This window comes from Lithobates pipiens, unplaced genomic scaffold, assembly GCF_037356315.1.
Source record: "Lithobates pipiens isolate NorthernLeopardFrog02 unplaced genomic scaffold, aLitPip1_a1.2 Scaffold_19, whole genome shotgun sequence".
Classification (NCBI taxonomy): domain Eukaryota; kingdom Metazoa; phylum Chordata; class Amphibia; order Anura; family Ranidae; genus Lithobates; species Lithobates pipiens.
This window is the reverse complement of record NW_027507764.1, coordinates 173,349,889-173,494,067: the sequence shown is the minus strand read 5'-3', so window position 1 is coordinate 173,494,067 and position 144,179 is coordinate 173,349,889. Positions and strand designations below refer to the sequence as shown.

The 144,179-nt window shown below is 42.2% G+C and overlaps 1 protein-coding gene across 3 annotated transcripts; it reads right to left on the bottom strand.

Annotated features, from left to right (window-relative positions):
- Positions 1–26,660: 26,660 nt before the first annotated feature.
- SNRK (SNF related kinase) lies at positions 26,661–139,876 on the bottom strand. Of its 3 annotated transcripts, XM_077491477.1 has the most exons (7): positions 139,583–139,876; positions 108,661–108,796; positions 88,307–88,999; positions 56,832–56,973; positions 40,614–40,826; positions 33,395–33,529; positions 26,661–28,473 (listed from the first exon to the last, which is right to left on the bottom strand). In XM_077491477.1, the coding sequence occupies exons 3-7, from the start codon at positions 88,893–88,895 to the stop codon at positions 27,258–27,260; spliced, it is 2,295 nt and encodes a 764-aa protein (XP_077347603.1). In that variant the 5' UTR covers positions 88,896–88,999; positions 108,661–108,796; positions 139,583–139,876; the 3' UTR covers positions 26,661–27,257. The 3 variants fall into 3 exon arrangements, with proteins under 3 accessions (XP_077347603.1, XP_077347602.1, XP_077347604.1); XM_077491476.1 differs by lacking the exon at positions 108,661–108,796; XM_077491478.1 differs by lacking the exons at positions 108,661–108,796; positions 139,583–139,876 and adding an exon at positions 135,753–135,813.
- Between the last annotated feature and the right edge of the window lie 4,303 nt (positions 139,877–144,179).

Here is a 144,179-nt window from a genome sequence, read left to right as displayed (position 1 = left end):
TCAAAATTTTCGCTCTTTTTCCATTTATATCGCAAAAAATAAAAATCGCAGAGGCAATCAAATAACCATCAAAAGAAAGCTCTATTTGTGGGAAGAAAAGGACGCAAATTTCGTTTTTCTGTGCAATATTGCATGACCGCGCAATTACCAGTTAAAGCAGCGCAGTGCGAAATTGGAAAAAGACCTCTGGTCCTTAAGGTGTTTATTGGTCCGGGGCTGAAGTGGTTAAAAAAAAACAAAAAAAAAAAAAAACACAAGACTTTAACATTGCTTTAGGGTGTGGATAGGCCATGGGTGTTTTTGGCAGTGAGATTTTGCTGAAGAATGCACAAAGAATTTGCAGTTTTGGGAGCAGAATATCACTGAAGAATAATGGGGGAATATTTGGAAGACAAATGGTGTTGGCACCACTCAGAATTTATTTATGCACTGGACATTTAATGTATATGCATGTCTTATTAATGCGCCTTTATTTAATTTTTTTTCAGAGCATGAATTTGATTTTCTATGTACAAGTTATATATGATTATATATTAATTTAACATGCCAGAGTGCAAGATTACAGTATTTTATAGCTTTACCAAAAAATAAATATTAACATCCTTAAATTATAATATGGCTTGCATATATGTATATATATATATATATATATATATATATATATATATATATATATATATATATATATATATATATATATATATATATATATATACTATATTTTATTCCCACAAAAGCAGAGTTACTCTTTAAGTACTAAAGTCGTTTATATTTTAGGAGCCGATCCAAAGTACTTGCTAGGGTTCCCAAATGTTTCCATGCAATGGTATGTATTTAAAATAACCTCCATCCATAGTTTTTGTTTGGATTTGCTCTTCTGGTTATTTCACTGAAGTTCATTTTCTATTTTCAGACTGTTTAACTGGAAGTCTTCCAAGGCTTCTTCATAATCCATTCCCCTCTTACAGCCTTAACAAACCATCACCAGCCATGTTTTTCAATAGCTTCCAGCTCAGAGTCATGTAATCACAGACATATTTGGTCCTTTTCATATAAAAGTCTGGATAGGGCTGCAATATTTTTAGTTCTCCAAGATTATCTTGCACATATAAAAATTTGACATGTTTATCAAAATGTTTAGAATGAAAAACAAAACAAAAAAAACATATTGATGGCATGAATTACCACGCTGTGCATCCCAACCCTGCCTACTTGTTTCAACTATAAAGTCCAGTATCAGTATAGTCCATCTATTAGGATTTTCTTCATTTGCTTTATGCTTTAAAGGCATAGCTCACATTTGGCAAAAAACTGCCTATGCAGAGAATGGACGGCTGTAGTTACAAGAAAGCTATAGGTGTAGGCCATTTACGTACCTTATAAAGCCTGCCCCAAAAACCCCCAGGATGGCGCTAAGAGAGGCCCAGCTGTTACTGTTCACCTATACCATCACAGGAGTGAGCTCTTTCTCCAATTCAACCCCCCACATGCTCTCTTTCTCCCCTGCTGCAGTAAGGCCCCTTTCACACTGGGGCAGTACGGGCGTTGGCGGTAAAGCGCCGCTATTTTTAGCGGCACTTTACCGCCATTTTAGCGGCGGTATGCGGGCGCTAGCAGGGAAACCGCCCGCAAAGCGCCGCTGTAGCAGCACTTTGCTGGCGGTATAGCCGTGCTGCCTCATTAATTTCAATGGGTAGGAGCGGTTAATACACCGCTCCTTCACCGCTCCAAAAGATGCGGCTAGCAGGACTTTTTTCACCGTTCTGCCAGCACACTGCTCCAGTGTGAAAGCCCTCCGGCTTTCACGCTGGAGCGAAAGGGGCTGTTTTTTTTCAGGCGCTATTTTTAGCGCTGTAGCGCTTGAAAACCGCCTCGTGTGAAAGGGGCCTTACTCTGGGCTCAGAGTTTAAAGCGGTATTAAACCCGAAACCAAATTATTGCAGCTTACCAATCATTAGATGTAGTGGCTTTGGTTTCGTTTTTTTGTCTGTTTTGACCTGACATTCTGGCCAGTAACACCTCCTGTATTAGAGTGCCCCAGCACTGAATGAAGGAGCAAAGGGGCACAGCAAACAACAGCCTTTTTAACCACTTGCCGACCAGCCGCTGTCATCATACTGCGGCAGGTCGGCACAATCCCATGAGCCATCGTAGCTATACATTGGTTTGTTTAAGCGGGATAGCAGGCGCGAGCCTGCACCCACTGCACTCGGGGGGTGCAGATGCTCGTGACTGGTGGTCACAATGACCGCCTGTCACGAGTGATTGCTGGCACAAGAGACAGAACAGGGACGTGTAGGGGTGTGAAAAAACACACAAATCCCCGTTCCATTCTGAGAGAAGCTGCAGATCGTGAGTTCCTAATAGCTAGGAATCACAATCTGTCATCTCCTATTGTCCTGACTTCGCCCCCCCCCCCCCCGTACTCCCGGAGTCTATGGGTAGCTATCCAGGCAGATAACCTTTTTTTGCGCACACAATAATTGACTGCTGTTTCTTGTCTGTGTCTTTTGTGATATACGGTAAAACTGAAAACAAACAAGAATAATATAACATTATCATACAATAGTAAACACCATATAAAATAATAACTAAAATGACTAACTCCTTTCCCTGATAGCTTGTGGAGGAGGAAAAAGAATATTGCTTACCTCTGATGCCATGGATGGGGAGAGATAGCATCTCGGCTGCTGCCATGAGATTGAACATGTTTATCCCTGTGGCTGTTTCACTTCCTGACTAAAGAGGATATGATGATTTTTACATCACTTCCTAAGTGGCTGGGTAATTTCTCTCAAACTATATTAATGTTTGGCCAGTAGGTGGCGCAAGCGCAACAGCTAACCTAGAACAAACATAATGTATAGCTTAACCACTTGAGGACCGCCGTATTGCCATTGTACGTCAGCACAATGGCACAGGCAGGCATAATCACGTACATCCACGTGATTGCCTTCCAGCGGGTGGGGGGTCCGATCGGACCCCCTCCCGCTGGTTACGGCGGTCCGATTCGGTCCAGGAGCGCTCCGTGATGAGGGGATGGCCGTTGGTTTTCGGCCACCCCCTCTGGATCGCTCCTGGCCAATGAGAAGCTTCCTCCCCTGTGTATTGTTTACACAGGAAGGAGGAAGTGATGTCATTCTCCTTTTTGACCGGACTACGAGGAGAACAGTAAAAGTAAGTGTGCACCAACACTACACTGACATGTAGGTACACAGGCACACAAACCCCCCCGATCCCCCCCCCGATCGCCCCCCGATCCCCCCCCCCGCCCCCCCTAGTCACAGTGTCACTGATTGCATTGATCATTTCTTTACTGATCAATGCATTCAGTGTCAGTTGTGACAGTAAAAACTGTCAGGACAGTTAGTGTTAGGTCCAGGGTAGCCCCCTATCACCCCCCAATAAAGATTTAACCCCCTGATTGCCCCTAGAGTTAACCCTTTCACCCCCTTTTGCCAGTGTCACTAAGCGATCATTTTTCTGATCGCTGCATGTGTCGCTAGGTAGCTAGTTATTTTTTTAGGTTCACCGCCAGGTTTTTATAGCGCTAGGTACCCCGATATACTACCCAATAATGTTTTTAACCCCCTGATTGCCGCTAGTTAACCCTTTCACCCCCTTTTGCCAGTGTCACTAAGCGATCGTTTTTCTGATCGCTGCATTAGTGTCGCTACAGTCGCTAGGTAGCTAGTTATTTTTTTAGGTTCACCGCCAGGTTTTTATAGCGCTAGGTACCCCGATATACTACCCAATAATGTTTTTAACCCCCTGATTGCCGCTAGTTAACCCTTTCACCCCCTTTTGCCAGTGTCACTAAGCGATCATTTTTCTGATCGCTGCATGTGTCGCTAGGTAGCTAGTTATTTTTTTAGGTTCTCCGCCAGGTTTTTATAGCGCTAGGTACCCCGATATACTACCCAATAATGGTTTTAACCCCCTGATTGCTGCTAGTTAACCCTTTCACCCCCTTTCACCAGCGATCACAGTATAAGTGTCACTGGTGACGCTGGTTAGCCAGTTAGTTATTTAGGTTCCCCGTCAGGTTTTTATATAGCGCCAGGGACCCCCATATACTACCTAATAAAAATTTGAACCCCCTGATTGCCCCTAGTTAACCCTTTCACCACTGATCACCGTATAAGTGTTACGGGTGACTCTGGTTAGTTTGTTTTTTATAGCATTTTATATTCAAATCCGGAAGGCAGTGCTTGGTTTTCGGGGTCCCGTACGTGGCTAGGCTCCCAAAAAGTCCCCCACATGTGGTATCCTCGTACTCGGGAGAAGCAGCAGAATTTATTTTGGGGTGTAATTTGACTTCTGCACATAGCATGTGTGAGCAATATATCATTTAGTGACCAACCAAAAAATATACGCTTATTGACATTTTTTTTACTAAAGACATGTGGCTGAATAAATTTTGCCCTCAATGTATGACTAAAATTTAGTTTATTAGATTTTTCTTATAACAAAAAGAAGAAAATATCTTTTTTTTTTCAAAATTTTCGCTCTTTTTCCATTTATATCGCAAAAAAAAAAAATCGCAGAGGCAATCAAATACCATCAAAAGAAAGCTCTATTTGTGGGAAGAAAAGAACGCAAATTTCGTTTGGGTGCAATATTGCATGACCGCGCAATTACCAGTTAAAGCAGCGCAGTGCGAAATTGCAAAAAGACCTCTGGTCCTTAAGGTGTTTATTGGTCCGGAGCTGAAGTGGTTAATAATGCAACAACACAATATACAAATTAAATGACAAGGTAATTCTCTTTTCTGAACCTCAGGAGAGAGAAAGGTATCCTGGAGACATAACACCTATAGTCAGTCCCCTCCCCCTACAGTTAGAACACAGTCAGGGAACACAGTTAGCCCCATGGTTTTCCCCTAGTGTCAACCCCTTCCCTGCCAGTGACATTTATACAGTAATCAGTGCATTTTTATAGCACTGATCGCTGTATAATTAATTATATATAATTATAATATAATCATCCCAAAAATGTGTTAAAAGTGTCCGATATGTCGCAGTCACGATAAAAAAAAAAAAAAAAAAAAAAAAAAAAAATCGCAGCTCGCCACCATTACTAGTTAAAAAAAAGAAAATAATAAAAATCTATCCCCTATTTTGTAGACGCTATAACGTTTGCACAAACCAATCAATATACGCTTATTGCGATTTTTATTATTAAGAATATGTAGAAGAATACATATTGGCCTAAAGTGAAAAAAAAAAAAAAACTTTTTTTTTAAAAGAAAAATGGGCATATTTATTATAGCAAAAAGTACAAAATATAGTTTTTTTTTCAAAATTGTGTTTTTTTTTGTTTATAGCGCAAAAAATAAAAACTGCAGAGATGATCAAATACCACCAAAAGAAAGCTTTATTTGTTGAAAAAAAAAAAAAGGACGTCAATTTTGTTTGGGTACAGCGCTGCACGACCACGCAATTGTCAGTTAAAGCGACGCAGTGCCGTATCGCAAAAAGTGCTCTGGTCATGCAGCCAAATCTTCTGGGGCTGAAGTGGTTAATCTGGGGGGGGGAGGAGAGTGTTAGATGTACTAGCAGATTTAAATACATTAAAAACTGAAGCCAATCTCCAGCTCACTCTGCAGTTAGACGTGGAGCTATAGCAACAGCTTTTTTTTTTTGCTTTTGGGATAAAGCTTATACATACATAAAAGCTGATCATTGTAAGCACCCCTGTCAGTGGTAAATGGTTTGTCTTAATACTTTACTAATACATTTGCAGTAAAGCCTGTCCTGTTGAAAAATAAGACTCACTGGCTGGATTACTAGGTGGAAAGAAAGTTTCAGGTGTTACTAAACTCAGGATCCTACATTCACTATTTCTGGTCTCATAAAGAACATGGAAATTTTAATAAACATAAACTGCTAAATACCTTTTCTCATCAGCAGTTAGAGCAGTCTTGTGACTTCTATTCGTGCCTGTTTAAAGCTTGCAGGAGAAGTTTTCATACTGCACTGTCTGATGAGGCTGCAGGACCCCTGACCCTCTGTCTGGACAGTGGCGATTGGCCCTGTGCTGGTCACATGCACTCTCTCAAGAAAAAATAAAATAAAAAACTCTAGCAATACACACCAAACTGAAGTAAAAACTGCAGTTTGTTTTTATGTACAGACATTCCTTATCTGTATAGAATTTTTTTATTTTTTTTGGTGAAGGTGAATTAACCTTTTAAAGTCCCTTCCACATGAGTGTTCCTGTCAGTCTCTGATTAGATAGCGCAAATACAGACTAATATACTCCTATGGATGTAAAGGATGTGCATCTGTTTACATCCAGGTCTGCTCAGGTTCATCGGACTGAATGCAATAAGTTTGCGTACAGCTCTACCCTTGTGGACCTAAACTGATGTAAACGGATATGAAATGACGAACAACCATTTACATGTGGCCACCCATAGGGATTACAGAGATCATTTTTTTCCTCCATCGCAGATGTGACATTTGTTTCCATTCTAATTCAACTCAGCAGGGAAGCAGTCTTTGGATCCTCTGTCAAGATAAAATGGAGGGCGCCCATGGTAAATTGCCTAAACAATGCAGTACACAGTCTCTCCGATTGGATGAGGTGAAAATAGTGACTGCCCTTGCCACTCCACTGCATCCAATTAGAGAATGCCTAGTATCTCATCAATGAATACAAGGCATTCTGTGAACGGAAGTGGTGGCAAGTAAGTGACCTAGTGTGGTCAGTGTGAAGTGGGGCAGATACTGGGCCCAGGCCCAGATAGTAGCATCAAGTACTACAGCGATCCATCATGTAAGAGATACCCCAAGCTGAACCAATGTATGTGGTTAAATAAAAACTCATCTGGGGTTCTGTAAATGTCTGACATGAAATGTGAACAAAACATATCCCTAGTGCAGGGGTAGGCAACCCAGGGCCCCCTCAGCTGTTGCAGAACTACAAGTCCCATCATGCCTCTGGGAGTAACTGTAACTGCCAGCCTTGCAATGCCTCATGGGAAATGTAGTTCCACAACAGCTGGAGGGCCCAAGGTTGCCTACCCCCTACCCTAGTGTGTTCTGGTCTCAGTCCAGAGCACTAATGGGTTTATTTACTAATGCTGGAGAGGGTATCATCTGGTACACCTGCATAGAAACCAGCTTCCAGGTCTTAGAGCCGGTTCACACAGGGATGACTTGTCAGGCGACTTAGCCGACTGACAAGTCGTGTCCCGTTCTGTACTACGGAACCGTTCTAATAGGAGCAACTCAAGTCGCTCCGACTTAGAAAAAGGTTCCTGTACTACTTTTGGGGCGACTTCTATACAGTAGTTTTGAAGTCACTGCTGAAGTCATATGCAGGTCGCCTGAGGCAGTCGCGCTGCAAGTCGTGCTGCCTCAGAGCCCTTTCACACTGGGGCTGTAAGAAGCCTCATCTGCAATTACAAAGTGAAAGCCTGAGTGCTTTCACACTGAGACCCCTTTCACACTGGGGCGTTTTTCAGGTGCTTTAGCGTTAAAATAAGCGCCTGTAAAGCGCTTGAAAGAATCCTCAACTGCAATCCCAATGTGAAAGCCCAAGTGCTTTCACACTGAGGCGCTGCGCTGGCAGGGCGTCAAAAAAAGTCCTGCAAGCAGCTTCTTTGCAGCGCTTTTGGAGCGGTAAATACACTGCTTTTAAACCGCCCGTTCCCATTGAAGTAAATGGGAAGCACCTGCAAAGCGATTTTGGCAGCTGCACTTTGTCTGTGGTTTTAACCCTTTATTTGGCCACTAGCAGGGGTTAAAAGCGCCCCACTAGCGCTCGAAAAACGCTGGTAAAGCGCTGCTAGTTTAAGCGGCACTTTACGAGTCTTTTTTGGGCGCTGGCAGTGTGAAAGGGCTCTTAAAGCACTTGGGCTTTCGCATTGGGATTGCAGATGAGGCTTCTTTACCGGCCCTTATTTTAACGCTAAAGCGCCTGAAAAACGCCCCAGTGTTAAAGGGGTCTCAGCGTGATTCGGCTCTTATTTCCAAAGGTTAATTGAACAAGCTGAGATTAGACACTGATTGGCTACCATGCACAGCTGCAGCAGATTCTGAGTGCACCAGCCTTAGTAAATCTACCCCTAATGCCCCGTACACACGATACGAAAATCGTACGGAAAATACCGCTTTCGATGCGATCGTACGATAATCGGATCGTTAGTACAGAGCTTTCGAGAGCCGATTCGAACAGTACATCCGATATTATTCTATCGGACGTGCACGGAAATTTTTTTCGTACGATGCTAGATCGTACGATTTTCGTGTAATCAGTACAGCTATCGTTCGAAAATGCAATACAAATGCATTACAACACATGACATCACGTACGAATTTTTTTTATGTCGTGCGGGAATTTGTGACTTTAGTAAACTCATCAGATTCGATCTGAGATTAGCATGCAATAAAAAACGGACGTTCATTCGTCCGATAATCTCATCGTGTGTATGGGGCATTAGGCTCCATACACACTATTAGAATCTCTTCAAATTTGCCAAAACCATATAATATCAGGTCAAACCTTAAAGCTTTGTACACACGATTGGATTTTCGGCAGGGAATTGTGTGATAACAGACTGTTTGCCTAAAATCCGACCGTTAGTACACTTCTTCAGACAATTGTCCAACTTTCCACTAACATGGCAGGCTAGTAAATTTTTGGCAGACAATGGTCTGTTGTCAGATTTTCGTATTGTGTGTACACAAGTCCATCACACAAAAGTCCGAAGTACAAAAGCGCATGCTCGGAATCAATGCTTAAACACGACATTAGCAGAAGGTGCCCAAAAGGGTGATGCTCAAGAGTTGAAATTCCACGTAGTACGTCACTATGTTCGTGTTTGTTGGCCAACAATTGTGTACTGTTTGTAAGATAAGTTCCTGGTACACGCCCTTTGGACAAAAGTCTGACACGCTGTTGGCCAACAATCGAATCGTGTGTATGAGGCTTAAGAGTTTCAATTTTCATGCAGTCAGGCAGGCTCTTGCACTACGTGTTTTGGTAAATCTGAAGACAAAAATCTGCAGAAAATCTAAAGCCCCATACACACTACAGATTTTCTGCTGATTTTTGTCTTCAGATTTACCAAAATCATGTAGTGGAAGGACCTGCCTGATTGCATACACATTGAAACTCCTAAAGTTTGACCTCATATTATATGGCATTGGTAAATCTGCAGGAAAAAAATCTGCAGGAAAAAAATCTGCAGAAAATCTGATAGTGTGTATGGGGTCCTAGGCTGGCCATACATTGCACAATTTTCTTGTACAATTTTCCTTTAGATTTACCAAAACCATATAATATGAGGTCAAACCTAAACACTTTCAATTTGTATTCAATCAGGCAGACAGAGGCACTACATAGGCAAGTCTAAGAAATCTAAAAGTTTGAATAAGAAAATTGTATGGAGTATGGGCAGCTTAAGTGTCAGTGACTTCTGACAAGTTTTCTTGACACCAAGAAATAAAAAGAGGACGGGGAGGGAGATCCAGCACACACCCCGTGATTGACAGCCCTAGCTCTGGTCTTGTGTGCTGTAAGAAGGTGATATGTTCCTTCCCTCCAATCAGTTCTAATTGAGTTCTGCCGGGTGCAACTCCCCACCCTCTGCTTTCGGAAAGCTCAGACAAGCTTATAAACTTTGCACTTTGCCTGGCTATAGAGAATAGGAGACTGCAGAAAAAAAAGGTACCAATTATGGAGGAGGACTTGTTTCGTCTGTGTATCACCTGAAGCCAGTCACTTCACTAGGTATATGTAAAGGTTTACATGCACTTCCATGCTTTATTAATGCGGATCGAAATATATTACAGAGGCAGACACGTTTCACCTTTCCAAAATGCAAACTTATACCGTTCATACTACCGAAGACATAACTGTAGAAAATTTAAATGTACCAATAATTCAGAGCCACATTTAGCAAATCCTAAACTGTGTTGCGCAAAAATTAAGTGTGCACAGGACACTTCACATTTGATCAATTTTTGAGCGGTTGTCACGTTTTGGATTTGAAAACAAACCATTGCTATTGCCATTGGTTTGTACACGCTAAATACAAAGCAAAGCAAAAGACGATAACCTTGACCCAGCCTTCCTGAATACGGTGTTCCTTTCCTCAAGCAACGGAAACTACACTGTACTTTTCTTCTTGAGTTAGCACGCAACCATGTATATCTCTTTATGCTGAACAGACACATTAACCCCTTTGGTCCCAAGTTGCCATGTTAAAATGGCATGACAATACAGGTTGTCCTAAAAGTCTCCACCCATAGGATAAATTAAACTCCTATAATATTTCATATTTTTAAATTACTAATATTTAGTGAACATTTCTAAAGCAAATTTTGCAAATAAATGGTACTTAGCTACAATTGCCTATTTTCCTTATTTATGGCGACTAACGGGAGAGCCTATATATCTATTTTCCTAGCCAAAAAATAGGATTTTTAAAACAGCTTACCTGTAACATACTTTTCTTTGACGTACATCACAGGACACAGAGCCATAGTAGTTATTATGTGGGTTATATGCCAACTTCAGGTGATGGACACTCGCACACTCTAAGACAAAAAGTCAACCCCCTATATAACCCCTCCCACTACTGGGAGTACCCCAGTTTTGTAGCAAAGTAATACATGTGTATACCTAAGGAAAGGGAGGAACCTCTGTGTCCCATGATGTACTTCAAAGAAAAGCCATTTTAAAAATCATGTTTTCTTATCGTACATCACAGGACACAAAGCCATAGTAGCAGCCTGCAGTACACTGTGCCCAAAAGGCCATATCCTCATGACCTTTTAAATCTACCTGATAGAATCTGGTAAATGTATGGACTGAAGACCAAGTTGCGGCCTTGCAGCTTTGAGCCACGGAGGCTTGGTGATGCACTGCCCAGGAAGCACTAACAGCCCTAATGGAGTGCACTTTAATATGAAAAGGTGGAATTTTCCTCTTCAAACCATAAGCTGGAACAATCATGAATCCATTTAGAAATTGTAGATTTCAATGCTGCCTGTCCTCTTAGGACCTTCTGCCAATGCAAACAAAAAGGTCAGTTTTAGGAATCTGAGCGTTCACCTAAAAATAGACCTTGACTGCTCTCACCACCACAAGAGACTGTAGTGACCTTTCTTCTGCAGAACGAGATTCTGGAAAAAATTAAGGCAGAACAATATCCTGGTTTAAATGAAAACCTGACACTACCTTCGGTAGGAAATTAGGATGAGGACGCAATACAACCCTTATGAATAATCAAATATGGCTCTTTACAAGACAGATCAGCCAACTCTGATACTCTTCTTGCAGAAGATATGGCAACCAGAAAAACGAATTTCCTTGTCAAAAGAACCAAGGGAATATCTTGTATCGGCTCAAAAGGCTGTTTCTGTATTGTCAGGACTAAATTCAAGTCCCAGGGGTTCAGGGGTGACTTAACCGAAGGATTAATCCGTGCTACCCCCTGAATAAAGCTACGAACCAGAGTGCGCGAAGCAAGTGGTCGTTGAAAAAACATCAATAAGGCAGACACCTGGCCTTTGATAGTACTCAAGTCCAGCTTCATTTCTAATCCCATCTGTAGAAATTCAAAGATCCTACCTATGACATATTTCCTGGGGTGCCAACCACTGGATTCACACCAGGAGACATATGCCTTCCAGATTCTATAATATATGACTCTGGAGGCCCGGCTTCCTAGCATTAACCAAAGTAGAAACTACTGAACCTGAAAGCCCAGTCTTTCAGAAGGTGGGTCTCAATAGCCAAACTGTTAAATTTAGCATTTGTAAGGTAGGGATACCAGACCTTGCGAAAGAAGGTCGCCTGGCCGCGGTGGTAGAGTCCAAGGCTCCCCTACCGTCATCTTTACGATCTCTTTATACCAAGATCTCCTGGGCCACAATAATCTCCTCCTTCTCTTCCTGCATGATCCTGCGAAGAAGGCGCAGAAGCAGCAGAACAGGAGGGAACGCATAGATGAGAGAAAACTGATCCCACGGAAAAACAAAGGCATCTGTTCCGCATGCCAGCGGATCCTTTGTCCTTGACACAAAGTTCTCGATCTTTCTGTTGAACCTGGACGCAAACATATCCACACCCGGAATTCCCCATCTTTGACATATTGACAGAAAGATGTTGGGGTGAAGAGACCATTCTCCCGGGAACAACAACAATTTTAATAGGCCTCCAGCTCTGGGTCCCCTATATAAAAATATTTATACTGTTCAGGTAAACCCCAATCCTGTTCCCACTACACTTTAATTTGTCCCTCACATTCACTGTTGTGCACTGTTTTTTTTCTCAATCTCTGCATCTTTTATAAATTTTGTGTATATATATATATATATATATATATATATATATATATATATATATATATATATATATATATATATATATTTTTTTTTTTTTTTTACGCACATTTGGGTATCACTCCCCTCCCTATCTTAAAACACATACACGCAGGATTATATGTTCAATCTTTTTTTTTTCCCCCATTATGTCTCATTCCTTGTTCCCTTATTTTTCACTTTTTACACCTTGTGTGCGCATCTTTGATTGTTTGGCTGACATCATACCATTATGCATTTTTTAGCTCATTTAGACGCTAATTGCCTGGTGACACTCTCTATATTTTTCTTTCCCAATCGCCATTGGAGGCTTTGCTGGGTGTGTCAAATGCCTTGCATACACTGAGGCATGGATAAGCAGCCCTATACATTTGGTACTAAATTATTTTATTGTTTTCCCCATTTTAGATGCAGATGCAACACCCAACATCCCTGATGGCTCACTTTGACCAGCCATATCACTCTCGGGGGAGGATGCCATTTTTTAGAGATGGTTTTAGACTGCCTAGTGGCTGTAGAATCTTTCTAGAGCCCTTTTTTGAGGTGCATTTACACCCCCTTCCGACCATAGCCCAATGTACAAAGCAGAGGTCCAGCCCTGCTGCTGCTATTACTGCTCAGCCTGGTGCAATAGCAAATGTGTCAAAAGGAATGCCTGTGTCACCAAACCTCTTTCATGCCCCTCTTTGCTCGTGTCCCTCCGCAGCTTGCAGCAGTAAACATGGTGCTTTTAAAAACACATTTTCCTGTGCTGGACGTTGGAGGATGCCAACATTGCACTAAGCCCCCCCCCCCCCCCCCCCCGCCTCCATTGACTATGCCCCCTCTCTTTTTAAAAAAAAAGTTTCCCATGTGATCCTATGGAATCATACTGTGAGGGGGAAAAATGGTGAGGAGGGAGCCTGAAAGCCGCCGAGTAGGGTGGCATATCATTTTCGTGAAGAGGAGAGAATACAGCACAGGTGGGGGTGTCTGGTGAGAAGGAAACCCCCCCCCCCCCCCCCCAGACTTACCGGAGGTCTGCTGCTGGCTGGAGGAAAGGAAGTCTGCTGTTCTATACACAGTGTGAGCTCTTTTAGGAAGCATACAAAGGTATGTGCTCTATACAGACCTCAGTGGTGACACATAGGCATGACAACAATCATTCATAAGAAAATTAAACATTTCTTAGAAAACTCCACTTACCTTTCCAGCCACAGGGTTTTCTGTGGTAAAACCAACAGATCCAATCTTCACCCTTCACAGTGGGTTCCGTTAACAAACGTACTGGATTCTGGGGTCCAGCTCTCTAAAAAGAGAAGCATTTACAAGCAAAACCTTGTTTCTTCAGATGAGGCCCGGATACCATTCAATTCGGCCTAAAAGACACTTTGAATGGATCCGGCTGCATGGCTAGCCCCAGCAAGGATTGCTCCAGTGGAGCTCAGCACAGCACATCTTTACACATGAACAACACCTTAGACACTGGCAAAAAAAATGAGGTACTCCCAGTAGTGGGAGGGGTTATATAGGGAGGGGACTTTTTGTCTTAGGGCGTGCCAGTGTCCATCACCTGAAGGTGATAACTATGGCTCTGTGTCCCGTGATGTACGATAAGAAAATAAAAATGCCTTTAAAAGAGCTCCCAACCTTAAATTCTGGTCCTCATCAGGTTGTCACTGATAGCCCTAGTCATACAGCCCAGTGGGCAGGCTACGGAAACTGCATAGAGCACCTCAGGTGCTTGTAGGTAAAGAAAAAAACAAACATCTGGCTACTAAGAAGCAACATATCTTCAAAGTGCTCAAGGGCATATTAAAGGCTGAAAGGGGAAGAAGGGAACAGTCTGAAAAAGCTAGATGCCTGGTCCAGAAACCAGGCTTTAGTTCTTTCTGCATCACTGACTCAGGGCCACCTACATGGCATCTAGGCAAAAAGCATGTTCAAGAGAGATCGGCAATGGCATACTACATGCATCTCATAACCGCTATTCTTTATTGGGGCTGTACATATGGTAGACCTTCCACATCTAGAGCATTTTGATGCACTCACCTGATAATTTTAAATAAAATATTGCTTTTAAAGTGGATTTAAACCCTCATGTATACCCAGTGAAGTGAACAGGATGATACACAGAGATGAAACAAAGCCTCCTACTTAAGTTTTACATGGATATCTGCTGTCTTCAGCTTTATATACTGTTTAGAAAGTGCACATCTTGTTAGCATTTTCTCTTCCTGATTCACCTGTGGGTGTGGATTCTTGCCATACACTGAGACAGCTGATCGGAGGAAAGGCACCCCCCCCCCCCCAAATAGGCAGAGACTTGCAGACCTGTGCTGTGGTTCTCTGCTAATCTATTTATAGCAGCCACCCTGACACAAAATTCAGGCTGGTTTTATCACATTTGACAGAGAACGTGTAAGAAGTTATCATGCTGATAACAGAAGAATGGAGCAAGAGAAAGCCACGGGACTCGGGTTTTGAATAGGGATAAGAAAACACTACAGATATATGTGCCCAGCTCAAATTTCATGAATTGGGTTGGAAATTTCTGCAGTTGTGCCATTTCTTTACCTTTGTAGCCTTTCTGCAGACATACAACTGGGTATTGAGAACATTGACATGGCTAGATGGCCTGCAACCCTATGGTCAGAGTTATAGCTTCAATAAATAGACCCAACGTAACCAGTTGAGTCCCTGAAGCCTTTCATTCCTTTACTCCCCTTGGAGTACCAGAGTGTCTTTTTAAATAAAAAGCAGTTCAACCACCCCTTATACCTTTTGTAGGCTACTCTTACATAATATACATTTTTTTTTTGTTTTATGGAATGGTTAAGGACAGAGGGCTTTAATCTGGCAGAGGATTTGGATACATATATTTTAACATTTTGTAGATTTTAATTGAAAAATTTGAAAAATGCAAGACCGTGGTTCTTTTTTTCCAAAGTACGGTAGCCTTTACACCTTTAGATAGATATTTACCTCAAAATTTAACCAAAGTCTGCGTATTAAACCGATATTCAATTAAGTGTTAATTTTATGCAACACAGCAGAAGGTGTGCATTCAACTTTAGAGGAGATAAAAATAGTAAAAGACCTAAATTCTGTTCAAGCGGCATGCTTGTAAGGACAGAAATTAGCATGGCAGCAACACGTATACAAGTTACAAGCCAATCTTCCAAATGGCATTGCACTTTTCTATCTGATGCTAATGCAGTAAGCGCAACAATAATTGGGATCATCCGCTGTATGTGTAGGGACCTGGGGAGAATAGGTCATGCAGCTCTGCTACAAAAGAGCAGTTGTAATAATGATTTATTGGTGACAAACTGACCTGCAATAAAATTGCTGCAATAGCGATCTATTGCTGCATGGAGAAACAAGGCAGCTGATTCAGCTCCGCTCTAGTGACGGGACACACATCACGAGCTGTGATGTCACATTCATTTCTCTCTATACACCATAAGGAAGCATTGTTCTGGATCACATTTACAGTTTCTTCTACAGAGCACTGTATAGCAGGATCAGACACCCAGGAGAAGATTTATTCAGTTCCTAGCCTTCACACTGGTACTCTGCTGACACTGACAATCAGTGGTTTTAGCCTTAAGCTCAGACAGCACCCTCAGCAGCCACTCCTGGTGTGGATTTTAAATGGCACCAGGGACAATTCAATAAAGCAGACCTGAAGTTAATCTACAGGTGGATGCATGTGCAGTCAATTAGCAGTGCCTCTATCCAACAGAAATCCAGCCCTTGGCCATATCTTGAGCAGGTACCAGAATTTTGACAGGCACCAGCATGCCACTTTCATTCTTGCCGCCGTGGCAGTCCGAAACAAAAGTTCTCCTCCCTGCAGTCTTCTGGGACACTGACAGGTCCCAGAAGACTGCATCCATCATTCACAATGCGCAGCATAACATGCACATGTGCAGTGGGCACCTGGCTGTGAAGCCGCAAGCTGTCACAGCCAGGTGCCCATAGTGAAGATGTCGGGGACCGAAGACAGCAGACGAGACTGACTGGGGTGAGCACACCCCTGGATTGTGGGACAGGAAAATGGCTGTTTTTTTTAAAAAGTCAGCAGCTACAGTTTTTGTAGCTGCTGACTTATTTTCTTCCACAGGTGACTGGAACCCCACTTTAAAAGAAAATTTTTGATCTTAAATTCATGTAACAAATGGATCTGCAGGAAAATCTTGACACTAAATTGCATTACTTCCGGCGAACTAGAAGCTGCATGGCTCATAACTACCCAGGGTGAGGTTGGTATCATTTGATTTATTTTTATTTTATGTGAAACTCCGATTTTACAGGGTTGCAGAATAGTCATGTTCTCCAAATAGAGCATGTCACTAAATATGAATTTGTATAGGTGTAAATTGTTCTTTAGAAGGCAAAAAGGCAAGGCAACACTATTTCCGATAGTTGTACTTTGTAATTAACAGTTTTTTGCTGCTGATAAAGAAAGAGCACACAGGATTTATTTATAACTTTTATTAAAATTGTGATTTTGGTCATTCGTGGAAGCTCACTGATGCAGCTGCAAAAGTGCCACTTGATGCTTAACCAGTAAATCCAACAAGCTGCAAGAACCAGACGTCATCTTACTGCTACCCATATGACTTCATGTTCCACAAATTGTTCCAGTGAATAGTCAATACATAAAATGCTACAGTTCTACACTGTACATAGAAGAACATGTTGCATCACTTATGGGAGACTGTAAAAAGCAGATTACAAATCAATTTACAACGACGGATTAAGTATTTAGCAATTGATCAAGTAAACTATAGCATTAAAATTGCACCTCTCATTCACCTCTCATTCATACATTTAAAATTCCTTTTTTTTTTTTTTTTTTTTGCTGTGAAATAACAGTCTTGAGAAACAGGTGCTTGTTCTTATAACCATATTACCACCAAACTGACACTACTTCCAAGCTGAAGAACAATTAGGCGTAAATGCTATTCATTTATCCTAATTAACTTCCCCGAAGCTGTTTAATAAGCTTAACCTCATCACTGCCTGAAAGACCCACAGTCACCAAGAACAGCAGCTAAATACATTGCGATTAGAGATTTCCTTTATTCTGTATTTTAGGGAAACATGGTTAAAGTGGAGTTCCACCCAAAAATGGAACTTCCACTTTAAGAAGGTGACCCCCTGACATGCCACATTTGACATGTAATTATTTTTTAGGGGGCAGAGCAGAAACCCTCTTTTTAGAGGGTTCCAGCTCCCACTTCCTCCTGGGGCACCGCAGTGCCAGAAGCAAGTTCACCCCCCCCCCCCCTCTTGGCAATCATCTGGGACACGTCACAGCTGCTGATTTTTAATAAATCGGGATCTCCGTGGACCCTAGGACAGGTTAAGTGTCCGATTATTAAAAGTCAGCAGCTGCCATATTTGTAGCTGCTGACTTTTAACACTGCGTTAATGAATTACTTTTGGGGCCAGTAAACACCATAGAAACGCAGTCCGGATGCTTTCCTGCATGCGCGTTTTTGATGCAGCCCAGTGCATTTTCTCACCCTCTTTTTTTCTTAACCTTAAAAAGGAGTTCCAGTGCCTTTTCCAACGTTCCAGTCCAGGAAAATGCAACATGTTTTTCTGGAACTGCAAGCACGGGTGTGAATGCCATTGGAAATCATATGGCCTTCTTTCCATGTGTTTTTGATGCAGAAAAAACGCACTGGACTGCATGTGGTTTGAACTGGCCCTCAATGTTTACACAATTTGCTTCTGTTAGAATAAAAAGTTCCACGGACTCGCTGTGGATTTCAAGAGAGACACACACATGCTTACATGTCTAGAGCTGTACCAGAGTTAAGAGTTGAACAAGTTGGTACCTTTTTTGCAGAACATTTACCAACAGACCATAGTTTATTTTGTGTACACTTTATAGAATTAAGCTTCAAGATTATAGCCATGCACATGTCATTACTTAAAATTCAGCTTTGTATGTCAAGCAGTCGCAGTAAAAAACAGAATTACCGAAGGTTCGCTGACAGCCGTAGTGACTCATCTTAAAATTGGCAAGGTGGGATTATTCAGGCAGAAGCTAGTTGATGTGGCTCCTATGCAACTTTGAATTTAAAACAGAAAAAAGTACCATCCCAGCCAGTTCTCGGTTTTGATGTTAGTATCAGAAGGAAGGAGTGGAGGACAGAGGATTGTTAGAGACAGTGGGCCTCATAATGAGTCTTGAAGACCTAACCAAATAATTACAGGTCTGTACTGACAGCAAGCGTGCATAGGGCAATGTAGTTCATTGATAGACTTTCAATTTGTTCTTTTCTTGAGTGAACCAGAAAAGGGCTTTAGCCATGGACTTGTAGACTAAAACAGTCATTTTAGATCCAATCTGCAGTCAATAGCCTGCACATGAAGTACTAAGAGTTTCTAAGGCCATTTCTTATCCACACGAATACTAACTAAAGAGCCAAAATACATGATATCCTCATCTGCCTGTGCACTGATAACAAATGCTGACTATGTGATGCAATAATAAATAAATAGCTAAATAGCTTAACCACTTCAATACAGGGCACTTTCGCCCCCTTCCTTCCCAGCCCAATTTTCAGCTTTCATCGCTCTCGCACTTTCAGTGACAATTGTGTGGTCATGCTACACTGTACTCAAATGAAATTTTTATCATTTTGTTCGCACAAATAGAGCTTTATTTTGGTGGTATTTATTCACGACTCCGTTTTTTATTTTTTGCGATAAATTTGGAAAAAAAAAAAACCAAGGTTTTCTTTTTTCTATTTTAAAAGAAATCCAATAAAATCAAATTTTGTCATAAATTTAAGCCAAAATGTATTCTGCTACATGTTTTTGGTAATAAAAATTCCGTTAAGTGTATAATAATTGGTTTGTGTGATCACGGACATATGTACGCAAATGATCATGTACATATGTGTGCAGGTGATCACGTACATATGTGTGCAGATAATCATTGGGACATGTGATTTTAGTGGGACGTATGTGGGGACATGTGTTTTTATTATTTGGGGACATGTATGTTTTGGAGACCTGTGTTTTGGGGACATATGTGGGGACTGTGTTTAATGTAAACACACAACACACCACACAGTATAGACTGGTGATCAGTGAGTAAAAAGCTGTAAAAAAACAGCTCATACTCACTGATCATTACCCGGCTGCAGCGATCTGGTCTCCTCTCCTCAGCAATGACTTCTGTGTGAGGAGAGGAGGAGCCGATTGCCTAGCAACAGGCTGTTTACATCACATGTCCAATCACGGCCGTCATGTGATCAGGAGGGCCAATCACAGAGCCCTCCTGCCGATCTGAGATGCGCCGTGTCCGGGTGACACGAGCACATCGGGATCGCGCCGCTCCTTCTGAAGGACGTTCCTGAACTATGGCCATTTAGTATTTAACCACTTCCCACCCGGCCAATGCACATATACGGCCGGGTGGGAAGTGGTTAAATACTAAATAGCTTAGACTTGGTAATAGAAACATATAGGCAGAATCCATTATACAGCGATCATATGTAAAGCAGCACAACCTACTCACCTATGACCAGCTTTTAATTTAAATCCGACAAAAAGTCAGATATTCCTCCAAGTGACCACTGACGAATAAGTCAATTTATATGACATTTCTGAAGATTCAATTGATTTTCACCTACTTTAGATTGGCTAATAAAAAACAAAAAACAAAAAAAAAGTGGCCAACTCGTTTGTATGAAGTGGCCCTAAGAGAATCGAGTTTTCTTATTCTAAAAACACAAAAATTAAGAAACTGATTCCATTGTGTTTAAATACCTTTTTGTATGCCTTTAAATCTGATGACCTGCACACATACATTGAGTATTCTATTTATAACCAAATGGTGTAAAACATACATTCTCCAATTAAAAAAAAAGTTTCAAGCATTCTGCAGAATTCTATGTCTATTTAGCATAGGATTTTTATTTTTTATTTTTATTTTTTTGTTTAAAGAGTACTTTGCCCATTTAAGTTGGCTAACAAGTACATATATACTGCGTTATTCACAGAAAAAATAATATTTTGAAATAAAATAAAAAAGACTGGTTTGTTCCACGGCATCTTTATTCATTTTGTCTAACACAGGTAAAGGCTAGAGTCTCTACTCTACTCTATAAATCCTTGTACACACGGTTGGTTGGTTCTCACCATATGTATAGACACACTGATAATTCAACAAGACTTCATTGCAGTGCTATAACCTTACATCTACATAAGATTTTAGATCTTCAGCTACATATTGTTGCTAGTTACATCATATACTCATACAGGAAAAAAAATACAAGACTTACTGATTTCCACAATTATTAATCTGTACACTAATGTAACTAAATGCAACTTCTGAAGACAAATCAAGGGTACAAGAAAGGTTTAGAGCACGCTAACAGTTTGGTCCAAGATTATCTTAATGTAGTGCTTACGGTCTCCCTCCCGATTAGAGAACAAGGAAACATGACGGACATAACATGCACACGCTCACCTATACACAATTGTAGAAACAGCTGTACAACCTCAGGCTCAACCATACATATATAATAAGGCTATTATAATACAGCTATATGCAGCATAAACTGTCAACACAGCCATTCCTAAGTCAGCACCGTATATACATATGTATATATATATATATATATATAATATATAAACAATTTGAAACAGCAGACACATGGGAATAATTAAAAAGTGCCATTCCAAGGCTGCACATAAAAAAATCAAACATATTTACAAAGCTTGGAAAAAAATAGCTGCAAAATAATTTATTGCCAATGCCCCTTAGGAAAAAATATGGCCATTTTGTACATAACAGGTTTTTTCATGTTACAAGTTATAGCCTTCTCTATTCATTTACAAAATCCCTGCTTGAGGGTTTCTCAGCAAAACCTGCTCTATGGCTTCACTATGTTAAAAGATAATAAATAATTTCTAAAATGTCTAAACTAATATGCAGTAATAAAAACTAGAGCTAAAACTAAATATGTAGACCTATACAGGTTAATAACAGCCAAAGGAAAAATACAGAGAAAAGATGACAGATGGAGGGAGGAGGGTGGTATGCCAGTGTGATGCTACAGAATTCATGCCCACTTTGTAGGTCTTTGGTTGGTTGTGCAGCTGATGGGGCATTGGAGGATAATGCACTGGGGTACATGTATAAAACTAGCACAGGCTGAAAGCTAGGCAATGTATGTGCTATGTTAAATATATAACATTCACTACCTCACAGGATAGCAAACGTGCACATGATAAAATAACATGCAGTATCTAAAAGCATATACAAAGTACAGTCACTGCCTGGTTTTCAGTTTGAAACAGTTTTTCTTTGGATATGGAGAATTTTATGCTCACAGCAAGCAAGACTTACCACGATAATTGTTCTCTCAGATGCGGTAAAAAATAAGGTTCAGTGGCCATAGCCTAGGGCCCTTACAGATTTCAATTAAAGTGACCCTGTCAATACAGGGTCAATTTGTATTAAAAAAAAAAAAAAAAAAAAAAAAAAAGCATACCCGTGATAAAAGAAACAAAAATAAAACGTACCTCTCCGTCAGTTTGTTGATGCCTCTTTGCTGCAGGTGGGTCGAACACTTGTCTCCCCTGCCACTTCCAATGGTTCTTCCTGACAACTCATATGTACTTAAGCAATGTACTAGCAGGCAGCTGAAACCATTGAGCTTGATGGCAGAATTAGGCAAGTCAGTAAACCCTAGAAATGCTCAATTGGAATACTAGCAACAGTCCAACAAATGTGCCACCAGAAAAGTAAGCATATTGTCTCTTATTACAGGTATGCTTTTATATTAAAGAGTGATTCTGTGCTGACAAGATCACTTTAAAATTACCTTTTTCTACTCTTTCAGGTATGAGCATGGTTACATTAAAGTGGACCTCTAAATAAAATTGTTTTGTATACAGTAAAAAAAAAAAAAAAACTAGGTCCTGAAATGCATTTTTTGCTGTTGTCTGTATTGTGGTGAAGAGTTTCCTTCATTTCTTTTTCTAGTAAAAAAAAAAAAGCTGTCAAAGTGGCAGAGAACAAGGGTGAACCTCCAACCAAGGTTATAGCCTTCTCTCGCCTTTTTAGTGAATTCTGGTTTCATGGTCATCGTGTCCCAGTGATTCTAACCTTGCTTTCTGGACACCAGGACAAAGTGAGGGAAAATAATCTCTCAAAATGGGCCACTGACACCAGGAAAAAAAAAAACGACTCTATCAAAAAGTTAAATAACTTTGGTTAGAGAAACACAAAGAACCAGTGTAATTACCTTATTTGCCAATTCTCTAAAACATGCAATTAGTGGTTGAGGAGTATTAAAAACACTGCTACAGATAATAAGCCATAAATCTGACACTAGTCACCCCATATTGTTTTGTTACTGCACTGGCGTAAAGCGCAGTAAAATACTTCACACGTTCATGCATGGTTGGCATGGTTGCAGTGATATTGATTTTATAACTTCAAGGCACATTGCCTTGACTGCATTATTGCACAGTAAATCGTTGTGTCAACCCAATTCATAGTCTGAACATGTCCGTAAAAGAGACCTTCACTTAAAACTTTAGATTTTATTACAGGTAAAAAGTGATTAAGGGAGTCCATGTTTAACTTAATTCTCAACTATGCAGCCCATGGCATAGTTCTAAGTGGAGAACATATTTAAGCTGGCCTTACAGGTTGAATCCAAAATTAGTACATAACTAAAGCTGGCCACATATGAATCAGTTTCTTTGTTTAGCTAGAGGGTTGAATGAAAAAAAAAAAAAAAAAAAAAAAAAAAAAAAAAATGAAAAAATTTCCCCATTCATACATTCAAGACAATTTTATTTGAGGTGTCACGTTCTAATGGGGATTTGATTGGGGGTGGGGGCGGGGGGGGGGAGAGGCTTTCCCACCGTCAGTGTACACTGATAGAGCAGAAATCTTCAAACAGGGTGGTTGTACAGGCGTTGATCGGCAGGTTAACTTCTGTACAACAGTGCCCACACATGGATTGAAATTCGGCTGGTCCCTGCTGAATTGTATGAATTTCAATCCATCTATGGGCAGCTTAAGCTTTGTTGAAGGGTTATGACTCAAACATTAAAACGAAAGAAAAAGTAAAACTACTGTGTTGGAATTTATCCAGTTTAAAGGTTAATTTACCCAAAATGAACATACAAGACTATGTTGAATTCACCATCCTGGTGGCTTGCGTTTCCTGGCACACCCAACTGCCACAACACAGGCTTAAGCTGGGTATACACGTAAACAATGCATCTGGTTCAGCAAGAACTGTCCAAATTTTGGTATGTGTGTACCCGTCAGTTCAACATAAGTTGGTTATTAGACTGGCTTCTGTCAAGAGGTCCTGCGGAAAAATTTGCATTTAATTAGCTGCTGCAGACAATGGCTGCAGTGCTGATCAGTGTATTGTGATGGATTCATCTACACCAGTGGTTATCTGGTTCTGTTTGCAGCACAGGAATTCTTGCAAAGCTGAGCACGCCATCATTTAATTTAGAGGCAACTTCTATGTACCACAGAACCATTTAAAAGTTGTCCATCTGGCACAGTAAGTCTTTCCGTGACAACTGGTTCAATTCAAGAATGTAGTAAAACAGGACAATTTATCAGACTTCTGGTCACTGTATGCTATATCACATTTAACTGTGCATCAATTATCACAGCCCTCCTAAAAGTACAGTTCAGGTAGAAAAAATATTATATAATACTACCCTGTTTCCCCTAAAATAAGACCTAGTGTGATTGTCGGTGATAGCTGCAATAAAAGCCCTACCCCCCAAATAAGCCCTAGTTAAAGTCCTTGTAGGTCTTCTTTTCAGGGTAGGGCTTATTTTTGAGGAAACAGAGTAGGGCTTATTTGGGTGGTAGGGCTTATATTGCCGCCAACACCGACAATCACGCTAGGTCTTATTTTAGGGGAAACAGGGTAAGACAAGGCTGGGCAAATCATGTCACCACAGCAAAAAAACACAATATAAAACATTACACTCATGTAATTGAGCATCTTGTATGCGGCTTCCTTAATTGCAGTTCCACCAGGCGCCACTAGATGGCACCTACTATAAATGGGATTTCCTCAATCAGTCGCAAGCGTTTCTTCCTCACAGTTTTTTTTGTAGATTGTCTTTTTTTTTTTTTTTTTTTACATAACAAGGAAGAGGGATAAGTTCCAGACAATCAACCGTGCATGTGACTTAAGAAAAGGGGCAGTATATTGTTACAAAAGACTTCCAGTACTTCTTGGTAAAATAAGACTGGGAAATACCAATCGCCGTGGTGACCATGGCTGTTTGTTGGCTCCTGACTTTTTCAGATGGCTATGAGATCTCAGCGAGATTTGTTAAAAAAAAAAAGAAACAGTGCTGTAGCACTCTGTAGAGTCCATGCCTGGCTACACTGTGCAAGTGCCATTTTTTATTTTTGCAATGGAAAGCCATGTGTAGTAAAGCAGTTGTGTTTATAGAGCTTTATGGCTTTCTATATCCTTCCAACCTTCGAGTCTAGGCGAGTTCCACAAAATCAAAGGACAGTCTGGGAAGCTCAATTTGGCCACTTATGTTAAGAAGCCATAAGCTACTGCGGTTTTTTTAGGTTTCTGCTGACTGTTAAACTAGGTAGACTTTTTTTTTTTTTTTCATTCAACCAGCCTCAACACAAGTGAGGTGGATGCAGGAATATCTCCCAATGTGATATTGTATTCTGACAGTGGAACTCTTCCACTTGGCTACAAGCCGCTGATCAAAGGCCATTGGCTGCAGAAGCTAATTGAATGCTGGTTTTCCAGCAGGACCACTCAATAGAAGTTGATGTAATAATCAGCTTCTGTTGAACCGGGAGGGATACACAGTTTGAATTTGGCCAGTCCCTGCCGAACCACCCGATTTCCGGTCCGTGTGTACACTTTATTATGTCCCCTGAGATGAGGGGGTACCTCATCTCTCCTTTTTTCATCCATAAACAAACATTTAAATAATGGAATTCAAGGAAAAACAAACAATTTCCCAGTCAGATTGTGCCCCGACGTGTTATGTAAAGTCAATGACCACCTTCAGCAGAAAAATAAAAAGGACTAAACATAGCACCTATGTTGCTGTTTAACTGAGTCGCTGGACCATTTAAACAACCAGTTTACAGATATAAAAGGAAAAACCCAACGTATATGTATTATGGATGGATGTAAAGTTGTTGAACCACCTCTATGTTCACCGTTACTGTAAATATGGAACTTCTGATCCAGTTACAAGAGCCATCTAATTGTTAATTCCCCCGGGTGAAAAATAGTCAGCTGTCCACTACAAATTTTTGTAAAAGAGCAAGCATTCATATTTAATCTGAAATTACTTACAAAAAAGCACTTCCACAGCCAATGAAAGCCAAAAATAGTAGGTGTGATGTTACTTGCTTGATGAACACTTCTGTGTGTACAGACATTGCATAACTGGTTGTATTATATGCTCTTCAATAATAAAATTTCACTTGGGTGCCCAACATTCAGACCTTTGCCCATTTTATTATGCCCATGTAAATCTAAGATATATTCAATATCTGGCCAGCGTATGTACTTAAGAAAACTGAATATGATGGAGCTCCTGGTTACAAAAGGATTGCATCTGTGGTCTTTGAAGTCTGGCTGCTCAGATCTGCAGCACTGTCCAGATCTGTAAGGTTTTACTACAGGTTTGAATGTCCAGATCTACTAAAGGTCTTGCCACCAGCTCCTGCGCATTAGCTGGATCAGTCGTCCAGATGCTACAAACAAGGCAAAATTTTAAAACCCCTCACTAACAAAACGAACGCATGAAAAACATTTTTGTTTTACTACATATCACTTAATGGGAAAATAAATATACTGCCATTTATACTGGATGACAGGTTTTTTTCTTCTTTTTTTTTATAAATCCTTTTTTCTTACAGAATCTGATAAATTATATTTTTGAATATTTACAGGATATCCAGAAATATATAATTTACTATATGTAACTCTAAACGATCCCACACAAGTTTGATATATATAAAAAAAAAAAAAAAAAAAAAAAAAAAAAGGAGACATTTTACAGTAGAACATTAAATATCTAAAGAAATGCTAAACCTAACATTAATGCAAAATGTGCACCAAGGATTCTGGAAACTGGCTATGTAAACAACCACACCAACATGGTTTGCTTTGTATCCAGACCACTGTTCAGCTTTATACAGGACATGGTTTCATTGTTCACCCCAATCAGTCAGGAAAACTGGTGGATTAAACCTGCACTGACCACTTTACTTGACTGTTAAAATATACAAAATGGTGGAAAGAAAGATTGTCTTATTCAATGTAAAAAAATAAATCTGCTTTAATGTTTTTAGACACTAGTTTAATTTGGGACTGGTCTGAGACATGTTCCAATATTTCTAAGCCAGCTATATTGGAAATGACAGCTGGAACACTGTTTTCAGTGCATCATTAATTTGTGCAAGCCTTGGAATATGCCAATCCACCCCAAGGAGCAGATTCAATGACAAAACATTATTGCTTTGGTTCGCTCTCAGACACACAAATACACCACAATTACAAGCGTAAGGACTGGAATTATGAGAACAAGGAAATCCAGGAAGGTCTCCTTAGCTTAAGTGCTGAAAATGAGACTTAAGTGCTCCTCACACGGTATGCTTGTAGGTCACACTAAACATGATTTTTCTTTAAACAAGTTACACAATAAAAAATAATAATAAAAAGTCGGCAGAAGAGATAGTGCTGTCTAGCAGCCTGCACAAAAAAACATGCTGCTGATCTACCTGGGGAAAAAAAAATAATAAATAATTGCCCATGAAGCCCACTTTAAAAAACGAAGACGACAAAATGGAATACACAAACAGCAAATGTCCTCAGCCACAAACAATGGCATTTTACTGCTCTGTACATTAAGCCATTGTTATATGACATGGCAGCAACTGGTTTGACTAGCGGTACATAGCAGTCCTTCCTTGGGATTCCGCTGGATATTCACAGAAATAGTTTTTTCACACAGAGGTAGCTGTAATACATTATTCTTAAAGTTCTTACTCTTGAGACGTTCCAGTTCATTAGTGGTGTCTGACATTTGATCAGAGAATAACTTTATACCGCTAGATGGGGCAGCTTTACTGGCACTACTATTTGAGCTTATGCACATCTTCCAAGAGGACTTCTCTTGCACTTTGACACTTGAGAAGGACAGGTTATTTTGGGGGTCAATTATATACTTGGCCCCATTATGCAGTTGGGAACCTAAGCAAAGGCCCATTAATTTCAGGCTCTCTACAAGTTCTCCTGCACTTCTTGGTGACTGCTGTACTGGATTACCAGAACCAGAGCAGGTGCGGGTGTTTCCCGATGAGTTGTTGGTGTTACCACTAGAAGTATTGGAGGGGCTACCCCCTCCTTTGTTATCGCTCGGACTGGTTTTGTCAACACCGCCACTTCCATTGCTTGGTTTACTTTGGCCTCCCCCATCGCCTTGATTTCCAGGTGGACCTTCACTGCTGTCTCGTCTATGCCAAGAATAGGTAAACCCGCTATCTTTATCTAGCCGCCTTCGGCTCTCAGAGTCGTCATCACTTGTTTCCGAACTGCTGCAACTTGAGCCCCGACCCTGGCTTTTCCTCCTATGGTATCTTTTATGTACAGTGCCAGGAGATGCAATGTTCATTTTTAATCTACTTAGCTTTGGAGGAAGATTCTCGTCCATATCAAACTCGTCATCAGATTCACCTTCCTCAAAAATCTGGTTCAGCACTGGAGCACTCTTTCTTGATGTTAGCCGGTTTGTAACAGAAGGTTTGCGCCGTAAAACAACTTGTGTGGAAAGGGGAATGGGTTTCTTATCTTCTTCATCTTCCTCTTCATCCTCTTCCACTCTGAAAAGGCATTTTCTACCACTAGTTGATGGGTTCAGGCTCACAGGAGGAATTCCTGAGGCTGCTGGACCAGCAAAATCTGGTACATCCTCTTTTTTCAGGGGCTCCACAAGACCTTTGTTTCTATGTCCATTAAGCACATTCTCTGTGCTGCGAGCTGGAGTAGGTGCAACAGCCACATGGGCTATTGGAGAAGCTGTTAGATCATCCTCCAAGTCTTGAGGAACATCAATCTTTGTGGGCCAGGACTGCCTACACAAAAACAAAACAAAAAAGCAGTTGTAAAAAATTCAAGAAAAAGTATTATATGTCAAACTGTTACAAGGGCCATGATTGACAGGCACTTTTCACTTCCAAATTAATTTTCTCCCCAAGGGAATGTACAGTAAGAGACACTCAAAGCAGGTCAGGAGGTCAAATGCATCTTTAATTCTGAATGATCTCAGAAGCTTCTCAAACTGATGTGAAATGCAAGTCTGTCAACACAAGCCCAAAATTCATCTCCGATTTTAACAGCAGGCAGAAAAAAAAAAAAAAAAAAAAAAAGCTATATTCCAAAAAGATTTAAAAAGAAACTTTGAGATGCTTTTTTCTAGTTCAAGTTCTCATTTGTTTCTACAAACAATTATCATGATTCATCTTTCCTACAGTTTTCATACATAAAAATTTTCAACTAAATTGTACGGTATGTAAATTTATAATCTTTACATTATTATGAGAGAATATTTGTTTTGACTGTTTCCTTATATTTTTTGTATAATTGAAGGCCTGTGTTCTATTTTTGTATGCCTGCTATTTAACTTTGTGTTATATCTTCCTCATTGCACACAATGAGCACAGTCTTGAGAGCCTGGCCAGTCTCTAAGCCATGCAATGCCATGTCTAGTTGCTATGATACAAACAAGGACTGCAGAGACTTGGCAAGCACATGTACATCTGCATTTCAAAGATTTGATGCATACACAGAATAAGACTGCTAATGCTTAATACTAACAGCAAATATCTTCACTCATAGCACTATAGAGTAAATCTAAAGACAATTACAGCATAATAAAACCCTGCTGCATTTTTCAGTTGCCTAAAGTGCCAGTCTTTAAAAACATAAACACAAGAGTGATGGAGGTGCGTCATTGGGTGTACCAGGCCACATTTAATTCTTCAAAAACATATATTTCCACTTTTGTTACATGCTGTAGTGCAGTTATGAAGGGGTCCATCTGTGATTGTTTGTTTGCTTTATTGTTTGGAGAATGCAGCAGGAAACATTAGACCATGCAAGGCTGGGCGGAAACACCCAAAAAGTCACAGGTTGGGCGGAACAGAATCAAGAACTATAGCAGGTCTAGCTGTCTGAGCATCAAAGACACGTAATCAGGGTCCACCTTTAACTAAAATATTTTTTTTAATGAACTGACTCTTTAAAATGGCAGATAATTAGCTTTAAAAACCGTGGATAAAAATGAATTAAGCTTTCTTTGCTGACATTTACCTATACATAAGCGTATAATAGGGCTTACTTATAGGTAGTGTAAATATCTCCTAAACGTGTATCATTTCGGAGATATTTACATTCCATGCAGCCAGCGACATCCGTATGGCGCATGTGCTGTGAAGGAAAGGCCGCCCGTGCCATTTCTTCCTAACCGCGAATGGCGACTCCCGCGGCAGTGACTTCATCATGGCTCTGGACAGTCATAGAGCCGGAGCCCGCGAAACCAGAAGCAAGACGGGTAAAGATGGATGCGGCTGTACCACTGACATCGGTGCTGGAACAGCTTAGTTTTAAGATTTTACATAATGTGCTAGTATGCGGTTCATACTATCACATTAGGACTACCTCATAGGAAGAAAAAAAACAAAACAAAAAAAAACAGCAGTATTGAAGCGCGTTAAAAACTTTCTGGCCCCTCTAGCTGAATTTACTGTGAAGCTATTTATTTGCAGTGAACACAACAAAGGCTCTAAAAGTCAGGTTTCAGTCTGTAAAAACTCACGCTATGCATTTACATTAGAAGTCTGGCAGGCCATCAAGATTTTGGTGCAATAGAAATAATAGCGAAAAAAAATTTGACGTACCAAAAATTCCATATCTTGGAGTACAGTATAGGACACAGGAATCAATTCCTAGACTATGGGTTATATGCCGCTACTTTCTGGTGACTGGACACTGGCAAAAGCTTTGCTGGAACCAACCCAAGTGTATCCATTTAACCTCACGCAGTAAGTGGGGTTCCAGTTTTTTTTTTTTAGCAAGCAGTATGGAGATCACAAAAGGAAACAGGGGAGGGAAATCTGGTGAAAAATGGCAAAAAAAAAAAATCCTTTTCTACAGAGGAAGGGGCCCGTCACCTAAGGACACTAGCAAAAAGAAAATGGAGCCTCATGAAGGAGAAAGGGTTATATGGATACACTGGAGGGCAGTCCCAGCAAAGCTTTTGCCAGTCCAATTACTTGAAGGTAGTGACATAAAACCCATGGTCCAAGAAACAAGTTCTGTGTCCTGTACTGTACAAATAAGAACAATATTTCTGTGCCTCTGTTGTGAATTTTGAACATGAACCACCTGACAAAGCCTAAAGCTACACATCAGAGTAAGGACTTATTATAAAGTGCTTTTACTGGTAAAGTTAAAACTGACCAAAAACTCAGTGAATAACAGACGCTTACTGTGAGGGTTTCCGTGTACTTCATGTCCGAATCATGTCTAAATTTAACCGGTTCCCGACCAGCGCACGCCGATGTACGTCGGCAGAATGGCACGGGCAGGCATATTGGCATACAGGTAGTCCAATCTTCAATGCCGCCCTGCCATCGCGAGCGCGCCGCCGGTGGCGCACTCGTGTTCCGGTTGGGACCCCCGTGAGTCCGGTCGCGGGTACCGTGGACTTGATCGTCGCGGGCATACCCACGATTGTCTCACGGGACGGCTGAATGGAGGAAATGCCGTGTAAACAGCATTTCCCCATTCTGCCTGGCAACCATGTGATTGGAGCAGAGATCACTGTTCACTAAATGAAAGCCCAGCCCCCCCCCCCCCCCCACAGTTAGTAAAACACCCCTAGGAACACTTAACCCCTACACTGCCACCCACTGGTTAACCCCTTCACTGCCAGTGTCATTTACACAGGAATCACTGCATTTATATAGCAGTGATTACTGTATAAATGACAATGGTCCCAAAAATGTGTCAAAAATGTCCGATATGTCCACTGCAATGTCGCAGTCACAATAAAAATCGCTGATCGCCGCCATTACTAGTAAAAAAAAAAAATAAATAAATAAAAAAAATTATTAATAAAAATGCCATAAAACTATCCCTATTTTGTAAACGCTATAACTTTTGCGCAAACCAATCAATAATCACTTATTGCAATTTTTTTTTACCAAAAAATATGTAGAAGAATACGTATCGGCCTAAACCGAGGGAAAAAATGTTTTTTTTATATATTTTTGGGGGATATTTATTATAACAAAAAGTAAAAAATAATGCATTTTTTTCAAAATTGTCGCTCTATTTTTTATAGCGCTAAAAATAAAAACCACAGGGGTCATCAAATACCACCAAAAGAAAGCTCTATTTGTGGGAAAAAAAGGACGTCAATTTTGTTTGGGAGCCACGCCGCACGACCGCGCAATTGTCAGTTAAAACGGCGCAGTGCCGAATCACAAAAAGTGATCTGGTCTTTGACCAGCAAAATGGCCTGGGGCTGAAGTGGTTAAAGGGGTTGTAAGGGTAAATGTTTTTTCACCTTAATGGATTCTATGCATTAAGGTGAAAAAACATCTCACACTGCCGGCACCCCCAGTCCCCTCATTTTACTTACCTAACCCCTTGAAACTCCCGTACTCGCCCCCGTTGTCCTCTTTGCCGCTCAGCCTGGCCGCTGATTGGCTGCAGTGTATGGATTGAAAGCAGCGCAGCCATTGGCTCGCGCTGCTGTCAATTACACCCAATGACGCGACGGAGGCGGGGCCGTGTGATATAGCGAGCCACTATAGCCGCGAGCTGTATCACGGGAGCGTACCCGCAGGTGCTTCTCACCATGTGAGGGAGCTCGCATGAACGTGAGAAGTACATGCGGGATGAAACAGAGACAGCCACCGAGGGACCCCAGAAGAGCAAGTTCGGCCTGTACAGTCCGGTCTGTAAGTGGTTAAAGAGCAACTCCCCTTACGTTGAGAAAAATAATTATCCTCTGGGTGATCTATGTACATTATAAGGAATTTAACAAGCTTTGTTGCAAATTCTTACCTTTTGTTATTCTGAATAAGTCCCTGTGTGTTTGTATGTATCCATGTGGAATGTGCATCTACCAGGAGTGATTTCAGAATTCTAAATCAGCTGCTGCACTTGCAGGGCTCTAATGATTAAAATTGAAGGGTCTGCATCCCTTTAGAATAGTTTTCCTTGTATCTTAGTCCAGACTTCTGGATAAATCACTGAGCCTATCACACAAGCAGGAAAATATGTTTCTAGGGGGTGTTCGGTATAAGCATTCTGTGTACAGAACTCCTTTAGGTTGCCATATTGCCTTTTACAGAAAATTGCAGAGCTGCAGACTGAAAAAGGGAAGGTCTTTTTAATGACATTCAATTACAATATGACGTGAGTTGCAATTATATATATATATATATATATATATATATATATATATATATATATATATATATATATATATATATTTTTTTTGCCCCACAAAACTGGAGTTACCCTTTAAACATATTAGATTGTAAGCTCTAACAAGCAGGACCCTCTGATTCCCACTTTATTAAACTGTATTGTATATGTAGTGTCTGCCCTTACATTGTAAAGCGCTATATAAAGCCTGTATAATTATGATAAAAACTGCAATGTGGAACTCTGTGACAGCTGGAAACTTTGCACAAATGTTAAATTATATCATGCCACACAGGTGAATGTGGTCAAATCACATGTAGGACCTGAATATTAAAAACCCAAACATTTATGTTAATAGCCATTCTGTGGTTTAGATCACAGAACAGAAATACAAAATAACGTATAAAAACGAATGGCAAATGTTACAAGTCAGATCTGCTAAAACAACTTTTTTCACAGCCAATTTAAAAAAAGGCTAAAGAAGGAACATATTTTAGCACATTCCTTATTCACCCACTCAGCAGTCTCACTGATAAGGTATACATAAATTAGTACCTAAACTGGGCTTTGAGGTTGCTGGGACTGGCAGAGCGTGCCTGTATCTCCTTTTCCTGTTTCTCTCGCAGAATCCTCTCGGCCAACAGGAAGTAAGTAGCGGTTATGTGGTTGTATTTATTTGTTTCCAAGGCACTGAACGAGAAAAAGAAAAAACAGGAAACATGAGATTGCTAAAAGAGCTGGAATGGTTATAGCCACACATGAAAAGCTACAAGTAGGACTAAGCTTTATATCAGAATACACAACTGTTGAAAAGTATACATGGAATTCATGTTTCAGTCGGTTTATACTTTAGACTACATAGAATTTACCTACTGCAGGTACGTGGTTGGACACAGCAAGAGCCTATCAGCGGGTACGGTGGGAACCACCGATCATTCCCGACAGAGGCAAAACAGCGGTCTGCCTATGTAAACAAGGCAGATCGCCATTCTGTTAGTAGGGACGAAAAAGATCCTGTGTTTCTAAGCAGGAACATGGATCCCTGTCTTTCCACAGATAAAGCACCCCCTAGGGACACATTTAGGCCTTTAATCGCCCCCAACGTTAACAACTTCCCTGCCAGTGTCATTAGTACAGTGGCTGTGCATATTTTTTTAGCATTGATCACTTATTAGAGTCACTGGTCCCCAAAAAAGTGTCACTTAGTGTCCAATTTGTCTGTCGCAATGTCACAGCCCTGCTATAAGTTGCTAATCGCCATTACAGTACTAGAAAAAAAAAAAAAAAAGTCCCATAAAAATATCCCATAATTTTATAGACGCTAGAACAAAATCAATCAATATACGCTCATTGGGATTTTATTTTACCAAAAACGTAGCAGAGTATATATTGGCCCAAATTAATGAAGAAATTAGATTTTTTACATTTTTTATTGGGTATATTTTATAGCAGAAATTAAAATAACAGTATTTTTTTTTTCAAAATGGTCTGTCTTGTTTTGTTTATAGCACAAAAAAAAAAGAAAAAAAAAGAAAGGAAAAAAATGCAGAGGCGATCAGATACCACCAAATGAAAGCTCTATTTGTGGGGGGGGGGGGGGAGAACATCAATTTGTATTTGGGTACAGCGTTGCACGACCATGCAATTGTCAAAGTAACGCAGTGCCATATCGCAAAATATAGCCATTAGGAAGTAAAGTAAAAATAGGATTGTTGTACTCACTGTAAAATCCTTTTCTCTGAAGTTTGACAGACACAGCACCTTTAATCTTGACCTTAGGGTTATATCGTCACCTTTAGGAGAGGACTAGGCAGAACACATACAAACAGCAAAGCTGTACAGTATCGCCCAGGGGGCGGTCCTACCCCTCACTCTGCCACCAGCAGCTCAGTTTGTCAAAAAGCAGTACAAACATAAATAGGAGGGGTGGGTGCTGTGCCTCTCAATGAACTTCAGAGAAAAGTATTTTACAGCGAGTACAAAAATCCTATTTTCTCTCGTTCATTGACAGACAGCACCTTTAATCTTGACCTTAGGTATGTCCCCAAGCAGTATCAAAAACAAGGGGTGGGAACAGAAAGAAAATAAACTCCACCCATAAAGAACTCCCCAACAGAGGAGTAGCAACCTTAAAGGGATTGTAAAGTAAATAAAAAAAAAATTAAAAAACAACAAACATGTTATACTTACCTCCACTGTGCAGCTCGTTTTGCACAGAGTGGCCCCGAACCTGCTCTCCTGGGGTCCCTCGGCTGTCTCTGCTTCCTCCCGCAGGTACGTCCCACGTTCATGCGAGCTCCCTCACAAGGTGAGAAGCACCTGTGGGCACGCTCCCGTGATACAGCTGGCGACTATAGCGGCTCGCTATATCACACGGCCCGCCCCCGGCGCGCCGCGTCATTGGATGTGATTGACAGCAGCGTCGGTACAGGTACTATCACCCCGCGCAGCAGCAGGTCCTGTACTGCCCCAAACAGGGCCTACCGACGAGCCGGAAGAAGATGAAGGTTGGGAGGGAAAAAATCTTTTCGTCGGAAAAGAAAGAAACTATCTTGTACCCTGACTAAACCAGTTCTCAGACCACTGGTCAGAAAGGAGGGAGGTCCACTGTACTGTAAACTCCCAAAGGCGACCCTTCATGCAGCAACAGATTTGCTCTCTGGCTTGCGAAACCAGGGATGCTTTTGTCCCTCAGTGGGCATCTTGTCGGACTGGGAATGCTTACCGGCCGACACGGGCGGACGAAAAATCCGCTTATGAGCGGAAAAGGAGGGCCCCTGCCTACGGCACAGCTTTTTACCCTTTCTGGACTGTGGGAGCAAAGTACTCTTTTCCCTGGTAACATTCTTAATAATGTCATCCAGCGAGGCTCCAAATAACCTCTCACCTTGGAAAGGCAAATCCGCCAACGCTTTCTTAGATGCCTAGTCCGCAGACCAGCATTTAAGCCAAAACAGGTGATGCAGCACTACTGCTGATACCGAGGCTCTAGAAAGCAAAGGGGTTGTATCACAGACATACTTAAGGCCCTGCACCAACTGGTCTGCCAGTTCCACGCAGACCGGGGAAACCTGTTCCTTCGCCAACTCGCGGTGCAACAACTTAGCCCATTCAGTAAGCGTCTGACACCAGGGCCATGGCTAATACTGGCCGCAATGCTGACCCCACCACCGTAAACATGGACCGGGCAACCACCTCGACCCTTCTGTCGGCAGGGTCCTTAAAAGAGGGGGACCCTTCCATCGGAATCATGGTTACCTTATTTAACCTGGATACCGGGGATCAACAACCAGAGATGTCCATTTTTTCAGGAAACTCTCCTCAATGGGGTAACGCACCGCCATCCGTCTCGGGACTGAAAAGGCCCCCTGCAGGCTTCCGAACTCCTTGTAGATAAAAACGTATCAAAATAAAAGTTAAATACAGGAACACCTTAGCAGTGCAGGCCGGCTTGTGGGACACAAAAGGAATGGACACCTCTGCAGATGCCCCTGCCGTATCCTCTTTCCTTTAAGGTATCCCGCACCGCTGTGATAAGTGCTCCTACTAGCGCTTTTTCCTGCAATGACCCAGACACTGAGTCATCTTCACTGTCCGAGCGGTCCTAGTCCGCATCCTCTGAAACATCAGAGCAGGGGCCGCCTGCCACAGCGGGTACTGAGTCTGAATCAGAGCTCTCCCATTTTTTTTCCCCCTTGCGCCCGCACGCCGCCTCTACCCTGGCAACGAAAAACTCCAGGACCGCCAACAGAGCGTCCATAGGCACCGCAGGTGCAGGGGAACCAGTTGCTATAACAAGGATGTCTGGGGAAGAAGCGCCAGCTGGCATGCTGGCCCACTCTCGCATTTCACCCTTAGGGACCATGCCCACCCTCCCAGCTGCCACAGACTAAGGGAGCCCCCGCAGGGCTAACCACCCTGACCCAGGTACAGTGCTGTGCTGCCACTGTCCTCTCTCCTCTCTCCCCGCCACGATGTGTCCTGTGCCAGTTTCACGCTCTTCCAGGTTTAACCAGTGCCCAGCGCTAGAGTATAACAGGTCTGAGGCTACTAAAAAATGGCAGCTGGCCTCCTCAGCAAAAGCGCTTACAACTGTGGGGAAAATGGCTGCTGGACTCCAAGAAAATGGGTGAGGTTAAGCACATGGCTGCAAATACAAGAAAATGGCCGCGGTTAAGCACATAGCTGCGGCTACAAGAAAATGGCCGCGGCCACCAAAAAATGGCCTCGGCTCCCAGTCCCCACATACAGCCCACAGATACTCCAAAGACGGCACTAAAATAGGGAAAAGGTGAGCGGACCACCAACTGCCCAGTGCAGCCCCCTGCCTGCCAGGACCCAGAGACCCCCCAGCCAGGTACGTGCTCCGCACCCATTATGCCCAGTCACAAAGCAGCCCCTTAGCATGGGGAGGGAAAGGGAGAGGGAGAGAAGAAAGGGAGAGGGAGAGACCCCCTTCTCGACCTCCTAGGGAATGCCCAGCTGCTCCATTCTGCCGAAATAGGTGGAACCGTACTTACCCCTCCTTCCGGGACTGCTGGACGCATTCCACGGACAGACCCATCACCCGAGCAGTACGGGGTGGGTGTCGGCCACGGCACACTGTGACATGGACAGCAGTAGTCCGGTCATGTGTGCCCCTGAGCATATAGCTCACCGGCCGCCCTTGGACCAGACCGGGCATGCCGTGGCCGACCCAGCGCGTAGCTAAGGTCTGCACATGCTCGATGGCCAATTTGGGGAGACTACCAGGATCTATATTATCCAACCTGTCACCCAGCCTGGCTGTTTATTGTAAATCACAGGAATCAATAAACCGCAGAAAAAGAAAAAATGCTAAGGACAATGGTCCCCACATGGAGCCAGGTCCTTCTCCGAGACTAGGCAGAAAAAAAATGAGCTGCTGGTAGCAGAGTGAGGGGTTATAGCCTGTAGGACCACCCCCTGGGCGGTACTGTACAGCTTTGCTGTTTATGTGTTCTGCCTAGTCCTCTCCTAAAGGTGGCGATATAACCCTAAGGTCAAGAGTAAAGGTGCGGTGTCCGTCAATGAATGAGAAATTCTGTTTTCACGAGAGGTGGACAGAGTAGAAATTTTGGTGCTGCAACCAAAAATGCAGGATGTACAAAGTTTAAAAAAAAAAAAAAGATTATATAATATTTTATATATAAAACTGTATTATATTCAACTTTATTAATCTTGAATTTAAATGAATATGAATCTTTTTGTCGGCCATTATTGGCACCTTTTGTGTACGAAAAGTTCAAGAAAAATGCATCACTTTAAATTCTATGTATGTCTTCACACTGTTCATTACGCTTCCATTGTGGTGTTAAATATCCTGCTTGCTGCATTTTTGGTTAAAAAAATAAATAAAATATAAAAATCACACTGATAACGCAGCAAGAACGCATCAATAATACGCCTGTTACGTTTTTGATGCAGTTTTTGAAAAACACACCATAGGCATAGTAAAATCACATGCGTTTTCAGTGTCATTATCGGCACCTTTTTCTCTTATTGGTAAAATGTTTCTGTACAGACAGCCACAATACATGGATGCAATCTGAGGCTCCCATCTTTAGAGATATGACCCTGAGACAGACCCCAGACCACCGACTTGTCTATCTATAAATGTGGATCCATGCTCCTATGGACAAATACATCATAATCACTGCATGATGTCTTACAATACGGAAACGATATACAATATGGCATCCAGATAATGCAAGAGATCCATGTGTCATATGATAGAATAGCTCCTTATCTTTCGGGGGCCCTATAATTGAAGCATCCCCAAGTATTGCTGGCTACGCTTGGACATTTCAGATTTTACACATATGATACTCACTTTTATACTGAAACCATCTGACCCCTTTGGATCACTGCTATGGCAATGACCCCTGGTGCCCCCCGGGTGACACTTAGAGGACAAATTGCAACCTATTTTAAAACTGGGCATTTTTTTCTAGATGCATTTACCATCTCAAAAAAAAGTAACTTTTTTTTTTAACATTTTTGCTCATGTTCATGCACACCTGAAGAAAATCCATTTTCGAAACACGTTGGGTGTTCATCATTCTTTGTTCGGTGACTTTTTGTCAATATACTGTCTAGTTCTAGTACCCAACCTATTTTTAATATGCATTGTCAGTTTTTTTGTAATTTTTGTGCAACAAGAAAAAATCCGTAAACTTAATAACCTTTCTAATCTTTTCCTTCTACTAATGTACTCTGACTTTGTGCCGAAAACTTCCCACTATGAGGGCTCTCTCATCCGGGCAAGTCAAGTATGCGAAAAGTGTACTTGTACTTTAATCTTCTAATAAGCTCTAAATATTGTGCATTTAAGTCTGAAAATCCAGTTGCCTGCCTGTTGATCCACTCAATATTTTCACTTGCTTACCCAAAGCACATATGCAGATCAGGAAAAGTCAGGATAAAGCCCTGTAAACTTATTCTGGGCTACAGACTAATTTGGAGCCGGGGTCAACATCACTTAGGCAGCAAATTACCCAAACCAGAATGTGTGTGTTTAAATATATACATCTCTATCTGTGTATGTATGTATGTATGTATGTATGTATGTATGTATGTATGTATGTATGTATGTATGTATGTATATATAAAAAACAAAAAACACATATACATTATATACACATATATATATATATATATATATATACACACATATATATATACACACATACATATATATATATATATATATATATATATATATATATATATACACACACACAAAACAAACTTATTTCAGCTGTCATCCACACTGCCCATATCAAAATAAAGGAATGCTTTATAATAGGTTGAGAATAATAGCTGTAAAAAAAACATGCATTCAAAGAATTAATCCTGTAATGGCTGTGTTTTCCAATTTGCAATAAATATGACAAAAATAAATATGACAAAAAAATAAATAAAAAAAATCAGATTGTGCCAAATATTCCTAACATCAAGGATTATTCTTAAATGTAATTTCCTTAAATATTCTCTAAAATACTAATTTAAAATTAAAAGTAAATTAACACATATTAGGGGTTTAAATTATATATATATATATATATATATATATATATATATATATATAAAAACTGGCCTGCAAAACACCCTCAGTGTGAAAGGGGTCTAATAGTGACAAAAAAGATAAAAAGAAGAGGGCACACCAGCCTTGTGTATTATGCCAGGATAATTTATTGATAAAAAAACAATAAAATACTACTCACAAACATGTGATTAATAAAAGCCTGTAGAAGCCACTAAAGTGTGGCAAACAGTCCTGGAACCGACTGTCTCCAGATGGAAAGACCTCAGCCCCACTGCTGGTTGACGCATTTAGAAGAAGTACCTTCTTCCTCAGAGCCTACAAGCTTCTATTCATCACATGTTTGAGTAATATTTTATTGTTTTTTAATCAATTATTTTTTTGGGGATAATGCACAAGGCCGGTGCACCCTCTTCTTTTTATCACTACTAGAACCTGACCAATTAAGCATAAGTCAGTCATTGCATCTAAGATGCTTGGCTCTTTCCTGTAGGAATCATCCAACATAGCATTTTTAACAGTGGTCAGTCATAGCTGTATCATTTAGGTGTAACTGTTAAGAAAAAACAAAAAGGGGGATTCCACAAGTATGCAGGACTATGGAATACAGCTTCCGCGGGGCCTTCTGAATACCTCAGAAAGAAACAGATCACCCACAGCAAGCACATCATCTGGAACAAACCCATGAATGGCAGTAAAGCAACAACTTACTCTACAATGGCATCGCGATCTGCTATGTCACCGAGAACCATCCTCTGTATGATGCTGTTATGCTCTTCCTCAGAGAGATTCTTGTAGGACACTAGAGGAATGTTGTACTTTGTTGCAGGAGATGGGTCAACTCCCTGGAGCCAAGGATGGTTTTCAATCTCCTCCAAAGATGCTCTTCTCTTAGGATCACGCTGTAGCATCCGAGTGATCAGACTGGGAATACAAAACAATCATGAGCACCATACAGGTCAAGGCCAAGAAATGTGACATAAGAAGACATAGTAAAGCACTGTAGGAGATGCATCAGTTTACAAATATGCACAAGTCTGTTTTGTAGACTATTTCAATTCCCCTCAAAGTGCTGGTACCCATATTATATGGCTGCCATGTTATAAGACATTTAGGGGTTGTTTTTTAACCTTGTATATAATACTGTCACAATGCAGGCTTCCCTATGCACTCTGCATATTAGCTTGAAAACCAAATCCCTATAACAATAGCACAGCCAGATTGAAGACACAATTCAACAAGAACATGCAAATTTTATGTAACAGAAAGTTGGTTAAGATCCAGCCATGCAAAAGCAGAAGTTCGAATCAGATGAACTTGCATGCTTATGCCTGCGGAAAGGGCAAGAATGAGCTCCATAAAGTGGCTGCTCAAGAAAAACAGAGGATAGACCGTTTGTCCTCGAGTAGGCTTGGGCATGAGAAAAGTCTACAGACATACAAATGGATGGATGGACTGGCCCAAAGTTCTCTTAGGTCTGTACAAACCTTCACCTGCCCTGCCAAGATTTGTTCCATATTACAGATAACTTACGAGTGCCTGACATGCTACAGGATTCTACATGACAGCAAAACGAACATGACACACACAACCCAGTGACTCATTTATCAAATATCTTTGTACCTTTGAGCTATTTAAAATGTCATGTTTTGACAAATATATAAAAAACAGACTAGCGGAATGTCTAATATAAGTTACAACTAGTGAAACAGATTAAAACACAAGAATTATATTTTAAAGTGGTTATAAAGCATAAAGGTAGTTATCATTAATGCATTCTCTGTATTAAGGTTAAAAAAAAAAAAAAAAAACACCACTTTTAAAAGCTGCCCCCCCATTCCCCACTAAACTAGAGCTGCGCATCTTCACTGGTCTCACGATTCGATTACACGATGAATCACGATTACTGCCCATTTTTCTTATCAAAAACCTATCAGTGCAGCCTCACCAGTGCCCAGCAAATGCAGCCTCACTGTGCCCCATCAATGGGACATTGTTACAGTGGCCACTGGAGGAGGGAGGGAGGAGGAAGAACTACGACGGGCGTGCCGGTGTTCTGACAAAAAGTGTCCGCCTATCAAATAGTGTCCGGCCCGTACTGCGTGGAGAAGCCGAACATCTCCAAAGATAAACGGCGCCTGCGCACCGAGTCCAGGTTGAAGCCCCACCATCCAAGTGGACATATGGTTGCTCATAGTAACAGGGCCCCTCGTGGGCTTGCCTCGCTCGCCACGCTTCGAGCACGCCCTCGCTTCTCTCGGCTCTTTTTTTTTCTAACTATGTCCACTTGGATGGTGGGGCTTGAACCTGGACTCACTGTGCAGGCGCTGTTTATCTTCGGAGATGTTCGGCTTCTCATTGTCCCCCGTACCATGCAAGTGCAGTACAGGATGGACGTTATGTGATGGGGGACACCATCTGATACATCACTGGGATATTCAGATCAAAGCTCCGTGACACAGCGGAAGATGTCCTCTGTGTATGATCCATTCAGGCACTGGTGAGCTGCCGCCCTGGGCATTTCAGATGCAAGTTTAGCAAGATAAAGTCGGAGAGGAGGGAGGGAGGGAGGACTCCAACAGAGGCTCGCCAGAATGAGGCCATAGGTGCAATCGCGATTTAGCTATTTAAAGGCTGAATCGCGATGCATCGATTAAACAATTATTTTAAAACCCCCTACTTAAAACAGTTACCCGAGCCTGATCTAGATCCAGCGATATGCTAGTCTGCAGCAGCTCTTCTCCTTTCTCTCTCTTGTGACAAGAGACTCGGCAGAAGCATGAGCCATTTGCTAGTCAAGTTCTGTAAGAAGGGAGTGGGGGGCAGGGTTTGGGCCGTGCTGTGTGTGTCTATGAACACACACAGCTTGGCTCAGGGTCACGCCCGCATGAGTGCCCCAAAACAAGCAAGTGGCTTGCTATGAGGGTACTCGAAGAGGAGAAGCCAAAATCTCTGGCGGGAAACTCCAGGAGAGGAGGTTTGGGGATGACATGGACATTCACTGTACTGTTCATTTAAGCACAAGAGACTCCATTTTGTTCTCACTGTTGAAACGTGTTTTGTAACCTTCACCTAACACACAGACACATCTCCTACTAAACACTCTCTACTCCCCCCTCCCTTCTCAATGTTTTACTTTTGCAATTGTTCTATTCGATAGCTTTTAAATAATATATTTCTATTTGTTAGTTTTTAATAACATCTCACACCACCCTCTCTTTCCATGTATAAAATAACATGTAATAATACATTTTGACACTGAACGGACATTTTAAACACAGTGATTGAGTCCTGTGAATCTGTTCCTGCAGCTGCAGTATTAACTTTATTTTAGAGTCCCAATCAGAAATTAGTCATAACAATTTGGCGAGTCAGATATGAGGAGGTTGGCAGAGTTTCCAGAAGGAACCGCGCTTTGATCGAGATCATCGGGAACGCAGACATCTAAATGCCGGCTAGGTAAGCTGTCCCTAAGCTTGCTATATTTCTGCCTTTCCTATGTATCCTGTCAGTTCTCAAGGAAACCAGACCACTCTCGGACCTTTCTGGTTGGGTAACGTGTGTGTGTGTGTGTGTGTGTGTGTGTGTGTGTGTGTGTGTGTGTGTGTGTGTGTGTGTGTGTGTGTGTGAGAGAATGTGTGTGTGAGAGAATGTGTGTGTGAGAGAATGTGTGTGTGAGAGAATGTGTGTGTGAGAGAATGTGTGTGTGAGAGAATGTGTGTGTGAGAGAATGTGTGTGTGAGAGAATGTGTGTGTGAGAGAATGTGTGTGTGAGAGAATGTGTGTGTGAGAGAATGTGTGTGTGAGAGAATGTGTGTGTGAGAGAATGTGTGTGTGAGAGAATGTGTGTGTGAGAGAATGTGTGTGTGAGAGAATGTGTGTGTGAGAGAATGTGTTCGTGTCCCCCTTCACGGGTTGGACTGTGTATGGATAGGGAGAATCCTCTGCAGTTCCCTGCATTGACTCCTTGTGGGCGACCTGGGTCAGATAAAACTCACAGAGAAGAGAAGAGAGGAGGAGGGTCTGTTAATGAGTGTTTTGTCTATTGTCATAAACCCCTTCTATCCACGTAGATAAGTGGAGACTATTCTTGTAAATCTGCAGATTTGCTGTACTATTTTTTTTTTTTAGAGGTAAGAGGGTATAGGCACAAGTAGAGAAGACTGGCCAGTCATTATGGGCATTAAATTAAGGGAATGAAGGGAGAGAGGCCTTCAGAAAATGCCCAGCGCAAGATGAGCGCTAGAGAATATATGAACCGAAGGTACGGTTCCGCCTATACAGAGCCCCTAGATAAATGGGTAGAATGGACAAAGGGAACAGCTAAACCTTTAAAATCTGAAGTGACTTTTGATTTACAAGTATGGCAAACTTTTCTGCACGATTATGGCCCACTACTGTGCAGTGAAGGAACGTGGAGAATAGCTTGCACATGGGAGACAGAAGCTAAAGTATCAAATCAAACTGGCTTGATGGAGATGTATAATAAAAGTACTGCCCAAATTTACTAAGTTTGGCCAGAAGACTCTATAGAGGACCACCCCCCACCTTATGTGGTTGCCAATTTGGCTTTAAGGGGTCCATGTACAAAAGCTAAAGAATTAGATGACATGAAACACACAAAAAATGAGCTGGGCGATATAGTAGAGAGCAGAGGTTTACCAGCCCCATATCAACCTACAAAGAGGGATTTGGCTCATATCCTAGAAGCAGATGATCGTCATAAATCCAAAGGCACATATGAAAAAAACTAGATCTCTATGAACTTAAGGCTTTGGCCAGAGAAAGAGAGATAGAGTCTGAACTTCCGGAGCAAACCATCGTTTCAAAATTGTGGCAGCAAGATAGAGAGAAAGGGAGATGCCGCCCCTTCTGCCCCGGTCACAGAGCAATCTGTTGCAGTTTATCCTGTCAGAACCCAGTTTGTTTTTGAAGGTAATGCTGTTGACAGTAAGTCTCAAATTAAATGGCATGTACCTTTTAGTCCCCAATATACGAGATCCATATTAGAGGGATTGGGAGATCCTAGAAAGAATCCAATTGGGTTTGCAAACAAACTTAGAGCTGCACAGGAAGCATATGAGGCTTCTGCTGCTTCTTATTAAAGCAGTGGGAAGCAACATGTCTGGCTATATACTTAAAGAATGTGGTGTAGACGTCAAAAATCTAGGTAAGATGGTTAGTGGAAGGGAGGTTTGTGAGAAATTGAAGGAAAAATTGCCCCAAATATATGGACAAACCAGACCTGCTGAATTTATGAATGCTAAGCAAGGGAAAGAGGAGGCATCAGGGGACAAGACTGCTCCAAGGCTGTGTGAGTAGCCCCTCTGAATATAACACTGTGTTAAAGCAAGTATTGGACCAATGTTCCCCCTCACACCCAAACACAGTCTTGCTTCAGTACATAGACGATTTGTTTATTTGTTCCAATACAAAGGACATTTGTAGCAGAGAAACAGTAAGCCTTCTCATGTTTCTCTATAACAGTAACAACAAAGTTAGAAAAGATAAGCTACAATACTGCCAAGAGAAAGTGATCTTCCTGGGTCACTGCATTTCACATGGAATCCGTCACCTAACCCCAGATAGAGTTAAAACTCTACAAAATTTTGAAAAGCCAAGAAATGTACGGCAACTACGTGCCTTCCTGGGGTTAGTGGGATATTGTAGGGACTGGATTCCAAATGCATCAGAACTTATGGCTCCTTTATATGAGGCTACCACTAGAAACCCTTTCAAACTCACATGGGACAATGATCTGCAGATGAAGGAGCTTATTAAAATTTTGTCTGAAGCTCCCGCCATATGACTTCCTGACTATACCAAGACTTTCTCGTTGTTCTGTCATGAAGTCAATGGATTTGCTGCAGGTGTACTCACCCAGCTACATGGAGACAGAGGCCTGTGATGTATGTATCAGTCTTATTAGACCCTGTCATCAAAGGCTCCCCCAGTTATATGCGAGCCATAGCAGCCTGCAGTTTGCTGCTAGACAAAGTAACTGAGCTTGCACTAGATTCTGCTCTGATCCTGTATGTGCCACATGCAGTACAGGAAATCATGAATCAAGTAAATACCAGACATGTGTCTGCGAGTAGATTTGACAAGTACCAGTCTGCTCTTTTTGCTCCATCAAATTTAACAATCAAATAATGTGTTACTTTAAATCCGGCTACTCTTCTTCCTATAATTGATGAGGAAGATGCAACAAATGGCACCGATGTGGAACCTGAGAGTTTCTCATGATTGTATGGCTCTGATGGAGGTAGAAAGGGCCTCTGTCACACCAGCAAAAGATGAGCCTTTATCAGATTGTGACACACACTTATTTGTAGATGGTTCCAGATTTTACACTGATGATGGTCAGCCACACACAGGATTTTCTGTAACCACTACAGACACCATTTTACATCAAGAAGCATTGACACCCCAGATGTCAGCACAGGAAGTCAAAGCATGTCATCTCCTAGGGAATCAAAGGGGAAACATTTACACTGACAGCAAATATGCATTTGGAATCGCTCACGATTTTGGGCCTATTTGGAAAGCACGGAATTTCCTGTGCAGGGAAGCCAGTGAGACATGCAAAACTCTAGAGCGGCTATTTGAGGCCTTTCAGAAACCAGCAGAAGTTGCCATCTTGAAGGTAAAAGGGCATGCAAGGGGAAATGACATGACAGCCAGAGGAAACGCTTTAGTGGACCAAGTGGCAAAGGATGCTGCCCTTATGGCATTTGGAGTCACACCCACTGTAGGGGTTGCCCAGGTTGCAGTTGCAGAACCAGGCCCCTGATGAAGAGAAGGATAAGTGGATCAAATGTAATGCTACCCAAAATCAGCAGGGCCTGTGGAGCGCTGACAACAGGTGGTGTCTACCCAGGAGTTAGTACCCAGTTTTAGCACAACTGGCACATGGCGTCAGTCATCTTGCTAAGGGTGCGATGGTGGCACTTACTGACTGCTATTGGATAGCACCTGGATTTAGTGCATTTGCAGCCAGGTTTTGTGCTTCATGTCTCACTTGTACTCTGTAGAATGCAGGGAGGCCTGTCTATGTTCCCCAAAAGCATTCTCCTAAGCCAGATTTCCCTTTCCAAAGAATTCAAATAGACTACATTCAGATGCCCAGAATAGGCATCTATGAGTACGCTTTAGTTTGTATTGACATGTTCTCAAGTTGGCCAGAGTGCTGGCCGGTAGCTAAAGCAAATGCAAAAACAACAGCAAAGAAAATTTTGAATGAAATAGTTTGTAGATATGGAGTTCTTGAAACTATTGAGAGTGACAGATGAACCCATTTTACTGGGGAAGTAATGAAAGAGGTAATGGAAGCCCTTCACATACAGCAAGCTTTCCATATACCTTATCCTCCACAAAGTAGTGGTAAAGTTGAGAGACGTAACGGAATTTTGAAAAACAGATGTGCAAAAACTAAAGCAGATACAGGAAAAGGATGGGTGGAAGCTTTGCCATTAGCCCTATATTCTGTACGAACTACCCCTAAACAACCACATGGGCTGTCACCCTATGAGATTTTATTTGGGGGGCCACCCAAAACAGGGCTATATTTTCCCCAACAGTTGCAGGCTTCTCACTCTAGTCTGTATGTTCAGATTTTGCAAAGAATTTGAATAAAATACATGAAGGTGTTTAAAAATCTATACCTGACCCAGATTCTGTTTCAGGAATTCACAGAATCCAACCAGGTGACTGGGTGGTGGTCAAGCGACACGTCAGAATGCCACTAGAACCAAAATTTGACGGACCACATTTGGTGCTTTTGACAACCGGTTCCGCTGTCAAGTTGGAAGGAAAGTGATGATATCCTTTGAAAAAAATGTTGTTCCTGTTCTTTTTGTTGTTTGTGAGAACTGAGACATGGAAAAATAACCCTTTCATCCAAATGTTAAAATTGTATGCAACCCATAGCAACGCTAGTGACTGCTGGGTGTGTTCTCACTTACATCCCAAACAGGAACAATACCCATGATCGCAATGCCTCTCAAATTCACTGATCTAAACAGGACCAGAATAAATGGCTCATACGTAGCCTCCACAGCTAATGAGCACAGATCAGTAACTTTGATGGTTTCAAAACAGCTAGATACTCCACAGATGTGTTTAAACATTACATGCCGTTTAACACTAAATGTACACGGGTTGCCAATTCAGATTGCACTGGAGCAAAGATTACAGTTTATGGAGGAATCCATGGCCAATATTATTATATCCCAGATCCAGAACTAAATAGAACCCTTTATAGTACAAATTGCTCACAGTTCCCAATATGTGAAAATATCGGTTACCTGAGATTCCATGTTATCGATTCCAGTTTTTTAGGCGCAGGCATACCGTCCATACGTAGAGGGTTATAATATATATGTGGAAATAAAGCTTACACCTGGCTTCCTACTAATGTTACAGGTACATGTTTTATTGGGAAGTTAGCACCTGCTTTGGCTGTTCGCAAAGATACAGTGAGACCAGATCAAAGTCCGGAATACCCTTTAGTGTTCAGAAGAGAGCTGTTCACTGAAGGTGACATGGCATGGTCATGGTTCCCTTCATGGACAGGATGGGGAATTGAAGCAATGGAAATAATAAATTACACTAGAATTGTAGATGAGATTACTAACCTTACTACCAATGATATAGGTTTATTAAGTGAAGAAATGGCTCAGATTAAAAAAGTAGTATTAGAGCACAGATTAACGCTAAATGATCTCACTGCAGCTCAAGGTGGGATGTGTGAGGTATTTCTCACTGACTGTTGTATATACATTTCTGATAATGAGGACATTATTAAAGGGCATCTTACTAAGATAACACTAAAGAATAAGGCCAGAGATATTGCTAAAGATGGATGGAACCCATTTAAGGGTTTAGGAGGTTTTGGTGACTTGTTATATGGCATAGCAACATGGTTACAGAAACTAGGCACTTACATTGTGATGTTCCTATTTCTCATATTTGTTATTTACTTCCTCATCAGGCTATTCCTCTGTTACGACAAATAGTCCACCAGCCCTGATGAACCCATTATGGTGAGAAAGTTAGGAGAGAGCTGAACAGGACGCCGTCTCTCTGCGCCGATGTAACAGGAGTTACCAGCAATCGGCTGAATGTAACGTGGAGAAGAATGGTGTCAAATAAACAAAAGGAGGGAAATTACATGGACATTCACTGTACTGTTCATTTAAGCACAAGAGACTCCATTTTGTAATCACTGTTGAAATGTGTTCTGTAACCTTCACCTAACATACAGGCACATCTACTAAACACTCTCTACTCCCCCTCCCTTCTCAAGGTTTTACTTTTGCAATTGTTCTATTCGCTAGCTTTTAATAATATATTTCTATTTGTTATCTTTTAATAACATATTTCTATTTGTTAGTTTTTAATAACATCTCACACCACCCCTTTCTTATCTATGTATAAAATAACATGTAATAATACATTTTGACACGGAACGGACGTTTTAAACACAGTGATTGAGTCCTGTGAATCTGTTGCTTCAGCTGCAGTATTAACTTTGTTTTAGAGTCCCAATCAGAAATTAGTCATAACAGGGACATTCTGTGGAAAACCATTGCACAACGCAGGTATATAAAAGATTTTTTATTTTTTATTTGTATTATTCTTGAAAAAAAATAAAAAGAAGAAAAAAGGGGTGTAAATATAGGAAGTAAACAGGCAGCAGCTTCAGCTGCCCACAATTAAAATGGCTGCAGCCAGACTTGGTGGAGGGAGATTTCTGCAGCATATTTGGCAAGTACAGAATCACGGTATATATAAAATTATATGCAAAGTGATTGGAGGGAAACTTCAGAATAGCCAAAGATGTTTTTATTACAAATTATGTGAGCAGACTGCAGTCCCTCTTTAAGTTAATACTTCCCTGCTTGTTTAAATGTTTTAACAATATAAACTGCTAAATGTTTTATAGAAATGATAAATATTGTTTAAAGCGGAGGTCCACCCACCCCATGAAAAATTAAGTCAGCAGCTACAATCACTGCAGCCGCTGACTTTTAATATATAGACCTTTACCTGTGCAGGGAGCCCGCAATGTCGGCACCACAGCTGATCTTCAAATCAGCTGTCAGGTGCAGTCGCCGCCATCGCCGATAAGGGAACCCAGCAGTGAAGCCTTTTGACTTCCCTACTGCACATGCGCGCTGAGCTTTCTAAATGGCACGGAGGAAGGGGGGGTGGTCCAGAATCTCTGAGAAACAGAGCCGCAGTCCTGTCTCCCCGAAGTAGGGATGGAGATCTGTCAAAAACGGATCCCCTTCCCCCCTGAAAGGTGCCAGATGTGGCATCAGAGGAGATGAACAAGCGGAAGTTCCACTTGTGTGGAACTCTGCTTTAGTACTCGCTTTTTCCTTGCCTTGTCAAAGCCTTTTTTTGTTACCATTTTTTCATAGAAGGAACATAAATGTACAGCTCACAATTCTCTGCATATGCAATAGATATATACATGGGAGGGAAAAATAAGTAAGCGGTTAAATTTTTCCCCCATGTATATATCTATTGTTCATCTCCTCTGATGCTACATCTGGCACCTTTCAGGGGGGAGGGGGACCCGTTTTTGACAGATCCCTGTCCCTACTTCCGGGAGACGGGACCACGGCTCTGTTTCTCAGAGATTCAGGGACCCCCCCCCCCCCAGTGGCAATGAGAAAGCGCAGCGCGCATGTGCAGTAGGGAACTGGCTGTGAAGCCAAAAGGCTTCACTGCTGGGTTCCCTTATCGGAAATGGCGGTGGCTGCACTTGAGAGCCGATTCAAAAGATTGGCTGTGGTGTTGACATTGCGGGCTCCCTGGACAGGTAAGGGTCTATATATTAAAATTCAGCAGCTGCAGTGATTGTAGCTGCTGACTTAATTTTTCATGGGGTGGGTGGAACTCCGCTTTAAACAATATTTATAATTTCTATAAAACATTTAGCAGTTTCTACTTAGGGCCGGTTCACACTGCAGGCGCGGCGAGGCGTCTCCGACTTGCCTCGCCGCGACCTGCGGCGACCTCAGCGGCGACTTGCAGAGGACTTCTGTATAGAAGTCAATGTAAGTCGCCCCCGAAGTCGCCCAGAAGTAGTACAGGAACCTTTTTTCTGAGTCGGAGCGACTCGAGTCGCTCCTCTCAGAACTGTTCCATTGTACAGAACGGGGGCGACTTGCGGGAGCGAGGCGAGGCGAGTCGTGTCGCCTCGCATCGCCCGCTGTGTGAACCGGCCCTTAAGTGGTTCACCTGTTTATATTGTGAAAACATTTAAACAAGCAGGGAAATATTTATTTAAATAGGAACTGCAGTCAGCTCACATAAGTTGTAATAAAAACATCTTTGCCATTCTGAAGTTTCCCTCCAATCACTTTGCATATGATTTTATATATACCATGATTTAGGGATGCACCGAAATTTCGGCCTCTGAAACATATCGGCCGAAAATGCCCTTTTCGGCAATTTGCAGAAAGGAAAAAAACGCCCGATAATTGAGCCGAAAATGAACTCCGCCCCCGACCCTGGTGCCGCCCATGATGGGGGTGAATAGAGCAGGACTGATTCAGCCAGCGATGCCCCTCTGCAGTGAAGAGAGCCGTCTGGTTGAATAGAGCGCCGGGAACATCACAGCTTTAATTTCAATAGCTGTGTGTTCCCCGACGCGCGCCGTCACACACAGCCCCTCCCCCTTGTCCGGGGAACTTTGATAGACAGATCACTGTCTGGACAGGTGATCTGTCTATCAAAGTTCCCCGGACAAGGGGGAGGGGCTGTGTGTGACGGCGCGCGACGGGGAACACAGCTATTGAAATTAAAGCTGTGATGTTCCCGGCGCTCTATTCAACCAGACAGCTCTCTTCACTGCAGAGGGGCATCGCTGGCTGAATCACTGTGGGGGCATCGCTGGCTGAATCGCTGGGGGGGGGGGGCATCGCTGGCTGAATCGCTGGGGGGGGCATCGCTGGCTGAATCGCTGGGGGGGGCATCGCTGGCTGATCACTGGGGGGGCATCGCTGGCTGAATCACTGGGGGGGCATCACTGGGGGCAACACTGGCTGCATCACTGGGGGCAACACTGGCTGAATACAAGAGAACATAGACAAGATCATTTCCTGCAGCTTTTTCCTATATTTCAGCCACAATAATTTCGCAACTTTCAAGTTGAAAATGTAATATATGCTCTTATGCAAGGGATGATGGAAATGTATAATTGAGGAGGATTGATGGCACCTACACTAAGCACCTGAGAATGCAAAGGCCAGTGACAATTATAAAACTACTGCAGAACTGTGGGATGCACAGTATAATATAATACAGGATTTATATATATAGCACACATATATACCAATTTGCACAGTGCTTTACAACATGAGAGCAGACATACAGTTACAATACAATTAGGTACAAGAGGAATGAGAGGGCCCGTCTCATAGCATACAATCTAAAAGGGAGAGTCAAGTGATACAAAAAAAAAAAAACCTGTGGGGGAAGAGCTGATGGAGAAAATAAAAATTGTTAGTTGGAGGGGGGCTTCTCTAAAGAGGAGGGTTTTCAAGGATCACAAGTTGGACAGATTGGGGTAGGGAGTGCCAGAGGATTAGAGAGGCTCTGGAGAAGTCCTGGAGGCAAGAATGTGAGGAGATGACAAGGGAGCTAGAGAGCAGGGGGCATTGGGAAGAACAAAGAATGATCTGGTTGGTATTTTGAGACAAGGTTAGTGATGGGGGAAAAGTTGTGGATGGCTTTATAAGTTGTCGCTAATATTTTGAATTGTACTCGTTGGGGGAGGAGAGGCAATGGAGGGTGTGACAGGAGTCACTTTGGCGCGGGGGGGGGGGAGGTTGGTGGAACCCAGAATCCCTTGGAGTGGCTGGGAAACCCTTGTTTCAGCTCCCCATGCACCTCCTATGTCTAAGTTACTCTCTGTATTAGGGGCAAAAAATTATGGACATTGAGAATGTGGCTTGGATTACTTAAAATGGAACAGTAATATTTATGCACAATATCACCCAGGAAATATACAAAGACTATTCCTGCTTTGTTTAATTCTGAACTATACATGTTAATTAAAACACATCACATTGGCCTCTATACAATGTAGGAGACGGATAGTCTGCTACTGGTGGGCTTCTGCTATCGTGTGAAGGTGTCCTGTATTTATACTTATGTGGATTTTGTCTTCTGAGCTGGAAGACAGCACGGCTGACCTGAAAGGTCAAACCTCTGTGTCACCTAGGCTGGTTAAATGATCTGTTAATTAGCTCATGTTAATTTATGTTTCTTGTTACAGTTGATTTGTTAGGGTAATATGATCAGGACGGGGGAATCTCTTACTCAAGTGTATATAAGACTGTATTCTTGTTCTAATAAACAGTTTTATTTCTGGTGTACTCCATAACTGCTGTTGCCTGGTTCTCTTGGGTAACTTAGCCAGATCCACTGGTCTCATTCTCCAGAGCCTAGGAAGCGTTATACTGACGGAAACCCTTAAGCGGAGTGTGGCACGTTCCATCATGGAGGGATCGGTGGAGAGTTTGTAGCAGACACTTAAAATAGCAGATGAGACTGGCAGCAGAATTCATGATGGACTGAAGGGAAAATAGCCTATGTAAAAGGTAATACAAGGAGGAGGGAGTTTCAGTAGTTGAGGCGATAGATAACTAGGGATTGAATTACAAGCTTTGTGGCATCTTTGGTTTAAAAAAGGGTGTATTTTGGAGATGTAACAGAGGATGATGCGGCAAGATTTAGACAGCGATTGGATGTTCGGCTAAAAGGCGAGTTCAGACTCCCGGATTACACCTAGCACACACGTGGAGACAGACTAATAGTCAGCATCAATCATCCATGAACAAAAGCATGCATCACTGAAGCAGATGTTTAAAGAATCAACTGACCATAATGTTCAAAGTATTGAACGCCACCATGGACCATGAAGCTGAAAACCCTGTGCTGTGCGCCTGGAGTTGCCCAAGCCTAGTATTACTATTATATAGGATTTATATAGAGCCAACAGCTTGCGCAGCGCTTTACAACATGAGGGCAGAGAGTAGAATTACAATAGAATTCAATACAATAGGAATCGGAGAGCCCTGCTTGTTAACGCTTACAGTCTAGACGGAATGGTCAAGTGAAATTTAAAGGGGTTGCAAAGGTTCATATTTTATTTTATAAATAGGTTCCTTTAAGCTAGTGCATTGTTGGTTCACTTACCTATTCCTTCGATTTCCCTTCTAAATTTTTTTTTTTTCTTTGTCTGAATTTCTCACTTCCTGTTCCTCTTCAGTAAGCTGTTCTGGCTGACTAAACACCGCTCGGATGATGGTGTGAAGTTTAATGAGGAGAAACAGGAAGTGAGAAATTCAGACAAAGGAAAAAAAACATTTAGAAGGGAAAAAATCGAAGGAAAAAGGTAAGTAAACCAACAATGCACTAGCTTAAAGGAACCTATTTAGAAAATAAAAAAAACAAAGCTTTACAACCCCTTTAAGGTAATAACTGCTGGGGGATGAACCGATAGAGAAAATGAAAATACAGTTGTTAGGTGTGGGTAGGATAGGCTTCTCTGAAGAGGAGGGTTTTCAGGGATCATCTAAAAGCTAATAGAGTAGGAGATAAGACAGATTGGGGTAAGGATTTCCATAATATTGGAGAGGCTCTGGAAAAGTCCTGAAGGTGAGCATGGGAGGAGGTGAAGAGTGAGCTAGAGAGCAGGATGACTTGAGCGGAAGGAAGAGAACAATTAGGTTGGTATTTTGGAGACAAGGTTGGTGATGTAGCTGGGGGCTAAATTGTGGATGGCTTTGTAAGTTGTTGTTCGCATTCGGAATTGAATTTGTTGGGTGAGCGGAAGCCAGTGGAGGGATTGACAGAGGAGTATCAGACAGAGCGATTGGTAAGGTGGATGAGTCTGGCAGCAGCATTCATGACAGACTTAAGGGATATAGCCTATGTAGACGGAAGCCAATGAGACGGGAGTTACAGTAGTCAAAGCGAGAGATGACCAGGGAGTGAATTAAGAGCTTTGTTGTGTAATTGGTTAGGAAGGGGAATATTTTGGAGATGTTTGCAGAGGTTGAGGCGGCAAAATTTGAACAGTGATTGGATGTGGGGCTTAAAGGAGAGTTCAGAGTCCAGGACTACACCTAGGACCTTGGCATATGGGAATGGGCTGATAATTGTGCCATTGATTTTGACAAAGTGATCAGGGGAAGGGGCACGTGGTGGAGGAAAAAAAAAAAGTTCGGTTTTGGATAGATTGCGTTTGAGGAAGTGGTGTAACATCCGGACTGATATATTTGTTAGTAAATTAGTGATACATGAGGAGACTGAGGGAGTGAGCTGAGGGGTAGAAAAATAGATTTAGGTGTCGTCATCATAATGATGGTATTAGAAGCCATGGGAGGCCTTCAGCTGACCTAGGGAGGAGGTGTAGATTGAAAATAGGAGAGGTCCAAGAACAGAACCTTGCGGGACCCCAATAGAGAAAGGAAGAGGAGAGGAGGAAGTAGAATTGTAAGTACTGCTAAAGGTGTGGTTGGATAGGTAGTAGGGTCTTGAGTTCTAGTTCTCAGCTCCCACTATCAGCTGAGTGCCACTATTGGCTGCCAAGCTTCTAAACCCCTGGTGCCCAACATGCAGCAGTTTAGCACTTACTGTAGTCTGTGTTTTCCTTACCAAAGTGCTTGCTCAGGCCAGTGTAAAAAAATACAAATAAAAAAATGAATATGTTTTAGACTGGTTTCTAATTTTTAAGTAGCTTACTTTTTCTGAGTTTTCCATTTTTGTTTTGTTTTTTCTTATATAATGGATCTTCCTAAGAGAAATATCAAAAGTGGCACAAGAACTTTTTATTGAGTTTGTAGGGAGTACAAATGTAAAAGGACAAATTTGTAAAGAGGCAATGCCAGCAGCGATCTCAGGAAGTCATGTCATTTTTTTACTTATTTGTTTGTGCGACTGTCCTCTTCAACATGTTGCTATCCCTCAAAGATTCCACCCACCTGCTCACATTTGGCGAGTGGAAATAAGCTGAGGGCGAGTGTGTGAAGCCGCATCGGAGGGGTGGGCGCTGCTGGTAGGCAGCATTGAACGGGTTGCTGATTCTTCCCCCCAGCCTCCACCCACCCCAAGTGTTGTGCCTGTACAATGTTGGGACTCTATGCTGGAGAGAGCCCGGTCTTAACAAGCCTGTCTGTAGTCCCTGACCATCACACCTACAGTCTGACAATCTCCTGTAGCATTACAATTACTGAATATTATATGCAGCCCTTTGGTGAAGTCGTGGGCCACACTTAAGGCCCTTATATCATGAGAGAGTTAACCACCACTGCTTTAACCATTTCCCGCCCACCATATAGCAGAACGACGGACAGAAAGTGGTTGTATTATCCGGACTGGGCGTCTAAGCCACGGGGGGCCTGTAGGGTGGTGAACGATGGTGTGCCAGTCTGACACACCACATCTCCGATCCTGGCAAAGAGCCTATGGCATAGGCTCTTTACCGCGTGATCAGCTCTATCCAATCACAACTCAAAAATTTTGTTTAAGTACAGTGTTGCATGGTTGTGCAATTGTCATTCAAAATGCGACAGTGCTGAAACCTGAAAATTGGCCTGGGCTGGAAGGGTGTGAAAGTGCCCTGTATTGAAGTGGTTAAACTGATAGTGGATGGGACTTTGGTACTGAGCTGTGTATGGGAAGGCCATAACAATCAAGTTCAAAATGCCAGAATAGAACACAAAAGAGTTTGGGCAAAATTAAAATAATAAGAGGCATCATGTGATATCTGCTTTAAGGAAGATGTTTAGGTTAAAAGTCTAGGAATAGCGAACAGATTTGCTTTAACTGTACATGACTGTAAACATGTCTCTGATATTTTAACCTTCATATGATCTCACAGTGATAGAGAAAGCCATCACTTACTCTTTACACTCCTTGGACACATGCTTGGGTACAGTATATTTACAGTCCATTATCATAGTCAACGTCTCGCTGTCGTTTGCTTCTTGGAATGGAGGAGTCCCACACACCAGCATGAAGAGGATTACACCCAGGCTCCAAATATCTGAAAAAGAAACAGTTCTATTACAATATTTCAATATAATGCCATGACTTTCCACGTACCACACTTAAAATGTCCCAGTGTATAATTCTGGAAACACTTTTTTCAGAATAATTACATTCCATAGCTAAAGATTTGATGATCAGTGGTGAAAAGACCTTGTAGCAAAAGAGGTAATTCAATAGGGAAATATAATGGCTGCTAAATAATCTGTCAACAAGTTAGTATTGTTGCATATAAGCAAGCATAACGTCTATGGAATTGGTACAGTATGAGTTAGAACAGTGTGGTTTAGGCAGATGGCTTCATGACGATAGCAGCTTACCAATTTCTTCTTACATCTACGTAACATTCCTCTTGCTAAAGCCTTGCATGCATATTTTATATTGTCAAAGAGGAAGTTAAATGCGCAGTTTGACAATGTAATCTTTTAGATGAAAAATACATTCTTAAAATGTTAATTATACTCAAACGTGACAAAGAAAGCACATGCTCCTTACAGCTCACAGACACCCCACAGACCACCCTATTCCAACCTCTTATTCATTGTTCGTATGCAGTTATGTGCATCCCATTAGGGAACAAAAATCTTAGGAAGTCGGGACACTGGCAAAAAAAAATGTTAAGCCACTCACAGTATAACCTGACGTCCAACCATCAAGTTCTTAATGTGAACAAGTTTTGTAAGCAGTACAGACAGCCAACAGAGGGGCAGGACCAGTATCCCTCGATGGAAAAAATATTTCATAGAAAGTACACTAATCTTTACAGGAAAGAGTCAACAGTGGACAGAGCAATCACAACCCTGGTGCTTTGGAGAAGAGAGGAACAGGGGAGTGCCTTGCCATTCCACGCTACAGGTCTGTGGATATCTATTGATGCACAGAGTGTAGGGAGGCACAACCCTAGTCTTGCATGCAAGGACTAAGGACACTGCAAGAAAAAGACAAAGACAGACACCACTCCAAAACCTGGGGCAGCCTAAACTGGAACACAGGCAATGACACAGAGAAGCTACATAATCAGTAAGTGATTAAATCAGCTGCTGAAAGCACCTAAATATGGAAACAGAGCCTTATCAGAAAAAGAATCACAGATCCCAGGGTGGGAAAGTGAACAAACCAAGGAAAGTGTACAATTAAGTGTAAGAATACCAAAAGTCTAAGGAGGGACAGCTGAAAAAAAGATGCCCTAGGGTCTAGAATAGAAGCCACAAGGAGTAGCCTAAGTATCCAAACTGTGAGGTGGTAAACTAACAAAGGAGCCAGTAGGATAAACATACATATCTCCATCTTCAAAAGTGGGGGCACACTTTCATGGAAAGAGCTGAGCAGATGAGACAGAAAACTTCTAGCCTCCAGATCTGCACCTTGAGTGGGAGGTGCACCGATTGCCCATGAGGCACTACTGTTGAGGGTGGGGTTCCTCGGTGCCATCAACAGATCTACGATGAGTCAGGTGCACACTTAACCACTATTGTAATGGGAATGACCCAGTCAAGGACAAATCCATGAATGCACTTTCCCTTAAAGGGTTACTAAACCCACAACAGTAAAATTAGTCTGTATATGCAGTAAAGCATGCTTGCTATATTCACTCTAGGGTTTAATCCTCTGTATTGTGTATAAAGGCTGTTTGATCTGGTCTTCTCTGATCCTCTCCTCCTTCCACTGAATCCTAATAATTTCCTAATAAGACAGGCTGCACATGCTCAGTTTTGTGTATTGCTAGAGCATTTTTTTTTCTTGGGAGGGTGCATGGGATCAGCACAGGGCCAATCAGCAATGTCCAGACAGAGGGTCAGGGGTCTTACAGTCTCATAGGTCAGTCAGAAAACACCTCCTCCAAGCTTTAACCAGTGCTTGGCTGGACACTAATTGAAGTCACAAGACTGCTATATACTGCTGATGAGAAAAGGTATTTAGCAGTTTATATTTACTAAACTAATTGCATTCCCAAGTTCTGTGTACTGTGGGAGACCAGATATTGTGAATACAGGGTACTGGGTTTAGTAACACTTTAAAATGCCAGTAAATCAGCTGCATCTTGGGTGTATCCTCAACATCCTAAGCATATAACCAAAGCACCCAACACAAATGAACACACATCAAGTCCATGCAAGACACAAGCTAGAGGCTAGTGTGTGGCTGTCGCCACTCAACAGAAGTTAATTGCTTGATTGAATTATGTCAAAAGGGACAGGGTGGAAAACTTCTCTCAATCAGCTCGCATATTGCACTGCAAACTGACAGTTTGGACAAGAATCGGATCGTATGGGTGTGAACACCCACGTGATCAGATTCTGGTGCAGACCAAAAATGTCATGTTTGAGTTTGGTCCTAATGGGATATCAGCCATACTATCTGTATGGCTGAAATTGCATCACACGTACATTGCACGTGATTTGCACAGCAGTGTGAATCACATGCGATCTCGCAGAGTGCATTGATGTGAACAGACACCAAGGAGGTTATTTACTAAAGGGAAATCCACTTTGCACTGCAAGTGCACATGGAAGTAAAGTCACTGTAGATCTGAGGGGGACATGCAAGGAAAATAAACAGCATTTTAGCTTGCACATGATTGGATGATAAAATCAGCAGAGCTTCCCCTCATTTCAGATCTACCCCTTAGATTTAGAGCGACTGCACTTCCAAGTGCACTTTCAGTGCAACGTGGATTTGCCTTTTCGTAAATAACCCCGAGTCTTTTGACTCACTATTTCTTAAGCAGTATATGCAATGGAGATGGTGTGGAAAACTTGTTTGTAATTTAAATTAGGAAAGCAGCCTGAAAGACAACCCTAGCTCCATGCAAATACACAGTGGAGTAAGTGAGCGTAGCCACCCAAGGGCAAGAATTGTAGTAGTCAAAGGATTACAAGGCGACAACGGCTAAAGGCAAAAGGCCTGAAAAAAGAAAAACAAATGCACTACATCTAAACACAAAGCTGCACTAGATTACATTTTTGGCTTAGAGTTACGAGGTATGTTTTATGAGTCACAATACACAAGTGATTGTCATTTTAGAATGATCATTGGTTTTGCCTGACACATATCCAGCAAAGAGTGCAGAGTGTGCAAACGCCCCCATAGAGGTTACAGGCTGCGTCAGCTTACTGTTGCTTAATCAGCACAAAACTTAATAAAACCTCTAATATTTTCTCATTTTCAATGGTTGGCACAGAACTTTAGGAACAATTTCCTTTCCAACATAGATGTTTATAAGTCTGTATCCGCATCCTTTAGACTTCATACATTTTGCAATTTTTTTATTTTTATTTTTGTCCACCTAATTGTATAAACATTACTTCTAATGTGATCCTACAAGTACCCAATCTTGCCTACAAATCAGTTTCTGGGGAAGATCAGATATATTTGTCCCAGGTTACATGGACCAACACTTCCTCATCTTGTAAAAGTAAATAAAATAAAAAAATTCATTGAACAAACATCTATCTATACATCTATCTATACTTACCTGCTCTGTGTAATTGAATTGCACAGAGCGGCTGCGAACCTCCTCTTTTCGGGTCCCCCGCCAGCACTCCTGGCCCCTCCTCCGTCCAGCTGCCCATGGGGGCACTTGTGTGTGCTCACACCCGAGCCCTGCTGCTGTGTCAGCAGGGCTTGGGGCCACCACTGGCTTTAAATGAAAACACTGGGAGCCAAGAAGGGGGGTGCTGACCTCTAAACATTGTTTACCTTAAACGCAAGGAACGCATTAAATTAAAAAATGTTTACGCTTTACAACCACATTAAATGGTATTTAACAGACCAAAAAGCAGCATATAAGGGAAGTTTATGTTTAGGCCTCATGTACACTGCTGGTGGTAAAAGGACGTTAAGGAGCAGTTGGGCATTTTTGTTTAACTGCTCTTAAACTCTCCTCGGTTATCTTATCAGTACATGTACCAGGGTAATTTACAGTAGTTTCTAGGCAATTGAGTTTAGAGGCTTTTTTTGGAACGCAAAAAAAGGGGGTCAGAAGCAGAGTTGAGGCATTTCAAGCACCAAATGCGGCTAAACATGGTAACTCTCGCTTCATTTACAGGCGTTTTTCATTTTTGGCCATTTAAGTTTTTGCAAAACGCAGCAAAACGGATGTTTTAAACAAGGGTTACTATCTGTCAAGTTCAATCATTCAGGAGAGGTTGTGAAACTGTCTTGTGTACATTAAGCCTTCGTTTACATATATTTTAGGTCTCGACCTCTGCTGTACCGGACCCAAAAATCAGCTGCCAAATACCATTGTGCTTGTGGCCAGTAGTTACCTTTAAAGCAGTGGTTCTCAACCTTTCAAGTGCCGTGACCCCTTGATAAAATTTCCCAAGTTGTGGGGACCCCCAACATTAAAATTATTTTCATAGCGTAGGTTTTCAGCGCCCAAGGCAAGACAAGTAATTTGCGCCCCTAACCCATGGACATTTAGCGCTCCCGAGTCCCTTTCCACCTTGTGCAGTATTAAAACCCCTTATGGTACATTTTAGGATGTACCACTCTTTGTTCTCCTTTCATTCCCTTTTATATCTCGTTATCCTAATTTCTTGTTTTTTTTTCCTCCATCCCTCTCTCTAGCCATGTTTCTTGTTCTCTCTCATGCTTTCTTTCCCCTTTGTTTTGTTCCTCCCCCTATTTTCCTCTCCCTTCCATGTATTTTCTATTTTTATTCCTTCTCTTACTCCTTGGTGGCAGGGAGTTGGGATGAGTGGCAGTGCTGGCGGGGAGTTCTGATCAGCCAACTTAGGTGCTCTTGATTAAGGTCATCTGCTGATCTGAGATGTAGTTGGGACTTTTAATGGCAACTATAAATCACAGGTAGTGTTACTCACTGTGTTTCCGTCTTTGTAATGTCTTGTAGCAGTGACACCTATGCCGAAAATCAGTAGATAGGGTCTCCTCCAGCCTCGCCTCCCTCCCCCCTCCACATTCCTCACTAGTCAGCTGACCTCTAGTCTCTGCCCCCCAGCCATTCCGTGAACTGAATGGGCTGCTGCTTGTTCTATGCAGTAGGCTGCAATATGAACCACCACATTACAACGTCGCTGCAGTGACTTGATCCCTATTGAAGAGTCAATTGTAATATCTCAAAAAACTTCTGTGAAAAGTCATGTGCGATGTGCCGGGATCTCCTCATCGGGTCTGTCTCTTACAGTGCACACCGGCAATCATGAAACAACACGTTGAGGCGGCTCCCGAACCCAAAACAAGCACGTCAATCAGGAGAACAAGAGTAAAGTTAAAAAAACTCTTCATACTTGTTCCAAGGCAGTTAACTGACATATTGAAGCCACTGGGTTAACATGCCAGTAGGGGAACAAGTATATTGAGAAGGCAATTTCAGCAAAGGCAAGCCTGTAGACCTTTTCAGTGAGTCCATAACCTTTAGTGGACAACTTTATAGTCTCACAATAACCCTTTTTCCTTTAGGAAACACCACAGCTCCATCGAAGGCAGAAAAAACAGTGCTTTAAAAATGAGAAGCCCTCATTCCACACAAATGGTCATGCATATAATGCCAGAAATATTAAACACACACAGAAAAAAAATGTACAAAGAAAGCTGATACGCAACAGTTAGCACTGCAAATATGACAACTAGACCTAACAGTTACAAGCAACTGGTAAAACCACCCAGCAAACGCCTAACACTATCCTGAAAATAATGTAACCATGTTGACTTAAACTGTATGTATAACATTTCAGGTTTTTCTTGCTGTATGTATCCCCCACTGGGTAGACTTCCTATTTAGCCTAAAGATGATTATATGCCGGACACTAAATCTATCCTGTCACTAGAACAAGAGGCAAGGTTGTATCTTCTAATGGGGAAACCTTTTCGAGTGACAACTGTCTAAGAGGGGAATTCTCACACTTTGTAGAGACTTATTTTCTTATTTCCTGCATCTCCAGGAGAGGAAATTAAATCTCCCCAATGGGTAAAAGACAGCAAAAAAAAAAAAAAAACACACTGACAGAGGCTTTAACCCTTCTCTACTACAAAAAAAAAATGCTATAGTTTCCAAAGATTCCACACAGTTCTTTTGAACAGTCTAAGGTTGCTCTTCCTGGAGCCTGCACTCTTAAATAGTAGCACATCAGGCCATCCTGCAGAAATACCCTGTGGACTCAACTAGACTTTCAGGTGCCTTAGCTATGGTGTAGTCTGATCCATGGAAAAAAGGTTAACACTTTGTAGTTAAAAAAGCAACTTTTAAGAAAGAAAAAAAAGGTCCCGCTGGGCGCTCAAACATTTATGACTATTGTTTGCTATGACCCTCCAATAAAAGGAATACTCGGAATGCTGGGTTTTCTCTTGATACTGATGGACAATAAGTCGCATCTGTGAAGACAAAGCCAAAATTCCAACTGGTATCAAAGCAAAAGCAAGTAGATAACTACAGATCACAAGAGTCCCAATGTAGAACATTTAATACAACACATATTGCGTACAAAAATTTCAAAAGCTTGCACATGAAGCACAACTCTGTTGTAGACCTTAGTTTGAAGTCCAGGGCCCACTGCAGCCGTGAGCAAAAATCCAGAAGTCTAAAAAGGCAAGAAAGAGGAGTTTAGACTGTTTGCAATTCAGTAAGTGCCACATTTCACAGTACAGAGTATTAATGTGGTCGAGGTTTTGCCATTTAGGCTTAGATTAGGCTATTGCCTTTTACACAAGCATACATTTATAGAGTCTATACGCCAACCAAAATTAATACATGAAATAATTTCTCGTCTATCTAGCTGGATTCATCTAGCTAATTTTCTGCAGCAGACAATTATGCTGTGGAATTTTGTTTACTGGTTGTGTGGTCACATATTTAGCCATATTACTGTCTAGCCTGCTTAGGGAACAGGTGTTTAATACGTAAAAGACTATGATCAAATTTTATCAATCAGGGTGTCCAAAATTATTCTGGTGGAAGCAAATTGTAAAGTATTCCCCCAGGAAAGTTCTTGGAACCAATGAGAGCCCCCGATTCTTCTCCTCATTTCTTTCTGCTGTGTGGTGAAATAAGAGATCATTTTCATGTACAGTGGCATTGCCCTAAGGTGAAGCGACTTTGGACCCGAAAAAAAAGGGAGTTTTCCTTAATCCGGATACAAGAAAAATGAGCTGGCATCAATAAATTAGAAACAAGATTCCTTTGGACAGACTTGGGAAACATGGATAAAATATCTAGCATAGAAGCAGAGGGCCTCCCGGGTGGAATTGTATGGTTGTGGGCACAGGGGTTTGCTTGCGAGGACTGATCAGTGTACCGGTCCACTGCAATTGTGTTAGCTGTGATTGGTCACAGTGATCAGATGATACAGATTGGGCCAATCACAAAGAACAAACAGAATGAAATGATTTCATTCAGTAAAATGCTTTCTTATAGTAATGACATTCACGTCTATAAAACAATCATAAAAGGTGACATGTTACATATGGTAACATTATATTGCCTGGGTCAAAAAGCAAGAAAAAAAAGTCAGTGTCTCTGATCACCGCCACACCAGTTATGACACTGTACTGCACTGGTAACAGTAGGTTTAAAAAAAAAAAAAAATGTTTTTTTTTAATTTCTTAATTTTCCATAACATTATAACAAGAACTTACAATTTCAAAGAGACTTACCACACCTTTTCAAAATACCTTGGACTGTCTACTTTCCAAAAAGGGGTCATTTGGGAGATAACCTGTACTGTCCTGGCATTTTTGGGCCTCAAGAAATGAGCACGAGATGAAAGCTGTCAGTACATCAGGATTAACCATATTTTCAGATGCATATCCCATAGTTTGTGGACTCTAACTTTGCTACAGATTATAAATAAACGGATTTGGGTTATTTTCACCAAAGAAATATAGCGGAACACATTTGGCCTAAATTTATGAAGAATATTTATTTGCAAAATTTTATAAAGAAAAACACTTTATTTTTTTTTATTTTTAAAATTTTCGGTCTTTTTTAGTTTATTAAGCAAAAAAGAAAAAAAAAAAAAAAAAACAAACCCAGTGGTGATTAAATACCACCAAAAGGAAGCTCTATTTGTGTGAAAAAAATTATAAAAAAAAGTTGTTTGGGTACAGTGTTGCACAAGAAATTGTCATTGAATTGCAGGAAGGGGGTAAAAGTGCCCGGTATTGAAGTGGTAAAAGGAGCAGTTCACTTTAAAAAAAAAGCTAAATTAACCACTTGCCGCCCGCCCTATTACAAATAGACGGCGGCAAAGTGGTTTCATAATCCTAACCGGACGTCATATGACGTGATCAGGATTATGAGCCGCTGCGCGCCCCCGGGGGCACGCATCGCGGCGATCATTGTTGCGGGGTGTCAGTCTGACACCCGGCAACTACGATCTCGGTAAAGAGTCTCCGACAGAGACTCTTTACCACGTGATCAGCCGTGTCCAATCACGGCTGATCACAGTGTAAATGGGAAGAGCCGGTGATCGGCTTTTCCTCACTCGCGTCTGTCAGACGCGAGTAGAGGAGAGCCGATCGGCTGCTCCTCTGACAGGGGGGGTCTGTGCTGATCGATTATCAGCACAGCCCCCCCGAGGATGCCCACACTGGACCACCAGGGACGCCACCAGACCACCAGGGATGCCCAGCAGAGGTTATCCTCCCTAGACCACCAGGGATGCCAGTCAGGCACAATGGATGCCAATCAGTGCCCATAATGGATGGCAATCAGTGCCCACAATGGGCATCACTGATTGGCATGCATTGTTTGGCACTGATTGGCATCCATTAGTACAGTATAACACCTGTGTTGCTAATGAGTGCCCACCTGTGCCGCTAATGAGTGCCCACCTGTGCCGCTAATGAGTGCCCACCTGTGCCGCTAATGAGTGCCCACCCATGCCCATCTGTGCCGCCTACCCATGCCCATCTGTGCCACCTAACCATGCCCATCTGTGCCGCCCAACCATGCCCATCTGTGCCGCCCAACCATGCCAATTTGTGCCACCTATCAGTGTCCATCCGTGTCGCCCATCCGTGTCGCCCATCCGTGCCGCCCATCAATGCCACCTCATCAGTGCCACTTCATTGGTGCCCATCAGTGCCGCCTTATCAGTGCCCATCAGTGTAGCCCCATCAGTGCCCATCCGTGAAGGAGAAAACGTACTTACAAAGTTTTGAAACTGAAACAAAAAAAAAAAACTTTTTTTCAAAATTTTCGGTATTTTTTTATTTGTAGCACAAAAAATAAAAAACGCAGAGGTGATCAAATACCACAAAAAGAAAGCTCTATTTGTGGGGAAAAAATGATAAAAATTTCATTTGGGTACAGTGTAGCATGACCGCGCAATTGTCATTCAAAGTGCGATAGCGCTGAAAGCTCAAAATTGGTCTGGGCAGGAAGGTGTTTAAGTGCCCTGTATTGAAGTGGTTAATAAATTCCCTTTTTTTGCAGGTAAAAATAAGTGCATTTATCAATTTTTTGTTGCAGGATTCTGTAAAGCATTGCACCAGCAATCTGCATGATGCCATGCAGGTCTCCTGTGTCGTGGTAGTTCATTGAAAAAGTACAAGCCGACAGCTGCAAAGTCTGCCGGACCTTGTAGTTTTCCATTCACACTGGAGACTGAGACGGTACAACAGGAGCACCATGACTGGTCATCATGCAATCAAGGTTTTCATTCACCCCTAATTTCTGGGTATTCCATCATTCGGAGAGGGAGATTCAAGTGACAATTTTCAGAAAATTTGATTTAAAATGACTTGTGTGGGAATGTTCACTTGTATGTGCAACTTAAATGCTGGTCAAATACGATAGTATTGATTGGTCAGCCTATACAGCACAGTTGGGCGAATCGCCCATTGTGCCAACTGTATATTGACAGTCAGCCCCACTAGCTGTCAAATTATTAAAACTGCAGATTCATATGACTGGACGCAACTGCTTTCTGGCTGACCATTTGATGCTCAGATCCTTCACTATTTCAATCAAGAGACGTAGGGTAGATGGCAGCCGACAGGGGTATCCACTGAGCGAATTTAGGCCAGTTTATCAGGAACTGTCCAAAATGCGTGAGTGTGGGCCAGCTTAAAGTAGAGGTCCGCCCACCCCATGGAAAATTAAAAGTCAGCAGCTACAAATACTGCAGCTGCTGAATTTTAATATATGGACACTTATCTGGGCAGGGAGCCAACAATGTCAGCACCCCTGCTGATCTTCAGATTGGCTGTCCGGTGCAGCCGCTGCCATTGCCGGTAAGGGAACCCAGCAGTGAAGCCTTTTGACTTCACAGCCGGTTCCCTACTGCACATGCTCGCTGCGCTTTCTAATTGGCATGGCGGTGCCGTTTCCGGAAGTGGGGAAGGGGACCTGTCAAAAACAGATACCCGCTCCCTTCTGAAAAGGTGGGGGGGGGGCTGCGGGGAGACAAATAAGTGGAAGTTACACTTTGGGTGGAACTCTGCTTTAAGTAAGCCATTAATAGAGTCCTACAGCTGTTTGTAATCAATACTAGCTTTCGGTTGTACCTGGAGCAGATCAGTACACCATGACATTAAGTGTTCACAAAGGAGCATAGAAGCGCAGGTGAGGAGGGAATTTCAATTACACACACACACCCCACATACATATTACATTTTTTTGTAAATATTTTATTATATCTTTTCATGTGACAACACTGATGAAATGACACTTTGCTACAATGTTAAAGTAGTGAGTGTACAGCTTGTAAAACAGTGTAAATTTGCTGTCCCCTCAAAATAACTCAACACACAGCCATTAATGTCTAAACCGCTGGCAACAAAAAGGGAGTACACCCCTAGGTGAAAGTGTCTAAATTGGGCCCAAAGTGTCAATATTTTGTGTGGCCACCATTATTTTCCAGCACTGCTTTAACCCTCTTGGGCATGGAGTTCACCAGAGCTTTACTGGTTGCCACTGGAGTCCTCTTCCACTCCTCCATGACATCACGGAGCTGGTGGATGTTAGAGACCTTGTGCTCCTCCACCTTCCATTTGAGGATGGCCCACAGATGCTCAATAGGGTTTAGGTCTGGAGACATGCTTTGCCGAGTCCATCACCTTTACCCTTAGCTTCTTTAGCAAGGCAATGGTAATTTTGGAGGTGTGTTTGGGGTTTTTATGTTGGAATACTGCCCTGTGGCCCAGTCTCAGTAGAGAGGGGATCATGCTCTGCTTCAGTATGTCACAGTACATATTGGTATTCATGGTTCCCTCAATAAACTGTAGCTCCCCAGTGCCGGCAGTACTCATGCAGCCCCAGATCAAGACACTCCCACCACCATGCTTGACTGTAGGCAAGACACACTTGTCTTTGTACTCCTCATCTGGTTGCCGCCACACATGCTGGACACCATCTGAACCAAATAAGTCTCATCAGGCCACAGGACATGGTTCCAGTAATCCATGTTCTTAGTCTTCAGCAACTGTTTGCAGGTTTTCTTGTGCATCATCTTTAGAAGAGGCTTCCTTCTAGGATGACAGCCATGTAGACCAATTTGATGCAGTGTGCAGCATATGGTCTGAGTATTGACAGGCTGACCCCGCCACCCCTTCAACCTCTGCAGAAATGCTGGCAGCACTCATACGTCTATTTCCCAAAGACAACCTCTGGATGATGCCGAGCATGTGCACTCAACTTCTTTGGTCGACCATGGCGAAGCCTGTTCTGAGTGGCCTGTCCTGTTAAACCACTGTATGGTCTTGGCCGCGGCCCGACAGGGGGCGAGCATGGTCGGCGGGACCGGACCCCCGACCGGGGGCACTCCAAAGCCATGAAAGCACTTATTGCACTCACCGACTCTGGAGGTGTTCTTGGCGGTTGCAATCATCCGTGCAGGCTACCGTGTTGCCTGGGGGCTTCACCTTGCGGTCCTTTTTTTTTGGCGATCCTTGATGCCACTCAGATGGTGTGCTGATGCAAATATCTATTCCATGGTACTTGCTCCTGATGAGCGGCTACAGCGCCACGAAATGCGTAGAGACTTGAATTATAAGCTTCTTTTTATTGTAATCATGGAATATCAAGTTTTTATACAATTATAATTTTTATTCATATTTTAAAAAATCTTTTTTGGTCGTTAGTGGTTAATTTACTGATTAACTAAGGTCTCCCGACTACTTAATATATGTTTATTGAACTGTGATTTATTTTGTACGAGGCATGTTGCCCCAAGTATTTTTTAGAGGCTTGTTGCCCAAAATACTTGCCAACAATGTATGATTTGTGAAATATAAATTTAATTTTTTCAGTCACTTGACCAATCCATTTACTGCTGTGTGCTTCACTCAAAGTCCCATCTCTCTCCTCTCCTTTTAAATTACTGACAGGGATGGAGGCTGGCGTCCCTTTGATGCTGGCCTCATTTAAAGTCCCAAAATACACTTTTCCTATATTGATAAGATGTTATATTTATTTTTTTCAATCAGAATACACATAGAACTGTGGAATGGGATTTAAGGTCAAATGACACATGTATGCTGTCTAACTTTACCTGAACTTGTTATTGCAATGCTGAAAATTTGTATATACAACCCTTTCCAGATGCCCCTTTTTTTTGCACTGAGAAAATGTTCAATACCATTGAACAAGAAAACACTAGAGCTGCACGATTCTGGCCAAAATGAGAATCACATTTTTTTTTTTGCTTATAATAAAAAAAATTACGATTCTCTCACGATTCTCGCAACGTAAAATCTTTCACATAAAAAAAGCTAACTTTACTGGTTAGTTTATTTAATTAAAGTCATTATTTCCAAAAAAATTGCATTTGAAAGACCGCTGCGCAAATACAGTGTGGCATAAAATATTGCAACAGCCGCCATTTTATTCTCTCGGGTGTCTACTAAAAAAAAATATATATATATATATATATATATATATATATATATATATATATATATATATATATATATATATATATATATATATATATATATAGATATATAGATATATATATTGTTTGGGGGTTCCAAGTAATTTTCTGGCAAAAAAAATTATTTTAACTTGAAACCAACAAATGTCAGAAAAAGGTTTAGTGTTTAAGTGGTTAAACTTTTTTCACTTACACACAGTCTATTCCACTGACAAATTGTTACAAATGTTTATACTTAAGATCAACTGAAAAATAAGTTTTTGATTCTTGGCAGAAGGCCTTGTTTTTCCCTCCCTTTCTTTTGACTAATGTGGCTTCAGAAGAGCAGAGAGAATTCTTTGCAGAGAAAGAATTGTTAAACACAATTCGCGATAACTATTCTTGACGATTAATTGTGTAGCTCTAAAAAACACCTATGAAGTAAGCCCACAAAGTGTGAAACAAGCAGCAAAGAGCCACAACAAAATAAACACTACTGCAGACACATCCTAAAATAAAAAATAAAAAATCAACTACAAGAAACCATACAATAAAAAAATCCAAGAAATAGTTTGGCAAAGACCGCAAGGCGCTAAGACACCTTACAGTCTAAAATACAGCTAGAGACCCCAACAACACTAATCAAAGAATAGCTCATGGAGTCCTACAAACAAAATACAAATACATCCTTAAAAAGAAAAAACTCAACTGTAAATACCCCTTTTCCCTATTTTGAGAATGATAACAATGTCTGTTTTCATCTGCAAAAGCAGCTCAAAGAGCTAGAAGAGGAGAAACACTGGTCTTCCTAGTGAATGGCTGTATGTGGGGGCCTGTCAGCACAAGTCTAATCTTTGGAGGAGAGCAGGCTGAACTCCCAGCACAGCCAGAAAACTGACCACCCTGTGATCTTACGCCTGGTGTGGTCAGTTTTTCGTAAGAAAGCATAGGGACTGGCACGATCACCAGGTATTTCACACAAAGGAAACAATACAAAGAACAGGTTACCTTTTCATACAAATAGATGGTACAGCAGGCACAAATCAGGACTATGAAATGTTAAGGTAACAAAAGCCCACAAGATATACAATTACACTTAAAAAAATAACTGGGAATACTCTACTCCTGCAAAGTAATAAGCCAACAGTATCGACTGAATTCTACCAGAGATGATTAAAACGCAGTCCCCCATATACACATGCTGAAATATGTAAAGTAGTCAACTTGGTGAAAGGGGTAGGTGTTACTACCCTAAAGTATGGAGCCAAGGCTTCATAGAACCAATACAAAAAACATTGGAAACCAGCTTGATCCAGCCAACTACTGGATTTTTGTCAGCAGCATTCTGAACAAGAACCTTCATCTATCCTACCACAGCATAATGTCCGTAGGAGAAGCCAAGCAAGGTTAATGCTAAACCATCACACCACAAACTGCATGTATTTTTTTAATGTATTATTTCAATGAAAACTCATTTATTCAGGGAAGCCTACCCCACACCCACCTAAGGCCTCTTTCACACTAACGTCCCGTTCAGGCCCGCCTGTCAGTTTTTCAGGCGGACCTGAACGGGTGCTCCATAGAGCTCTATGGAGCGTCGGATGTCAGCGGTGACATGTCCGCTGACATCCGACCCGCTCCGATCCGAAAAAGTGTGACGGAGGAAAAAGCTATTTTTCCATCCGTCTGCGGATCGGGTGACGACGGGCACTGCGGTCCGTCGTCATCCGATCTCCCATAGGGGAGAGCGGCGCTGTGACAGCTCCGTCCCTGCGCAGTGTGCAGAGACGGAGCTGTCATCTCCCTGCTCAGCGGGGATCGGCGGAGTGATCCCCGCTGAGCAAACGGACATCCACGGGGCGGATCAGAACTGATCCGCCCCGTGTGAAAGGACCCTAACTGTCCCCAAGCCACCCTCATCAAATCATTCTCTGCAGCTATTACCTTTTGTACCACCACCCCCTCCCTTTAGAATGTAAGCTCTACGAACAGGGCCCTCCTGTACCTTTTGTATTGTACTGTAATTGTGTTGTCCCCCCTATACATTGTAAAGCGCTGCATAAACTGTTGGCGCTACATAAATCAATAATGATAATAAAAATAATAATAATAATGTATACCCTGTATAGTCTCACCAAGAACATGTCCACATTACAAAAAAACGTGAGGAGACATGCTTTGCGGACTTTAAAGCTATGTTCACATGACAGGATTTTCCGTCAACAAAACTATGGATTATTTTCCGAAGGATGTTGGCTTAAACTTGTCTTGCATACACACAGTCACACAAATGACTTTGATTTTGGTCTCATTTGACCACAACAATTTCACCCAGTTCTCCTCTGAATCATTCAGCTGTTCATTAGCAAACTTTGGACAGTCCTGTACATGTGATTTCTTGAGCAGGGGGAACTTGCGGGCACTGCAGGATTTCAGTCCTTCACGGTGTAGTGTGTTACCATTTGTTTTCTTGGTGCCTATGGTCCCAGCTGCCTTGAGATCAAGCAACAAGATTCTCCTATGTAGTTCTGGGCTGATTCCTCACTGTTCTCATGATCACTGAAACTCTGCGAGGTGAGATATTGCATGGAGCCCCAGACCGAGCGAGATTGGCAGTTTGTGTATTTTCCATTTGCGAAACAAATTGCACCAACTGTTGTCACACTCTCGCCAAGCTGCTTGGCATTGGTCTTGTTGCCCATTCCAGCCTTGTGTAGGTCTACAATCTTGTCCCTGACATCCTTGGACAGCTCTTTGGTGTTGGCCATGGTGGAGAGATTGGAATCTGATTGATTGATTGCTTCTGTGAACAGGTGTCTTTTATACAGGTAACAAGCTGAGATCAGGAGCACTATTTAAGTGAGTGCTCCTAATCTCAGCTAGTTACCTGTATAGAAGACACCTGGGGAGCCAGACATCTTGCTAATTGATAGGAGATCGAATACTTATTTCACTCATTAAAATGCAAATCAATGTATAACTTTTTTTGAAATGCGTTTTTCTGAATATTTTTGTTATTCTGCATCTCAATGTTAAAATAAACCTACCATTAAAATGATAGACTGATCATTTCTTTGTCAGTGGGCAAACATACAAAATCAGCAGGTGATCAAATACTTTTTTCCCTCACTGTATATCAATGAACTGGATACAGCCCTAGAATTCTCCTAAGCATTAAAAGTAAGTCTATATATGACACCAAGATGAAGTTCCCTGCTGTATGCAGCTGATCTCCCATCACTGCCACCAACAGAGAAAGGCCTACAATGCCTGTAAGCGCTGTAGATCAACAATGTGACATGGACACTTCTTATAAAAACACACAAAAAATAAAAAGCGTCAGCGCTCCAAATCGTTTTTACAGTAACCATTTAGGCCACTTTCACAATGGGCGGTTTTCAGGTGCTACAGCACTAAAAATAGCGCCTGAAAAAACCGACCGTTTTCACTTCAGTGTGAAAGCTGGAGGGCTTTCACACTGGAGCGGTGTACAGGAGGGTGAAAAAAGTCCTTCTAAAAATAGCGGCGCTTTACCGCTGACGTCCGTACCGCCCCGGTGTGAAAGGGGCCTTAAAGCGGGATTCCACCCTAAAGTGGAACCTCCGCTGATCGGATCCCTCCCCCCCCTCCGGTGTCACAATTGACACCTTTCAGGGGGGAGGGGGGTGGAGATACCTGTCAAAGACAGGTATTTTCACCCACTTCCAGGCATAGACTCCCGTGGGAGTCTACGCCATTTCCTGCCCTGCCGCGCTGTCGGCTGGGACACACACGGGTCCCAGTGACAGCGCGGAGATTTCCTATTGCGCGGCGCGCGCATGCGCAGTAGGGAACCGGGAAGTGAAGCCGATTCGCTTCACTTCCTGATTCCCTCACCTAGAATGGTGACTACAGCAGCCGAGAGCCGAGCGATCGATCGGCCTCGGCATCGCTGGAACCCGGGACAGGTGAGTGTCCATTTATTAAAAGTCAGCAGCTGTAGTATTTATAGCTGCTGGCTTTTAATATTTTTTTTTTTTGGTGGAATCCCTCTTTAAGGACTGTAAGGATTTGCCCCCTTAACAACCAGGCCATTTTTGCGATATGGCACTGCGTCACTTTAACTGACAATTGCGTGTTCGTGCGACGCTGTACCCAAACAAAATTGACGTCCTTTTTTCCCCACAAATAGAGCTCTCTTTAGAATATATAGATAAATATATATATATATATATATATATATATATATATATATATATATATATATATATATATATATATATATATATATATATATATATATATATAGATATATAGATATATAGATATATAGATATACACACACACATATACACACGCACTCTTCTACATATTTTTGTTAAAAATCACAATAAGCCCATATTGATTAGTTTGCGCAAAGGTTATAGCATCCGCAAAAATAGGGGATAGATGTATAGCATTTTTATTATTATTTTTTTTTTAAACTAGTAATGGCGGTGATAAGCGATTTTTAGCGGGACTGCAACATACAGATCGGACACTTGACACCTTTCTGGGACCATTGACATTTATACAGCGATCAGAGCTAAAAATAGCCAATGATTACTGTACAAATGTCACTGGCAGGGAAGGGATTAACACTAGGGGCGATCAAGGGGTTAAATGTGTCCCCTCATGTGCGTTTTAAATGTGGGGGGATAGGACTGCCTGGAAAAGCATACCGATCACTGTTCCTAATCTTTAGGAGCAGCAGATCTGTCTCTCTTCCCCTGACAGAACGGAGATCTAAGTGTTTACATTGACAGATCTCCATTCTGTCTCTGCCTAGAGTGATCGAGGCTCTGGTGGCACGCGTGCGTCCCCTAGAGCTCTTATAGCGGCCAACATACCATGATGGCGATTCGCCCAGGGGAGCCAAACTGCCGCAGTATAACTGTAGTGGCTGGTCCTTAAGTGGTTAAAGATTACACTTTGAACATGAAAACATAAAGGCATGCAGAGCCTTCTATGCCATTAAGAGACAGCTATACCAACTAAAACCAAATCAGTTAGGCCCCTTTCACACATGGGGATCTGTTACACGGATTCTGCTTGCTCAGCAGGTATCGATCCGTTGATCCCCGCTGAGCCGGCGGATGACAGGTGCATCTCCACCTACTGTGCAGAGACAGACTCGTCAGATCTCTCTTCTATGGGGAGATCGCATGAAAACAGACTGCCTGTCTGCTTTCATACGATCCGATAGATCAGGGGTTGACAAATTTGCTTGGAATCTAGGAGCCAGCTAAAAAAGTTAGGAGCCAGGTCCGTGACGGCGATCTGGACCTGTCCCTGGTCTGACATGGAGACGAGTGAGGGGAAGATAGCCCCCAGCCCCCCACCTGTCTCCAAGTCATTGCCCATAGCTCTAAGGGTCCTTTCACACGGGGCGGATCAGTTCTGATCCGCCCCGTGGATATCCGTTTGCTCAGCGGGGATCACTCCGCCGATCCCCGCTGAGCAGGGAGATGACAGGTCTGTCTCTGCACACTGCGCAGGGACGGACCTGTCACAGCGCCGCTCTCCCCTATGGGAGATCGGATGACGACGGACCGCAGTGCCCGTCGTCACCCGATCCGATCCGCAGACGGATGGAAAAATAGCTTTTTCCTCCGTTACACTTGTTCGGATCGGAGCGGGTCGGATGTCAGCGGACATGTCACCGCTGACATCCGACGCTCCATAGACCTCTATGGAGCACCCGTTCAGGTCCGCCTGAAAAACTGACAGGCGGGCCTGAACGGGACATCAGTGTGAAAGAGGCCTTAGAGGGACATTTTTAAATTGCATTTTAGTGTAAATATGAGATGTGAGGTCTCTCTGACCCCAGATCTCATATATAAAAGAGGACCTGTCATGCTTTTTTCTATTACAAGGGATTTTTACATTCCTTGTAATAGGAATAAAAGTGACACACATTTTTTTTTTTTTTAAAAGAACAGTGAAAAAAATAAAAATAAAAGTTAAAATAAGAAAAAAAAATTGTTTTAAATGCGCCCTGTCTTGCCAAGCTTGCGTGCAGAAGCGAACGCATATATGAAAGCAGTGTTCAAACCACACATGTGAGGTATCGCTGCGATCGGTAGAGTAAGAGCAATAATTCTAGCCCCAGACCTCCTCTGTAACTCAAAACGTGCAACCTGAAGAATTTTTTAAACGTCGCCTATGGAGATTTTAAAGGGTAAAAGTTTGTCGCCATTCCATGAGCGGGCGCAATTTTGAAGCGTGACATGTTGGGTATCGATTTACTCGGCGTAACATTATCTTTCACAATATAAAAAAAAAAAAATTGGGCTAACTTTACTGTTGTCTTTTTTTTTTTATTAAATAAAAAATTTTTCCCAAAAAAAAGTGCGCTTGTAAGTCCGCTGTGCAAATATGGTGTGACAGACAGTATTGCAACGACCACCATTTTACTCTCTAGGGTGTTAGAATAAATAATAAAAAAAAAAATATATATATATATATATATATATATATATATATAATATTATATATATATATAAATATAATATAATATATTTTTTTTTGTTTTGTTTAGGGGTTCTAAGTAAAGGGATGGAGAAAGACTGGCCCATTAGCATTGTTGGTTGTAATTCCAACGGCCACCACAAGAGGGCGCCAGATTCCAGAAGGAACCATAGGATCACAGAAGGCCTCAAAGCCGGGGGCTCAATTACCCGCCGCCTGCGGCGCGGCCCGACGCGATCGCGCGGGGGGGGGGTCCACGGAGACGGGATACCCCCAGCTATGCTGCCCCAGGCGCAAGGTCGCTGATTCTAGTCGCCAATGCGACCTGGCGACCGGGTTTTGTCGAGCACTGATATAATATAATATATATTTTTTTGTTTTGTTTAGGGGTTCTAAGTAAAGGGATGGAGAAAGACTGGCCCATTAGCATTGTTGGTTGTAATTCCAACGGCCACCACAAGAGGGCGCCAGATTCCAGAAGGAACCATAGGATCACAGAAGGCCTCAAAGCCGGGGGCTCAATTACCGGCCACCTGCGGCGCGGCCCGACGCGATCGCGCGGGGGGGGGGGGCCACGGAGACGGGATACCCCCAGCTATGCTGCCCCAGGCACAAGGTCGCTGATTCTAGTCACCAATGCGACCTGGCGACCGGGTTTTGTCGAGCACTGCGATAGATGGATGTAAAATAGGACCACCATCTGCCTGGATTTAGCAGAGTGGATCGGATGTCAGCGTACATGTCACTGCTGGCATCAGTCGCTCCATAGAGATGGATGGAGCATCTGTTCAGGTCTGCCTGAAAAAACTGACAGGTGGACCTGAACAGTCCACTTGTATGAAAGGAGCCTAAGGGTTTGGCTTAAAATCTTTGTCATACCTCCTTCGTGGCAATGAAGTATGGGACCCTGTAACCCAATGGTCATCAACCCTGTTCTCAGGGCTCACTAACAGGCCAGGTTTTATGTATTACCTTGGGGAGATGCAGACTAGAAAAACCTGGTCTGTTAGTGGGCCCTGAGGACAGGGTTGAGGACCACTGCTGTAACCTACCCAGACTAACGCAAATGGATTTCAGCCCAACAGAAATATTCTATCTGGAATTATGCAAGCCACTACTCAAAATCTATCAAAGCCAGTCCAACAATGCTTGATGGGCAATCTACCTTTACTAGGTAAAGGAAAGGAAAAAATCACGCTACCACCATAAAAAATAAATAAAACTTGTGTACACATCAAATACTGCTGCAGTTCTGCTATATACCAAAAGTTATATACTTATAAACGTAACCCAAAAAAAGAACCGCGCTGTCCTAAGGGTGAGCTTAGGGTGTGTGCTTCCCCTTTCGGCAAACAGTCCGCTCAAACTTAGCATGGACGGACATGGCCACACACGACGGACGAACAGTTTGCTGAAACCGTGCGCGATGACGTGAACGGCACGTACGACGGGACGAAAAATACGACGTCCTATACACTGCATTATAACTTTCGGCGTGTAAATCCTTTCTGAGCATGCGCGGAACTTAGTTTGACGAACAAGCCTACACACGAGCGGACTGTTCGCTGAAACAAGGTTTCAGCGGACAGTTTTTCGGAAATTCCGAAAAACCTTGTTCGTCAAACTGTCCGCTGAAACTGTCCGCTGAAAGCCCACACACGAGCGGACTGTCCGCCCAAACACTGTTCAGCGGACAAAGTTGGGCGAACAGTCCGCCCGTGTGTACGCGGCCTCAGTGTTACAATCACAAACATAAATATGCATTAACAACAATAACACATCTTCAAATAGGTTATAAATGCTGCAAAATTACAACATCTACACCCTTATCACAATGTGTGCAAAACAGTGATTTAACTGCATAGAAAAATGAGCTAAAAAAAACTCTCAATAAATAAGGTGTCCACTTTTCAAATTGAAGTGTCCAATTTTTCAATTAAAGAAAAGTCCATAAAAAACTCTAGAACCACCACGTGTCAGGTGTAAAATATATCAACTCTCCGTATCCTGTTCGAAGTCTTAACATATATTATAGTGCACCACCACCATAAAGTGAGGATTGGCTCCTTAACAAATATCTCTAAACAATACGCTCTATAACAGTGATGGCGAACCTTGGCACCCCAGATGTTTTGGAACTACATTTCCCATGATGCTCATGCACTCTGCAGTGTAGCTGAGCATCATGGGAAATGTAGTTCCAAAACATCTGGGGTGCCAAGGTTCGCCATCACTGCTCTATAAGATCAGGCTAAGCTGCGTGCATCCCTCACTCGTCCACAGATTCCGCCCACAAGCCAAATCACATTTCAGTCAGGCTCCAATGATTTTTGCAATGCATGGTCCACCTGATTCACTTCCGATCAGAGGTTGGTTGGCAAAATGTTGAATAAATTCTTTTATAGATGAGAATTCATTGAATCCAAACTTAAGACTTGTTCCACATTGGTGGACTTGAAAGTGTTTCACTGAGTCCTTGGCCCTTACTGACAATGAGTACACGTTGGCCTTAGAGTCACTTTTCCTCAACAGATAACTGCCATCCTGTCCATTGGTAAGCAAAAGAGCTTCTGCTGAATGTCGGGTCAGATTCTCATGAAACCACCAAATCCTCCGCACTAGGTCCTCAAGACCATAGGCCTGCATTAGACGTGATGATGCCAAAGGATAGTTAACCACTGGGGCATGGGGGAGCATGGGGGGCATGCCCCAGTGGTTAACTATCCTTTGGCATCATCACGTCTAATGCAGGCCTATGGTCTTGAGGACCTAGTGCGGAGGATTTGGTGGTTTCATGAGAATCTGACCCGACATTCAGCAGAAGCTCTTTTGCTTACCAATGGACAGGATGGCAGTTATCTGTTGAGGAAAAGTGACTCTAAGGCCAACGTGTACTCATTGTCAGTAAGGGCCAAGGACTCAGTGAAACACTTTCAAGTCCACCAATGTGGAACAAGTCTTAAGTTTGGATTCAATGAATTCTCATCTATAAAAGAATTTATTCAACATTTTGCAAACCAACCTCTGATCGAAAGTGAATCAGGTGGACCATGCATTGCAAAAATCATTGGAGCCTGACTGAAATGTGATTTGGCTTGTGGGCGGAATCTGTGGACGAGTGAGGGATGCACGCAGCTTGGCCTGATCTTATAGAGCGTATTGTTTAGAGATATTTGGTAAGGAGCCAATCCTCACTTTATGGTGGTGGTGCACTATAATATATGTTAAGACTTCGAACAGGATACGGAGAGTTGATATATTTTACACCTGACACGTGGTGGTTCTAGAGTTTTTTATGGACTTTTCTTTAATTGAAAAATTGGACACTTCAATTTGAAAAGTGGACACCTTATTATTGAGAGTTTTTTTTAGCTCATTTTTCTATGCAGTTAAATCACTGTTTTTGCACACATTGTGATAAGGGTGTAGATGTTGTAATTTTGCAGCATTTATAACATATTTGAAGATGTGTTATTGTTGTTAATGCATATTTATGTTTGTGATTGTAACACTGACATTTTTCTCTAGGTATGGGGTACTGATATATTTGATGATATTGTATTTAAATTTTTATATGTTCACATTCCTCTTAGGGGAAGCACACACCCTAAAATCTACCTTTACTGCTTGTATCAGAGAAACCGCACTATTGTACTGGGACCACCTTATTGACCAACAAGGACAAGCCTAATCATGTAGCCTTCAACAATGCACACAAATCCAAAGAATAGGTCACAGAATAGAGAATTGAAATAAACTTCCAGAAACACATTTCTTACCAATCACTACAAAGTGGTCCCATACCTGGAAATGCTGCAAGACAGAAAGACCCTGGGGCCTGTACAGACTGATTGCACACAGACTGGAAATTTACTCGAAGTGGAACAGGCAGACTTATAAGTCTAAAGCCTCATACACACGGTCGGACTTTGTACAAACTTTTCCGTGGACTTTTGTACAAAGGGCGTGGTCCACAAGTTTGTAATGCATACACACGGTCGGACTTTTTGACAACAAACATGAACGTAATGACGTCACAACGTACTGACGCCGCTTCAAAAGAGGACGTTCAATGACTCCAGCGCCACCTTTGGTGAACTTCTGTATTGTAGTCTGATCTTTTGCATTGGTTCTGAGCATGCGTGTTTGTACCTTGTACAAAAGTCCGATGCTTTTGCGTACACACGGTCGGACTTTGCTCCATCGGACTTTTGTTGCCAGAAAGTTTGTCCGTTCGCACAGCCAACAAAAGTCCGATGAAAACAGAAAAAGTTTGTCCGATGGAGTGTACACACAGTCGGATGTTGCTCCAAAACAGCTAATTTGCATGTTTGTTGTCAAAAAGTCCGACTGTGTGTACGGGCCTTAAGAAGAGTAGAGTAGACTGTGGCAGCCGTGTGACCAGGGGGTCAGTTTCCTTCTACAATGCCCTAAACAAAAAACTCCAAGAGTTTTATTCATTCCATCCCCACCCCTCCCACTCTGCCCTCCTAATTGCTTCAGCAATCAAGAGAAAGAAAAAGTAGAGAGTCTCTGCTCCAAGACATATCATAGAAGTTAAAGAGGGCAAGAAGAGTATCAGGGAAGAACAGGGATGTTCTCGACAAGCCAAGGGTAGGGGTGTCTAATGAGAGGGGAGGTTAATGTAATAAAACTTTAATTTTGTACAACACATAGTACAGTTTATAATTTGTTAAGCCTTACAAACTAGCAAATCCACAAAAATCCTACACCCCACCTATATAGCTCATTTACTGGCTGTATAAATACCCACAAGGCTATAAAACGCATGGCTCTCAGAGAAGCCAGAACAAAAAGATTAATTTAAAATGAATGAATATGTATAGTCAGAAAGCTTTATAAGAATGTCTCTCTCAATGATAGACTCTAATGTTCCCATTCTAAATATAGCACCTAATTCTTCACATCTGTTCGCAGAATGTAGAAAATGCAATTTAGATAAAGCCTAAAAGGAAACCAAGGGACTTATTAGAAGGGTACATCCTAATAATTGGGGAGGCATTCATTTTTGAAGATTGAAAAAGGCGAAATCACAAGCCAGAAATGATGTGGTTATATGTAGGACAAACATTAGAAGATATTTATTCTTACAAAGCAAATATGATTAGTATTCCAGTGTTTCTCTTCTCTCTTACTCTAATAACTTGACCCCAATACTGATGGTGAAGAGCAGGGAAGGCTCAAACAAGGATCCCCCCCGATATGCTACTTATCAACCAATGACATCATTGCTTGTTAGGACACCAAAGGCTGGCTGTAATGCCTCACAATAAAACCCTGTGGCTTTGGGCAGGCTCGAGCCACTTGCTGGCTTGTGGACCATTTTTGGGCAATTTTCCCAAGCACCCTTGAATATCCCAAAAGACACCCTGGTTGAAAAAGGCTGACATGGGAATAAATACATACACTCATGTGATTGGTCTCACTACATACTCCTGGGATCCCATCAACTTGATCACCATTTCTTGAATTACGGTAGATGAGAAAATGAAACACATATACAGTTGACATCAACATGGAGGCAGAGGACATGCCTATGGAACTTTTAAACGTGAGGGACATTGGGACTGGACCTGGGGAAGGATGTGTGGTAGAGATGGAAAACCACACATAACCTCATCCCATTCTACTGAATACTATTTGGGGACTTCTAGTTATATTTGCTTATATCTCACATCTGTATAAGTGTCAGATTTTAAAACCTGCAAAGCTATGAGCCTGAATGCAAAATGTTTAAACACTGTTTCCAGAACAAAGCGCATACACACACACACACACACACACACACACACACACACCAATGTGACCATTTCAGATGATATCAGCTAATGTAGCACATGCAGCGGCTGTTGTCATGGAAACAAATGACGTCACTCTCCTTACATTAGCAATGAGCACAGAAAAGTCATGCAAAGCAGACTGAAAAATATGAATGCACTGGTTTTTCTGCATTTGCTTATCTAGCTCGGTTCCGCTCCAAAAAGACACCAAAACTGCACTTGCTAAACAGAAAGCCAAAAAATCAATTACATTTCAAGGGGTGCTAATAAGTGATACGTAAATGAAGATTAAATATAATGTTTACACCATAAAGCTAACAAAATGTTCATTATATTCATATGAAATTGTTTAGATTTGCATGATTACTGTATTATTTGGAAGTTGGCTGACAAAACGGGCAAGCAGCCTGCAAGCAACAATGACAGAAAACAACGTAATGAAAGGCGTTTATTAAAAGGGTTTTTTTTTTCCTTTTTTAATATATATATTTTGTACAGGAAAGCAAGCACGTTTTAGAATCTTGGCAAGCCCCGTTTCAATAATATCCCATATGCATTAATTTAAAAAGAGGACTTTGAGCCTCAGGCCACTTTTTTTTTTTTTATATAATACCCCTACTTACTGGGAGGCGATGTCTGCACAGTTTGGATATGTATCCAGCGTTGTCCCGTTGACATTATTCTGTCAACAGATACCACTCGGCCCTACACTGCCATCTTACTTCTAATGTTATCGAGAAGCACGCTAGCTCTTCTAGGTTCAGCTGGTGGGGCCTTGTGATGCTTCTCTAGGCCCACTCCCCTCCTACTTGCTGAAAGGCTAAAAGCCTCCTGGGACATGTGACGTACATATCCCTGGTGGCCAGCAAGCACTACGAATGGAGGGGCAGGGTGGCAGGATTTGTAATAAAACAAAAAACAAAAAAAAAAACACAAACCCTGCCCTATTCCTATAGGAGGGGAGTCAACACAGAGAGTGAAGATCTGCTTTAAAAAGAAAAGTATGGGTTTACTTGCCTAGGTGGATGCAGCATGTCCCTCGCCACCTGTACACTGAGAGCCCAGTGATTGAACATCGCCAATGGCTCTGTTCTCACAGCTCCCCGAGCAGAGAGTTGCTGGCTATCAATCAGCAGCTCTCCACTCTGCTTCTCCACGCTCATTGGAGCACTTGGGTTGTGGAGGGGCAGGGAGCGACTGTCTCAGCCTCTCAGCAGCTCGCTGAGAGGCTAAAATGGGCATCAGTCCAGGCACCTGGCGGATCCAGACTTTGTCACAATGACACAGTGCCTGGACTGACTCCTATAACGTCAGCAGAGAGCGGAATTCAGTCCCCTCTCTGCTAAAAACGGATCACAGGAGTGGAAAACGAATTGCACTCCTGTGACCCAAAGAAGAAGCCCAGCCAAAATGAGCTTAGGCTGGACTTCTCCTTTGAGATGGAAATCTGCAAGGCCAACATGATGTTAAAATCAAAAGAAAAAAAATAAACACTGGAATAAATTTTATGGACTGAAAAACACTGATGAGAATAAAGCCAAGCGTAATAGCAATGTAGTATCACTAAAAAAAAAAAAAAAAAAAAAAAAAAACAGTGGCGTGGCAAAGTATGCAATTATATCAGTCTACATGCATTCGCAAACTCATCAATACTGTGATCTGCATAAAACAGAATAAAGATGGCTATATTGTCATTACAGGGTTTTTTTTTTTTTTTTACTGGAATTTCAAAAACTGTAAAGTCCTATATTGTTCTTTTATGCAAGGACATATATTGATAATATTCTACTTAATCTCGCATAGGAGACAGCTTAGCTGGCAGACCCATGTGCATATCTTTTTGTTCATAAAGCAGTCAATAATGTACTTTGAATGTGTAACATTATACAATCCATTATCATTTGTGATATACATTTGTAAGCCATGTTGATCAATGGGGGATTTCAGTATGCTATAACTTATCTGGAAGAAAAACAAAAATCATCCCCTTGTAGTGGGGTTGCTCTACAAGGGTTAAATGCATATTTATCCAGGGTACCAGAAACACATTCTCCTAACTGATCCCCTGCTCCCACAAGCTTAGTGCAAGGCTAGGACCTGTGCCCACATCCTCATCTACATTCCAGTGGTCACATTCCCTCTGACGTTATCAAGTACATTGCAGAGCCCTTAACCATGCAGTGCACAAGTCAGAAGCATGGGTGATCAACATTGCATTGCAAGGCTGACAGCAACAAGGATGACTCCCAAAGACAGAGGCATGAAGGGACTTGTAGCTCCAGCTGGAGGGCCAAAGGTTGATCACACATGAGTTAGAGCGTAGGGGAGAAGAGTGGCGACCGTGAGAGGGGGTGGAGTGTTTGCATCAGGTAGGTAAAATTACTTTTTCTGGTACCCTAGACACAGACAAGAATCCAATAATTTGGAAACTTTGTGGCGCATTGGCAGCTCTACTGCAAGGGAGGACGTTTGCTTTCCACAGGTAAAGAAACAGTCAAACAGCCTTTACTGTACTTGTCACACGTGTACACAAAATGTTAAAACCACTATTGTTTACAGTGTGTGCCTTTTGGAACGTTTTCCTTCACTTAAAGGCCAAGTCGTCTTTTCCAGAAAACAGTCTATGCCAGTGATGGCGAACCTTGGCACACCAGATGTTTTGGAACTACATTTCCCGAAATAGAATGTGAAAACGAATGTTGGGAGTGAATATTCAACAAATGTAATGCCTTAGCAAGAAAGTAGGATATGGCCTACAGGTACAACAATAAAATTAACATTTTCCATAGCTGAAGAGTTGTTTAATACCTACTGGGGCCCCCTTGACTACACAGACTATTTTTTTAAAAATGTGAGCCTTTAGTACCCTGGATACCCAACAGGAAGTGGGAGGAAACCTCTGCAAAATGGTTGTCACTGGAATAGGTGTCCCCACCGGAAGATCTTGTTCTGGTGTCAAATACTTTGTGTTTGCTATCCTTTTGTATCTCAGTAATAATGGTCACCAGCTCAATTATAGGTGGTATTACCTAGCTGGGACATAGAAAACCATAACAACTTTACAAAGGATTTATTCCTTAGGCCCCTTTCACACGGGGCAGATCCGCTCAGTGGAGTCCACCAGCCCATCGTGAGATTGCTCCGTTGATCTCTGCTGAGCCAGCGGATGACAGGTTTGTCTCTCCTCACTGAGCAGAGAGGGACCTGTCAAAGCCCCACTGATCTCTATGGGGAGATCGGATGAAAAGGACAGCATGTCCATTTTTATCAGCTCTCATCCAATCCAATAAGACGGATGGCAGACGTATTGCCATACGCCTGTCTTGAGCAGATCGGATGGCAGACGGGTGTCAGTGTACACATCTCCGCTGACATCCGCCTGCTGATAGGAGAAAAACAGACAGGTGGATCCAAGTGGGCTTATGGTGTGAAAGGGGCCTCATCAACTCTATCCCAACAAGAAAAAAAAACAAAAGAATGATTAAATCTAATGGTCAACGTGGCTGTCAACACAAGGTCAAAGCTACACAATAAAAACCAAGAGATAAAATAAATACTTACCTTTCCAGCACCCCACATGCATTGCAACACCATCGCTTTGTCCCAGCCCAGCCACTTCAGACATTTAAAAGGTGTTGTAAACACTTACATAGGCCCATTGAAGTGACAAGCCTCAGGCAATACAAAGACGAACTATGTAGGTTGTGCCTGTTTACCTGCAGCCCTCTCTTTTCTACAGCATTCTAAAAACACAGATAAATGCTTTCTCAGCTCCAGTAAGCAGTGGGCAGGGATCAGACACAACACACTGCACATTATAGAACAGGGAGCTAAGAAAAATCTGAAACCTAAGTGGAGGGAATGGACTCACCCCCGCTACACAATTTCACAGGGAAACATGCACAGCTGAGGATGTCCATCACCTGCTTTTGTTGGGGGGGGGGGGGGGTGTTAGGGCCATTTCCTGATAATTGTCTAGCAATTGTCAATTCAGATGTTTACAACCACTTTACTCAATACAGGTCGGTTTAATTCCTGCTCTCCCTGCCACACACTATGGCTTTTCCTGTTAGCATCTACTTTGTGTACTGTAGTACGAGGCAGCAAGCGGAACCAAAATGTGTGGCTGGAGAGTAAGTGTTACACACCTAGAATTTTGAGCATCTGGGGAGAAGCAAAGCAGTGGCGTTTCAACACACAGGAAAGGTATATTGCTACTTTGGACAGTGAGCCAACAGTACCATCAAAGTTTTTGGAGGGCTTTTTTTCAGATAGAGCAAGAGGTTACATGTAATTACCACAATACATTTAACTCCTTTCCAAAAAGAATTCCTGCTGTTATCCTTTAAAAAAGGAAGGTAAGAATCGGGCCTATCAATTTGGAGCAATGCAGTAAAGATTAGGATGTTGCTTCAGAAAGTTTTAAAATTAAAATTCCTCTTTCATTAAAAAAAGGAAAACATACTCGCTGGGTGCATTATTTGTAATTTAATGTTATAAAAAAATACCTTTCTTTGGACATTTAAAACTTTATCATAATCCTGTTTTAAGAGGAAATTGAAGATGGGCCCTTGGTTTGGAGTTGAGTAAAATTTATATTTGAAAAAAAAAAAAGAAATTGAAGATGGAATGTTTTGCTCAAAAATGTAATCCACTATCATTCCAAGAAAGAAAGAAAAAAAAAATCAAATATTAACCTGTCAATATACAGCATATTAACTCCTACATACATTATGTAATACAAGATGTTTACAAATGTCCTACCCATTCCAGTCTGTAGCCAGCAAGGATTTGCTTACATCTTGTTCCTAGAAATGTAATTTCCTGCTCACATTTTCCATGTTTGTTTTTTCCCCCCATTACAACAATTGGACTGGTCATGTGATTTTAGTAGGTACCTCCCAGGAAGGACTATAGCAATAATTGGAAGTGATTGCAATGCATTTGTCAGTATCTACAGGGAAGGATCTGGTAAGAGCCTGCAATGAAGTACGCAAAAAAGTCTTGCAATGTTGCATCAAACCTGACCAGAAGCATTGTTCTGTAAAACTAGTGGCAGTTATTGCTCCTGCTTGCCACCAGTAAACAGATGAGAAATTCAGAGATCTGTTGACACCCAAACAATGAGACTATTTGCCAAGAGTAGGGATGAGGAGGAGTGATTGTGACAGGAGAACGCACTGTAAACAAAACAATGACGGTTCAAACCATGCAGTCCAAAGACCACGGTTGCCTTTAATTTAAAAAAAAAAAAAAAAAAAAAAAAAGGTACAGCATACCATTTACTGATATACAGATGAGGCTGGTACATAGCTAGGGGAGCGCAGAAAGGTATACATTAAATAGAAAGAAAAAAAGGGGGTCTACATACAGCCCTATAAAGCTGAACTTTAGGTAGATATAAAAGACTAAGGCTGCATTCACACCTGAGTGTTATCATTTTCAGGCGGAAAGTCACGTGTTTTTGCCACGATTCTGTACAGGTCAAAAGGTCACTAATATAAAAAGCAGAAAAATGGCCAAATCTGCCCGAATTGAGCTACAAAAAATGTTCCAGAACTTTTTTGAGCTGTAGGTGACATGGAGCAGAGATGTGAACCATCTCCATAGAGAATTGATTTTTTTTTTCTCCTCCAGCGTTTTGGAGCTTCAGGCTACAAAACACTGAGGTGTGAATGGGGCCTTAGTAATGCAGCTATGTAAACATTAATACATCATGAAATCTATTGTTTAAATTCATACATACATAAGTTTGACCTGGTACCAGCCTCTTGCAGTCCCCTGTACATCAGAGCAAGACTGGAAGAGGAAGAAGTAGTAGAAGCCAACCCAGTTTATGTACTGATAAAAACCATGCTTATAGGAGGAGAAAGCAAAGTGAGATGGGCTTCTCTTTTTTTCGTTGTTGTGTAACAGGCTGGGACAGGTGCAGGATGGCCTGGGTTTAGAGGAAGTGGGTTTCATCATGATGCTGGCCATCAGACTGAACATCTACAATCAGAGAAAAAGTACCACGAGGGTAATCCCTGTACTGAATGCGTAAAACCTGGATTTTTATTTTTTTTTAACCTTTTTAATAGGCTGCTAATTTTTATCCTATTATTTTTAATGGAATTCTGTTTAAAAAAAGAAAAATAAATAAAAGTAGAAAAAAAGAAAACCATCATTACAATGCAAGCATTAGGTAAAAAAAAAAAAAAAAACACTAAATTGTTTATATACCAACCTACTGCAGGAGCATCATATTCATCCCCAAGAAGTATCTCTGGAGCAGAGTAAGCCAATGATCCGCAGCTTGTGGTCAGCTTTTTCCCAGGCTGAAACTTGTTGCTAAAGCCAAAATCAGTCAGTTTCACAAGGCCCTGTTTCTCAAAGAACACAACATTCTCTGGTTTGAGGTCCCTGTGCACCACATGTAACTTATGGCAGTATGATATCGCATGCACAATCTGAGCAAAGTATTTCTTGGCCAGATCCTCACTGAGGCCTTCCTCATGCTTCATTATGTAATCATACATATCGCCTCCATCACCAAGTTCTAAAATGAGATACAATTTGGTTTGTGTGTCAATCACTTCATACAGACGAACTATGTTGGGGTGTTGCACCAGTTTCATGCATCGGACTTCTTGAAAAAGATGCCCAGTAGCTAAAGAGTCTAATTTGGTCTTGTCGATGACTTTCACGGCTACTTTTTCACCTGTAAAGACGTGACGAGCAAGCTTGACAACTGCAAAATGTCCTCGGCCCAATGTCTTATCAAGATCATAAAGTCCAGCAATCTTCCCATCATATCCTCTCTTGAAACCAGCCATGCTGTTAAGGGCAGCTAGGTCCTCAGGTTGTAACCGTTAGATGACTTTCATAAAAGAATATCTGATGCCAACAAGGAATGCATTTTCACTGCCGCTAGGCACATCTGAATGAGAAAGAGAAAAAAAAATAAGTTACAGGAAAGCCAACACTAAATGCATGTTAAATCAGTAAAATTAGGAAGCCATGAAAACCAGTACTGCAATGGAAGGTTTACAAGCTAGTATTTGACATTAAGAATACATGCAACAACTATACCACATGGCTAAAAAATACAACTCTCACTTTTTGGACCCTAGGGAACACATACCATTTCATATCCTCCATTTTAGTTTTAGTGTTGTTACACACCTCCCAAATTTAGGAGAAAAATATACCTATAAAAAACACAAACTATATAGGCAAATGACACACCCCTGCTATGCTGCAGACCAGGAAAAATAAAAGCCCAATTGAAGCTTCAACAGAAAGTACAGAGAAACATTTACTAATAAGCCAAAAGTTCAAATGGACAAGCCAAAGATCAGCCATACACAGATTTCTCTTGTTCAGCCTGGAGTGCTGAATGAGAAAAATCAATTGATTCTTCCATTTTTGCTAAACAGCCGTGGCTGCCCGAATACCCAATCAGTAAGCATCTGATTGGACGCAGTTACTGTTCTACCATTACATTTTCCATTCGGCTCAATTGTGTATTGCTAGCGTTAGGATTTACTGCTCCCCGTACAGTAGTGTAAAAATTCCACACAGTCAGCTGGCCCAACACACCATTCCTGCTTTGTCCGCACTACATGAGCGCAATCAGCAACGGTGCCCAACATCTCTGATCATGAGGGCTGGGATTTTTATAACTGAAGTCTGTAGACAGACCATTTTTGCCACCCTCCAATATACACAGGACTTTTATTGGTATTGTTACGCACTTTGTTTTTAGGACATTGTGACCGTGGGGTTTATTTACTAAAGCTGGAGAACGCAAAATCAGGCTCACTTCTGCATAGAAACCAATCAGCTTCTAACCTCAGCTTGTTCAATTAAGCTTTGGTAATAAAACATGGAAGCTCATTGGTTTCTATCCAGAAACGAGACTGTTTTTGCACTCTTCAGCTTTAGTAAATAAACCCCATTGTGTAAATACATTTATAAGAAATATATTTCTGCATATGATAGGAAAAAAAAAAAAAAAAACACAGAGACCAAAAGGCCAATAACTATAAAAAAAAAAAAAAAAAAGTCAGTCTTTTTGCTTCCGTGGCCTATAGGCACAGTGCTACTAGATAAATTCAGACCTTTTGACCATTGATGCATAAAAGGCTTTGAGCATCTCTTCGTTAAAAATTAAAAAAACAACCGAAGGAGGATGTTCCACATTATCTACCAAATGGTGGCATCATATTCAGCAGTCAGAGCAACAGCAAAGGAGACAGCAACACCCACAAGTCCCTTGTCCCTGGGGCTTAGTCACCACTGAGATCTCTGCAAGCCTTGTGCCATCACCTAATAACTATGGATATTTATTTAAATTACACAATTATACCATGCAAATGCAACATTATTTTCTACTCATTTCACTTGGTAGGGGGAAGTATATTTAATTAACATCTGAATATTCATGTGATAAGAATAATTAGATACTTTTAATATGCCGAAAAACGAACGTCAACAAGAAAAGTAATTTCTCAAAACCCAGGTTGGGGAAAAAAAAAAAAAAAAAAAAAAACACACAGGACAAGACAATGCAGTTCATACAAATATGTTTTGGAGGGAGCTGGTCTCTTTATAAAAAACGTACAAATCTATACCAGCCATGAAGACTGTATTCTATTTTCATCAACGCTCGTCTGTTCTTCTATAATAAGCAGGTTTGGTCATTCAAGATGAGCTCCCATTATGCACGGATGTCCCATATTCTAGTAATAAAGTAATTATTGTTATGAATGCAAGTATTCATGGACATCTGCCGAAAAGAAGAAAAAATAAAAAAATAAAAAACAAACACACACACACACACACACACACACACACACACACACACACACACACTACGGTTGTGCTCATTTGACACAAAAAAGGGTTGTGCTAAAATAGTAATTTCTTTCTGCTTTCCTCATTCCTCCTAAACTGTTATAATCTTCGGAAAAAAAATCTCAATTTTAGTAGGTCAGTGTTTATTTTATTTTAGGACCAAAAGAAAAATTAAACACCACGAAAAAATAAAAAAATAAAAATAAAAAAATAAATAAATAGGGAGGTAATAGGTGTAACATTAGCTAAGGTTTCTACATGGTGCTGCTGTTTTGCTCTTTTTTTTTTTTCTATAGCCATAATGCCATTGAAGATCCCCCATGTTGGTATACAAGCCTAACGCGCTAATGAAGTTCCCCTATTGCTGGTGGTGTACTGACCGAACGCCAATTAATATTTCCCGTACTGGTTGTGCACAGGCCTAGTGCTAATAAAGAACTCTCCACGCTGGCACTAGCTGTGCACTGGGGCCTGATGCAAATAAAGATCTTCCATGCTAATGGATCACAGTTGCTGTATTAGGATTCATATTACTTAGCCATAGGAAAAGCAGGCTGAAGACTAAAAACAACATTCTTGCATCCAGTTATCTTTTATGCAATATTTAAAAAAAAACTGCTGCATATTTCCATAAAATAAGATCACTGAAAATTGAACTAATGTACGAATTTTAACTAGAAAACATGTATAAAAGTACAGCGTTTCCACCCCAGCGATTCCATAATGGAGTGAACCTTTGGAACCATGTGGGTTAACATTTGCTAGCTGCAGAACAGGGAGAATGTTTGCAGACTGCTGACACATAAAGGCAACTGACTTAAGAATTCATATCCTCCTGTTTAACTGCTATTTTTACATTTGCTTCATTCTTCAAGAGTCACTCTATCTGTGCCAAGAATGGGTGGACATCGAGCATTCACAGGAAGTCCTAATGTATATATTTAGTCATTTCAATTTGCGAATTATAAAAATGTACTATATACTTCAAAACCTATAAAAACAAAAACACTAAAAACAAAAACATACAAATCGAAACCTTAGCCACAACATTACATTATGCAATTATAAAACATGTCATGCAAAGTTTATCTTCAACATCCGTTCAGTTATTAAATTATACCCCAATTTATTAAAAGAATAAAAACTAGTATGAGATTAAAAAAAAAAAAAAAAAAAAAAAAGGAACCCAAAATACAGTCAGTCATACTGCACTGTATGGCTGCCCCATCGATCTGATGCCACAGCTATCCCCTGCCGGTGTCTTGTCAAATAACGTCCTCCATCGGATAGTGTCCGCTGTGTACTGCGCATGCAACACAGATTCCGAAAATTGCCAAGGATGAACGGCGCCTGCGCCGAGTCCAGGTTCTATCACCACTATCCAAGTGGACATAGAGTAGGAATAAAAAAAGAGCCGAGCGCAGCGAGGCCGAGCCCGAAGCGTGGCAAGCGAAGCTCGCCCACGAGGGGCCTTTTAATACTCACAACCCTATGTCCGCTTGGATGGTGGGGCTACCACCTCCACTCATGGCGCCGGCGCCGTTCAGCTTAAGAGATTTTCCGAAGCTTCGTCTGCTCCATACTGCGCATGCGCAGTACGGGGCGGACGCTATTTCATGGCCGGACACTATACGGCAGAACACCGGCTCTAGACTGAGAACTTGGCGATCAAAGACCACCGATTGCTCAGTTCTTGGCTCCACTCTGAAAACTGTTAGTCGTCAGCTCTGTGCTCTGCCCCTCTGGCACACACTTGAACGCTGGACTGTGAAGGGGGTAGGAGCAGCAGGCTCAGGCTCTCAGAGGCGTGCAGAGAGGCTAAGCAAGCTGCCAGTCAGGCATCTGGGTGGATACTGACATTATTGTTGGGATTCCTGCAGAGCCTGGACTGGCTCCGTGACTTCAGCCTACAGCGGATTTTTGTATTTGTTTTTTTTTTGTTTAAGTGAAAGAGAGTAAAACCACCACTTCCTCACCCCATTTATCCATATCAAATAGCTCAAGTAAAAGTAAAACATAATGATTATGTGCATAATGCAATAGTCAATATCAACCAATGCCATTAGAGAGAATCTGGAGCAGCTGTGCATGGCAACCCGAACAGCTTCTATCCTTCATTTTCAAAGCTTTAAGTGGAACAAAACATCCTATCCTTTACAGCCAAGAAAGCTGCCATCTTAGCTTCAGTTTGATCTGCAGTTGTCAGTGCTACACATGTGATCAATTATGACGCCAGCTATTTGATGTCTTGACAGTTTGGTTGAGAGCAGAAGCAACTGACAGTTATTCACGGCATGCCTTTAACAGTATTGGGAAGCAGTTAAAATCAATTCAGAGCTCAGTTACGCTTTACCTAAACAAGCTGAATTAAGAATTTGATTGAATACTAGGAACAGCTGGTTGCCAACCTTTCAGATCTCATGGACCAATATACCTCACAATTGTGATTTCTGCAGACCAACAACATAAATTGTAGATGCCTTATACACACACACACACACACACACACACACACCTCCGGATCTCTGTGCCTCAGACACCACACACACAATGCTTCAGGTCTGCTCCCCTCCCCCTGGACCACACTGCTGCCTTATACACACACACAATGCTCCGGATCTCCGCCGACTGCCCCGAACCCCGACCACACTGCTGCCTTTTACCCACAATGCTTTGGCTCTGCTCCCCTCCCCCTGGACCACACTGCTGCCTTATACACACACACAATGCTCCGGCTCTCCGCCGACTGCCCCGAACCCCGACCACACTGCTGCCTTTTACCCACAATGCTTTGGCTCTGCTCCCCTCCCCCTGGACCACACTGCTGCCTTATACACACACACACAATGCTCCGGCTCTCCGACGTGCCCCCCCCCCCCAACCACACTGCTGTCTTATACCCAAAATGCTCTAGTTCTGCCCCCTAACCCCCCCCCCCCACCCCCGACCACACTGCTGCCTTATACACACAATGCTCTGGCTCTGCGCCCTCCCCCTGGACCACACGGATGCTTTATGTACGCAATGCTCTGGCTCTCTGCCCCCTCGGACCGCACTGCTACTTTATGAACACATAAAATACTCCGGCTTTCGGTCCCCTGGACCACACTGCTGCGTTTCTCTGCACTAGAGTCAATCTGGTTCAGTTTAAGTAGATCTCCCCCAATGTGTGCATTAAGCATTTGGAATGTATTGTAAGCAACTTTTTTGAACCATTTTCATGCCATTCATGTATTGCATACATGAGCCCCCACCTTCAAATACATAATAATGAATAACAAACATTGGAGGCGACTAAGCAAAAAAAATCTATTGTGTTACACATTACATATCGCTGTGCATACTGGAGTCAGAGCACTCATTCTAGGCCCATTCTAGGCTTTAAACGATGACCTGTAGGGACTTTTAATGCATCACCCATGAAAAATTAAGGGTATCCAAGTTTGTTGCCATTTCACAGACGCACACAAATTTTAATTTTGACATGTTGGGTATAAAAAAAAAAAAAAAAAATGGAGATTAGTGTTTTTTTCTAATATTTTACGCCAATATAGTGCGACAAAAAAATTTGAACAACTAATATTTTATTCTGAAAGGTGTCTGCTTTCTACAAATATACGTTTTGGGAATGACTGAATGTGAGTGAATAGTTCAAAATCCCCCCCCCCCCATGTTGAATGGGGGAAGCGTTAAAACCTTGACAGGTCAAGGACAAAGAAAGAGGACATCTCCCCAAAGTGAGGGGGATATTCCTTTTGTACAGTTGTCTTCAGAACAGAAACCCACATTGCGAGACTGGCCCCCATCTCTCTTGCTCTGGTGACAACTTTTGGATTATCCCTTATTTTCTTTATCAGTGAAAATGGTCACCAAGACTAAACCAGAGGTGAACTCTAGTGGGGACACATACAGCAAAAAAAAAAAAAAAAACGTACAAGAAGGTTTTGCATTTACATACACTTTAAAGCAAGCCGCCAGTTTGGGAATGGTATACATAGGAAATGATGAATGTCAGAGCATACTGAAGATTAACAAAGCATTTAAAATTGCTGGTTTAAAGTGACCGTCCACAATGAAGCTGGAACAGGAGCTGAAGAATGCCTAATAGGTGTCAACAAAGCTGCTAAATGCTTGCTGTAAGCATGTCCATATCTACACTACTAAATGCATTCTCAATAACACCTCCTTATTGGACATGCCAGGTGTGTAGGTCCAGCAATCCATGAGCAGGAACTTCCCCATTAGAAACCAGTGGCAGAAAAAAAAAATAGCAATTGTACGTGTGTGTATTTTTCCATCCAACCTTTTAAAAATACCAGACAACATTATTGTACAACAACTAGGGGTCGACCAAATATATTCCGATATTCACTTTTTTTAAGCATCGGTAACAAACTTACCGATGTTGCCAATATAGTTTCAAAGGGTTGTACCGGGGTGATGGCATCACCCTGGTACAGTTCTTTACAGCAGACTGCCAGCTTTCTTGAAAAAAAAAAAAAAAATTGATGCGACTCATTAGCCGCTTGGCTGTTATTACAAGCCGATTTGGAAATTCATGGTAGCAACAGGTCTCCAAAAATTCGGGACAGGGCAACAAAAAGTTGGCAAAGTAAATGGTACTAACAGAGATGAGCTGGAAGAAGATTTTCCAACTAATAAGGTTAATTGGCAAGAAGTCCGTAACATGACTGGGTATAAATAAGCATCTTATGGATTCCCCCCCCCCCCCCGACGGATTTTGGCCCAAACTTGTCTTGCATACACATGGGCGCAAAAAGGTGTCGGAAAATCTGATCGTTCAGAGCGCGGTGACGTACAACGGGACTATAAAACGGGCCAGCAGCCAATAGCTTTGGTCTCATAGTTTACTCTGAGCATGCTTGACACTTTCTCCGTCGGAATTGTCTAAACACGATAGGAATTTAAACTAATCGGACTTTGTTGGAAAATTTTAGATCCTGCTCTCAAACTTTGTGTGTCGGAAATTCCGACAGAAAAAGTCAGATGGAGCCCACACACGATCGGATTTTCCAAAAAGATCCGATCGCACATTTGCAGTCGGAAAGTCCGACTGTGTGTACAAGGCAGAGTCAGTGTCTCAGAAGTAACGATGGGCAGAGGTTCGCCAACTTGTCAAAAGCCTGTGTTTATAAATTGGGCGGTGCGAACGTGTCGACGTCACCCCAGTCGTGTTCGTTCTTTTCAGACCAGGAAGGACGGGTTGGTCTCTGCGTTGGCGTGTGTCCGGCCGGTGCACGCCTCTGTTTTGAACCTGTTTTTAAAGTCTTTTATGTAAGTGTATACGTTCGTTTTTTGCAAATTAAAATCATTGGTTTTACACTATCTGGAGCCTATGTTTTTCCCTATGTGATACCACGTTGAGTTGGGAGTGACATTTGGAGCAACAGCCATAGCCCTATTGCGTGAAGGATTCGGGATCGCCTGTGGGGGAACCGTTACCCGGATATCCTTTGATTGTTTTTGCCTGTGGTGACCCTCTGTAACGGGGGGTCGCTTGGATCTGGTAAGGAGCCAATTCATTTATTCGGTGATGGGAAAAGCACATTATATTTCTGGAGAAGATTTCTAATTTGTGCACTTCTAATCCAGCTTTTACATGAAGTTTTTCTTCACCGGTGTTATTTACCATATGGACATTTTACAATATTTTGGTATATAATTATATGGACATTATATAGAGCAGGGCTCGACAAAACCCGGTCGCCAGGTTGCATTGGCGACTAGAAATAGCGACCTCGCGCCTGGGGCAGCACAGCTGGGGGTATCCTGTGTCTGTGGACCCCCCCAGCGTGATCGCGTCGGGCCGTTCCGCCGGCGGCCGAAAATTTAGGCCGCGGCTTTGAGGCCTTCTGCGGTCCTATGATTCCTTATGGAATCTGGCGCCCTCTTGTGGTCGCCGTTGGTATGACAAACCAGCAATGTTAATGAAGATTCCTCTGCCTGTATTATATTACCTGCCTCTTCTTCCCTTTATTTAGAACCCCCTAAACATTATATATATTTTTTATTCTAACACCGTAGAGAATAAAATGGTGGTTGTTGCAATACTGTCTGTCACACCGTATTTGTGCAGCGGACTTACAAGCGCACTTTTGTTGGGAAAAATAATTTAGTTAATAAAAAAATAAGACAACAGTAAAGTTAGCCCAATTATTTTTTATATTGTGAAAGATAATGTTACGCCGAGTAAATTGATACCCAACATGTCACGCTTCAAAATTGCACCCGCTCATGGAATGGCGACAAACCTTTACCCTTTAAAATCTGCATAGGCGACGTTTAAAAAAATTCTACAGGTTGCACGTTTTGAGTTACAGAGGAGGTCTGGGGTAGAATTATTGCTCTCGCTCTACCGATCACAGGGCTACCTACTATGTGTGGTTCGAACACCGATTTTATATGCGGGCAGGACAGGGCGCGTTTAAAAATTATTATTTTTTCTGCTTTATTTTAACTTTTTTTTTTTCCACTGTTCTTTTAAAAAAAATGTTGCGTCACTTTTATTCTTATTACAAGGAATGTAAAAATCCCTTGTAATAGAAAAAGCATGACAGGTCCTCTTAAATATGAGATCTGGGGTCAGAGAGACCTCACATCTCATATTTACACTAAAATGCAATTGAAAAAAAAATTGTCATTTGAAAAAAATAAATAAAATGTCCCTCTAAGAGCTATGGGCAATGACTTTGAGACGGGGGGGGCGGCGACGGCGCTGCTATCTTCCCCTCACTCGTCTCCATGTCAGGCCAGGGACAGGTCCGGATCGTCGTCACGGACCTGGCTCCTAACTTTTTAAGCTGGCTCCTAGATTCCAAGCAAATTTGTCAACCCCTGATATAGAGTGTCTCAGAATATATATTTTTTTGATAATTTATTTTATGTAAAAAACTGGAAACAAAATAATTTTTTACTTTAGGGGTTTATGCACAGAGATCTACACAATCTGTATTGCGTTTGGGTAATTCACATTATTGACACGTATTTGTGTCCCATTTTTGTATTTAATTTCACTTATTTGTACATATAATAGTATGCATTATATTTTTGAGGTGGTCTTAGAGACAATAAGACACTGAGACTCACATCGTGGGTTTGGCACATACACATACCCCATTCACTTTGGGCATTTGAGGTTAGCGCAGTTCTCCTTTTTTTCTCTTTTTGTTTAGTGTATTTTTGGTGTACATTTGAATTGCAGCTTCCGACCAATATCATTCCTATTCCGTAGCGCAGTTTCTTCCTCTTTGCTTTTTTTTGTGTTTATAAATTGTTGAACAATTTCAGAATAACGTTCTCCAAAAGTAAAATTGAAAGACTTCAAATACAGTATATCATCATCTATACAGTACGTACTATCAAAGGATTCCAAGAATCTGGAGAAATCTTCAGGCCTTCAGATGACACTGAATGAAAAACCAGGCATGGTTTTGTGATGACATCACTGCATGGGCTCAAACACTTCTAAAAATCACTGTCTGAATGCAGCTCACCATGCAATCCAAAAATGCAGGCTAAAGAGGTGGTCCACCTAAAAATTAAAAGCCAGCAGCTACATATACTGCAGCTGCTGACTTTTAATAAATGGACACTTGTGTCCCAGGGGCCAGCGATGTGGGCAGCCGAAGCCGATCAATCGCTCGGCTCCCGGCAGCTGTCGCAGATATGCTCGGTGAGGGAATCAGGAAGGGAAGCTTTGCAGCTTCACTTCCCGGTTCCCTACTGCGCAAATCACACTGCACGTCCTAACTGGTCCCGGCTATCTCCTGGGACCCGTGTGTGTCTCAGCAGACAGCACAGTGGGATGGGAAGAGGCGTAGACTCCCGTGGGAGTCTATGCCCAGAGGTGGGTGCAAATACCCATCTTAGACAGATATCTGCACCCTCCCCCTGAAAGGTGCCAAATGTGACACCGGAGGGGGAGGGGGTTCCGAAAAGCGGAAGTTAAATTTTTGTGTGAACCTCAGCTTTAAAGAATCCATATTGGAACATGATCCAAGAATGCCACAATGTCTTCCCTGGGACAAAGAGCATATAAAATGGTCTGTTGCAAAGTGGAAAACTGTTCTGTGGTCAGATGAATACAAATTTTACTTTTTTTGGCAACCATGGGTGCTGCGTCCTCAGGATTAAAGATGAGAGGGACCTTCCAGGTTGTGCTCAGTCCAAAAACCTGCATCTCTTATGCAATGCGGGTGCATTAGTGCATATGGAATGTGCAGCTTGAGATATCAAAGTTTTAAAGCAGCACATGCTCCTATCCAGATAAAGTCTTTTTCAGGGAAGGCTTTGCATATTTCAGCAGGACAATGCTAAAGTGCATGCTGCAGCTATGACAGCAGGTAAACAATTGGCGTAAATGTAAACACTATGCCTGAGTTTGGAGCTCTAGATGGGAAGATCCAATAAAAAGGTAACAGATAAGTCTTATAGTCCATATTTAAAAAAAAAAAAAAAAAAAAAAGAGAGAAGGTAGATGAGTCCATATAAAGCCCACTGGAGTAGGAGCAAGTGGCTCAGGATGAGGGCACTAGGAAAGAACACAAGCACCAAGTGTAGCTTTGGAGACTTTAATAAAGTTAAAAGCATGTTACTCACACTGTAATAGATACACGGGCATATAGTGAATGACACTGCACAATGTGCATACAGAAAGCCTGTCTCTCCAGCATGGCTTACCCAGACATGCCTGTCATTCGCTATATGCCCATGAATCTATTACAGTGTGTTAGTTAGTAACTCTTAAATTTATTAAAGTCTACAAAGCTACACTTAATTGGCGCTTGTGTTCTTTCCTGGTGCCTGCATCTATGACAACAGCATGGCTTTCATAGGAGGAGTCTGGGTGCTTAACTGGCCTTCCAGCAGTCCAGACTTTTAACCAACTGAAAATATCGGGCATATCTTGAATTAAAAATACAGCAAAAGAAGACCCGGGAACATTGAGTAGTTAGAATCCTAAATGAGGCAAGAATGGGACAACATTCATCTCCCAAAACTCTAGCAACTGGTTTTCCTTAGTTTACAGACATTTATCGTGAAAAATAGGAACGGGCCGGGCCGAACACCTCGAAACAGGCAAAAAGTTCTACAAACAGGCTAACCATATTAGAGTCTATGGGATACAAACAAGAAAAATCTAAATCTAATTTTAACCACTTGCCGCCCGCCCTATAGGCAATTGACGGTGGCAAAGTGGTTTCATAATCCTGATCGGACGTCATATGACGTGATCAGGATTATGAGCCGCTGCGCGCCCCCGGGGGCGCGCATCGCGGCGATCGTTGTTGCGGGGTGTCAGTCTGACACCCGGCAACTACGATCTCGGTAAAGAGTCTCCGACGGAGACTCTTTACCACGTGATCAGCCGTGTCCAATCACGGCTGATCACAGTGTAAATGGGAAGAGCCGGTGATCGGCTTTTCCTCACTCGCGTCTGTCAGACGCGAGTAGAGGAGAGCCGATCGGCTGCTCCTCTGACAGGGGGGGGTCTGTGCTGATCGATTATCAGCACAGCCCCCCCCCCCGAGGATGCCCACACTGGACCACCAGGGACGCCACCAGACCACCAGGGAAAAGGTAATCCTCCCTAGACCACCAGGGATGCCAGTCAGCACAATGGATGCCAATCAGTGCCCATAATGGATGCCAATCAGTGCCCACAATGGGCATCACTGATTGGCATGCATTATTGTTTGGCACTGATTGGCATCCATTAGTACAGTATAACACCATTGCCGCCTATGAGTGCCCACCTGTGCCGCCTATGAGTGCCCACCTATGCCACCTATCAGTGCCCACCTGTGCCGCCTATCAGTGCCCACCTGTGCCCATCTGTGCCGCCTATCCATGCCCATCCGTGCCACCTATCAGTGTCCATTCGTGTCGCCCATCCGTGTCGCCCATCCGTGCTGCCCATCCGTGCCGCATATCAGTGTCCATCAATGCCACCTCATCAGTGCCACATCATTGGTGCCCCATCAGTGCCGCCTTATCAGTGCCCATCAGTGTAGCCCCATCAGTGAAGGAGAAAACGTACTTATTTACAAAGTTTTGAAACTAAAAACAAAAAAAACTTTTTCAAAATTTTCTGTATTTTTTTATTTGTAGCGCAAAAAATAAAAACCCCAGAGGTGATCAAATACCACCAAAAGAAAGCTCTATTTGTGGGAAAAAAAATGATAAAAATTTAATTTGGGTACAGTGTAGCATGACCGCGCAGTTGTCATTCAAAGGGCGACAGCGCTGAAAGCTCAAAATTGGTCTGGGCAGGAAGGTGTTTAAGTGCCCTGTATTGAAGTGGTTAAAGGCTTATATGCAAGTTGTTGACATAAAAAAAAAAGTATATGGGGACCTAGGTACTGCCCTGGGGAACATTTATCAATGCGAAAAAAAGTTTTTAAAAAACACTTGTTTTTTTAAAGGGGTAGTGAATTTAAAGATGCTTAAAGTGAAACACTAAAAATAAAAAATGTACCTGGGTCCCCTTAGTCTGCCTGCAAAGTGCTGCATGTGTGCGATGTGTAGAACATGCCACAGCAATAATGACATTTCTAAAGGAAAAAAATGTAAAAACTTGCTCGCGGCTGTAATGCATTTCCCCCCCCCCCCCCTTCTAGATCAGGTCCTTCATGTCTGGTATGGATTGCAAACGGAGCTCCACCCCAAAATAAAAAAAAATTGCGTGGAAGGCTTAGCGGAATCCAGAAGGGGGCCCTCAGATCCCGCCCCCTCATGTGAATGGGTATCGGGTACAGTGTACCCCTAACCATTCATCAAAAGTGTGTCAAAAGAGAAAGAAAAAGAAAGAAAGAAAAAGAAAGAAAGATGGCAAAAATGCAAAATGCTCCACCTCCATGGGAGGCCCCCTACCGATTTTTACTGTCTCTTCACTTTGACAGGTCTTATATAGGCCAGGGCAGGGCCACCCGGTGATAGCACATGTCAGAAGAGGGTGGTGTTACCCGGTTACATCCATTGATGGCGGATTTACATCGCAGGGCACTTTTTCTTTTTTAATAAAGAAAAAAAAACATCTTGTGGTTTTTACTTTTTGGTAAATGCATTCACATAGGGGGGCTGGCATCTTGTTAAAGGGAGCTTCCATATTCCAATAAGCCCCCCAACCCACAGACCCGGACAACCACATGCCAGGGTTGTTGGGAAGAGGCCCTTGTCCCCATCAACCTGGAGACAAGATGCTTTGGGGGCACCCCAAAGCACCCTCCCTATGTTGAGGGCAAGCGGCTTGGTATAATTCAGGAGGGGGGCACTCGCTTGTCCCTCCCCCTCTTTCCTGGCCTGCCAGGCTGCATGCTCGGATAAGGGTCTGGTATGAATTGGGGGGGGGGGGCCTACTCTATTTATTTAAAAAAAATTCGTGTGGCGTTCTCCTTAACCACTTCAATATACTACACTGACTGCACTATATACTCTGCACTGTATTATATATGCACACACTGCACACTCAATCCACTAACTATCCTGCATAATCTCTCTCTTAATTCACACTATACATGGCCGCCACGTAAGTAGCCTTATATAGTGTGGGACGTGGGCTTAGCCCAATCATGGCTCTCACAACACATTGCGCTGTGATTGGCCAAAGCATACAGGTCAGGTACATGCTTTGGCCCATGCTTTCGTCCCATATGTTTGTTCTAAGAACAAAAGAAACAGCTGACGTTCAAATCAATCTTAGGTTCAACTCAAACATTAAGTCCATCACCAGTGGTAAACATGGCCCTGTCCCAACTTTTTTTGAGACGTGTTGCTGCCATCAATTTCAAAGTTAACCTATTTTGTTCTTAAAATAGTCAATTTCCTAAGTTTAAACATTTTGTGTTTTCTATTGTGAATAAATGAGATTTGCAAATCATTGCATTCTGTTTCTATGTAGATTTTACACGACGTCCCAACTTTTTTGGAACTGATGTTGTACACGATTAAATAAAGGCCTATGTGGTGGATAAAGAAAAGGCGCACATCTCACTTTTAAAAAAGCCTTGTGAAAATTTTTAAGCAAGAACAAAAAAACTACAAACATTACAGTCGTGGTCAAAAGTTTTGAGAATGACACAAAATATAAAATTTTCATATATATATAAAAGTCTGCTGCCTAAGGTTTTATGATGCCAGTTTGCATATACTCCAGAATGTTATGAAGAGCGATCAGGCGAATTGCATTTAATTGCAAAGTCCCTCTTAGCCATGAAAACGAACTCCAACTCATAAAAAACATTTCCATTGCATTTGTGAAGGTGGTTTTAGGGAACTGAAGAAAGTCCAGCGAGTGCCAGGACCGTCTCCTACAGTTGATTCAGCTGCAAAATCAGGGCACCACCAGGGCAGAGCTTGCTCAGGAATAGCAGCAGGCAGGTGTGAGTGCATCTGCATGCACAGTAAGGTGAAGACTTTTGGAGGATGGCCTGGTGTCAAGAAGGGCAGCAAAGAAGCCACTTCTCTCCAGGAAAATCATCAGGAATAGAAATATTCTGCAAAAGGTACAGGGATTGGACTGCTGAGGACTGGGGTAAAGTCATTTTCTCTGATGAATCCCCTTTCCGATTGTTTGGGGCATCTGGAAAAACTTTGGAGAAAAGGTGAGCACTACCATCAGTTCTGTGTCATGCCAACAGTAAAGCATCCCAAGATGATTCACGTGTGGGGTTGCTTCTCAGCCAAGGGAGTGGGCTCAATTTTGCCTAAGAACACAGCCATGGATAAAGGATGGTACAAAAACATTCTCTGAGAGCAACTTCTCCCAACCGTCCAATAACAGTGTGGTGACTAACAATGCTTTTGCCAGCATGATGGTGCACCTTGCTATAAGGCTAAAAGCGATAACCAAGTGGCCTGGGGAACAAAAACATAAACATTTTGGGTCCATGGCTAGGAAATTTCCCAGACCTTAATCCCATGGAGAACTTGTGGTCAAGCCTCAAGAGGATGAAAAAAAATAATAATAATAATAATAATAATTCTGACAAACTCCAAGCATTGAATATGCAAGAACGAGCAGCCTCAGTCAGGATGTGTCCCAGAAGTTGATTGACAGCATGGCAGGGCAAATTGCAGAGGTCTTGGAAAAAGAAGGGTCAACACTGCAAATTTTGACTCTTTGCATAAACTAAATGTAGTTGTCAATAAAAGCCCTTGATGCTTATGAAATGCCTAATTGTATGCGTAATTATACGTCGGTATACCATTGTAGCATCTGAAAAAAAAAAAAAAATCTAAAAACACTGAAGCAGCAGACTTTATGAACATTAATATTTGTGTCAGTCTCAAAACTTTAGGCCTCGGCTGTAGAACATTCGTCACGAGGTGTAGCAATCAAGAGGAAATAATTGCTAAATTATCTCATGTAGCATGTCAAGCTAAAAAGAAAAAAAAAAAAAAAACAGTCTACAGGAAGGATGTATTTTATCTATAATACTTCAACAATCTTCACATTTGGCAATGTTTAAATCTATCATCAGCTATTAACCCTGAATGTCACCAGGGCTCCATGTAGATTTATGGGCTCTATGTAGACAATTCTTCTGCTTTGGAACCAAAAGTACTGTATATTGTGCACAAAAACTGAGGTTTTGGGACATACGGTCACATCTTTTGGTCTAGAAACCACAAAAACATTCCTTCAAACACGCTTGTGTTTTTTCAGATAGGGTGGTGACAGCCGATGTCATTGCTGCAGTACATAAATGGCCAACTGGCGGAGATAAACCAAACATGAGTACAGATCACTGCACAAAAAAAAGGCCTTTTTAGACAAACAATTGTACATATATATTTTTGTTTTGTTTGTTTGCTTGTTTGTTTTGGTACTAAACCATATCACAAGATATTATTCCAATGAATTCAAAACTCAATTAGAATCGGTATTATGAGTCTGGTACAAACATTAGCATACAAACTGTCAGATGTTCTATACTAGACTCATTTATAACCCATATACACCACATTATGTGTATGGCTACCTCGATTTTGATAGTATATACCAGAAAACAAACATAAAAAAAAAAAAAAAAAAAAAAAAAAATTATATATATATATATATTTGCTGCTTGCCCTCCTATCATCAGCCTATAAAGGTTGTGTTACACTAAAGGTATAAACGTTCATTAAAATAACATTTATTGTTCCTCTTCTGCCAGGTGTTACCTGCTTTTACATGTTCATTTGATTCAGAGGGTTTTACACTTTTTGTTCTCTTTATTCATTGGGTCAATGCTCCCCATCCCAACAAGTCTTTGAATGCAACTGTTTTGGGAAGCAGTTCTAAATCGACCAGTTTAGTTCCACTTTAATACACAAACTGTACACACAGACAGGTTTGATGGAACATCATAGTTTACTCTGTTCACTGTCAATAGAATAAATTTGATTATTATGTAAAAACTACTTACAACATCAGAAATGTATACTACTGTAAATATATGTAAAAATATTATAATATAATATTAAAATGTTTAAAAACACCCTTAGGCTCCATGCACAATGGGCTTGAAAAAACAAAAAACACAAAACACACTTGTCCTGGCAGACAAAAAATAGAGCTTTTTTTGTACAGAGTTTAGACAAGTTTTGCGTTTTCTGCCAGTAAGCTAAAATCAGAAAAACGCAAACCACGAGTTTTTTTCTTCCCCGCCTCTAAACGTGGAGCTTAAAATATGCGTGTAATTTTCCTAATTGTGAATGGACACATAGGATAACATTGAGCTGCTTCTACAGGCAGAACAAAACGCCTGTAGAAGCAGTGAATTTTAAAGCCAGTGTGCATTGAGCCTTAGGCCCCTTTCACACCAGGGCTGTCCGTTTTTACTACTCCGCTTGCTCAGCGGGGATCGCTCAGTTGAACCCCGGATGAGCCAGCGGATGACAAGCCAGTCTCTGCACTCTGAGCAGGGACAGACCTGTCAGTCTACTCTCCCCTATGGGGAGATCGGATAAAAACTAACCGCCTGTCCGTTTTCATCCAATCCGATCCGTCAGACGGATGGAAAATAGGACATCCATCCATCTGGATTTTGCGGAGCGGAACAGATCGGATCGGATGTCAGCAGACATGTCACCGCTGACATCCGATGCTCCATAAAAACTAACTGGCGGATCTGAACGGTCCACATATGTGAAAGGGGCCTTAGGCCTCTTTCACACTGCAGCTTGAAAAAGCTCAGTACAGCATTTTTTTTTTTTTTTTTACTGATCTAAATAGCAGCCCCTTGTTTACAATGTTCCTGTACACACAGGCATGTAAACAAGTGCTGCATGTTCTCGAGGGGAAAAAAATTGAATAAATAAAAATCAGTGTTCCTGGTCAGTATTTTGCGCCGGTACACGCAAATGCACAAAAATATGCATAAATAGCTTCTTTTCCCTATGAATGTATCGTGCGCGTGAACACGTATAAATATGCACGAAACAGAATGCCTGAAGTCATTTCAAAAAAGCAGATGCTCAAACATCAGAACCATGAGCAAAAGGCCTTATAATTAGCTGGACATTAGCATCTGTCACAAAAAACTAAAGAATAAATGGTTTCCACATTAGTTACTATAATGCGAGGCTGCCAAGAGAAAAAAAAAAAAAAAAACACTGTAAAAGGTTATGTACACAAAATAAAAAATTCTATTCTATCGTGCGGGTATCACTATGTAAAAAAAAAAAAAATAAAAAAAAAAAAAAAGAAGTATACAAGTGCCTATCTGCTGACAGCTTTAAAGCGGAATTATACCCTGCTATCTTTTACAGCCAAAGAAGCTGGTTCGGTTTGATCTCAAACTGCCATGGTGCTGCACATGTGATCAGTTATGACACCAGCCATTTGATGGTTAGACAGTTTGGTAGAGGACACAAGGAAATGCGACAGATAGCAACTGTTTTTTGAAACTGTTGAATTGATGGGTTTTAGTTCCGCTTTATGAATTACTGCTGTTCAGGGGCTCTGGGTTTCATCAAAATGGCAGCATCCAGCAAGAAGTGACATAAGCAATGCTGGAGGCAATTTAGATCAGATTTTGGTAGCATAGTAATGTGGAATGTATGTTTTTTGCTAAAGAACATTTTTTTTATCAAGTTGTTATGGGTAAAGTTTTGCTTTAAGAGGTAAAAGGCATTTGAAGTGCCCATTGGGCTCAAGTACAAAAGGGAACGTTAGTATACTTGTTTACAGGATGATGCATGTATGGATGGCAAATTCCAGAAGAGCATTCCATAATCAAAGAGCATTTACTTCTACTTATTGGAGGCTGTTCTTATAAAACATATGCACTGTCATTTTTAATATCAGGAGGTTGGAATGACTCTCTCTCACACCAATAGTGGCTATCAGGAAAGGAATGTCCGTGCATGAAGAATTGCATGGCATACACACGTGCGCGCACCTGTCACCAACGCTGGCGACAAAAGGGCACCATAGACTCTGATCTGCAGCTTCTGTGTTCTGACCTGTTACCTGTGCTGACCTTTGATCTTGATACGGCTTGCTTGATACCCTGGGTTGTTTTGGACTTCTCTTCTGCCTGCTGCTCTTCTAATCTGCCTGAACATTACCCACCTGGCCTGTCTGACCCTGCACCTGCTCATCCAACCTGCCCAAGCTCCACAAATCTCAGCCTGCCACGGCTCTGGTTTGTCCAACCTCCTCCAGCCTGCCTGTTGCACATTCATCTGTGGACGATCTCAGGCACTCCTACATCACCGTGCTGACCAGGTACGCGACAGTGGCAGAGCAGTAAAAGGGTGTGTGGAGTTTAGCAGGGAGAGGTGGGAATTAACAGTATCTCACCTTGGCACATGTATTACATTTTTCCTGATATTTTAGATGTAGTAAGCTTGGCTAATCCATTAAATGTGTAGTCATCATGATAGAAATACAGGCTCTAATTTAAGATAAATCCTAATATTCCATGCTTTCATACATCACTTCTTTTTAATGGTCAGACCAGTATATTGGTGGTGTGCTCTATGAATTCATTAAAGCGAAATTTCAGACATTTTTTTCAACTTTCCATCTATTAAATATTCTGCCCATATTGTTTTAACTTTGGATAGGAAGACTTTTTTCTCTGCCAGTACTTTATACACTTCCTGTCTCTTGTCTGGTAAAAAGCCTAGGCTTATGACATCATGCACAGCTCTTTCACTCTCGTGAGAGTTTGCCAGGAAGGGAGTGGTGATGAGTCATAAGAGGGTCAATGAGAGCTGCAGAGCTGGAAATGTGTCTGTGTAAATCCCGGAAGTGAACAGGCAGCAGCTTCAGATGCCCACAGTTACAACCAGACTTAATGGTTTACTGCAATTACAATCTAACCATCTGCTGAGATATCAATCACACCATCTCTAATGGGTCAATGGCTCACGCTACTATTGTGAGGAGGAGCAGTAAAGCACAACCATTGTGTAGCACTGCTAAGAAGGAAGTAGACCCTTGATATGCAATGAGCAACACATAGAATGCATTAAGATAAAGAAACTTTAGAACCACTTTAATTGTTGTGGGATCCTATCAGTATTAGCCAAAGTCATGGATTCCATGGTTTAGGCCTGAGGGAGCAACAATACCGAACAGCCAGTGGCGATGTAGTGCACTAAAAACAAAAATAAATATTGAGTGATTTCACCTATACCTGCATCAAGTGACTATTTATACATTACAGTAAGTCTTCACTGCTGCAATAACCCATTAATGCCAAGAGCTGTCAATGCTATACGAACCTCCTCAGCAAACTCGAAATGTTGGGTGACGTTTCAGAAATGTTCCTATCATGGCGAAAAGCCTATCTTTCTTGCCGCTACTTTATAAACGATGTCATTGTGCCATCATTGATAAATGATCATTGGCTTCTGGAACCTGCAGAGTAAAGCCATGCTCGTTAACATCTGCTTCAAATGCCAAAATCAAGGGCAGGAGAATAGTTACCCAGCAACGACAAAAGTCACACTCATAAAATAGCCCACTCCAATACCCATAATGATCAACTCCAACAAGCATAGCACTGGAAGCTTTTGTATGGTTCGAGGTCTCACAACATGCATAAAGAACTGTCCGAATAGCAAACAGCAACTATTCTTCTGCATGTTTTAACAGTTTTATCACGTATAAATCACATTATCCTGGGGAGATAACCATTATCACAGAACATATGCAGAAAAATGTCTTTGGCACCACACCTTGTTTAATGATGCAAAACATTCAAAAGCAATGCACAGATACCTTCAGGCCATTTCTATTACCTATTTTGTTATGAGCCAACATGTTTCAAGGGAGTATAAAAAAAAAAAAAAAAAAAAAAAAAAAAATTTAAAAAAGAAAAAAAAACTTTGAAAAGAAAATAGTAAAAAAGGTCATGCCTCAAAAGGTCATTTGGACACTTAAAACATAAAAAGTAGAAACATTGGACAAAACTGAAAAATAAAAAATTGTTCCTGATAATTTACCTGGGGGGCTTAAACGGAAAATCCTTATGATCAGGTTTATTTAAAGTAGTTCTAAAACAAAAAAAACAAACAAAAAAACAAACAAACAGAAACAAACAAGAAACAAACAGAAACAAACAAGAAACAAACAAGAAACAAACAAGAAACAAACAAGAAACAAACAAGAAACAAACAAGAAACAAACAAGAAACAAACAAGAAACATTCTACTTGCATATATTCCCTGCCTTAGTTGTAAAAAATGGTTTTGCCACTTGCCGTACCCTTCCCCCCCTCCCCCCCCCCCAAATACTTACTTCCAAGTCCTTATCAATTCAGCTCTGTGCTCATCTGCCATTCTTCGCTCCTCTCACCCCCCCCCCCCCCCCCATTCACAAGCTTGGTTGAGAGCAGCAGGGGGCTGAGAAGTGGTGTGTGCATCAATAGACACACACAGCCTGGCTCTGGATTGAGCTCACGACTGTCCCATAGTAAGCACTTGCTATGGGGGCAGACACAAAAGAGAAGGAGCCAAGATTGCCAGTGGGGGACCCAAGAAGAGGAGGCTCAGGGCTGCTCTGTGCAGAGCAGGCAAGTAGAAAATATTTAACAAAAAAAAAAAAAAAAAAAAAGCCAGAGGCTCCTTTTCTTGGGTCCGCTGCCAGCACTCCATCCCTCTGCTGGATGCCCCAAGCCAGTTGCTTACTCTGGGGGGCGCTCATGTGCTCACTCCCAAGCCCCACTGACAAACAGCGCCGTTCGGCCTGTCCCTCCTGGGAAGAGAGAGAGAGAGAGAGAGAGAGAGAGAGAGAGAGAGAGAGAGAGAGAGAGAGAGAGAGAGAGAGAGAGATAGAGAGAGAGAGAGAGAGAGAGAGAGAGAGAGAGGAGAGAGAGAGAGAGAGAGAGAGAGAGAGAGAGAGAGAGAGAGAGAAACTTCTCTTGTGCGCATTGCTGGATTGAGCTCAGGTAAGGTATTTGGAGGGGCTGAAAGCAGAAGGTTTTTCTATCCTAAATGGCAAAAAACGTATGTAAATACTTCCCCCCCCTTTTTTTTTTTTACAGGTGATCACATTCCCCTATTCTCAGCAGCAACAGAGTGGGGAGGAGGAGAAGCAGCAGCACATCAAGCCTCCCAGTGAATGGCTGTGCAGCGCAGGGGGGGGGGGGGGGCGTGTTGTCAGGACAGTCCGATCATTGGAAGAGAGCAGGCTGAGATGACAGCATTAAAAAGTTTTTACAAGGATTATAGACATCACTTTTACGAATGCAAATTATAACAAAATATCCCTTTTACAAAGAAGCCCGATCTATTGGAGTGAAGTAGCCTGGACATCAGAGATGAAAACCTAACAGCCATCACTTTGAAATGATTTTTCAAATACTGGTTAATTATTGAAATTGGTCTATACAACACTAGGATGATATTTCTATGTTTGTGCAAAGGCTTCCCATACATGCTATATTGCCAGAAAGAGGATATTCTCCACCACAAAGAAGAAAAAAAATGGAATGTTTTCCACGGGGACCGGATAACTTTCATAAATGGAAAGAATAGTATATTCTCTGGGAGCATTTCTTTTGATTTATTATAGACGTTTGCTCTTTTATAGTCTTGTTACTGCATTAGAGATATGTAGATTAGCAAATAGTGGGAGCTTTTAATGGTTTACTGCAATTACAGTCTAACCATCTGCTGAGATATCAATCACATAGAGAGCACACCATCTCTAATGGGTCAATGGCTCAGGCTTCTATTGTGAGGAGCAGTAAAGCACAACCATTGTGTAGCACTGCTAAGAAGGAAGTAGACCCTTGATATGTAATGAGCAAAATATCGCAGCCTTTTATGCATAGATTATTAAAATAATACACAGAAAAGGTCTACAATGTCTATAAAGGGTAATCAGCTTGCCTCATTAAAAAAGTAAACAGGCAGATATACAGTACTTGAAATGTAGAGTTTACGGCTGTAGCACTGCCCTGCTTGTTCAGCGTTTTGTTCTAGAATCTGGCTTACTACTTCTGCTGTAATGTGCCAAAACAAGGTACTGCCTTTGAAAGAGTTAAAATATTTTAAATTATATATATATATATATAAACACACACACACGATCTTAATCTGGCATTTCCACGATTTAGTGCAGAGCCGTTCTCTACAGCTGACCGCTATAAAAAAATAAATAACTAAATAAAAAAAAATAATAAAAAACTCAAGCAATTCTCTGGTCTGATGAATTGTAAGTGAAGATGAAATGCCAAGACCATCCCTACAGTGAATCATGGTGGTGGCAGCATCAAGCTGTGGGGGTGTTTTTCCAGCGGCAGGAACTGGGAGACTAGTCAGGGTCGAGGGAAAGATGAGTGCAGCAATGTACAGTGACATCCTTAATGAAAACCTGCTCCAGAGTACTCTGGACCTCAGGCTGGGGCAAAAGTTCATCTTCCAACAGGACAACGACCCCAAGCACACAACCAGGATAACAAAGGAGTGGCTACTCTGTGAATGTCCTTGATTGGCCCAGCCAGAGCTCAGACTTGAATCCGACTGAACATCTCTGGAGAGATCTGAAAATGGCTGTGCAGCCACTCCCCCCATCCAACCTGATGGAGCTTGAGGAGGGTCCTGCAAAGAAGAATGGGAGAAACATCAAACATCAAAAATAGATGTGCCAAGCTTGTAGCATCATAATCAAAAAGACTTGCGGCTGTAATTGGTGCCAAAGGTGCTTCAACAAAGCATTGAGCAAAAGCTGTTAAATATTTAAAGTACCTGTGATTTTTTTTTTCGTTTTTTTTTTTTTTAATAAAGGCGTTTGCAAATATTTCAAACAAAACTTACTTCATGTTGTCATTATGGGGTATGGTTTGTAGAATTTGTAGCAATATAATGAATTTAATCCATTTTGGAATAAGACTGTAGCATAACAAAATGTGGAAAAGTGAAGCGCTGTGAATGTGACTTTCCGGATGCACTGTAACCAAAAGGACCAGGTGTCCAGGTCTCATTTCCCAGTGCTGGTTAAAGAACAAATTTAGTAAAACCTGAAAGAAAATCTAAAGGGCAATAATGCCAATCTCACTCAGATCCATTTCATTGCAGACCCTGAGAAGCACATTTATCATTTAAGGTGCACCAATGGGATAACAAAAACATTTTACTGCCATGCACCCAGCATGCAAAAACCGCCTGCAATGAATGGCACACAAATGTAGCATTGACCCATTTATACTATGGATCTCAGCAAGGTTGCCTGACCTTAAATTGGATTAAATGGCTTTAAGCTGCTCAGATCAACAGGGAACCAAAGCAATTTCCCTACACAAAGAAGAGGTAGTCATTATTTTTAGCTATACAGCTTTTCTAGAAAGAAAAATACTCATCTTCTATAAAGAGGACCTTTTCTGCAGTAGTTTGTTCACTGATTTCGAAAAAAACAAACAAAAACCAAAACAAAAAATGCATGGGGGAAAAATAAAACTAAAAAAAAAAAAAAAAAAAAAAAAAAAAAAAGCGCCTGTAAATCGCTTGAAAGAAGCCTCATCTGCAATCCCAATGTGAAAGCCCAAGGGCTTTAAGAGCCATTTCACACTGCCAGCGCCCAAAAAAGCTTGTAAAGTGCCGCTTAAACTAGCGGCGCTTTACCAGCGTTTTTCGAGTGCTAGTGGGGCACTTTTAACCCCTGCTGTGGCCAAATAAAGGGTTAAAAGCACCCACAAAGAGCCGCTGCCAAAAGCGCTTTTCAGCGTTTTGCAGGCGCTTCCCATTGATTTCAATGGGAAGGGGCGCTTAGGAGCGGTGCATGCAAAGAAGCTGCTTTCCGACTTTTTTTTTTGACGACCTGCCAGTGCAGCGCCTCATTGTGAAAGCATTCGGCCTTTCACATTGGGATTGCAGTTGCGGCTTCTTTCAGGTGCTTTTTTTTTAAAGCTAAAGTGCCTGAAAAATACCCCAGTGTGAAAGGGATCTAGGGCCCTAGCTGTTGCTGGGGGATGGAATCAAATGTAGTTTTACTAACTGTTGTCATTTATTGATACAGAGGTACCAGTGTGCTTAGGGGGGTCTAACAATTAGGGTATGTGGACTGAAGACATCTCTGTGTTGGCATTTAACTCATGTTGCCCAGTTTGTTGTAAAACTACAGATTGCATTACATGCAATCACATTACTTTTTGCATTAAATGCAGGAAAAGAAATATACATCTATAAACACAGCTGCTTCAAAAAAAAAGAAGTAAAAAAAAAAACATTTGATAGGAAAATGTTACCAGCCTGCATTCTACAATTTTTTTTTACTGCATTTTAAAGTGGTTGTAAACCCTTTTTTGGGACTTCGACCTATAGCAAGCCTAGAATAAGGCTTACCTATATGTAGTGGTAATATCTCCTAAATGTGCACCGTTTAGGAGATATTTCACTTGTAGTGAATGGCGCATGCGCGGGGAAGAAACTAAACTCCATGCAGTTTCTTCCCTAGCGTTGGCCGTTACTGTGCGCATGTGCAGGAGTGACGTCACATGGCTCTGGCGAATCACAGAGCCGGAGTCCACGGCCTGGAAGGAAGAGGGGCTTGAAGATGGATGCTGCCTACACAGGGGACATCGCTGGATTCTTTTGCAGGTAAGTGTCACATAATGGATTAGTATGGGATGCATACTAGCCCATTATGCTTTCAATTTGCAGTGAGCAGGGAGCAAAGGCGAAGTAAAACCCATCAGGGTTTTACCTCCTTTAAATTCCTTTTGGCCAGCCAATTATTCAAGTAAATGGTGGTTTTATTTTCACAGCATATGTGAACCCACCATCCTCTGTATGTTATATAGTTAGTCTGGTTGAAAACATCCATCCAGTTCAACCAATAGAATGGGTATGGGTATAGTATGAGTAAGGAAATGCCTGTGTTGGTTGTAGCAACCCAAAAAATGATTTGTAAGGCATAATGAAAATTCAGTTACTGTATTACTTGTCATGGGTACCCATGCTTACTTCAGACACTTTGATGAATATTGCCCACTGCATAACTATTTGTATAACACAGTGCTCGACAAAACCCGGTCGCCAGGTCGCATTGGCGACTAGAATCAGCGACCTTGCGCCTGGGGGCAGCATAGCTGGGGGTATCCCGTCTCCGTGGGTGGCGGCCGGTAATTGAGCCCCCGGCTTGAGGCCTTCTGTGATCCTATGGTTCCTTCTGGAATCTGGCGCCCTCTGTGGTGGCCGTTGGAATTACAACCAACAATGCCTAATGGGCCAGTCTTTCTCCATCCCTTTACTTAGAACCCCTAAACAAAACAAAAAAAAAATTATATATATAATTTTTTTTTTTTTATTTATTCTAACACCCTAGAGAGTAAAATGGTGGTCGTTGCAATACTGTCTGTCACACCATATTTGCACAGCGGACTTACAAGCGCACTTTTTTGGGGAAAAATTTTTTATTTAATAAAAAAAAAAAAGACAACAGTAAAGTTAGCCCAATTTTTTTTTTTTTTATATTGTGAAAGATAATGTTACGCCGAGTAAATCGATACCCAACATGTCACGCTTCAAAATTGCGCCCGCTCATGGAAATGGCGACAAACTTTTACCATTTAAAATCTCCATAGGCGACGTTTAAAAAATTCTTCAGGTTGCACGTTTTGAGTTACAGAGGAGGTCTGGGACTAGAATTATTGCTCTTACTCTACCGATCGCAGCGATACCTCACATGTGTGGTTTGAACACCGCTTTCATATATGCGTTCGCTTCTGCACGCAAGCTTGGCAAGACAGGGCGCATTTAAAACAATTTTTTTTTCTTATTTTAACTTTTTATTTTTATTTTTTTCACTGTTCTTTTAAAAAAAAAAAAAAAATGTGTGTCACTTTTATTCCTATTACAAGGAATGTAAAAATCCCTTGTAATAGAAAAAAGCATGACAGGTCCTCTTTTATATATGAGATCTGGGGTCAGAGAGACCTCACCATCTCATTTTTACACTAAAATGCAATTTAAAAATGTCCCTCTAAGAGCTATGGGCAATGACTTGGAGACAGGTGGGGGGCTGGGGGCTATCTTCCCTCACTCGTCTCCATGTCAGGCCAGGGACAGGTCCAGATCGCCGTCACGGACCTGGCTCCTAACTTTTTTAGCTGGCTCCTAGATTCCAAGCAAATTTGTCAACCCCTGGTATAACAGTACAGAAAAGTGAAATACACATAAGGGGCTGCACAGTGGTGTAGTGGGTAGCACTCTCGCCTAGCAGTAAAAGGGTCGCTGGTTCAAATCCCAACTACGACACTACCTGCTTGGACTTTGCATGTTCTCCCTGTGCCTGCGTGGGTTTCCTCCAGGTACTCCGTTTTCCTCCCACACTCCAAAGACATGCAGGTAGGTTAATTGGCTTCTGTCCAAAATTGTCCCTAGTATATGAATGGGACCTTGATTGTGGGGTTCCTTGAGGGTAGGGACTGATGTGAGTGTGCAATGTACAGGGATTGGGACAATTGTAGACACTCACTCAGGTTGAACTGGATGGACTGGTGTCTTTATTCAACCTTACTATGTAACTATGTAACATTCTACTGCCATCAACCCTGATATTTCCTAAATGCATATTGCATAAATGCAGCATCTCCGAGCGCCAAGTTCCATCTACTGCATAGTCTTGTACTACGACTACACACCCCATAAATTTTTTTTGAAATAAAATAACATTTAAAAAAAAGTGTCCCAAAGGCCCCTCTCGTGCATCAAGCACGCTCAGATCTACATGTCCATTTTTCAGAGAAATAAGAACATGTCAGGTGGTATAACTCCCCAGATTCTACCAGAACTCAAACATCACTATTAGAAAAACGTTCCCCCTTAATGAAAGCTTTCAACTAATTTACTTGCTCTAATCACACCTTGGCAGCCCAAAATGGAGAGGAACCATTTATAATGACACTCCCAAACTAGTCTCAGCTCTAGTATCTATTGCCTTTTATCCATATTCATGACAAGAGCCAATTGGAATTTGCTAGTGGAGGCTGAAGGTGCTTCCAGAAAGCTCTTCGTGGAGACAACATTGTAGGCTTCCTGGGACCTCTCATTACCTGAAATTTCATCAGGGGGAGTCTGGTGCCAGCAGGCAAAAAGTTACATCTGCCCGGCAGTGCTTCATCAATGTTCCTGCACGTGGTGAAAAACAGCCCTCCATACTACAATGCTCAGACTGTCTGTAAACTTTTCATTGTAGGTTGTAAATCATCTTTTAGGGTTTAAAGTGATAACGTCTCGGTTTGGGGGGTTGCTTAAAAATAAAAACATTGGCTCACTGACTTTGACAGCAGCGGGAGCCAATGGCATCGTGCATAGAATGCATTAAGATAAATAAAACCTCTGCCTTTAGAACCACTTTAAGGTGTCCGCAGGGAATAGAACTGTGAAATATGCCTGTTGTCATACTGACCACCCTTAAAAGTACTCACACATGAAGTAACAAAACGGTTCATTAAAGTGGTTGAAAACCTCATTTGCATCAGTTCTCAAATACATGCACCATCTCTAGTTTGTTTTGTAAAAATGCAAAGCTTTGTGTTTTTACCTCTAAGCCTGCACAGCTCTCTGAAAATCTCTGGCCCGTGGGCTTATTATGTCCGGAGCTTGGGAGGCAAAGTCATGAAATCTTCAGGTGGCCCCACCACCTCCCAGCTGTACCCTCACACACTAGCTTAGCAGCGTGCACGGTGCTGGAAGTGTGCGTGCCCCTCACTTCCTGCTGGGAGGTGGGGTGTACAGATGAGAGGTGGGGCCAGTGATGGAACCACTCTGCAGCCCGCGGACCAGAGATTTTCAGAGAGCTGTGACAGATGCAGAGGTAAAAATAGTGCATTGGATTTTTACATTTTTTTTTTTTCAGTAGAAAAGCAGGGAGGATTACAGATGACAGGCTGCTCATATCCCCATCAGACTGTGCATGAATGAGTTGTGCTGCTTTGCGGCGTTAGCTAAAATGTTCAGTCATGAAACAAATTTTTCTTTCCAGTGGTGAATCCAAAAGTATCCCTTCTCATATTCTTGCTGTGCATGCACAGCCCAAAATAGGATTGCCTGTCATCTCCAACCAGTGCCATATGCTAAGACTACGTAGATATTTGCCAACACACCAAGGATCAGCACAAAGTGGCGTTCCAACGGTTTAATTTATTGCATGATCACAACACAAGAAGGTGCAACGTTTCGGAGTAACGCAGGACGCCTTTGTCAGGCATGTGATGAAGGGGTCCTGCACGACTCCGAAACGTGGCACCTTCTTGTGTTGTGTTCATGCAATAAATTAAACTGTTGGGATGCCACTTTGTGCTGATCCTTGGTGTGCTGGCAAATATCTATGTTGTGACTTGAACCAGTATCCAGCTGGTTGTTGCTACAGCACCCAAACCTTTAGAGCTTATACCAGAAACTTGTGATGGAATATGAATTATTATATGCCAAGACTAGATGCACATTTTGTTTTGCTTATTGGCCATGTATAAAATTGCTGCTCCCTGAAGTTTTTACATACATATTTACCATTTCCAGTATAATGCAGACCAAACACATTTGCTGGAATTTGCAACCAAATTACACAGATACACGCTATGGGCAATTGGGTGAGATGCCAAATAACTAGAATGCTCTTGGAGGTGATAGAAAACCCACACAAAACACTACTGGAACAAAATTAAATGCATGCAGAGAACTTTTTTTGGGAGTTGCTTTCAACTAAACAAAAAAAAAAAAAAAAATGCTATGTATGGATTTTTTGTGTCAACAAAGTCACGCTTGAACTGTGACCCCAAAACATGCAAAATTAAAAAAAAGGCAAACATCACAGCTGGTTTACTTCTGATTCATTCTGCTCAAGGCCAAAAACCCAGCAAGCAAACCACAAAACCACAACCTAAAGAAGAACTGAGCTGACTTAACTGTTCTCAAATAAGTGGCCTAAAATAAGATAATGAAAACAGCCATAGGGTGCTGTGACCCACAGCAAGCAATCAGAAATGAGCTTTGTGGAAAGCCCAGCAGCATTAAATATACAGCATCTCACAAGAGTACACCCCTCACATTTTTTGTAAATATTTTATTATATCTTTTCATGTGACAACACTGAAGAAATGACACTTTGCTACAAATGCATGGAGTTTTTCTTAAAGTGTTCTAAACATTTTTTTTTACCTTATTGTATTCCCTGCATTAAGGTGAAAATATCCCACCGTACCCCCCATCCTTAAACATTTATCTGGCTCCAGTCACCACTCCAGCACAGCTCTACCATTTCTTGGTCTTGCATGCAAGAGACACTGGCAGCAATGGGAGCCATAGGCTTCTGCAGCTGTCAGTCAAACATGCGAGGAGGGAGCGGGCTGCATGACTGACCAGTGCCATGTGTGTCTATGAGATCACACTAGCACAGGTGCCCCCATAGCACACGGCTTGTTATGGGGACACCCGCAGGAATAAGGAGGGGACTGTCAAACAAGAGGCAATAGGACCTCTGTGCAATGTTATTGCACAGAGCAGGAAAGCATGACCTCTTAATTAAATAAAGAGCCTTTAGAATCATTTTAAACCTCTTTATTCCAAAACAAAACCCATTTGTGCATAAAAGTGTTTAAGCACTCATTTAAGTGAATTTGCAATTTCACATTTTTTGCTTACCTGAACCAGGTGGCCAAGTGGAAATTTCCAGCAATAAAAATAGCAGTCCTGCTTTGCTTGGGGAATTACTTTCTACTGGGAACAGACAGGAGAGCAATTATAACAAACTTTAAACAGGCCTACATTACAGACGGTTTCACAACACGTTCCGAGAGCTGACAAAAGGTTCACCCCACCCCAACTCAAGTGCCTAAAGGACTTAATGGCTAAAAGTTTTCAAGGTCATCAAAACACCAAAATAATCTAAATCAGAGTGCCATTGTCTTCTATGTTAATATAAAAAAAATTGTTAGAAGTTTTATTAGATTTCATCAGCACACAATTTCAATATAAACATAGTTCCTTTATCAAGCTTCATGATTTACAGCTGCATTCTAAATGGTAGTAAGACCCATATAATAAAAAGGCATGTTCTTGAAACAAGGCTATAAATATTTCTTTTGCCAGTTGATCACTGTCCATTGATAATAATCACTCATATATTAGAACAAAAATGTTAACTATTCACAACCTAGTGGCTGCAATGGAAGCTATACAGTATCTCACAAAAGTGAGTACACCCCTCACATTTTGTAAAGATTTCTTCATGTGACAACACTAAAGAAATTACACTTTGCTAAAACTTAGTTTGTGAGTAGTGAGTGTACAGCTTGTATAACAGTGTAAATTTGCTGTTCCCTCAAAATAATGCAACACACAGTCATTAATGTCTAAACCAATGCCAACAAAATCGAGTACACTCCTAAGTGAAAATGTCCAAATTGGACCAAAAAAAAAGTGTCAATATTTTATGTGGCCACCGTTATTTTCCAACACTGCCTTAACCCTCTTGGGCATGGAGTTCACCAGAGCATCACAGGTTGCCACTGGAGTCCTCTTCCACTCCTCCATGATGACAGCACCGAGCTGGTGAATGTTGGAGACCTTGTGCTCCTCCATCTTCTGTTTGAGGATGCCCCACAGATGCTCAATAGGGTTTAGGTCAGGAGACATGCTTGGCCAGTCCATCTTTACCCTCAGCTTCTTTAGCAAAGGAGTGGTTGTCTTGGAGGTGTGTTTGGGGTCGTTATGTTGGAATACTGTCGTATAATACTGTCTACTCAATGAACTGTAGCTCCCCAGTGCCGGCAGCACTCATTCAGCCCCAGACCATGACACTCCCACCACCATGCTTGACTGTAGGCAAGACACACTTGTATTTGTACTTCTCACCTGGTTGCCGTCACACACACTTGACACCATCCTAACCAATAAGTTTATATTGGTTTCATCTGACCACAGGACATGGTTCCATTAATCTATATCCTTAGTCTGCTTGTCTTCAGCAAACTGTTTGCGGGCTTTCTTGTGCATCATCTTTAGAAGAGGCTTCCTTCTGGGACAAAAGCCATGCATACCAATTTGATGCAGTGTGCGGCATTTGGTCTGAGCACTGACAGGCTTGGGATGCATTAAGGTGAAAAAACACAAAGGTTTACAACCCCTTTAAACAAATAATTTGTTGAAGCACCTTTTGATTTTAATGGACCACTCAGTCTTTTTTGTTAGGAGTCTATCAGCATGGCACATCTTAACTTGCCAATATTTGCCCACTCTTCTTTACAAAAACACCCCAAATCTGTCAGATTGTGAGGGCATCTCCTGTGCACAGCCCTCATCAGATCACCCCAATATTTTCATTTTTTAGATTTTTACTCAACCCCCCCCCCCCCCAAAAAATAAAAAAAACGTTATGAAACGATTAATCGTAGTCTCATTTTTTTCTTTACATCACAGAAACCTGACAGACATTTTAACAAGGGTGTGTAGACTTTAGATTATTATAAAAAGATTTATAATAAATTATATATATATATATATATATATATATATATATATATATATATATATATATATATATATATATATATATATATATATATAAAGGAGTGGAAATCTTACTACAGGTAGTTGCTGCTATGGACACCAGTGACTAGAGACTTGGTGGACTACATACACCAAAACAACAGCATCTATTTTTAGCCTTTGCAACCACTTTAAAAACACACATTGACGAGTTTAAGTTATTTGTATAAAGTTGACAAAGATTATATAAATTTTATTAATATGTATATATAAAAAAAAAAAAAAAAAAAAAACACACACACACACACATAAAAGTTCCCTTTTAAAATCAAGTCTATTTAATAGGTTTTCTATTATGCAATACTTAATGCAGTACTGTAAAACACTGCAACAGATGGCCTGGGCTTTCACTCCAATTTACATCCATCAATGCAGCAAGCCTTTCATGCTAATGAAATCAATGGCCCTGTAGGAGATACCAAGCAATGTAAAGCTTCAGTTGTCAGTTACTCACCTTGGGGGCATTGCTGCAATTTACATTAAAGTTAATTTTAGAGACTGAAACACAAAATTAAAACCTGAACCCAACACCATCAGTTTCAGGAGTCCGACTTTCTAATGCTTTGTCAAAGTTATGCCTGGCACACACAATGAGATCATTGGACGAACGATCGTCCCTTTTGCTGGCTTAAGACCAGACCACTTTTTGCTACTCGACACTGCATCACTTTAACTGAAGATTGTGCGGTCGTCCTTATTTTCCCACCAATAGAGCTTTCTTTTAGTGGTATTTGCTCCCCCTTGCGGTTTTTATTTTTTGCGCTATAAACAAAAAAAAGAGCGACAATACTGAAAAAAAGCATTCATTTTTTACTTTTTTCTAGAATAAATATCCCCCAAAAATGTAAAAAAATATTTATATATATATATATATATATATATATATATATATATATATATATATATATATATATATATATATATATATATATATATATATATATATATATATATATATATATATATATATATATTTCCCCCCCCTCAGTTTAGGCCGATACATATATTTCTACATATTTTAGGAAAAATAAATAAAACGCAATAAGCGATTATCGATTTGGTTTGGGCAAAAGTTATAGCGTTTACAAAATAGGGGATAGTTTTATGGCATTTTGAGAGATATATATATATATATATATATATATATATATTTTTACTAGTAATGGTGGTGATCAACGATTTTTATTGTGACTGCGACATTATGGCGGACACATCAGACATTTTTGACACATTTTTGGGACCATTGTCATTTATATAGCAATCACTGCTATACAAATGCACTGATTCTTATGTAAATGACACTGGCAGTGAAGGGGTTAACCAGGAGGTGACAGTGTAGGGGTTAAGTGTGTCCTAGGGGCGTGTTGCTAACTGTGGGGGGGCGTGCTGGTATTTTACACATCACTGATCTCTGCTCCAATCACAGGGAGCAGAGATCAGTGTCACTGTTGCTAGGCAGAACGGGGAGATGCTTGTTTACTTTAGCATCTCCCCGTTCTTCCTCCCCGTGAGACGATTGCAGGTATCCCCACTGCGATTGAGTCTGCGGGACCCGCGATCGGACTCACAGATGTCCCGGCCGGCGGCGCTCACATTTAAAAAAGGGACATACTTGTACGCCCATGTGCCTGCCGTGCCATTCTACCAACGTACATCGTCGTGCGCCAGTCAGGAAGCGGTTAAATTATTATTATATTTATTAACACAATCTTTGGTTCGCTAATAAACATGTAAAGCTGAGCTCAGGGTATAGTTGTTATTGAATAGTTACATTTGGCCTGTGTGGCCCAGTTGAAGCATACAAATACCATATTTGAGGGATCACTGTGGAAATGGAGAATCACAGTAGTGCTCTTTCTACAACAGTTTTCTGGGTCCTGTGCCAGGTGCCATTCACTAAGTGCCATGAATTTTTCTCAATGAATGCAAGGCATCCTTTGACAGGACAAGGTCGAGATCAGGACATCACATCCACTTAGTCCAGTCAGAGAATACATTGCATTCATGCCCTTAACATCGGGGGGGGCGGGGGGGTGCTTTGGGGCAGCTCACAGCACACTGCCCACATATTGATGGGGACAAGGGCCCCCTCCCCACAACTGGTCGGTGATTGTGGGGTCTGTGAGCAGGGGGCTAATCAGAATCTGGAAGCCCCCTTTAAGCTACAGCTTACCCCTACCCGTTCACCCAAAAAAGCGTTACAAAGTAATAAAACACACAGACAGTTTTTATTAACCACTTTACGGACCGCCCACCATCGGTATACGTCGCTACTTTGAAGGCGAATATCGTTATGGCAGCGGCCAGCTGCCATAACCCCACTATCCTCCTCTTCAGCGGGCTGCCCGCTTCAAGATAGAAGTGAACTCTGTGGCGGATTTACCATGAGATCACTCTTCTTATTGGCAACAGGAGAGGGGCCCTCCGCTACTTACAGGAGCCGTAGTAGCGGCGGCGGCAATCGGATCGTTCTCCTGGTTTGGTATGGAGACGAGTGAGGGGGAAGATGGCACCCATCTCAATATCATTGCTGTCAAAACGTCACTTCCACCCATAGCTCTTGTTCAAATGACAATTTTTTTTTCTAAATTGCATTTTAGTGTAAGTGAGATCTGAGGTCTTTTGACCCCAGATCTCATATTTAAGAGGTCCTGACATGCTTTTTTTCCTATTACAGGGGATGTTTACATTCCTTGTAATAGGAATAAAAATGACTATTTTTTAAATAATTTTTTAAAAGAACAGTGTGAAAATAAAACCAAACATGTGAGGTATTGCTGCGATCGGTAGAGTGAGAGCAATAATTCTAGCCCTAGACCTCCTCTAACTCAAAACCTGCAACCTGTAGAATTGTTTAAACGTCACCTATGGAGACTAAGTGACTAAGTGTAAAGGTTTGTCGCCATTCCATAAGTAGGCGCAATTTTGAAGCGTGACATGTTGGGTATGAATTTACTCGGCGTGACATTATCTTTCACAATATAAAAAAAATAATATTGTGCAAACTTTACTGCTGTCTTTTTTTTTTTTAATAAAAAAAAAAAAAAAGTGCGCTTGTAAGACCACTGCGCAAATGCGATGTGACAGAAAGTATTGCAACTAACGCCATTTTATTCCCTAGGGTGTTAGAACAAAATATATAATGTAAGATTTGGTTCCAAGTAATTTTCCAGCAAGAGAAAAAAAAAAAAAAAACACTTTTTAAACTTGTAAACACCAAATCTCAGAAAGAGGCCTGTCCTTAAGTGAGATACATATCTCTCTCGCGCTATCTCTCTCTCGCTATCCATCTCGATAGATAGATACAAGAACAGCAGAAGAGTTATCAGTTAAGGATGCGGTGGCCCGCTCCTAAGCAACCCGATTTTGTTTAGAAACAGCCTGGGGGGGGGGGGGGGTCTAAAAACTTTTTATACGATAATTTACCGATACTTTTTTTATTTTTTGTAAATTGGACTTACTTTACCGCATTCAATAACTTACGCAAATGAGTAATATGCCCTTAAGTGTGTGTGGCCCAGTATTGAAGTGGTTAAAGACTCCCTAATCTGGTTTAACACTAGTAAATTCAACAACTATTTTTCAAGAAAAGTCTTGAATTTACCGGTTTCGGGAAACCGTTAAAAACGGTGGGTTTAGTTCCACCCCATTCCAGCAATCTTTACCGTGCAACCGCCTGCCCCCCTCTCTCTCTCTAGGTCTAAATATCCAAGCAAACTAAAACCAAAAAAATAAAAAATAAAATAAAAAACCCAACCACACACACTCCTTAAAAAAAAATATATATATAATAATAATACTAATACAAGCTAAATACATTTGCACAATTCCTATTTATAGGTTTATTCGTACACATGTGCAGTTGTCAATGCATGGGGTATGGTACAAGTTTGAGTTTTGTGCCAATGGTATACTGTATATAGAAGAACAAACAGTTCACATTGGTTCTTCTGCATGAAAAGCATGCCTTTTTTTTTTAAAGCTAAAACACTTCTGATTCGTTTTGACTGCATAGCTTGACAGGCTAAATTACATGGATTTATTGCCAGGAGTCACATCAGAGAAGTTAAAGGTAGAGGGAATAAAAGACCAGCAGGATGCTGGCTTAATAGGTACTTCTGCACCCAGCAGCAATGTCTCCACAAGTTGCTTTTATTAGAAACAAACTGCTGCTCTGCATTATGACCCTTTGCTGCGTTGCCCTGTCTTTGAAGATTAGAAACTGGAAGACAACTCCAAGTCACTGAAGGCGACATGCAGCTTCCTGAACTTGTCCTTACAGATCAGACCCAGCCAGCCCTGGGGAATCATCCATGTAACACCTTTTGCTATAATCTTATTAGCAAAAACTAAAGACCCCTACTGTGCCTGTGTGTGCGAAGATTCTGCTTACAAGTTAGAATGACGAAGGAAAACTATTTGTAAAAATATACATCATTTGTTTCCATCAAAAAAAAAAAAAAAAAGAGGGAGGTTCACTTTACACTTTATTTGCATCCCCACTGGCTGCTCATAGTAAGTTTTCCTTTTGTTGGGCCTTTGGCAACAAAGAGAGGAAGCCATTTGGAACTTACATGGGTGTCTGAATTGCCAATCACCATTACACAAGATGAAGGGATCCCCACGCCAGCATTTTCTTGCCTCCCAGTAGCAGGAAGCAGATAGAAACCCATATATAGGCAATTGGTGGTGCTCCAGGTAAAGTGACCTTGTTGTATGGGCAAAGCACAGGCTCACTTTAAAGGAGTTGTAAAGGCTTGTTTTTTTAAATAACATGTCATACTTGCCTCCTCTGTGCAAGGGTTTTGCACAGAGGGGCCGCCAATCCTTCTCTTCTGGGGTCCCCCAGCGTCGCTCCTGGCTCCTCCTCTTCTTGAGTGCCCACGGAGACCCGTATTCCCTGGGGGTACTCCTGCAGGCACTCTCGAGTCCTGCTGCTATGTCCAGTGACAGAGACAGCAAGACTCGGTCCTGCCCGTGGCTTTCATTGACAGCAGCGAGAGCACATGCTCTTGCTGCCATCAATCGAGGCAATGAGAACCTGAGACAGGGGCTGGAGCTGCTCTGATCGTCCCCATTGCTGGAACAAATCGGGTTCAGGTGAAAGGGCGTGCGGGGGGGCTCTTGCACTACAAAAAGGTTTTCCACCTTAATGCATAGAATGTAAATGTAAAAACATTCAGATGCAACTTTTGAGGGTTAACATTGAAGTCTATGACCCTCAACTCTCAAGTTGCATTAAAGTTGGACCCTGTAGTGTATGAACTTCTTTGAAGTCGCTGCAACTTTAAAGCGGAGTTCCACCCACTTTAAGGCCCCCTCACTGGCTCCCGTTTATGAAACAGAGTTTTTATGTGGTGGGGAGCAGGTACCCGATTTTGACAGGCACGTGCTCCCACTTCTGTTTTGGTCACCTTAGGCGATTGGAAACAGAAGTTCTCCTTCCCAAAGTCTTCTGGGACACATGACAGGTCCTAGAAGACGTTGGGACCAGTCACGGAGCGCAGAGCTGCTCGTGCAATGGTCACCCAGCTGTGAAGCCGCAACTTTAAGTCATACATATGAATAGTTATCACTGGAAAACATGGGGTACAACTTGTCATGCAACTTTGATATCCAAAGGTGCATGACATGTCACAAAAGTGTGACTGGGGTCTTATTGAACATATATAATAATTTCAATTTTATATTTAACGGATCAGAAATAGATCAGAGCAAATAAGATAGGTTCACTGTAAGGGTTTACATACACTTTAAAGTATTTTAAAATCAAGGTCAATTGTTAAAAACGGGATAACCTACTACTGCTGTCCATGGTATTGAAACTCTTTGGATTCTTAAACTTTTAAGGTTTCCCTTGTTTCTATGTTTAACAGAAGTTTGGTATGTTATGATTTGAAAGGAAGCTCTGAAGAATATTCTTATTTTACCGTCTGCTGATCCCCACTGAGCAGGCAGATGACAGGTCTGTGTCCTCCCCGCTATGCAAAACGAACACGGACACAGCCCGCTCTTCCACATGAGGCAGTCCGATGGATATCCGCCAGATAGATAGGGGAACAGATCCTCGCCCATCTGTTTTTAGCGGGCCGAATCGGATGCAGGCGGGTGTCAGCAGAGACATCTGTTGACATTTGCCACTACATAGAGAGCTACGGATGGTCTGATCAGGTTCCCCTTGAAAAACTGACAGGTGGACCCAATCGGTCCATCAGTGTGAAAGGGGCCAAAAACCAAAAATTATAATATCCCCCACAAAACATTGCAAAAAAAAAAATATATGGAGCCCACATGGCTCCTCTCCCACGGGCACACTGCCTTCTGAGAACCGCTGCGGGTGTCAATACATTGTTAATGACACCCCCAGATTGGTTCACAGAGCTCGGTGCGAACTGTGAACTCACACAGGAATCGGATAGCAGAGGTCAGAACACCCATGCAATTTGATTCTAGTGCAGGGAAAAACAAGTCCTTGCACCCTTTTCTGTGTGAATCCAATGCGAGTTCAGCCATACTACTGTATGGCTGAACTCACATTGCTCAGATAAGTGCCCTGGCACTTCCAGAGGCTGTGCAGGGGAAGCTTTAGTGCCTAAAATGCTTACAAACATCCCATTTTTCTCTTTTTTTGGCAGGCAGAATAAGTTTAGAGTTGAAGACACCCCCGACAAAGAGGAGGCATAAAAAGGTTATAGTGAACGTGACCTGCAGCATTCACACAGGAGAACCTCGCAAGCATCAATCATTTAAACAACGACAACTGGTCATGCTAAAATTCCAGCAAATTAAATGATCACTAAGCAGGCTACAAGCACGTCTGGTTTAGGTGTCCAACTATACATGCCACCAGCTATACAAATAGTAGGATGTTCCCTAGTATCTTCTGGTCAGCCTCAGCAGGTTGCCACCATATGCATGTCATCACTTGGTAAATTTAATAGTGTTGAATAGAACATTTACAGCCCATTATAGCATACAGTGCCTTGCAAAAGTATTCACCCCCTTGGCTTTTTACCCATTTTGTTACATTACAGACTTTAGTTTAATTTTTTTTAATCTGAATTATATGTGATGGACCAGAACACAATAGTCTAAGTTGGTGAAGTAAAATTTGAAAAATATATACATAAAACTATTTTTCAGAAGTAAAAAAAATTATAATTGCCATGTGCGTATGTATTCACCCCCTTTGTTATAAAGCGCCTAAAAAGCACTGGTGCAACCAATTACCTTCAGAAGTCACATAATTAGTGAAATGATGTCCACCTGTGTGCAATCTAAGTGTCACATGATCTGTCATTACATATACACATCTTTTTGAAAGGTCCCAGAGGGGCAAGAGGCACCACTAACCAAACACTGCCAGGAAGACCAAGGAACTCTCCAAACAATGATGTTGTTGAGAAGTACAAGTCAGGGTTAGGTTAAATATATTATATATATATATATATATATATATATATATATATATATATATATATATATATATATATATATATATATATATATATATATATATATATATATATATATATACACACATACACATATATATATATACACACACACACACACACACACACACACACACACACACATACATATACACATACATACATACATACACACATATATACTGACCCCCGAAGGAGCTGCTGGTTTGATTGAGCTTACCGTTACCGTCTCCTCCTTGATCGGTGTCTAGGGGGTCCTGTGGTAGATGGCCCAGTAAACTCAGAGACTGACGACAGATCCACATAAAGGGATTTTTATTTGCAAAACGTAGACAACGAACAGTCTCATAAAATAGGATCAGAGGGTTAGGAAGGAAGTTCAGGTACTTTTAGTGTCAAAGTCAATAATGAAGGACTTGCCTACTTTGACTAAATCCAGAGAATAGCCATTCACAACTGGATGTTCACTCAAGTTGGATAGTCCCTCTCTCACAAGGCCTAGCAGCCAACAAGGTGCTTTACTCAGGAACAAGTCTCTGCCACAGAGGACGTTGTACAACATACAGGAATACAGCTATGCCACAGACTGTGTTGTAGACTTCAGGAAACTAAACACCTATTGAACACTTGTGTGATAACTGGATCTTTCAGCCAGCTTGGCAATACCCATGAGACTGGATTCACTTAGGTACTTCAGCCCCTTCAGGTTCTTGCTAAGAAATCAGCCTTCTTCTGAAGAGTCCTCCCCTGGATAGCTATGAAGTTACTGGGCCTCTCCAACTGCCGTAGATGGCACCGGACTACCTCGGAATCATTCTTTAGTTTCCTTGCCTCGGGCTAGCCAGCCCCGAGACAATAAGTCGGGTGGATCCGCACCCCAGGCCATAGCCTTCCTGGGGGCTGGTCAGGAGAACCAGGACCATGGAGTCAGAACATCCTTCTGGACAGGAACCCCAGAACCACATGACATCTGCATCTTAAGTACCCTCTCCCAGAAAGCACAGCAAGAGTGACACTCCCCACAAGAGAGTAAAAAACTTAAAGCACCCAACTAGACTGTGGTTCTATGCCTGCCAGAAGAGACAGTGCCCCTTGTGGCCAGGCTGAACATCCTATAGTCCAGTCAGTCAGACCAATGCTGAGGTCCACCAAATTTAGCACAATTGTACCCAAACCAAACTGCAGTTCAGGTGTAACCTTAACTTTCAAAAACAGTACGTGCTCTTCAGGAGTCGGCGCTACATATACACACAATATAATATATATATATATACATACATACATATACACACATACATATATACACACACACACACACACACACACACAAATCTTTGATGATCCCTAGGAGCACCATCAAATCCATCATAACCAAATGGAGAGAACATGGCACAACAGCAAACCTGCCAAGAGACGGCCGCACGCCAAAACTCACAGACTGGGCAAGGAGGGCATTAATCAGAGAGGCAGCACAGAGACATAAGGTGACCCTGGAGGAGCTGCAGAGTTCCACAGCAGAGACTGGAGTATCTGTACATAGGATGGCAATAAGCCGTATGCTCCATAGAGTTGGGCTTTATGGCAGAGTGGCCAGAAAAAAGCCATTACTTTCAGCAAAACACAAAATGGCACATTTTGATTTTGCAAAAAGGCATGTGAGTGACTCCCAAAATGAATGGAGGAAGGTGCTCTGGTCTGAGGAGACTAAAATTGAACTTTTTGACCAAAGAAAATGCTACGCAAACCCAACACATCACCCAAAGAACACCATCCCCACAGTGAAACATGGTGGTGGCAGCTTCATGCTGTGGGGATGTTTTCAGTCAGAACTCGGAAACTGGTCAGAGTTGAGGGAAAGATGGATGGTGCTAAATACAAGGATATTCTTGAGCAAAACCCGTACCACTCTGTGTGCGCTTTGAGGCTAGGATGGAGGTTCACCTTCCAGCAGGACAATGGCCCCAAACACACTGCAAAACACTTGAGTGGTAAAAGTAGAAACATGTAAATGTGTAGTAAGGGCCTAGTCAAAGCCCAGACCTCAATCCAATAGAAAATCTGTGGTCAGACGTAAAGATTGCTGTTCACAAGCGCAAACCATCCAACTTGAAGGAGCTGGAGCAGTTTTGCAAGGAGGAATGGACAAAAATCCCAGTGGTAACATGTGGCAAGCTCATAGAGTCTTATCCAAAGCGACTTGGAGGTAGTTGGCTCTACAAAGTATTGACTTTAGGGGGATGAATAGTTATGCACATTGACTTTTTCAGTTATTTTGTCCTATTTGTTATTTGCTTCACAATAATAATAAAAATAATAATCCTGTCCCCCCTCCCCCCGAAAAGGTGCCAATTGTGGCACCGGAGGGGAAAAGGAGACAAATGAGCGGACGTTCCAATGCCAAGGGAGGGTGAATACTTTTGCAAGGCACTGCATCTGTATATATTAAATCAGCACTGCTCACGTTGCTTATTATCCAACTTGCATTGTAAAACAATGAACAGAGACAATTTGTTGTCATAGACAACCCTTCCATCTTTTCCTTCCAAATTATGTAAATGAATCACACTGAGCTAAGACACAGTCTGCATTATTACAATAGCAGGAAGCAAAGTTTTCCTGTCGCTCTAGCACTATATCCGTGCTCAGAAAAGCCAGATGGCTGTCTGCCCTCTAACACAAAAGTAAGCCCTCCCTAACCTTGCCAATCATTATAAACCCTTCGACTTCTTAAACTGTGCCATTAACACATCACACCAACCTACAATTACAGTCAACATACCGCTTATGGATCCTCTGTACTTAAAAATTCACAGAGATGCTGGCCATACACTAGAAAGCCTGATCTATATAGTGGACCCATTTCTAATAAAATAAAGGGAGAAAAAAAACAAAACAAAAAAAAAAAAAAAAAAACACACACCAGCACTGTGGGGTGTTTGCCTTCATTATAGACTTAAGAGAGTTTATTATTCATAATTAGACCTAATCAATGGGATGATAGAGATATAATATACACACACACACACACACACACACACACACACACACAAAACCTGTGCACTGTGATTTGACACAGCATGATCACATGAGCATTTTAAAAAATAATTAATTATTTTTTCCTTTGTGCAATCCATTAGACCATGTGTTTTCTTGCAAGTACCTCAAAGCCCTGCATGCTGCATCTTTGATGCACAGTCTAATCGAAGTAAATGGGATCACACCTATACAAAAAAATAAAAATAATAATAATATCACATGTAGAATGCACATACAATCTCCCTGCATTCAGACAGCAATGCACTGGTGTGGACCTGGCCTTGTACAAGTACAAACTATACTCCAGAGCAAGGTTTTTAGAACTGTGACCAGCACGAGTATAAAATGCCCTGGCGTCAATGGGAATAAAGAATGCCTCATCATTGGTTCAAGTGGGTGGAATATTGCCTCATTGTTGGTACTGGGGGAAGAAATAGTGACCCATCATTGGGAGGAAATAGTGCTCCATTATTGGGGTCAGTGGTAGCAATAGTGCCCAAATGTTGGTGTAGAAGGAATAGTGCCCCATCATTGGTGTCAGTTGGAGGAATAGTGCTCCATTGTTGGGGGTCAGTGTGTGGAATAGTGCCTTGTTGTCAGTGTGAGAAATAGTGTCCCAAGGGACTCAGCCCCCAGGTTGCAGTTTGGAGACCACTGATATAGTTAATGTCCTTCACATGTAAACCTAAATAACAATTAGCCAACCCAAGTTATAAGCCTCCCATGAATAAAATCCTACTACTGTATTCTCCATCCCATTCAACAAAAGCAAAACAGATAAAGGGTGCTGAATTTTGTGCACTGACCATGAACGTAGTAAACAAACAAATTTCGTCCAAAAATGCCTTATCTAGCTTAAAATTTATACAAAAACGTATTGTCACATTTACAAAATACTGCTGTAAACATTACAAATAAACACAATAGCCTTGAATCATGAATGAACCAGCAAAAGCTTTGTACTAGAAGAACAAAATGTTACAGGGAATACAAAAAAAAAAAAAAAAAAAGCCAGGCACGTTTATTCCTTAAATACAAAAACATATACATATTGTCAAAATAATCTTGTATATCAAATATATTCAGTCAGGTTTATCCTTTATGTGATACAGAACATACAAAAATATTAGCAAAAGAGTAAATATATTCAGGCAGGCATCGCCTTTGCACGGTACACATACATACATATATATATATATATATATATATATATATATATACACACACACACACACACACACACACACTTTAACAGTGAAAATTTACTGTCCCCTCAAAATAACTCAACACAGCCATTAAGGTCTAAACCGCTGGCAACAAAAAGGAGTACACCCCCAAGTGAAAATGTCCAAATTGGGAACAAAGTGTCACTATTTTGTGTGGCCACCATTATTTTCCAGCACTTCCTTAGAGGGCTTGTAAACCCTTGTTTTTTCACCTTAAGGCCCCTTTCACACGGGACGGATCCATACCGTGATGATCCGCTTGCTCAGCGAGGATCGCTCCGTTTATCCCAGCTGAGCCGGCAGATGACAGGGCGGTCCCGGCACACTGTGCAAGGACCGCCCTGGCAGATCTCCGCTCTCCTCTATGGAGGATCGGATGAACACAGACCATCTGTCCGGGTTCTTCCGATCCACTCTGCGGACAGATAGAAAAGTAGGATTTTCCTCCGTCTGCAGAATCAGACCATAGCGGAGACTGACGACATCGGGTGTCTGCGGATATTCATCCGCAGACACCCGCTATCCCATAGGGATGCATGTATGTCCGTATTTCATCTGCAAACAGATGGATGAAATACAGACATACAGTCTGCATGTGTGAAAGGGGCCTAATGCATCCTATACAATAACGTGAAAAAACTTCTGGCACTCACCAGCCCATTGATCCAATGATGCGGATGCCGGGCGAGTCTGGCATTCTTGTCTATGGATGCCAAATGCTGGACATGGGAGCGTGCAAGGTAAACCCCCCCCCCCCCCCCCCGAGAGAGCGATTCTCCTAGGAAGGTATCTGTTTTGAAGAGGTGGCACGAGAGCCACTGAGGGACCCCAGAAGTCAAGGCTCGGGCCACTCTGTGCAAAACGAGCTGCACAGTGGAAGTATGATTTTTGTTTTATTTTATTTTTTTATTTAAAATAACAAAAACAGCTTTTACAATCGCGTTAACCCTCATGGGCATGGAGTTCACCAGAGATTCACAGGTTGTCACTGGAGTTCTTTCACTCCTCCATGATGACATCAAGGAGCTGGTGGAGGTTAAAGACCTTGCGCTCCTCCACCTTCCGTTTCAGGATGCCCCACAGATGCTCAATAGGGTTTAGGTCTGAAGACATGCTTGGCCAAGTCCATCACCTTTACCTTCTGCTTCTTTAGTGAGGCAGTGGTTGTCTTGGAGGTGTGTTTGGGATTGTTATGTTGGAATACGGTCGTGCAGCCCAGTCTCCGAAGGGAGGGGGGGGATCATGCTCTGCTTCAGTAAGTCACAGTACATGTTGGCATTCATGGTTCCCTCAATGAACTGTAGCTCCCCAGTGCCAGCAGCACTCATGCAGCCCCAGACCATGACACTCCCTCCACCATGCTCGACTGTAGGTAAGACACACTTGTCTTTGTACTCCTCACCTGGTTGCTGCCACACACGCTTGACGCCATCTGAACTAAGGTTTTTCTTGGTCTCATCAGACCACAGGAGATGGTTCCAGCAATCCATGTCCTTAGTCTGCTTTTCTTCAGCAAAACAGTTTTCGGGCGTTCTTGTGTATCATCTTTAGAAGAGTCTTTCTTCTGGGACACCAGCCATGCAGACCAATTTGATGCAGTGTGTGGCGTATAGTCTGAGCACTGACATGCTGACCCCCCACCGCTTCCACCTCTGCAGCAATGATACGTCTCTTTCCCAAAGACAACCTCTGGATATGATGCTGAGCACGTGGACTCAACTTCTTTGGTTGACCATGGCGAGGCCTGTTCTGAGGGGGACCTGTCCCGTTAAACCTCTGTATGTTCCCGGTAACCATGCTGCAGCTCAGTTTCAGGGTCTTGCCAATCTTCAGTTTATTTTTTGTTTTGTTTTTTAGATCCTCAGAAAGTTCTTTGCCATTAGGTGCCATGTTAAACGACCAGTATGAGAGAGGGATGACACCAAATTTAACACACCTGCTCCCCATTCACACCTGAGACCTTGTAACACATGAGTCACATGACACCGGGGATTGAACATGGCTAATTGGTCCCAATTTGGACATTTTCACTTAGGTGTGTACTCACTTTTGCCAGCGGTTTAGACACGAATGGCTTTGTGTTGAATTATTTTGAGGGGACAGCAAATTTACACTGCTATACACTCACTACTGTACATTGTAGCAAAGTGTCATTTCTTCAGTGTTGTCACATGAAAAGATTTAATACATTATATACGAGATAGATATATATATATATATATATATATACACAGTTTTTGTTTTTTTACTAGCACCTATGTATTACAAATCCATCCATATGGTCAGAGCAATGATATATATAGTGCAGTGATCAGCAGATTTCTTTAAGCCAGCTACTCAGATAGCATATTTACTGTACATGTGCCAGCTGGGATCAGGGAAATCTGTGGTCAATGGTTGGAATGCATTCTCTCTCATGCATACGAACATAAACTTGTACAGCATATCTGTACAGAAGCACAGTGTAAAAGTCATGTCATGAAAAGCACACACACGCTCTGTGCACAGAAAATGATACTCAGGTATTTACAGCCCATATAGACACAGTAGCAGAAATCTTGCATCAGCTCGGCTGTCTTCGTCAAAATATACAGTCATGGGAAATAGAAAATGCCCCAAGCAGGATAACAATCTGCTACCAGGCAATAATATCAAACAAAAAAAATATGTGGAGAGAAATGATCTCACCCATCCCACCTGTATGCAGAGAAATGTGTTCCCAGTGTAAAGGGTAAACATGTGTCTATTCACTGATCACCACACCTATGAAATGCTCCTGGTCATGCAGAATAAGCAAAGATATGCACACAATAAACAAAAAGAAAAAGGATGTCGGCATCTACATGTCAAGCTGCTGCTGCAGTCCCCATTCCCTATACATTACAACCGATACAGTAATATGATTGTCTTATCTCCACACAAAGCCACACATGCCTGCATTCCATTCATAGCAGGAACCTGTGAATGTACCCTTAGTACACATGTGTCACAGGTGTGACTAATGAAGGGCTGCGAATAGCACAGATAATTGGCACATTCCCTGCATAGATCACTATCAGGCTGTGCATACCTCAGGCATGATTTTCCCTACAACGCCATGGCTTACCTGCAAGATCTAGAATGAAATGACACATACTAATCCGAGATCACCGAAAGAACTGAGACCTGCTGTGTGAATGGGTGTGTAATGGCTTATCTGAATGGAGATGGCTCCCTTCACATACTAATCAGCCCTTACCAACCACAGCTTCCCATTTTACTCACATGGGTTCAGATCGCCCACCCTTTTATTACACTGGGGTCTAAAGAGGGAATGGGCAAAACAGAGGAGGGGGCCTTCGTCCATCTCATGGCTTTAGGGGGTACACTTAACTGGCACATACTGAGCAATGGGCAGAACAGAGAGAAGGAAAGTCCATTATCCATCTGAAGGTTTTTAATGGGTACACTTCACTGGCACATACTGAGGAATAAGCAGCACAGGGAGAAAGGGGGTTGGGTCCATTATCCATCTGAAGGCATTAGTGGGTACATACTGGGAAATGGGCAACACAGACGAGAGGGTCCATCATTTATCTCATGGCATCAATGGGTACACTGCACTGGTACATACATGGAAAATGGACAGCACAGGAAAGAGAAGGTCCATTATTCATCCGAAGGCTTTAGTGGGTACACTTCACTGGTACATACTGGGGAATGGACAGCACAAGGAGGCGTGGGTACATTATCTCACAGCTTTAGTGGGTACACAGTGGGGAATGGGTAACATAGGGAGGAGGGGGTTCATTATCTGTCTTATGGCTTTAGTGGGTACACTGCACTGGTACATACTGGGGGATTGGGCAGGAAGGAGAGGAGGGAGTCCATTATCCATCTCACAGCTTTAGTGGGTACAATTCACTGGTACATACTGGGCAATTGGCAACACAGAGAGGAGGGGGTCCATCATTTATCTCATGGCATCAGTGGGGACACTGCACTGGTACATACTGGGAAATGGGCAGCACAAGGAAGAGGGGGTCCATTATCAGTCATATGGCTTTAGTGGGTACATTTTACTGGTACATAATGGGGAATGGACAACACAGAGGATGGGGTTCATCATCTATTTCATGGCATCAGTGGATACACACTTGGGTCTACAAGGTGGATTTGGCAACACAGGGAGGAAGGGGCACCTAACCCATCTCATGGCTTTAGTTGGTAGACATTACCAGTACACAATGCATGCCCTGTGCTGGGGGTAGGAGGGCGCTATCATGTTATAGACTGGGCAATACACTCTCCCTGCAGCCACACTGGGATCACTGAAGTGAACAGTGCAGCGATACAATTACCCAAACACTGGTACACATCAACCCAGCTACTCCTCCAGGGGCACACAGCTGGATTCTGCAGACTGAATGGATTAGGGGAAGCGAGAATACCACATCTTTAGGCCCCAGGAGGCACACAGCACTGACACCAACAGAATCCATCGTTGTAAAAGGGCAGTCCATGGAGGAGGGGTATATCCAATATCTTAGTGTCCTAGTTAGCGAAGCCATGGCACACACAGGATTCTGCATTGTGAATGGACAGTCCATGGAGGAGGGGTACACCACACAACCTAGGGACGTAGTGGGCAAAGCCCTGGCAAACACCCAGGGTTCTTCATTGTGAATAGTCAGACAGTCCTTCGAGGAAAGGTACACCACACAACCTAGTGAGCCAGTGGGAAAAGCACTGGCATACACAGGATTCTGCACTACAAATGGACAATACATGGAGCAAGGAGAGGTAGAGGAGCACATCTTAGCGCCTAGTGGGCACACACTGGGTTCTGTAGACTGAATGGAAAGTACATGGAAGTAGTGTAAATCAGATATAGATGGCCTAGTGGGCACAAAGCATTGGCACACACAATGGACATTTGCATACTGAATAAACTGTACATGCAGGAAGGAGTCAGTACAATACACATCTTAGTGACCTAGCGGGCTCATAGCACTGGTATGGACAAGGTTCTGCAGACTAGATGGAGAAGTGCTAGGGGTACAAATCAGATATTTGTGTCCTACTGGGCACATAGCACTGCCATGCACTGGGTTATGCAGAGTGAAAGAGCAGTACATGGAGTATGGCGTTCATTCGTCACACATCATAGTGGTCTAGTGGGCCGTACATAAAGATAATGATCACATAACTTATCTTGGTGCCCTACTGGGCGCACACGTGACTCTGCAAACCAAAAAAACGACACGACATGACATTACACAAGCAAAGGGGTGCAACATCCACCTCAGCACCTTAGTGGACATAGTCTAGAAAATGCTAAACAGTGAATGCAAAGATCAAAGTGGGCACACACAGCAGTTTGAATGGGGAATATATGGAAGAGGTGGAACATTTCACATCATAATGCAATAGGGGGCACATAATAAATGGGTAATATATGGAAGACTGGCACATTACAAACAATCCTACTGGCTTAGTGGGCACACACTGCAGACTGATTGGACAAAGAATAGACACATCACACATTTTAAGGGCTTAGTGGACATACAGTGCAAGATAGATGGACAGTACAAGGAGGAGGGGGCACAACAGACAGCTTAATTGCTTCATGGGCACACACTGCAGGGTGAGCATACAAGGCGGAAGGACACATCTTACTGGCTTAGTGGGCACACACTGCAAGATGCATGGGCAGTACAGGAAGGAGGGCACATCACACCTTTTGGTGGGCATGCACTGCAGGATGCATAGACAGTATAGGGGGGGGGGGGGATTGGTGGGCACACAATGCAAGGTGAATGGAAAATAAGAAGGGGCAGTATAGGAAGGAAGGGGACTGTTGGCTGAATGGCCAGGGAGGAGGGGGCACATATGGGTGCGTACACACTGAATGGACAGGGAGGAAGGGGCAGAGTGAACTGACAGGGAGAAGGGGCATATCTTTGAGGGCACATTCTGCAGGGTGCATGGCCAGGGAGGAGGGGGCACATGTTGGTGTGTACACAGTGAATGGACTGTATAGGAGGGGGCACAGTGCAGAGTGAATGGATAGCATAAGAAGGAAGGGGCATCGTTTACTGACAGGAAGAAGGGGGCACATCTTGGTGGGCACATTCTGCTGGGTGATTGGACAGTATGGGAGGAAATGGCACATCTTAGTGGGCACACAATGCAGGGTGAATGGACATTATAGAAGGAGGTGGCACCTCTTCATGGGCACAGTCTGGCACACACTGCAGAATGCACAGACAGTACAGAAGGGAGGCACATCACACCTTTTGGGTGGGCACACATTGAATGGCCAAGGAGAAGGGGGGCACAGTGCAGAGTGAACGGACAGGGGGGAGGGGGCACATCTTGGTGGGCACAATCTACCGGGTGAATGGGCAGTATTAGAGGTAGCACATCTACATGGCTTAGTGGACACACAGTCCAAGGTAGATGGAGAGTACAAGGAGGGGGCACCACGGACATCTTAATGGCTTAGTGGGCACACACTAAAGAATGCATGGGCACACACTGAATGGCAAGGGAGGAGGGGGCATATCTTGGTGGGCACACTATGCTGGGTGAATGGACAGCATAGGAGGGGGAGGGCACAGTGAATGGGCAGTATAGAGGGGAGGGCACAGTGAATGGGCAGTATAGAGGGGAGGGCACAGTGAATGGGCAGTATAGAGGGGAGGGCACAGTGAATGGGCAGTATAGGGGGGAGGGCACAGTGAATGGGCAGTATAGGGGGGAGGGCACAGTGAATGGGCAGTATAGGGGGGAGGGCACAGTGAATGGACAGTATAGGGGGAGGGCACAGTGAATGGACAGTATAGGGGGGAGGGCACAGTGAATGGACAGTATAGGGGGGTGAGGGTGCACACAGTAGCGGCTGCTGTCCTGCCCACAAGTGGGTACGGAGAAAGGAGGGTGCCAGTCACTTACATCTGCGGGTTGTAGAAGGAAGGAGGCCGGGCCAGGCAGAGCCCTTCAGCTGGTGCTCAGACGATTGCCCCCAGTGCCCGGGCACGTCCTCCTGCTGTAGGTGATAGAAGAGGCTGTGCGGTGGCCGCAGTAATCCCTCCGCGGTGTCCTCAGCACCCTGGTTGTCCCCCCATAGTACGGTAGTATCCAGCACTGACACTGCACACCAACATGATGGAGCTGCTGTTATTATGAGCGACCGCAGAGACAAGAGCGACACCGGAGCGCAGCCGCACTTCACCGCAGCCCCTCCTTTCGGTGACGTCTAGCCAAATGGGCGTGCCCCACTGTTGCCGTATGTCGCAAACCTAGGAAGAAGGCGTGGCTACAAAGCAGCCAATATCTAACATCCTGTAGTGTAGTTGGATTCTTTCAGGGCTTCTTTTTTTTTCCCCTCAATAGCTTTATTAATACGATGTAGACAATGAGCAGTCATTGGTAGCAGTGTGTATTGGTACATTCAGTGCAGGGTAACGTTTGAATTAATGGGAGGAATTGTGCTGTCAGAGTTCATTAGTATTCTTTTCAGTGTCTTTTGAATAAAGATGAGGCAATAGTCAGAGATATCAACTAATCATAGTCCTGCTGATTCTTCCTGAATTCTGGTGTCTTATTTACAAAGTGTTTTAATAAAGTTATGTGTGTGGTGAGGTCCCTGGGGCTCAGTACTGACCAATGCACCACAACACTATTTCCTGATCTCTAGGATCTCCAGCCTGCCACCCCATTTGTTTTCCCCTGCCCACCTTGTGGGTTCTGAACATTACAGATACTCCCCTGCCCAGCAGATCCAGGGTGGTCCTGCACAATCCTCTCAGGATTCTGCCCCTGCTTGGCCCTGTGCTGCCATCTTCTATGACATCATTAGGAGGCCTCAGACCCACTTCCCTCCACCTTTCCTAATGAAGGGCTGTGCCCTCTGGGGTAGGTGACATACCTTTCCCAGGAGGCACAGCTGGCATCATGCACATCATTTGCCTAGGTGAGTGTGGTGGAAGGGGGGCGGGACAGAACTTTTACATTAACCCCTTGACCACTGAAAGGTTTTACCCCCTTCATGGCCAGAATTTTTTTTTGCTATTCAACGCTGTGCCACTTTAACTAGACATGCAACACTGTACACAAATAAAAACGATACCATTTTTTTCCCACACAAATATAGCTCTTGTATATAAAAACGCACATCGCGGCGATCAGTCTGACACACCACTCCACCGGTCTCAGTAAAGAGCCTCCGGCCAATCACGTCTGATCACGATGTAAACAGGAAAAGCCGTTGATCGGCTTTTCCTCACTGGCGTCTTCGAATGCCCACACTGGACCACCAGGGAAGCCCCCAGGACCACCAGGGATGTGAGCAACATGAGGATGGCCAGGTATGTAACCCATGGCCATCCACATGTGCCCAATCTGTGCCAATCAGTGTCCACAAATGGGCACTGACTGGCATCATCATGTACAAAATAAAATCAGTGATGCCCAGCAATGCCATCCATCAGTGCAACCCATCAGTGTCCAGCAGTGCCATCTATCAGTGCCCATCCGTGCCCATCATTGCCCACCTATCAGTGCCCATCTGTGCCACCTATCAGTGCCACCCATAAGTACCCATCAGTGCTGCTTATGAGTGCCCATCAGTACTGCCTATGAGTGCCCATCAGTTCTGCATACCAGTGCCACCTATCAGTGCCCATCCGTGCCACCTATCAGTGCTGCCTATCAGTGCCCATCATCAGTGCCCATCGGTGCCGCCTCATCAGTACCACCTCATTGGTGCCACCTCATCGGTACCCGCCATATCAGTCCCCGTCAGTGTAGCCATATCGGTGCCCATCAGTGAAGAAAAAAACGTACTAATTTACAAAGAAATTTAACAGAAACAAAGAAAAAAACATTTTTTTTCAAAATTTTCGGTATTTTTAAATTTGTTGCTCAAAAAATAAAAATCGCAGAGGTGATCAAATGCCATCAAATTAAAGCTCTATTTGTGGGAACAAAATGATAAAAAATGTGTTCAAGTACAATGTTGTATGACCGCACAATTGTCATTCAAATTGCTACAGCGCTGAAAGCTGAAAATTGGCCTGGGCAGGAAGGTGTCTAAGTGCCTGGTATTGAAGTGGTTAAACAATGCTCAATTGCTACTAAGGGGCCCAAAGTATGGCAAGAAAATATCCCTCACACCATTACACCCCCACCAGCCTGAACCGTTGATACGAGGCAGGATGGATCCATGCTTTCATGTTGTTTACACCAAATTCTGAACCCCATCATCTAAATGTCGCAGCTGAAATCGACATTCATCAGACCAGGCAATGTTTTTTCCAATCTTCTATTGACCAATTTTGGTGAATCTGTGCGAATCGTAGCCTCGGTTTCCTGTTCTTAGCTGACAAAGCTTAGTGGCATCTAATGTGGTCTTCTGTTGCTGTATCCCATCTGCTTCAAGGTTTGATGTGTTGTGCATTCAGAGAAGGTATTCTGCATAACTTGGTTGTAAAGAGTGGTTATTTGAGTTAGGGTCCTTTCACACGGGGCGGATCAGTTCTGATCCGCCCCGTGGATGTCCGTTTGCTCAGCGGGGATCACTCCGCCGATCCCCGCTGAGCAGGGAGATGACAGGTCTGTCTCCGCACACTGTGCAGGGACGGACCTGTCACAGCGCCGCTCTCCCCTATGGGAGATCGGATGACGACGGACCGCAGTGCCCGTCGTCACCCGATCCGATCCGCAGACGGATGGAAAAATAGCTTTTTCCTCCGTCACACTTTTTCGGATCGGAGCGGGTCGGATGTCAGCGGACATGTCACCGCTGACATCCGACGCTCCATAGAGCTCTATGGAGCACCCGTTCAGGTCCGCCTGAAAAACTGACAGGCGGGCCTGAACGGGACGTTAGTGTGAAAGGGGCCTTACTATTGCCTTTCTTTCATTTTTAACCAGTCTGCCCATTCTTTTCTGATCTCTGACATCAACGAGGCATTTTTGTCCAAACAACTACAATTACCACTCGATATTTTCTCTTTTTTGGACCATTCTCTGTAAACCCTAGGGATGGTTGTGTGTGAAAATCCCAATAGATCAGCAGTTTTTGAAATGCTCAGACCAGCCAGTGTGGCACCAACAACCATGCCATGTTCAAAGTCACTTAAACCCCCTTTCTTCCCCATTCTGGTGCTCAGTTTGAACTTCAGCAAGTTGTCTTCACCACTTCTAGTTGCCTAAATGCATTGAGTTGCTGCCATGTGATTGGCTGATTAGCAATTTGTGTTACCATGCAATTGAACAGGTGTACCTAATAAAATAAACAGTGAGCGTATATTTTTAAATTGATCAGTCCTGATGTATTTGTAGGCAGGCTGTTTCTTTTTACATTAGTTAGTTTGTGGCTGGCTCAGGCTGGGTGGGGAAGAGTTAAGTATGTGTGCTCAGTTCCTGGGCTTTTTGGATCCATCCTACTCACCAGTGATATAAATATGAAAGAAGGCTAGGTTCAGGGCTCTTGGCCATGCTTGACTGCATATGCTGTGAAGGAAGACTGCTGCACCTTGCAGTCCGTCGGAGGCACTGGGGTTCCAGAGAACTGCCAGCACTTAGAGAATGCCATCATGAAATACTACCTTGCAGAGGTATGCCTGGGCAGCCATTCAGTTATAGCTATGGATGGGAAACAGACTATTCACATTGGACTGTATTAGTAAAAGAATTTTAAGTAAAGTTGAATCAACTGTCCTGAGCCAGATCAGAAGTTATTCAAGGGGGTGCATGTTGGTTCTGGCATATCAAAAGAACCAGGGTCAGTAAAGCAGAAAGGGATATAAAGCTCAGCTACTACAAAAGGGTTAACTCTGCAAGACAAGAAAGAAGAATGTACACTATATTAGCCAAAGTATTGGGACACCTGTCTTTACTGGAACTGACCACTAGGGAGGGAGGCAGACATCGACCCTCTCGCTACCAGACGACCTATCACCTTACCAGGTATCTCACTTAATGACTGGTTTCTTGCATCTTGAACTGGCACTTGGTTACCCATAACAACTTCACTATATTACCAAAAGTATTGGGACATCTGCCTTTACATGCACATGAACTTTAATGGCACTCCAGTCTTAGTCCGCAGGGTTCAATATTGAGTTAGCCCACCCTTTGCAGCTATAACAGCTTCAGCTCTTCTGGGAAGGCTGTCCACAAGGTTTATGAGTGTTTCTATGGGAATGCTTGGCCATTCTTCCAGAGGCGCATTTGTGAGGTCAGGCACTGATGTGGACAGGAAGGCCTGGCTCGCAGTCTCAGCTTTAATTCATCCCAAAGGTGTTCTATCAGGTTGAGCACAGGTCAGCCAAGGTCCTCCACCCCAAACTCACTCATCCATGTTTATGGACCTTAATTTGTGCACTGGTGCGCAGTCATGTTGGAGCAGGAAGGGGCCATCCCCAAAATTCCCACAAAATGGGTGCATTAAATTGTCCAAAATGTCTGCCATATTAAGAGATCCCTTCACTGGAAACCCAACCCCTGAAAAACAACCCACACCATAATCACCACTCAAGCCAAA

Coding starts and splice junctions, on each gene's coding strand:
- SNRK (XM_077491477.1), bottom strand. CDS start 88,895: ATGGCTGGTTTCAAGAGAGGATATGATGGGAAGATTGCTGGACTTTAT. Junction 33,530..40,613: donor GATCGCGATGCCATTGTAGA/GTAAGTTGTTGC, acceptor TTTCTCGTTCAG/TGCCTTGGAAACAAATAAAT. Junction 28,474..33,394: donor AACCTCAAAGCCCAGTTTAG/GTACTAATTTAT, acceptor GTTTTTGTGTAG/GCAGTCCTGGCCCACAAAGA.